Raw genomic sequence first — 144,179 nt, forward strand, 5'->3', positions numbered from 1 at the left:
ACACCGGCCGTACTCCTCTATACATGTGCTGTCCTCCTCTACACCCGCTGAACTCCTCCATACATGTGCTGTCCTCCTCTACACCCGCTGAACTCCTCCATACATGTGCTGTCCTAGTAGGACAGCACATGTATGGAGGAGCACAGCCGGTGTAGAGGAGGACAGCACATGTATGGAGGAGTACGGCCGGTGTATAGTAGGACAGTCCTACTATACACCGGCCGTACTCCTCCATACATGTGCTGTCCTCCTCTACACCGGCCGTACTCCTCCATACATGTGCTGTCCTCCTCTACACCGGCCACACTTATGTAGAGGAGGCAGTACACTGTGGAGCAGTATATGTATGGCCGCTCATGTACTTTCTGCGCCCTCAGCATATTACACCCGTCTCCCCTTAGTTTATGAAGCAGCAGTGTCTTCGAAAGCCAGACATGGCGGCTCCGCCCACACAAAGCAGTCTCCGCCCCGCTGCTCGCATATTTATCTTTTACCACAAGTTTCCCTCCTTCCTGTGGCCGCTCTGTTTTCTGTTATAATTCCCACTGAGAGGACCCGGACAGCGCGGTATGTATGCGTTATTACTGTACTATTAGCACAGCGCGGTATGTATGCGTTATTACTGTACTATTAGCACAGCGCGGTATGTATGCGTTATTACTGTACTATTAGCACAGCGCGGTATGTATGCGTTATTACTGTACTATTAGCACAGCGCGGTATGTATGCGTTATTACTGTACTATTAGCACAGCGCGGTATGTATGCGTTATTACTGTACTATTAGCACAGCGCGGTATGTATGCGTTATTACTGTACTATTAGCACAGCCCGGTATGTATACAGCACTGCTACTACACATGTATGCAGCGCTATTACTACACATATTATAGGGCACTGCATACATGCCTATTATTACTTTATATATCATATAGCACTGTATGTAGTCATTATTACTATACATATTATACCGCACTGTATGTATACATTATTACTATACATGTTATACCGGACTGTATGTATGCATTACTATACATATTATACCGCACTGTATGTATGCATTATTACTATACATTTTATACCGCACTGTATGTATGCATTATAACTATACATGTTATACCGCACTGTATGTATGCATTATTACTATACATATTATACTGCACTGTATGTATGCATTATTACTATACATATTATACCGCACTGTATGTATGCATTACTATACATCTTATACCGCACTGTATGTATGCATTATTACTATACATCTTATACCTCACTGTATGTATGCATTACTATACATATTATACCGCACTGTATGTATGCATTATTACTATACATCTTATACCGCACTGTATGTATGCATTACTATACATATTATACCTCACTGTATGTATGCATTATTACTATACATATTATACCGCACTGTATGTATGCATTACTATACATATTATACCGCACTGTATGTATGCATTATTACTATACATCTTATACCGCACTGTATGTATGCATTATTAGTAATAGTCACCACATTTACTAAACTTTAATATGTTCTTTAAAAGCAGTATCTATAAACTCAGCAGTCATGTCTTAAAGAAGACAAGCATTAGAAGGGTCCTCCGACAGTCCGCTGCGGAGGGCTCAGTCGCCCATTAGCCCACTTGGGAAATAGTTACCTGGCGCCATTGGGGCAGATTTACCAATGTATTTACAGCAGGTCGGTAGTGTAAATTCATTGAAAAATATAGTGTTGGGGTCAAATGCCATATTAAAGGTGTTGTGCCACTAATAACCCTTATCTCCTGTCCACAGGATGGAGGATAGGTGTGTGATTGCTGGGGGCCTAACCATTGGGACCCCCAGTGATCACAAGGACGGGGGTCCGCAAGTGCCACCGAACAGCTTCTTGAAAATAGAGCGGTTGTGCACATGTCCGACCCCCATTCACTTCTATGGAACTGTACAGTGCTCACAGCAGTCCCCTAGAGGGGAAAGGAGCGCAGGACGCACATTACCCTCCATTCTAATGGCGCAGGACTAGCGGACCCCCATTCTCATGGTCGCTGGGGATCCCAGCAGTCAGACCCCAGCAATCAAACACTTATCCCCTATCCAGTGGGTATGTGTGGCACAACCCCTTTAAGGGAGCCCGGTGCACCAGATTTAGGGCTCATCACGAACATATTTTTGGTCCGATCCACATTTTTTGCAGCTCGGATGCAGACCCATTGGCTTCATTGGGGCCGCAAAAGATGTGGACAGCACTCCCCGAGCTGTCCGCATCCGTATTTCCGTTACGTGGCCCAGCAAAAAACGGTTTTATAGTGGGTAGGACGTTCTGTTCTGCAAAAGGCCGGTGACCGTGTTTTGCGGATCTGCAGTTTGTGGACCGAAAAAACGGCTACAACTATGTGCACGAGTCCTTATTCATTGCATACATGCCTGACAGGTGAGGATTCAGTTTTGCTGATTCACAATTATTCCTTGTTGCTTCTCTTCTTATAAAAGTGGCGTTAGAGGACGCCAGGTCCGATCTGATGGTCTTTTTTGTTGTTGTTTTTTTATCACTAGCAGACTACCCCCTGCACTGTGGAGCGTACAGCCGCACTGTTCACATGGTAACATATTAACAGTTTGTAACGCTTAGAAACGACATCCGTCCATCCAGTTCAGCCTGTTTCCTGCACAGTTCATCCAGTGGAAGGAAAAAAAAAACTGAAGATAGAAGCCAATTTTCCTCACTTTAAGGGCTCATTCGGCCCATTGCCGTATTGTGGCCCGCATTTACGGATCCACAATACACGGGCACCGTTCTGTGTGCATTCTGCATCAAGGATGCGGACCCATTCACTTCAATGGGTCCGCAAATTCGGAGATGCGGAATGGAACTACGGAGTGCTTTCTGGGGTTCCGTTCCGTGCTTCGGCACTGCAAAAAGATAGAACTTGCTCTATCTTTTTGCAGAACGGAAGGATCGCGGACCCATTCAAGTGAAGGGGTCCGCAATCCCCATGCGGCTTGGCCACGGTCGGTGCCTGTGCATTGCAGACCGCAATTTGCGGTCCACATCACGGGCTTCACAAGGTTGTGTGAACGAGCCCTAAGGGAAAAAAATCTCCTTCCCGACTCCAATCAGGCAATCAGAATAAGGCCTATTGCACACGACCGTATGGCTTTTTCAGTGTTTTGCGGTCCGTTTTTCATGGATCCGCTGTTCCGTTTTTTGTTTCCGTTGTGTTTCCGTTTCTGTTCCGTTTTTCCGTTCCGTTTTTCCGTGTGGCATATACAGTATACAGTAATTACATAGATAAAATTGGGTTGGCCATAACATTTTCAATAGATGGTTCAGGAAAAAACGGAACGGAAACGGAAGACATACGGATGCATTTCCGTATGTGTTCCGTTTTTTTTGCGGATCCATTGACTTGAATGGAGCCACGGACTGTGATTTGCGGGCAATAATAGGACATGTTCTATGTTAAAACGGAACGGAAAAACGGAAATACGGAAACGGAATGCATACGGAGTACATTCCGTTTTTTTTGCGGAACCATTGAAATGAATGGTTCCGTATACGGACCGTATACGGAACGCAAAAAACGGCCAGTAAACGGGAAAAAAAAACGGCCGTGTGCAATAGGCCTAAGGCCTCTTGCACACAAACGTATTGGTTCTATTCCCAGCATTGGGGGACCGAAATCCATGATGCGGAATGCACACGGCCGGTGCCCCGTGTATTACGGAACTGCCGTATGCGGGCCACAAAACGGCCACGGGAGCACTACGGCCATGTGCATGAGGCCTAACTCCCTGGATCAACGACCCCTCTCTAGTAGCTATAGCCTGTAATATTATTACACTCCAGAAATACATCCAGGCCCCTCTTGAATTCCTTTATTGTACTCACCATCACCACCTCCTCAGGCAGAGAGTCTCCATAGTCTCACTGCTCTTACCGTAAAGAATCCTTTTCTATGTTTGTGTACAAACCTTCTTTCCTCCAGACGCAGAGGGTGTCCCCTCGTCACAGTCCTGGGGATAAATAGCTGATGGGATAGATCTCTGTACTGATCCCTGATATATTTATACATAGTAATTAGATCTCCGCTCAGTCGTCTTTTTTCTAAAGTGAATAACCCTAATTTTGATAATCTTTCAGGGTACTGTAGTTACCCCATTCCAGTTATTACTTTACAGCCCTGTGAACAATTTTCTCACATTTTGTACAGCAATATGCATCCCCAAACAGCTGATCTTAAAGGGGTGATCCAGTAAATTATATTGACGACCGATCCTCAGGATAGGTCATCAATATCAGATCAGCCGCGGCCCAACACCCGGCACCCCCGCCGATCAGCTGTTAGAAGACGCTTGTGGTCTGTGAGCACCACGGCCTCTTCCTAGGCCATGTGAAATCACCATACATCAGTCACATGGCCTAGTTGTAGCTCAGCCCCATTGAAGTGATTGGGGCTGAGCTGCAGTACCCAGCACAGCCGCTATACAATGTACGGCGCTGTGCTCGGGAGAGATACTGGTTGCCGGCTGCGCTTACCAGAGCTCCGGTGAACCTGGAGGCTACCTGGAACATCTGATCAGCAGGGACGCTGAGACTCGGACCTTCACTGATCTGATAATGTTGTCCTAAACTTGGGATAGGACAACATTATCTCTACCTGGATAAGGCTACTTTCACACTAGTGTTAACATTTTCCGGTATTGAGATCCGTCATAGGGTCTCAATACCGGAAAAAAAAACGCTTCCGTGTTGTCCCCATTGATTGTCAATGTGGACAACACGTAACTGAACAGAACGGAGTTCTCCAGAATGCATTCCCTTCCATTTGGTTGCATTCCCATACCGGAGAACAAACCGCAGCAAGCTGCAGTTTTCTTTCCGTCATGGGATGCGGAGCAAGACGGATCCATCATGACCCACAATGCAAGTCAATAGGGACGGATCCGTTCTCTCAGACACAATAGAAAACGTATACGTGCTCCACTGATTTTAAATGGAGTTCATGACGGATGCAGACGGTTGTATTATCAGTAATGGAAGTGTTTTTGCTGAACCGTGCCGGATCCAGCAAAAATGCTAGTGTGAAAGTAGTCTTAGGCCCTTTAAGGACTGAATACATTGCACAAAATGTGCACCGGGCTGCATTGTCAATCATGGAGCACATTTGCTAATGGACAAAAAACATGGTAAATTATACAAATGCAATTAAAATGGTAATTAAGTGGATAAATGCATTTCCCTTCTAAAGTCCCTTAATCTAAAGTCACTTAAAGAGGACCTTTCAACCCCCAGTGAAACCATGTGGCTTTATGAAGTAGTCCGTCTGCTGCAGATCCTCAACCTGTTTTTTCCCGATAGACCCCTCCGTTGTGCCGCTATGCCCCTCTTTGTTTTCTGGTGCCAAATACCATGGGTACAGGGTGGGCATCTCCTTCTCCCGGGCTGTAACGCTGCCTCGGCGGACCGCTCCACAGCCAGGGAGAAGACGCGCTGTTCAGGCTATGTAAGCGACTACACCAAGTACTATAGTTGTTTACATATATTTTTAATTACGTGGAATTAGAAAAGTATTCAGACCCAGGTGCTGGTTTGAAACATGTAGAATATTTTTGGTGACATAACCCCCTTACGGCAGGGGCTACACTGCGACTTTTTGTAGCGCGACTGATAATTTCAACTGTTGAATTACAACTGCGGTCCAAATAAATGCACTCAGTTAAATGTAATCTTGTGGACCGCAGCGGTCATTCAACAGTTACAACCAATCAGTCTTGCTACCAAGACCTACCTGAATATGCATATCAGAGCTGAACCCGGACATACCCCCATTTTCACCCAGGCAGCCCCCCGATATGAGCATCGGAGCCAAGACTCTTTTGGAGATCCAGTGACGTACCGGGCTCTTCATCGGTAAAGTGAGGCAGAGGCTTGCGCCTAGCAGTGAGCCCGGTGATGTCACCGGCAGTAATAGGCGGTCTTTAGCACTGCCCTAGCCTGTAAAACAGTGATGGTCATAACACTGCTAGGCGGAAGCTTGGGTGAAAATGGGGATATGTCCGGGTTCAGCTCTAAACCCGGACAACCCCTTTAATGGGGCTTGCAGATTGCCATGTGCTTGATGGCCTATTCAAATGAATGGAACTGATTTTCAGTCATGGAATTTTCTGCCACAAAGTCTTCCGTGTGTGAAGGCGCCCTTAGGGCAGACACACACAAACTAGTTGAATGTGGTAAAGGCCTCTTGCACACGAACGTTGTGCGTCCGTTCCGTGCATTGGGGACCACAATTTGCGATCCCCAATGCACAGGCAACATCCATGCAGCGGCCAGGACGGATCGAGACCCATTCAACTTGAATGGGTCCGTGATCTGTCCGCACCGCAAAAAAATAGAACAAGTTCTATTCTTTTGTGGTGCGGAGGCACGGCCAGAAACACTACATAGTGCTTCTGTGGGGTTCCGATCCGTGCTTCCGTTCTGCATCTCCGTGATTGTGGACCTATTCAAGTGAATGGGTCCACATCCGTGATGCGGATTGCACACAACCGGTGCCCGTGTATTGTGGACCCGCCGTATGCAGGCCACAATATCAGCGCGTACGATTGCGCTGTAAAACGCCTGACGCCCCAAGAAGTACATGAGCTTCTTTGGGGCGTCTTGTCGCGCGTTCCCATACATAGACTTCCGGGAACGCGCGACAATGGGCGTTCGCTTGTCTCTGTATGCGCAATTGCAAACGCCGGTACAATCGCGCATACAGAGCGCTCCATCGCGAACGCTCAGGTCTGAACCCAGCGTTAGGCCACCTGCACATGGGCGCAGGTGAACATATATGAGATCTGCACAAATTTCCGTACGTTTCTGCAGCATATCCGCACCAAAATCTTCTATAAGCAATTGCGTTTTTTGGTGCGGATTAGATGCGGTTTTTCCACAGATCACACTCTTCCATTGAAAAGGGTGACATCTGCCGCTAAAACCGTAAACATCATTGACATGCTTCAGTGTACATAAGATAGAACAAAGAACCTGCAGCCATTTTTTTTCATTCTTTCACAAATGTCCTATCCTTGTCTGCAAAACGGACAAGAATAGGACAGGTTTTATTTATTTTTTTACAGGGCTGTGGAACGGACACGGTGTAATGTCTGCATTTTTTGTGGCCCCATTGAAGCAAATAGGTCCGACCTGAATAAAATGCGGATCGGATGTAGATAAAAAATATGTTTGTGTGCATGACGGGCAAACAGTGGGTCCGCAATATAGGGGCCCTGGGCGTTTTTACACAACATCACAGATGGGTCTGCAATCCGGAAGGTGCAGTGCGAAACGGAGGCATGGAATCCCATGGAGGCACCCGGAGTGCTTCTGTGGGGTTTCTGACTGTGCCTCTGCACCGCAAAAAAGTAGTGCTTGCAATTTGCGGTCCGCAATGCACCGAGCATAGGGCCGCCGCATGCGGACAGGGACCCGGTCACTTAAATGGGGTCCGCGATCCGCATCCCACAGTCAAATAACTGAAGTGTGAACTAGGCTGTAGCTGTTTTCCCCCACTCATCTCCAAAAAGTCTGCAGATTTTTTTCCCCTCTGGATTCAAAGGAATAGAGCTTGGCGCAGCACTGATAATTTAGCTCTAAGCTACACTGAGAATTTTCATAGCAGAACTAATTGATTTTAACTGTTTAATGACAGCTGCAATACACAAGTATCTGCATAGCGCCACCTGCTGTTTGTTCTTTTCCTTATTTATTGTCCGTCTCACTGAGCTGGTTGAGCGTGCTCAGTTGAAATCTTCTGCTGTATATTAGAAGCTGTGGCAGTTACAGGGAGGGATCTGCAGCAGAAAGGACACCCCCCCCTGAGCTGCCACTCTGAAGATAATCTAGCAGAGCAATTGGAGCAGTGACTGCGAAGATCTCTGGATCCATGTGAGGTACAGGGCTGGGTCTAGCTTTCTGAGGGTACTTTCACACTAGCGTTTTTCTTTTCCGGTATTGAGTTCCGTCACAGGGGCTCAATACCGGAAAAAACTGATCAGTTTTATCCTAATGCATTCTGAATAGAGAGTATTCTGTTTAGGACGCATCGGTTTAGTCCCTCTTACGTTTTTTGGACGGAGATAATACCGCAGCATGCTGCAGTTTTCTTTCCGGCCAAAAATACTGAACACTTGCCTGAATGCCGGCTCCGGCATTAATTTGCATTGAAGTGTATTAGTGCCGGATCTGGCATTAAGTGTTCTGTCAAAATGGATCCAGCTCTCCGGTCTGCGCATGCGTAGACCTTTAAAAATGCAAAAAAAAAATAATACCGGATCCGTTTTTCCGGATGACACCACAAATGCCATCAGTTTGCATCCTGATTGCTGGATCTGGCAGGCATCTCCAGCGACAGAACTGCCTGCCGGAATCCTCTGCTGCAAGTGTGAAAGTTCCCTTACCCTAAGTTCACACCTGAGCGTTTTACAGCGCGTTCCTACGCGCTGTAAAATGCACAACAAGGAGAAACCAATGCTTCCCTATGGGAATGGTTCTCACCTGGGCGTTTTACAGCGCGTACGATCGCGCTGTAAAACGCCAGACGCTCAAAAAAGTTCTTGAGCTTCTTTGGGGCGTTTTGTCGCGCGTTCCCGTACATAGACTTTCGGGAACGCGCGACAATGTGTGTTCGCCTGTCTCTGTATGCACGATTGTAAACGCCGGTACAATCGCGCATACAGAGCGCTCCTTTCAGAACGCTCAGGTGTGAACCCAGGGTTAGGGCTCATTCAGACGGCTGTATGCTGTCCGCAAAAATGTGGAACGGATTGTATTCTTTTTTTTTTTTTTTTTTTTTTTTTTTGCTGATCCATAGACTTCAATAGGGCCATGTCCTGATTTTCACTGACAAGTATAGGACATGTTTAATTTTTTTATTTATTTTTTCTGAGACGTGCAATGGAAGAAAAGGGCCCCATAGAAGTGAATGGGACAGCATCTAATCCGCAAAAAAACGGATCCGTCTGAATGAGCCCTTAGAAAGAGGTCGTCATGTACTATATGATGTCTGATTTTCATTTTTTACATCAATCATGGCATAACCCGTTTAAGTCCTCTTGGTTAGTTAACTAGTCACCTTTGCAACACACTACTTGGCTACTAACTACTGCGCAAACCTCAGCGGGTCCGCAATATACGGGCACTCCGTATCCCAGATGTGGATCTATTCACTTGAATGGGTCTGCAAGATATGGAGCAGAAGTCCACGGAAGCACTATGGAGCACTTCTGTGGCATTTCGGTCAGTGCTTCCGTACCGCCAAAAAATAGAAACGTATTATTTTTTGGCGGTGCGGACTGAAACTCGCAAGAACTAACTACTATGTAACTAACCTATTAGGAACTAATACCCTGCTCTGACTTGCTGTAAAGTACAGGCCTCTTGCACACGAACGTATGGCTTTTTCGGAAACTGAATGCTTACGGAGTACATTCCGTTTTTCTTGCGAAACCATTGAAATGAATGGTTCCAGATACGGACCGCAAAAACTGAAATAAGAAATGTTCGTGTGCAAGAGACCTTAAGGGGGTTGTCCGACTCTATTGTAAAATCCCCTGTCAATCCAACATAGAAGCTCCGGTGGTCCCCCCACTTCCAGGACCACACAGTGGGGGTCATTTATGAAGACCGGCTTTTTACACAAGTCTTTATTTAACCCTTGCTCTGCCGGAGGATTCACCTAATTTACGGCCAGGTGTGCGTCCAGCAGTCTGTGCACCTGGAGTAAACACTATTCCAGCCCCTGACTGTAGTGGTTGTTACTCCTCTCTTACAACTGTCTTCAGGAGTGAATGGTGGTAAGTTAGCTGGAGCTGGAGTCCCGGCCCTGCCCCCGTCAATCCCAAGCGGCAAGGACAGCATAGAGATGTGCCATTAAAAAGAAGGGGGTTGTCTTTTGTCTAAACACAATGGGGGTTATTTATCACGTGTTTGTGTGTCTCTATTTTGCATGGTATTTATAAAGGGTCACCCAGCAGGTGATGATGAAAGGCCTCTTTATTTACACTGCTAGATTCAGCAGACGGTTGTCGGGAAGGAAGTGTTCCTTTCCAGAAAGAACTGGCTCCTGTATTAGACAAGCAGATTATGCAGGCAATTAATTGTCAGTGGAGGAGACTGCGGGGAGGAGCGATTACTAATGCCATCACTTGTCCCCATACTGACTAATTGTTTGCCGGCACCAAGATCTTCCTCTGGCAAACAATGAGTTTTAAACCTGTTGAAAGACTCGGATTGCCCGATGAACGAGCATTTGTGCATTTATCGGGTACTCAGCGACAATATTACACCGCCAGACCATCGTTAACGAGTGTTCCTACAAATGCTTGTTAGAGAGGATCTGCCCGTTTAAGGCCTCATGCACACGAGCGTGTTCCGGCCGGGACTGCGCTGCAGACCGCAAATTGTGGTCTGCAATGCACGGACACCGACTGTAGGGCCGCCGCATGCGGATTGCGGACCCATTCACTTTAATGGTGTCCGTGATCCTTATCCGACGGTGCGCACCTAATAAAAGTAGTGCATGGTGCTTCCGTGGGGTTCCATGCCTCTGTTCCGCATGGAACACATACTCCCCAATTAAACCATACTTCCAAAATCAGTCTAAGGGCTTGTTCACACGACCGTGTGCTGCCCGTGCTGTGGACCGCAAATTGCGGTCTGTAATGCACCGGCCGTGGGGCTGCCGCATGCAAATCGCTTCCGTCGGTTCCACAAAAAGATAGAGCAACTTCTATCTTTTTGCGGTGCTGAGGCACGGAACTGAACCCATGGAAGCACTCCGTAGTGCTTCCGTAGGGTTCTGTTCCGCACCGCATCTCCGGATTTGCGGACCCATTCAAGTGAATGGGTCCGCATCCATGATGGTGACTGCACACGGCCAGTGCCCCGTGTATTGCGGACCCATATTGCGGACCCACTTTATGCGTCCCGCAACACGGCAGCGGAGGCGCAACGGCAGTGTGCATGAGCCCTAAAACAAAAAAAATTGAACCAGACAGAAGAGCAAAAAAAACCTGGAGCAAAACAAAGAGTAAGGCTGGGTCCACACCTGAGCGTTTTACAGCACGTTCCTACGCGCTGTAAAACGCTCAACAGGGAGAAACCAATGCTTCCCTATCGGCATGATTCTCACCTGGGCGTTTTAAAACGCCCGACGCTCCAAGAAGTTCGGGAGCTTCTTTGGGGCGTCTTGTCACGCGTTCCCGTACATAGACTTCCGGGAACGCGCGACAATGGGTGTTCGCATACTACCGGAGCCGCGTATGTGAGACGCCGGAGAATCGCACATACACAGCGCTCAGGTCAGTACGCTCAGGTCGTAAGCATGAGCTCTAAATGTGACTAAAAGTAAACACTGCTGAAAATTAGGCCATATTTTGTTTCCGTGTTTTTTATTTTTTCAGATAGGATGTGGGCCCACATCCATATGTCCGTTCTGTAGCTCCGCAAAAAAGATAGAACATGTCCTATTCTTGACCGTTTAGCGGACACGGATAGGCATTGTTACAATGGATCCGCAAAAAAATGGATGTAACACGGACGTCATCTGTATTTTTTGCGGATCTGCATTTTGTCGTGTGCCTTACACCAAAAAAAGACACCTACAACAACGATAAATGACCCCAATGGAGGTCCTTTACTAAGAGCACTGTCACTTTTTGGTCTGGAAAGAAAAAAAATATGCAAGATCAGTTTTTGAAACTTTTTAAATGCCCGTGCAACAGTACTGGGATTGGCGGGGGCCAGGGAGTGGAGTAGTTTCCCCCTCCAGGTGCACAGACTGCTAGACTGGAGATGTGCATAATTTATGACGAGGTGCATGCAGAGCCGAGGGGAGTCTAAAGAAAATTACCCCCAATGCAACTCCAGATTTCCTTGAAGCTTTTCCTGTTCTGTGGATGACACAAATGTGCATGGATTATTTGGTCAGTTATTTCCATCTGTGATTCTGAGCCAAAACCAGTGGTGAAGCCTACTCAGAGATCAGGTATAAGGGCTCATGCACGCAACCGTATGTATTTTGCAGTCCGCAAAAAACAGATCCACAAAAAAAATGCAGATGATGTCCGTGTGCATTGCATAGTTTGCGGAACGGAACAGCTGGCCCCTAATAGAACAGTCCTATCCATGTCTGTAATGTGGACAATACCAGGACATGTTCTATATTTTTATTATTTTTGCAGAATGGAAATACGGACTTTGCGTTCTGTTTTCTTTTTTTCCTGGAAAAGAAAATATGTTTGTGTGCATAAGCCCTAAGGGAAAGATCTGTACCTGTTCTGTGTTCTTAACCCTGACCTAGTTTTGGCTCACAATAATGGTTCATGCACATGACTCTGAGCCGCATTTTTTGCAGGTCGGATGTGAACCCATTCACTTCAATGGGGCCTCAAAAGATGCAGACAGCACACCATGTTGTCATACTGTCTGTGCAGTATCACAACGCTCCCATACCGCTTCTGGGTAATGGGTCATACTACAAAAATCACAGCATGGCCAAGCCCCAGGTTGCTCAGATATTATTCATACCCTTAATAGATCCCCTGGCTATTGTCTTTGAAAACAATGCAGCAGGTAAAGAAAGGTTGTGGAATCTATTAACTTTAATTATGATTCCCATGTTTTGAGTTCATAAGGTTATATTACTATTAGGCCCCTTGCAGACAAGCGTGTGTCACGCTCCAGACTCACAGCGCAGCACAGCTCCCAGCACTGCCGGGGGTCACATAGCATTATATTGGTTTATGATGCTATGTAACCCTTAGAGGTCTGGAATGTATTGTATAACACTGTCAGAATTAGGTCTGTGTCATCTGATACATTCCAGAATTGTAAGGGTTACATAGCATCATAAAGCCATATAATGCTATATGACCCCGGCAGTGCTCGTCTGCGAGGGACCTTAAAGGGGTATTCCGGTAAAGTAACTTAATGTTTGAAAAACTGCATTAAGGCTGCAAGCTGTGGCCCGACCAGAACCCATACCTGTACATATAACCAGAGCTTCAATTTACCTTGCAATCCATTTGTCTAGCTGCAGGCACCCTCAAACTGTGGCCCCCCAGATGTTGTAAAACTACAACTCCCACAATGCCCTGCTGTAGGCTGATACCTGTAGGCTGTTCGGGCATGCTGGGAGTTGTAGTTTTGCAACAGCTGGATGGCCGCAGTTTGAGGATGCCTGGTCTAGCTCCTGTGTGAGCCTGCAACACACAGAGTATCATGGCGCCTGATCCTCCCTCACAAAACTACAATCCCCACCATCCCTAGCTTTCCTGCTGTGAGTGTAGATGTTTACTGATTGGCTGCCTGATATACAGTTGGTCACGCCCCCTCTACTCACCAATCACCAGCACACTGAGGCTACTTTCACACTAGCGGCACGGACCTCCGGCGGGTGAACAGCCTGTCGGATCCGTCCTGCCGCTAGTTCACGTGTGCCCCCGGACTGCCGCTCTGTCCCCATTGACTATAATGGGGGTGGTGTTCCGTCGGCAGCGGACGGCGAGAGTCAGCCGGACTAAAAGTACCGCATGTCATAGTTTTAGTCTGGCTGCCTCTCACCCCGTGCTGCCGCTGGAACACCACCCCCGCTCAAATTATAGTCAGTGGGGATGGAACGGCAGTCCAGGGGCACACGTGAACTGGCAGCAGGATGGATCCGACAGGCTGTTTGCCCACCGCAACAGCCTGCCGGACTCCCCTGCCGCTAGTGTGGAAATACCCTAACGCCCTTTAGCTAGAGAAGTGATGGCAACACACTGAGCATGCTCGACCTGACAAATGCTCAGAACTACAGGTCGATGACATGGTAATGTATGAGGAAACACGGTGGATAACAGAGGAAGAAAAACTACTTTTATAACTACTGAACTGTAAATATGTGAAATTTACACTATATTAGGTCATTATTGAGCATTAATTAGTCTAAAACATAAGTTATATTTATGGTAACCGGAATACCCCTTTAAGGCTCGTGCACACGGCTATAGCTGTTTCTGCAGCCCGCAAAATGCGGATCTGCAAAACACTGTGGGGCCGCGGAACAGACTTGTGCAACCGATGCGCTGTCCGAATCTTTTGCGGCCCCATTGAGATTAATGGGTCCGCTTCTGAGCCGCAAAACATGCGGATCGGATGCAGACAAAAAAATCACAGCCCTTAGGTCTCATGCACACGACTGTATTTTGCATCTGTATTCGATCTGCTTTTTCTTTATAGATTGTTCACTGACCCATTGATTTCCATGGGTCTGCAAAAAAAACTAAAAAAGCGGACAGCACGTGGATCTCATCCACGTGTCTGTTCCACAAATTATAGAACATGTCCTATTCTCGTCTGCATTGCGGACAATGGTGGTTACGTCTAGTGATGGGAGTGAGAAGAAATGAGGAATACATATGTAAGGTGTCCGTTTTTGATGGCTCCGTGGTTTGTGGACTGAAATACAGATACAGTCGTGTGCGTGAGGTCTCATTTTAATAAGAACCCCACAGGAGCAGTGAAGAAGTGGTTGTCACTATTCATAGAAGCTGTAGTTAAATGTGACTATGTAATCTGGGTGTCATATGATTGCTCATATAATCTGCAAGTACAATATAGGAAAGGCAATGGCACGGCAGGCTAACTGCAGGGAAGACAGAAGGCGTACGCAGCTAATGACTTATGTAAATTAATTGCTTATTTTCCTTCATTAGTTTTTGCAGTTTTTGGAAATAAGATCTTGGAATGTAAGCAAGTCTGAAATAGAGGCCGCGTTCTAGATGATATCTCAGCGCTCCAGAAGACATTATTGTGGTGTTTGGTATCATGGTCGGTTTATGGACATCTTGAATACAGCGCCTTGTTTGATTGTGATCGCCATCTACCTCCTGCCAGCATGAAGTGGCTCTGCAAGCTCAATGAGTCTGAGAAGTTCTGGGTAAGGATTTATTATAAAAAAAAATTTTTTTATAGATAATCTTCAGTTCATAAAAAAAAGTTACAAACAACTTGTCTTCAGTCATGGTTAGACTTTGTTACTATGTTCCGAAATTAGACACATTAACCTTATTGTACAGCAGGGGTCAGCCACCACCGGCTGCTGTGACACTACAACTCCCAGAATGCGATCTTGCTCAGCCGTTCTTGAAAACTCCCATAGAAGTGAAAAGGGCAAGCTGGGAGTTGTATATAGCAATGTCTCAGACTAAAGCCTCATGCACACGTCCGTGGAACACGGTCCGTGTGATACCGGCCTGGATTTCTTCTGAGTGCAGGAGCGCACGGCGTAATTGGTTGCTATGACGCCTGCTTGCTTCCTGCTGCCCCCGCAGTAAAGTGATGCACTGGTATAGATCATACCAGTGTATCACTGTACTTCAGCAGGAAGCGCACGGCGTCATAGCAACCAATGACGCCGTGCGCTCCTGCACTCAGAAAAAATCCAGACCGATATCACACGGACCGTGTTCCACGGACGTGTGCATGAGGCTTAATTTGGTAAAGGAGTGCAGCGGTCATTCATTCCTGTCCAGTGCTGAAAGGAGTCCATCTGTTTGTGGCAGTCTGTATTCTGTCAGCAGATGACATCCTGCAACTGGTAATAAAACCGCCTGTGTCTGCAGAGCATGCATGACGTAATATGTATTCTCCAAGTCCTGAAATTATCATCATTACAGGCCCGGAGTTACATTATAGTATATGATTCTAATGGCTCTTTCCCACGGGTGGATGCCGTGCATGGAATCTGCTGCGTGAAAGACAGCCAAGCCCCGCTCCGGACAGCAGAGACACGGATCATTAGTCTACTTTCACACTGGCGTTTTGGTTTCTGTTTGTGAGATCCGTTCAGGGATCTCACAAGCAGTCCAAAATGGATCAGTTTTGTCCTAATGCATTCTGAATGGAAAAGGATCCACTCAGAATGCATCAGTTTGCCTCCGTTTAATCTCCATTCCTCTCTGGAGGCCGACACCAAAACACTGCCTGCAGCATTTCTCTGTCCGTCCTGGGATGCGGAGCGAGACACAATAGAAAACAGATCCGCCCCCCATTGACTTTCAATGGAGTTCATGACTGATCCAACATGGCTATAGAAGACATAATACAACCGGCGCCATTCATGATGGATGCATGCAGTTTTATTATTGTAACTGAAGCGGTTTTGCAGATCCATGCTGGATCCGTAAAACATGCTAGTGTGAAAGTAGCCTTAACATGACTGATAATGCTCCGTGCCCCTCTGATCTTTTTACTACAAAATCACAGGGAGATAAAGTTGTCACCGAGATTTTGTAGTAAAAAGATCACAGAGAGGCACGGAGCATTATCAGTCATGTTAATGCTCTGTACTTCTGTCCAGAACAGGGCTTTGCTCTTTCACGCAGCAGATTCTGCGCACGGCATCCGCTCGTGTGAAAGAGCCCTAATGAGAAGGCTACATTCACAAACCAGTAAAAAAAAAAACGTAGTTTTTTTATTTTGAGGCCATTTTCAGAACCATTGCACATGGTCGTTATTTAAGATTTCATGTTCTGGGCTACACGGCAATCTTGTCCGCGGCACCGGTTGCATGACCAAAGATTGCTGTGTAGCAGTGCTGCCATTGAACTGAATGGGGTTGCATTGTGAATCGTAAGTTGTAGCAGTGTTGGAAATTTTTTTTTTTTTTTTTTTTTTTTTACAATTCTGGAGTAGCAGCAACTACCCAGTCGGGTTGAGTTCACATCACTGTTTAGCTTTCTGTTCTTCTGAACCAGCAGAAGAAGAGGGATAAAACAGGATCCTGTAGAAAAAAACGGATCCTGTTGCATCAGTTGTCTTCCGTTTGAACTATTTCCGTCTGAGATCTGTGTTTTTTTTTTTTTGTTTTTTTTTTGTTTTTTTTTTTGGGGGGGGGGGGGGGGGGTACTGTCTGCATTCATTATGAATGGATCCGGTTGTATTATCTTTAAAATAGCGAAGACATATCCTTCTCTAAAACCATTGTAAGTCAATGGGGGACAGAACTGTTTTCATTGTGTGTCATGACTGATCCATCTTGCTCCGCACCACATCGCGGACAGAAAACAGCTGCTTGCAGCTTTTTTCTGTCCACGATTGGGACGCAGCCAATTCTGGAGCACTGTTTCGTTCAGTTTTGTCCCCTTTGACAATCAATAGGGACAAAATGGAAGCGTTTTCCCCCGGATCTCAATAGTGGAAAGGGAAAGCCTAAGTGTGAGTAGCCTTAGAAGAAAAGAAAGCTAAATGGTGATGTGAACTCGGCCTTAGGCCTCATGCACACGACAGTATTTTTTCACGGTCCGCAAAAACGGGGTCCGTAATCCGTGACCGTTTTTTCGTCCGTGGGTCCTCCTTGATTTTTGGAGGATCCACGGACATGAAAAAAATGTCGTTTTGGTGTCCGCCTGGCCGTGCGGAGCCAAACGGATCCGTCCTGAATTACAATGCAAGTCAATGGGGACGGATCCGTTTGACGTTGACACAATATGGTGCAATTTCAAACGGATCCGTCCCCATTGACTTTCAATGTAAAGTCAGGAGTCCCTTTACTTTCACACTTGCGTTCAGAGCGGATCCGTCTGAGACGGATCCGCTCATATAATGCAGACGGTGGCTCAGTTCAGAACGGATCCGTCTGCATTATATTGTTAAAACATTTCTAAGTGTGAAAGTAGCAGACGGATCCGTCCAGACTTTACATTGAAAGTCAATGGGGGACGGATCCGTTTGAAAATTGAGCCACAGTGTGTCATCTTCAAACTGATCCGTCCCCATTGACTTACATTGTAAGTCTGGACGGATCCGCTTACCTCCGCACGGCCAGGCGGACACCCGAACGCTGCAAGCACCATGGGAACGCCTCTATGTTAGAATATACTGTCGGATATGAGCTACATCGTGAAACTCAGATCCGACAGTATATTCTTAGGCTACTTTCACACTTGCGTTTGATCGGATCCGTTCTGAACGGATCCGATCATATTAATGCAGACGGAGGCTCCGTTCAGTACGGATCCGTCTGCATTAATAACTTAGAAAAATTTCTAAGTGCGAAAGTAGCCTGAGCGGATCCGTTCAGACTTTCAATGTAAAGTCAATGGGGGATGGATCCGCTTGAAGATTGAGCCATATGGTGTCATCTTCAAGCGGATCCGTTCCCATTGACTTACATTGTAAGTCTGGACGGATCCGCACGGCCAGGCGGACAGCTGAACGCTGCAAGCAGCGTTCAGCTGTCCGCCTGGCCGTGCGGAGGCGAGCGGAGCGGAGGCTGAACGCCGCCAGACTGATGCAGTCTGAGCGGATCCGCATCCATTCAGACTGCATCAGGGCTGGACGGAAGCGTTCTGCTCCGCTCGTGAGTTCCTTCAAACGGAGCTCACGAGCGGACAGCAGAACGCTAGTGTGAAAGTAGCCTAACACAGAGGCGTTCCCATGGTGATGGGGACGCTTCAGGTTAGAATAGACAAAAAAACTGTGTACATGACTGCCCCCTGCTGCCTGGCAGACCCCCCCCCCCTGTTTTTAACTCATTGGTGGCCAGTGGGCCCCCCCTCCCTCCCCTGTAGTTAACTCGTTGGTGGCCAGTGTGCGCCCCCCACCCCTCCCTCCCTCTATTGTAATAATAGCATTGGTGGCAGTGTGCGCCCCCCCCCCCTCTATTGCATTAACATTGGTGGCAGTGTGCGCCCCCCCCCGCCCCTCCCCTTCCTTGTTTTAATACATTGGTGGCAGTGTGAGGCCTCCCCTCTCCCCCCCCCCCCCCTCCCCGATCATTGGTAGCAGCGGAGTAGAAGCATCATACTTACCTGCTTGCTGCTGCGATCTTTGTCCGGCCGGGAGCTCCTCCTACTGGTAAGTGACAGGTCTGTGCGGCGCATTGCTGTCACTTACCAGTAGGAGGAGCTTCCGGCCGGACGCAGACATCGCAGCAGCCAGCAGGTAAGTATGATGCTTCTACTATTGCTAAGTAACCACGGCAACCAGGACTGCAGTAGCGTCCTCGTTGCCATGGTTACCGATCGGAGCCCCAGCGATTAAACTGGGACTCCGATCGGAACTCCGCTGCCACCAATGATCTGGGGGGGGGGGGGGGGGAGGCCGCACACTGCCACCAATGTATTAAAAGAATAGAGGGAGGAAGGGAGGGGGGGCGCACACTGCCACCAATGTTAATGCAATAGAGGGAGGGAGGGGGGGCCGCACACTGTGCCACCAATGCTATTATTACAATAGAGGGAGGGAGGGGGGGCGCACTGGCCACCAATGAAATTTAAACTGGGGAGGGAGGGGGGTCTGCCCCCTGCTGCCTGGCAGCCCGGATCTCTTACAGGGGGCTATGATAGCACAATTAACCCCTTCAGGTGCAGCACCTGAGGGGTTAATTGTACGGATCACGGCCCCCTGTAAGAGATCGGGTGCTGCCAGGCAGCAGGGGGCAGTCATGTACACAGTTCGTTGTATATTCTAACTAGAAGCGTCCCCATCACTATGGGAACGCCTCTGTGTTAGAATATACTGTCGGATCTGAGTTTTCACAAAGTGAAAACTCAGCTATGAAAAAGTTTTTATGCAGACGGATCTTCGGCTCCGTCTGTATAAAAGTAACCTACGGCCACGGATCACGGACGCGGATGCCAATCTTGAATGACTTGAATGGGTCCGTGAACCGTTGTCCGTCAAAAAAATAGGACAGGTCCTATTTTTTTGACGGACAGGATACACGGATCACGGTCTCGGCTGCAAAACGGTGCATTTTCCGATTTATTTATTTTTTCCACGGACCCATTGAAAGTCAATGGGTCCGCGAAAGAAAACGGCACAACGGCCACGGATGCACAACGGTCGTGTGCATGAGGCCTTACACTGCAACCCCATTGACCACTGATCCACATGAAATCAGTGACGACAAACTAGCCCAAGTATTGGGAACATTTGCTGTTTTGTGCTGATCCCGTATATCGGTTCTTTATTTTGCAGGATGTAAACCAGACTTGGCACACAGATAACCCGGACTTCTCCTGGTGCTTTCATTATACCATTCTGTACTGGATACCCTGTCTCTACCTATTTGCCTGTTCGCCATTTTACATCTTCTATCTAAGACGCCATGACCGAGGCTACATTAGATTCTCTCTGCTCACCAAAGCAAAAACTGTAAGTTTTCTAAAATGTGCTATGTTAGTACGGTCGTTTTACTGCTATGAATGTGTAGCGTTATTATGCATGTTTTCATACGGTTTTGAAATCGGGCGTAGCTATTAAATTGAAAGATTTTAGTAGCCATTTTGCCATGATTTTATAAAATCACAGCTTGTTTGTCTCCGTTTTGAGATGAGCATGGCATAAGAGACAGCTCTCAGTGCCATTACGCGAGACCCTCCTTCCCCATTTTGTGGACACCTTCACGTGTTTTCTATGTTCTCTCACATGGCTTTCACATGCTTCCAGATCTGTGCCTCCTCTCTGCAAAAGATTTATGTTTAATAGTAGTCACATCCGAAGTTGCTTCGTTCATAATTTCGGATTAAGGCTACATGCACACGACCGTTGTGTGTTTTACGGATCCGCAAAACACGGATGGCGTCCATGTGCGTTCCGCAAATTTATAACTGCCTATTTATGTCCGCAAAGCGCGGACAAGAATAGGACTTTTTTTTTTTTTTTTTTTTTTTTGCGGGGCCACGGAATGGAGCAACGGATGCGGAAAGCACACGGAGTGCTGTCCGAATATTTTGCGGCCCTATTAAAGTGAATGGGTCCGCATCAGAGCCGCAAAAACTGTGGCTCGGATGCGGACCAAAACAACGGTCGTGTGCATGAGGCCTAATACTGTATGGAGATCTGTCTCTGTACAGTATAAGGCCTCATGCACACAGCCTATTCACTTCATTCACGGATGCGGACCCATTCACTTCAATGGGGCCGCAAAAGATGCGGACAGCACTCCGTGTGCTGTCAGCATCAGTTGCTCCTTAAATAACCTGTCCTATTCTTATCCGCGCTTTGCGGACAAGAACAGGCAGTTATATTAAAGGTTGTCTGTGCCGTTCCACAAATTGCGGAACGCACACGGACGCCATCCGTATTTTGCGGATCCGCGATTTGCGGACTTAAAAACACACCGGTTGTGTGCATGTAGCCTAAGAATGTATGGGCTCTAATGAGCCAAAGTAAGTTATTCGCAAAGTTGCGCATGACTTTGTTGAATAACTTCGGTAATTGATCCTTAAAGTGGAAAACCACTTTAGAACTTGAAACTGAACTCTGCTTCAGTTCCGAGGTACTGGTCGGAACCAAAGCCAATTTCAGTTTCAAGTTTTAAAGTGGTTTTCCACTTTAAAAATCAGAGAGTAGTCAAAAGACAAGCCAAGATCAAATACCAGACGGGAAGCACAGTACAAATCACGTGAGGCAGAGCGGTTAAAAGACAAGCCGAAGTCAAAAGCACAAATGAATCGCAGAACCACGATCACCGCTAGTGCACCCAAACAAGACTGTCACTAGCGCTGGTGTATGGCCAAGAAGGGGTTTAAATAGAACACCGGGTCCCAGGATCAGAACCTGATGGGTCATGACTCTGCGCTCCATTAGTTCAAACACTAGCACACAGGAATAGAGCAGCTGAGCAATCAACCCACTGCTAATCTCCTCCAGCACACGTCCTCTGTGGAGAGAAAGAGCATGCTATTGCCTCACCAGGGGGCGTGGCTTAGCAGGTCATCTCTCCTGGCGCAGTCACGCCTAAGCCGGGGATCTTGCCTCTGGAGCCCGGACAGGTAAGTTTGTGACAGAAAAAAATTTCTAACATTTTCTTAACTTTTTATTTTATTTTTTAAACATCATTCATCAGGAAGTATGCATAAGGATTTTCTTGTACATTTCCTTGGCGGCTGTGCCAACCCCTAGTAACCTTGAGTTCATGTGGCAAAGCTGCCAGTGTAATGGAAAAGGGAGCCTCCCTCCCACTGTAAAACCCCTTAGTTGTCACAGTCACTATTGACCAAGGCATCTAAGGGGTTAGAGAACTGGTCGTTGAAGCAGGGATTGCATTACAGCATTCAGGAATGTCTCAGCCATCACACATACTGAACACTCTCTGATATCGTTGCCGTCCTAGTAACCCCATTTGATCCCATCTGCATCGCTGACTGTTTGGTGTACAGTATCTCTTGGTCAATAACCCACTCGCTGTATTTATTGCAGCCCTGTTTTACAATCCATATAGCAAAGCTCCATAAAGCTATTCAAACAATGCAGTTACCAGGACTAAATCTTCTCATGAGGATTTATAATAATTTAATAATTTATGATTTATTCATGAACATTTACAGCTCGGGACCTTCACCCAATAAAATAATAACTTGCAAGTTTGTGGTTAGAATAGAGGCTGCATTCTCCTTCTCCGCTTCATGATATTGTAGTGTCATGTTTACAGGTGTGGTGCGAGGCGCTGCAGGCAATCCCATAATGATCGGCAGCATGTGTAATAACAGGACAGGCCATGACACCGCAGTAGAGTCAGGCAGGGTGAAAATAGATCAACTGTTGGAGCAATTGTTAGAAAATGGAAGAGGCTAAAGACAACTGTCAGTCTCTCAGACTGGGGCTCCATGCAAGATCTCACCTCGTGGGGTATCACTGATGATAAGAAAGGTGAGGAATCAGCCCAGAACTACAAGGGAGGAGCTGGTCAATGACATGAAGAGAGCTGGGACCACAGTTTCAAAGGTCACTGTCGGTAGAACACTACGCCGTCATGGTTTCAAATCGTGCATTGCACGGAAGGTTCCACTGCTCAAGTCATCACATGTCCAGGCCCGTCTGAAGTTTGGCAATGACCATCTGGATGATCCAGAGGAGGCATGGGAGAAAGTCATGTGGTCAGATGAGACCAAAGTAGAACTTCTTGGTCTAAACTTCACTCGTCGTGTTTGGAGGAAAAAGGATGAGTTGCATCCCAAGAACATCATCCCTACTGTGAAGCATGGGGGTGGTAACATCATGCGTTGGGGGGGCTTTTCTGAGAAGGGGACAAGACAACTGCACTGTATTAGGCCTATTGCACACGACCGTATGGCATTTTCTGTGTTTTGCAGTCTATTTTTCACGGCTCCGTTGTTCAGTTTTTTGTTTCTGTTCCGTTTTTCTGTATGGCATATACAGTAATTACATAGAAAAAATTGGGCTGGGCATAACCTTTTCAATAGATGGAAGACATACGGATGCATTTCCTTAGGTTTTTTTTTTGTTTGTTTGTTCGGACCCATTGACTTGAATGGAGCCACGGAAAGTGATTTGTGGGCAATAATAGGACATGTTTTATCTTTCAACGGAATGCATCTGCAGTTCAGTTTTTTTTTTTTTGCGGAACCATTGAAATTAATGTTTGCGTATATGGAACGCAAAAAACGGGCCGTACACGGGGGGGGGGGAAAAAAGTGGCCTAGCCAGTCTCCAGACCTAAATCCAATAGAACATCTTTGGAGGGAGCTGAAACTCTGTGTTGCTCAGTGACAGCCCCAAAACCTGACAAATCTAGAGGAGATATGTGTGGAGGAGTGGGCCAAAATCCCTGTTGCAGTGTGTGCAAAACTGGTCACGCAAACGATTAACCTCTAATTGCAAACAAAGGATTTTGTACCAACTATTTAGGCCTCATGCACACGACCGTAGTTCTGGTCCGCATACGAGCTGCAGTTTTTTGCGGTTCAGATGGACCCATTCACTTCAATGAGGCCGCAAAAGATGCAGACAGCCCTCAAGAATAGGCATTTCTACAATGGGTCTTCCATTCCACAAGTTGTGGAAGGCACACAGGCGGCTTCCATTTTCACGGATCTACGGTTTGCGGACCACAAAAAAATTGCCTCTCAGGTGTTTCAAATACTTATGTTCAGCAGTGCAAGACGAATAAATTCTTTAAAAATCATACAATGGGATTTCCTGAATTTTTATTTTTTTATTTATTTTTATTCTGTCTCTCAGAGTGGGAATGCACCTACAATAGGGATGCTCAACCTGCGGCCCTCCAGCTGTTGTAAAACTACAACTCCCATGATGCCCTGCTGTTGGCTGATAGCTGTAAGCTGTCCGGGCATGATGGAAGTTGTAGTTTTGCAACAGCTGGAGGGGTACAGGTTGGCCATTACTGACCTACAATGTGAATTTCAGTCCCCTCCATGATTTCTAAGTGGGAGAACTTGCAAGATCGCAGAGTGTTCAAATACTTCTGTTCCTCACTGTATATTTAGCCCAAAACAGTGGTCTGTTGCCTCCCAGGGACATTACTGTATATTTCAAGGAGATGCTAATTCTGTGCTTCTGTTGCAGTGATTCTTGGCAAGCTGTAACATTTTTTAGTATAAAATCTGCCCAAAACTGATGTAACTACAAATAAACCAATCTCCTGTAAATATACCCTTTATACAATATAACTAGGTTAGTCACCACATGATTTTAAGCTATTGCAAGTCTTTTCTATTGTTCAGTTAGTGAAGGTAATAAAGGCTTAGGCTATTTTCACGTTAGCGTTTTCAATTCTGCTATTCAGAACGTCATAGGATCTCAAAAGCGGAAGAAAATGCTTCAGTTTTGTCCCCATACATTGTCAATGGGGACACAAATGCATTCCGTTCCGTTTGGTTGCGTCGCCATCGCGGACAGAATTACACTGCAAGCAGCGTTTTTGTGTCCGCGATGTGGTGTGGAGCAAGACTGATCCGTCCTGACCCGCAATGTAAGTCAATGGGGACAGATCCGTTTTCTCTGACGCAATAGAAAATGGATCCGTCCCCATTGACTTTCAATGTTGTTCATGACGGATACGTCTTGGCTATAGAAGACATAATACAACCGGATCCGTTCATGACGGATGCATGCGGTTGTATTATGGTAACGGAAGCGTTTTTGCAGATCCACGACGGATCCGCAAAAAAAAGTTAATGTGAAAGTAGCCTTAGTTATGACTAATGCAGGATTTACACGTGCAGATATTCCGGCACATTATTGGGAACAAACATTCCTATGCAATAATCTGCCCGCCTAAAGGCCATGCGGTCACCTTACTAATCGTTCCCAGGCAGCAGGTTGTGCTGTCTAAACCGCAGTCTGCTGTCCAGGAGCAATGATTTTGTATGGGGACAAGTGACGGCAGTAGCAATCGCTCATCCTCATACTGTGGAGGAGATCACTGCATGTAAATACAGCCCTTCAGCTCCACTGAACAAGTAGCTGATGTCCCTTCCCGACAAGCTGCTGCTCCTCCTCACTTAGTCTAAATGCACTTTTTAGGCTACATTCACACTGTTTCTAGTGTCCATTTGTCGCAGGTGCTGGGAAAGCATGAAGGGCATATTCCAAATGTATCTTTCGGTCCCCATTCACCATGCAGAGGCCAGTAGAATGTCCACTAGCCACCTTCAGGCTGTGATGTTGGATTTTCAGCTGTATGGAAAATTGAGATCTGTTGTGCTTTTCCATACCGAGGTATCCTGAAAAATATATGTACTGTGCGATATGTTAATACATTTTTCCATCACATTATACACTGCTCATATCCAGGGGTTACGACCACCCTGCAATCCATCAGCAGTGGTCGTGCTTGCACACTATAAGAAAGTGACGTCCCATGGTCATGGCCACAAGAGAGGCTGGTGCTTTTTCCTATATTGTGCAATCGGGACTGCCGCTGCTGGATTGCAGGGTGGTTGTAACCCCTGGATATGAGCAGTGTATAATGTGATGAAAAAATGAATCAAGCCAGCAAAGGAGGCAATATGTATAATAACAATACATTAGGAAGTGCCTTGTAATAACTTTCTCTACATGATAAATGCCACTTGCTGAAGTGGGAAACTGAAGGGTTAATTCTGTCATGTTCACAACATGCATTGGAGGTATATGTCAGGAGGAAAATCATTTTTATTACCCTTAGATCAGAGGACCATTTGGTGCCCAAAAATGGATTCAAATCATACATGTATGATATATAAAAAAAAAAATTCCAGCTGTTGCAGAACTACAACTCCCAGTATGCTCAGTCTGCCTACAGCTATCAGCCTAGAGCAGGGCATGGTGGGAGTTGTAGTTTTACAACAGCTGGAGAGCTGCAGGTTGGCCAGCCCTGCTACAAGTTATGAATGTATATTACAGTATTCAGTTTTCCTAAGTATGCACCATTACAGCAGGGATAATGTATCACTGTGTAGCTGGTAGTACCTATACTAATAAGGTCTATTGAATACATTAAAATTGTCATGTATGTACCCAACCTTCTATAGTCGGGTCGTACATAGAGAAGTCCATTGTCTACTGACTTGAAGACATTGGCCCAGATTTCCTCATCTTATAGATGTTGTTCGGTTTGACAGAGTATCTAGACAGATTCATCACAGGGGCTTGGATTGTTTCAGGGATAGACTCTCATCTCTAACTCCATACCAATCTGAGACAGATTTTTACATCTGAATTAAGTCGCAATTTTGGTGCATGTTAGGCTCCACCCTTTTCCTGCAAAGTGCTGCTCCTTGTCAAGTATGCCAGAAAAAGTGTAGAAGCCCCTGATTTGCCAGATCGCGCCACTTTTTTGACAGATTTTTGGCACAGAAACATCAGTAAATCTGGGCCATTATTTTTCAACTTTTTCTGTTAAAATAACCGAACAAAAAAAGATAATCAAAATAATGTTGAAAATCGTTACATGGCGTTCCCAGTAAGCAGGATTCATATTTGTCCAGCTGGCATTTTGATTTTTCCTTTGATGCCATGAGCACCCAGCACTCCTACACATAATGCAGCAGTTTCATCACTAATGACGTATCTCATAAACGCTACACCTGTTTTAGGGCTCATGTACACAAGTATGTGTTCCCATATTGCGGATGGCAAACGGCCGGTCCGCAATATACAGGCACTGGCCATGCACTCCGTATCACGGATGCGGACCCATTGACTTGAATGGGTCTGCAATCCTCAAGCACTACAAAGCGATTCCATGGGATTTTGGTCCGTGCCTCCGCTCCGCCCAAAAAATTCACATGTCCTATTTTTGTGGTCAGTCTTTTGCAGATTGTGGACCCATTCAAGTCAGTGGGTCTGCATCCACAAACAGCATGGACGGGCACAGGGCATGCACTCTTGTGTGCATGAGTCCTTAGGCAAATTATACCATTTTAAGTGTAATTTGATTAAAATTCTGAGCACCTGTCATAGAGGTCGGGTGCCGGCTATGTGATTCTGCCGCCGGCACCTGCCTCCTGTATTTGTATTAAAAGGTTACTTATCTTCATTGCTGGCGCAGTGCGCCAGCAGTGTAAAAAAAACAACAACGATTTGATACATATGCAAATTAACCTGAGATGAGTCCTGTAATTTGCATATGTATACATTTTTTATTTTTTTGTGGAACAATTTGAAATGAATGGTTCTGCATACGGAACACAAAAAACGGCCTGTAAACGGGGGGGGAAAAAAAACGGTCGTGTGAAAGAGGCCTTAAGGGGAGAGTCCGCAATGCCGGTCAGTGTTAAGGAGCGGGGTGTTGTGTAAATCACTGTTAACGAGATGGGGTACTGTGGAGGTCACTAATAAAGGGGTGGCTGCTGTGGAGGTCACTGTTAAAGGGGTGGGGTACTGTAGATACTGTCTGTATCTTTTAACGATGCACACATTAAATGAAATAGATGAAGTATACCTGTGCAAAGCTGGGTCCTTCTAGCTATTAAATAAAAAGTAAAAAAAAAAAAGTTTCAAAAACAAACAAAATATTACAAATCATCCCCTTTCACAATTTTACATATGTTTATTTATTGTTTATATATTTTATATTGCATATCGCCATGCCCGAAAAAGTACAAACTATTAAAATATAAAAAAAATCTCCTATGCGGTGAACGATTCGTCTTTATTTTTTTTAGACACCTTGTCCCCCCCCCAAAAAAATAGGATCAGGCTGTTTGATTATGGGCCGGATATTCCATAAAATGCGGAATGCACGTGGCTTTTTTGGGGTTTTATTTTTTTTTGCATGGAATAGAGGATAACAATACTTTTTTTATGGTATCGGAATCTAATCTAAATTTTGGTATCGTGACAACCCTACCCTGTACTCATTTGCACCCTGTGACTATTGCCCTGCGACTAATGCTTTGCTTGATGCTATTATTTTTCTTTACGGTGTTTATCATGTTCCATGATACACGGTTTTTACTATTACCCTATGAATATAGAAGAAAATAACTCATGCAGGTGTACGTCAGGACCATAACCAGTTCTCATATGATATGCATCTGTGTGCATGCCTCTGATTATCAGCCTCAAGCTACAGGGGAAAAGTTGTCTGTCCGAGTCCTATACAGCATGTCATGATTATTTTATGGCGTATAGAAGCACATTCACTACATGCAAAAATCTGTAGGTGCAGAAACTACCATAGGATGCCATTATTACAGCTCTGCAGTAATCACATAATATGGTCGCGAGGTCTTGCCTTTCCTGCCACGTGTTTAGCCGAGGTATTTGCAGGAGCAGACGTATAATTGTTCATGTTAATTGTCAGTCAGCTTATGTCTACATCCCGCTTCATGAGTTCTTTATAAATATTATACAGCATGCTATATTGACACAATATTAAAAGGGTTATCCCATAATCCATGTAAAAAATGACAGACATAATTTAGTTCATGACAACCTCTTTCTGACAAATTTAGAACCAGCCCTGTACCTCGCATGGATCCAGAGATCTCCACATTCACTGCTCTGCTAGATTTATTTAAAGCTGGCAGCTTGGGAGGTGTGCTATCTTAGGGGGACATGTCCTTTCTGCTGTGGCTGGTGGCAGCTGAAGGATGGAACTGAGCATGTGCGGCCATCTCAGTGAGCAGGACAGAGAAATAAAAAAACGAACAAACAGCAGGTGGCGCTATATAGAAAGATGTCTTTGTATAACTCAGTAGATATAATACATTTTAAATTAAATGCAATATTAAAAGTGTTCAGATCCAGGTGCTGGTTTGAAAACTGTAGAAATATTTTTATGGGACAACCCCTTTAACTAACCAGATGATACACAGACGGTAGACCTGCATGGACGGTCACTGGTTACCTTCTTATCTGATGGATAAGGAAGCATTAAAGTACAATGTTCTGCAGCAGATGTGATTATAACGATGCACTGTGGAAGAAATATCATCTTTTTATATTAATAACTCTGACATTTGATTGATCCCAGGATTTGTCTTCTTTCTCGTTCCAGTGTCTTTCTGCTTTGCTGACACTTGTCTGCTATACAGAACTTTTCTACACCGTGTGGAACATGACGCATGGTACTGCTGAGCCTCCGGTTCTCCTCATTAGCCCGCTTATAGTAGGAGCTACCATGGTAAAGGGAAAACACGGTTTAATGTGTAATCTGCACTGATTTATGTTAAAAGTCATCTTTACTCCTAACTTCAATTAAGAGCGGTGTTATACGCGACAAATGCTTTCAAAGGGGTTTTCCAGGAATTCAGTATTGGTGGCTTGTCCTCTGCATAGGTTATCGGTATCTAAGCGCTGGGGGTCCGCCAATCAGCTGTTTGAGGCCTCTTAGGCAAGTGGCGTTGTGTTCCTCAGTCACATGGCCTATTTGCACCTCTGTCTCATTCAAGTGAATGGACCTGGACTGCAGTACCAAACACAGCCACTGTACGATGTATAAGAGAATTCTGCTCAGGCGCAAAATCACTGGTAGAGATGGTCTTAATGATCAGATACAGTTCTTTATTTGAAGGTAGCGCATGTACATAAAAACGTGTTTTAGTGAATAACCTGATGAAGGGGACTTCTGGATCCCCGAAATGCGTTGTTTTTATGTGCATGCGCTACCTTTAAATAAAGAAGAACTGTATCTGATCATTAAGACCATCTGTACCAGTGATTTTGCGCCTGATCAGAATTCTCTCTTCTACAAATATCCTTTGGGGGATTGGGCATCCAATCCCAAAGAAATTTCTTCTGCGGCTGCAGTCCTGGTTAAAGGGTCTAAACCAGGGATGGGCAAACTCGGCCCTCCATTTTAAAACTACAAATCCCATCATGCCCTGCTGTAGGCTGATAGCTGTAGGCAGACTGGGAATGATGAGATTTGTAGTTTTACAACAGCTGGAGGGCCAAGTTTGCCCATCCCTAGTCTAAACTATACAACCCTAAATGGTGAGCACCTTTGCCTTTTAATTTCCTTGCATTTGTGTTGAACGTACTACCCTATTGTGCACCCCCCCCCCCCCACCCTCTTTTGTCCTCATTCCCCTCATCTCCGAGCGGAATCTAGATACGCCCGACTTTGAAGACTATATGATGTATGGCACTGTGAGAAGGCCACAGTGCTGACTAGAGTGCTGAAGTTTCTTCTGATAGTCGGGGCTTCTGAGATATTGATGACCCATCATAAGGATAGAGTATCAATACTGAACTCCCAGAAAACCAAGGCACTTTAAATGCAGATGTCATTTATCTTAAAGGGGTTATCCAACCCCTATAATCGCCCACCTAATCCCCAGGCACCTCCCATAGGTTATACTTGTCCTGCTCTCCTGCACCCGCGTTGTTTTTGATACTCGCATGGCCGCCACTGCATCTCCCCGGCAATGGGGGGGGGGGGGGGGCAGCCAATAGAAGGCCGTAACGGGGAAGAGTCTCCCTAGTGTCACCTGCGATGCTAGGGAGGCTTGTCCCACTCGCAGACTGCTATTGGCTGACTCGCCCTGCGGGGATCAGAAGCGACACGGGTGGTGGGAAACAGGGTTAATATAATCTATATGAGGGGCCTGGGCATTTAAAGGGTCATTATGGGGGTTGGATAACCCCTTTTAATCATGGCAGTTTTGTTAGCGCTTCACTTTTTTATTTTATTTTTTATTTTTTGTAATGTTACATGTTTACTTCTTGACTTTCCCAGTTATGCCTTCTCCTGTCATGTTGCCACCTAAAGTCCATAAATATTGGGCTATCGACACAATTCTAACATTTTTGGCTCTATACACCACCACAATGGATTTGAAATGAAACAAACAATATGTGCTTTACCTGCAGACTGGAAGCTTTAATTTGAGGGTATTTACATCCAAATCGGGTGAATGGTGCAGGAATTACAACAGTTTGCATATGTGCCTCCCACTTGTTAAGGGACCAAAAGTAATGGGACAATTGGCTTCACAGCTGTTCCATGGCCAGGTGTATGTTATTCCCTCAATGAGCAGATAAAAGGTCCAGAGTTCATTTCAAGTGTGCTATTTGCATTTGAAATCTGTTGCTGTCAAGTCTGAAGATGAGATCCAAAGAGTTGTCACTATCAGTGAAGCTAGCCATCATTAGGCTGAAACAAAACAAACCCATCAGAGATAGCAAAAACGTTAGGCGTGGCCAAGACAACTGTTTGGAACATTCTTAAAAAGAAGGAATGCACCAAAAGACCCGGAAGACCACAGGAAACAACTGTGGTGGATGACCGAAGAATTCTTTCCCTGGTGAAGAAAACACCCTTCACAACAGTTGGCAAGATCAAGAACACTCTCCAGGAGGTAGGTGTATGTGTGTCAAAGTCAACAATCAAGAGAAGACCTCACCAGAGTGAATACAGAGGGTTCACCACAAGATGTAAACCATTGGTGAGCCTTAAAAACAGGAAGGCCTGATTAGAGTTTGCCAAACGACATCTAAAAAAGCCTTCACAGTTCTGGAACAACATCCTATGAACAGATGAAACAAAGATCAACTTGTACCAGAGTGATGGGAAGAGAAGAGTATGGAGAAGGAAAGGAACTGCTCATGATCCCTAAGCATACCACCTCATCAGTGAAGCATGGTGGTGGTAGTGTCATGGCGTGGGCATGTATGGCTGCCAATGGAACTGGTTCTCTTGTATTTATTGATGATGTGACTGCTGACAAAAGCAGCAGGATGAATTCTGAAGTGTTTCGGGCAATATTATCTGCTCATATTCAGCCAAATGCTTCAGAACTCATTGGACGGTGCTTCACAGTGCAGATGGACAATGACCCAAAGCATACTGCAAAAGCAACCAAAGAGTTTTTTAAGGGAAAGAAGTGGAATGTTTTGCAATGGCCAAGTCAATCACCTGACCTGAATCCGATTGAGCATGCATTTCACTTGCTGAAGACAAAACTAGAGGGAAAATGCCCCAAGAACAAGCAGGAACTGAGGACCCTTGTAGTAGAGGCCTGGCATAGCATCACCAGGGATGAAACCCAGCGTCTGGTGATGTCTATGCGTTCCAGACTTCAGGCTGTAATTGACTGCAAAGGATTTGTAACCAAGTATTAAAAAGCAAAAGTTTGAGTTATGTTTATTATTATTATTCTGTCCCATTTACTTTTGGTTCCTTCACAAGTGGGAGGCACATATGCAAACTGTTGTAATTCCTGCACCAGTTCACCTGATTTGGATGTAAATACCCTCAAATTAAAGCTGACAGTCTGCAGGTAAAGCACATATTGTTTGTTTCATTTCAAATCCATTGTGGTGGTGTATAGAGCCAAAAATCTTAGCATTGTGTCGGTGTCCCAATATTTATGGACCTGGCTGTATACTACTGACTATATTAGCGGCATAAGTCTGAAGAAGGCCATAAGGCCAAAACATCACTGACCTGTACAGCCACTTGTGAATAAAACATGACTTTGATTTGTAACATCTACTTTTAGAGCTGAAGTTATTTCCCTGATATATTTATTCATGGTTATTAGATCTCCCTTCTTTTTTTCTAAAGTAAATAACCCTAATGTTGTTAATCTTTCAGGGTACTGTAGTTCCCTTATTCCAGTCATTAATTTTAGGTGCCCTCCTCTGAACCCTCTCCAGCTCTGCTATGTCTGCCTTGTTCACAGGGGCCCAAAACTGTACACAGTACTCCATGTGTGGTCTGACTAGTGATTTGTAAAGTGACAGGACTATGTTCTCTGAATTGAAGAACTGAAAATAAATCTTCATTTCCCTTTTTCTTTCTAGATTCTAGCCACATGTCTCATCCAATATGAGAGGTTACAAGGCGTCCGCTCCTCCGCTCTCCTGCTGATATTCTGGACACTGGCTGTAATATGTGCTGTCTTCCAGCTGAGAACCAAAATCACAGTAGCCCTTTCCCAGGTATGGATAAATACTAGGTCACTGAGTAGACCATAGATTGTCCCAGGCAAAATATTTCTGTGGAAAGTTTCCAATGAAAATGAGGCTACAAGCATGCTGGGAGTTGTAGTAGTATGACGCAGAGGAAAGACCCTCGGACATGGTAAAAACATGAGAATCTCAGCCTTTCTGTTTCTCACTTTTTGAGTATATGGGCTGATTGTTTTGGATCAATAGTTCTGTGAAAAGCAAAAGTTTCTAAAGTTTTTGTTGTATCAGTTGACGACTATAGAGGAAAAAAACACAAACTGATGTCAGATGTTCTAACACTTTTGTTCCCCATCTTTCTGTTTCTAAGGAAGCAGAGATTAACTGGCTGCGCTACACACTATTCATGTTGTACTTCTTACTGGTGCTGTTCCAGTGCATTCTGTCTTTCTTCAATGATCAACCTCCAATGTTCACCAGTGTAAAGAATGACATGGTACGTTGTTTTATTTATTATTTTTTCGTAATAATAATGCAGGACAAGTCTGTCAATATGCTGATGTGCCTATAGACATTGATGGCCAAACAAATGTCACGAGGGTGTGCGCTTTTGGCATATGTTTGACCAGTGTTTGCGGGGATCAATAGAAATGTATACTCTGTGGCGTACGTTTTTGTAATGGCAGTCAGCAACCGACCTGTGCAGCTGTAAAGGAGTGCAAACTGCAAAGAAAAAGGGGGTCAGTCAGCACATCCCAATGCGCAGGGGCACGTTTCTATGGCTGAAAACAACACTGTAAAACAAAACGTGCAATGCAACAGCTCTCTGCAAACCAAATAAAGTACAAAAATGCATAATAATTGCTAGTGCTATACTTATAAATTAGAGATGCTTGGCAAATACATTTTGTACAAAATTATTTGAGCCCGTCTGTCGCACGCCAAGGTGATCTCTATAAGACGGGTTCCTAACAGTAAATTCTACCTGAATGGCACATAACAGTAGAATTTAGTGTTAGGAACAGTCTTGACGTGCGGCAGACGGGCTCAAATAATTTTGTACAAAATGTATTTGCCAAGCATCTCTAATTTATTAGTATAGCACTAGCAATTATAATGCATTTGTTTACTTTATTTGGTTTGCAGAGAGCTGTTGCATTGCATGTTTTGTTTTACTGTAAAGGAGTGCAGTTGCAGACGTCTGGTCATTTGTTTGGTGAGAACATCTTAAATACTTTGCAGTGTTATGAAATTTTATAGTTATGGAAGCAACCAATACAGTATACATTGCCAGTTTCATTTTCTTTGCCAGGAGCGCATGTTCTGAATCACAATCTTTTCCTAACAAGAAAACAATAATACAACAATGATAAGAAATAAAAGTACAATATTTTGTTTGTATTGTGATTTACATTGCTATTTTCTTTCCCTGTCCCAGAACCCGTGCCCTGTGTCAAGTGCTTCTTTTCTTTCCCAAGTTACTTTCAGCTGGTTTACAGAGTAAGTGACTTCATATGAGTGAAATTGTAGAGGCTTGTATAGGTTTGATAGATTGTGTGTGGAGATATATATTCTCTGAAAAAGTATTCAAACCCCTTGAACTTTTCCACTTTTTTTCACCCACAAACTTTAGTGTATTTTATTGGGATTTTATGTGATAGGCCAAAATGAAGTAGCACGTATGTGTGAAGTGAAAAGAAAATGACACAAATATGATACATGTTTAATAAAAAAATCTGGAAAGTGTGGCATGCATTTGTATTCTGCCCCCATCTCGAGGCTGACATTTCTAAAATGGCTCAAGCCAGATTGGATGGAGAGCGTCTGTGAACGGCAATTTCCGTGTCTCGCCACAGATTCTGAATGGGATTTAGGTCTGGACTGTGACTGGGCCATTCTAACACATGAATTTGCTTTGATCTAAACCATTCCATTGTGGCTCTGGCTGTATGTTTATGGTTGTTGTCCTGCTGGAAGGTGAACCTCCGCCCCAGTCTTGCTTGTGGCAAACTGCACACGAGACTTATGGCTTGTTTTAAAAAATGGCTTTCTTCTTCACACTCCTCCATAAAGGCCAGATTTGTGGAGAACACAATTTATAGTTGTCTCCCACCTAAGGTTTGGATCTCTGCAGCTCCTCCAGAGTGACCCTGGACCTCTAGGCTGTTTCTCTAATTAGTGCTCTCCTGGGCTGTCTGTTTAGGTGGACGGCCATGTCTTGGTAGGTTTGCAGTTGTGCCATACTCCTTCTATTTTTGGATGATGGATTGAACAGTGCTCCATGAGATGTTTAGAGCTTGGGATTCTTTTTTTATTTTTTATTTTTTTATATAACCTAACCCTGCTTTACACTTCTCCACATCTTTCTCTCGGACCTGTCTCATGTGTTCCTTGGTTTTCATGATACTGTTTAATGATTAATGTTCTCTAGCAAACTTCTGACGCCTTCACAGAACAGCTGTAATTGTTGTTGTTGTTGTTAATATATATATATATTATATGTCCAGGATCCTCAAAAACGCAACCATCGATTTCAAAGAAACTTGGTATACACATCCCTTGCTACCGGGAAAGAAATCTTGTGGGGGTCTCAGTTCTCTAGGATGTACAGTTCCTGAGATATTCCCCAAAAAATTATCTACTCTAGCCAATACAAGCCTGCAAGTCTTTCTCTTCATATCCCAACTGTCATACACACGGTCACATGTTCCTTATCAGCCAATAGAAGCTCGCAGGCCCTTAGTCTCCAAATACAGTTTTACTCCAGGTTTCGTTTCCATAACAACCCAGCCATTTTTCTTCACTGCTGTAGGTCAGCTTTAGGCTAGGGCTACACGACGACATGTGTCGCGCGATAATAAGTCGCATGACACGTAGGGCACAACTACACTGCTACATGTGTCACGCGACATTGATGTCGCACAACAACTTTTATAATGATAGTCTATGGTGTTGCACTGCGACATGTGACATGCTGCCACTGGATGGATTTTTTTTGCAACTGTCGTGTCGCAGTCGCAGCATGTCGCAGTGCGACACCATAGCTTATCATAAAAATTGTTGAAACAAAATGTTGTGTGACACATGTTGTTGTGTAGTGCTAACATTAAAGGGGCAGGCCTCTGTGGAGGTCACTGTTAAGGGGGCAGGGGCCACTATTAAAGGGGCGACTGCTGTGGAGGTCACTGTTAAGGCAGCGGGCTACTGTGGAGGTCACTATTAAGGGGGACTGTGGAATTCACTGTTAAAGGGGCAGGGTGCTGTAGAGGTCACTGTTAGGGGGGATACTGTCAATATCTTTTAACAACACACACATTATATGAAATAGATGAAATATACCCATGTGAAGCCGGGTCCTTCTGCTAGTACTGAGAATAAAATACACACATATGGATTCTTTTTACTAATTTACTTCTGAAGGCAGTTGGTCACCCTGGATTTTATTTAGGGATATCTGAGTACAGGGGGCTGTTTATAAACCTTTTTGAAAACCAGGTCTCATTTTATTTTCACTTCACACATACTCGCTACTTTGTGTTGGTCTATCACATAAAATCCCAATAAAATACATTTAAGTTTGTGGGAGTAACATGAAAAAATGTGGAAAAGTTGAAGGGGCGTGAATACTATTTCAAGACCCTGTATACATTTTATTTGTGTGAAAAGACAAAGCTACCTTGCCCTGAATAGCCACTACTAAGTAGATGGCGTGCAGTTAAAGCAATGAAGTGGCTACGGCGCTTGCCCTTGTGCCGCGGCCCCTTCATGTAGTTAATGTTTGCCGAGAAGTGTTCCCACCGATCTGATATTGATTGCCTATCCTCTTTTATAGAGGATCTGTCAGTTTGTGTACATGTTTAGTAAGTAATTTTATTCCTCATAATATAACAGTTCTGGAGCATCTTTTGATATACTGTATCCAGGAGTGGGCTCGGCTTCTGGGGCTCCTAGAAAAGTTATGTCTGGTGTCCTAATCGGGACAACCAGCAAGGAATGACTGTTTCCAGCAGTGGTTCCCTGCCCGTTCACAACTGTATGTTTCATAGGATAGCAGATACAGTTGAAATTTGTGGCCAGGGATGATTCTGCCTCTTCTGCTGCCCGAGGTGACAATTGAAAGGGTGACCCCACCCCGTGCCAAATTCTCAATTCAACCCCTCCCCTCCCCCCAGCCCTACTGCTGAAGGCATATTTGACATTACATGCAGCACTGCATACGTCTTGCATGCAGGGATGTCTTCTCTGCTGTAGGTGTTCTTTCCTCTTCTTCTTCTCCTTTCGGACCAGACCGCTGTGACTAATTATTTCAGCCACTGCTCTGTATTATAATGTACTCAGCAGTACCCCCTGTATTATTTCCCCCAGCAGTGCCCTCTGCTTTATTATAATGCCATTGCATTTTTATATTGCCTCCAGTAATGCCCTCAAAAGTGTCCCCTGCCTTATTATAATGTCTCACAGCAGTGCCCCCTGCATTATTATAGTGCCTGCCAGGAAAGAGCAGAAAAACTAAGTACTTACTTCACTAGTGCTCCATGCCGCCTATCCTGTTGGCCTGAGTTGCCGGTGTCCCAACCCAGGCTGCGCGATGACTCTGTCCCAGCGCAGGTGGACATGACAACGTCATCGTGCCACTTTAGTCCTGATGCAGGAAGTCGAGACAAGTGGTCAGGAGCACTTTCCTCTGTTATTCCTGCAAGAAAATTATGTAACTCTTTCCAAGAAGCCCTGCCGCCATCAGCCTGTGTAGGGACAAAACCCCTTTTACAAGGAAAATGGTCATGCCTGGTTGTCCATTTTTCCTAAAGAAAAGATTGTTAGTTCACGGGCAATATAAGGATTTACTGAAATAAACACGTCGGGAGTGGTGACAGGTGATCTTTACTATGGCATTTAAGTAAATTTATGTATATAATAACCAAGGCAGATCCTGTGACTATGCTGGTTATTAATAGTAAGCCACGTGTGTGCACAGTTGCTAAACAAGTTAGGCTACTTTCACACTAGCGTTCGAGCGGATCCATTCTGAATGGATCCGCTCATATTAATGCAGACGGTGGCTCCGTTCAGAACGGATCCGTCTGCATTATAACTTAGAAAAATTTCTAAGTGTGAAAGTAGCCTGAGCGGATCCGTTCAGACTTTACATTGAAAGTCAATGGGGGACGGTTCCGCTTGAAGATTGAGCCATATGGTGTCATCTTCAAGCGGATCCGTCCCCATTGACTTCCATTATAAGTCGGAACGGATCCGCTCGCCTCCGCACGGCCAGGCGGACACCCGAACGCTGCTTGCAGCGTTCAGGTGTCCGCTCACTGAGCGGAGCGGAGGCTGAGCGCTGGCAGGCGGATGCATTCTCAGTGGATCCGCCTCCACTGAGAATGCATTAGGGCCAGACGGCTGCGTTCAGGGCCGCTTGTGAGCCCCTTCAAACGGAGCTCACGAGCGGACACCTGAACGCAGGTGTGAAAGTAGCCTAAACTGCTTCATTACCAGACTGTTTACCCTCCTTACCAGGCCAGTTTTTACATTTTTGGGGTAGGCCTATCTAACTGCAAATAACTATTTAATGTCTGAGCAAACCTACAGATATTATTTTTCACAGGACACATTCAGCCTTTGTTTTGTGCTATTTGATGGCAGATACAATCTAAAAAAACTAAATTTGTGTGTGTATAAAATATATCTATCAGAAAACTATGAAATGTATTAATTTTTTTCCTTTTAAATGTTTTTTATTTATTTTTTTGCTACAAAAGATTTCAAGACAAAACATTTCTAAACTTCACAGTATGTTTGTACTGTCAAAATTGTGTAATTTATCTACTGGCTGGGCCCACCATGAGACTTCAAAGGACTGAAGCGCATTTTGGATCTTGGTAACCTATTTTTCTGTTGCTGGTTCTATGGCAAGGTGCAGCCAGAACAGATGTTGTACAATGCAAAAACATTAGAATTTTTTTTTTTTATGTTGTCCCCTAAGGAGTTCACATTTGGGTGGGGTGGGGGGGAGAAACACTTTAACAGCTTCACTCCAGTGCTCATTACACTCACCCCTCCCCTTTGACAGGGCTAGACAAGATAGCCCTGTCTTCTCGCTGCTGCCAATACGGTTCCTTGTGAATATATTGGTAAGAGCTCATGCACACGTATGTATTTTGCGGTCCGCAAAACATGGATCCACAAAAAATGATGACATCTGTGTGACCTCCATATTGCATAATTTTTTTTTTTTTTTTTTACGGATCCATTGTAACAATGCCTATCCTTGTCCACAAAATGGATAAGAATAGGACATGTTCTATCTTTTTTGCGAGGCTACAGAACGGACATACGGATGCGAACACCATTTTTGCAGACCCATTAAAATTAATGGGTTCGCATCCTATCCACAAAAAAAACAAAAAAACTGAATGGACACTGAAGCAAAATACGTTTGTGTGCATGAGTCCTAAATGATGGGTGGCAGTGTGTTCACTAGGAATGCATAATTTTGTTGATGCTCTGTGTATTATTTGATTGCTGGCGCTCATTGGAGCCTCTGCAGCGTAGAGGAAGGGCTGTGCATGGACAAGAGAATACTTGCTGTGAGATCTTCCCAGCAGCTGCGTTCTGCTGATGCCAGTGAAGTCGTAGTTACTTCCACTTCTGGTTGGACTAACACATTGGCGACTTCACAGAGGAGCACAGATGCTGGGAAATAAGCATTCTCTTGTCCTTCCACAGCTCTCCCTGCCCTCTGCAGAGACTCCACTGCCATGAGTGAGCAATCAGATATAATACATAGAGCATTTAGCAGAATCATGCATTGCTAGTGGAATGCATGATTAGCTTGAACACCCTGCCACCGATTTACAGTTATATTTTATAAGGAATCATATTGGTGACAGTGCGGCAGGGGCAAGAAGACAGGGCTATCTCGTCTAGCCCTGTCAGAGGGGACGAGGGAGTGTAACAAGCACTAGGGGCATAGCTGTAGTGGTGCTCTAAGCTCTACAGCCTGCACCTTGGTGCTCCAACTTCTTGATGTGCATATAAATAAAAGTACACATTTCTCGGCAAACAAAAAAAATTTATATTGTTTTTCTCAGCATGGTCAACCTAATGTTTCTGGTTTAATGCTGACGTTTTTTTTTTAAGAGTTAGTGGATATCAATGAATTATTTCTTATTGTTTCTTTCCTTTTAAGAATAATGTTTAGGGGTTATAAACGCCCATTAAATGAAGATGATATTTGGTCCCTGAGAAAATCGGACACAGCTGAAGAGATTTTATTAAAATTCTCAAGAGAGATCCAGAAGGAATGGCTTAAGACCAAATCGTAAGTTGAATGAAATCCCATGTGTCTGTATTGGTACTTTGCACTTTGGTCAATTAGTTTATATAGAACTAGTAGTAGGTGTGACTTTTCTTACACAAACTGCACGGGCAGAATATAAAGTAATTCATAAAACTGCAGGGTCATAGTAGGTGAGAAAATCTCTAACACTTTTACGACAAGGAACGTGGTATACAAGGGTGCAAAGTTGATTCAGAGGAAGATACATTCATGAGATAGAAGCCAAATGTTCTCATCGAGGAGAAAAAGAAATTCCTAAAATTAACGACCCTTCTACAGTAATCTAGTACCTATGGGGGAAATTTATCATGAAGGGAATATTTATAGTCATTTTTGCTTGAGTCTGTATTGGAGTACTTTGTGCCACATTTATCAAATGCCCCATAGTGTTTGATACATTTGTCTTCTCCTTAAACCTAAGGGTACTTTCACACTAGCGGCAGGACGGATCCGATGGGCTGTTCACCCTGTCGTATCTGTCCTGCCGCTATACCGCCGGACTGCCGCTCCGTCCCCATTGACAATAATGGGGGCGAAGCTCCAGTGCAGCACGGCCGTGCGTGGTGAGAGGCTGCCGGACTAAAGTCAGACATGCAGTACTTTTAGTCCGGTGGCCTCTCGCCATGCTGCGGCAGAGCTTGTCCCCGTCCCCATTATAGTAAATGGGGACAGAGTGGCAGTCCGACGGCACAGCGAAATAGCGGCAGGACGGATCCGACAGGGTGAACAGCCTGTCTGATCCATCCTGCCGCTAGTGTGAAAGTAGCCTAACACTTATCTAGAAAAGCTGCTCCAGTTTTCCTACTTCACCTTCCTACTGGAGTCAAATTGCGACTTTTTTTTTAAGTCTCTGATAAATCTGGGGTGAAATCCATTAGCATAGCTAACCATACCTACTTTCCCATCCATATTTTAAAAGTGAAATGAATGAATAAAAAAAGTCGCAAAGGTTGTGCACAAGTGAGCCCAAAAAGTCACAAAAGCCCTATTTTGTGACTTTTTGAAGCCAGAATTCTGCAGTGAAGGCATGATAAATCAGGACGTATAACTGGCTGTACGAACCTTCCTGGTGCCCAGCCACGTCCCCCTGTGAAGGAGCCCAGCACCGCCTGCATCCTCCGAATCTCCTCCTTTCGTCACAGTTAGATCGCCGTAATCTCGCAATGCGCAGTGCCGGCATAGTGTTCCTTCCCTGTGCTGGCATCGGCCTCAGGGAAGGAACTGCGCATGCGCGAGCTCGCGCATCATGAGATTACGGCGATCTAACTATGACGAAAGGAGGAGATTCAGAGGACATAGGCGGTGCTGGGCTCCTTCACAGGGGGGTGTGGCTGGGCACCAGGAAGGTTCGTACAGCCCCTTGGGCACCTTACAAGGCTCATTTACATATCTCTAAAATCATTTTTTAAACAAAATAAAAGGACACAGCCCTATAGGACAGGTATATTGCGGACATGCTAGCGGCGATCTAGCCGTGCATGTCCGCAGCTCTATAACCGAAAACGAGGTGACAGAATCCCTTTTAATGCAAACCTTGGCCAATTTCCTGCTCAGGATGTACATATGGCGATATGTACGCGTCTGTAACACGTGCAGGCCGCAGGATCCACAGTCTCACGTGTGAATGGAATACAATTTCAGACTACAAATATGTATATGTGCACATATAAAGTCTACTGGGATATTTATATATACTCAATGGGTGAATACCACTGAATATCAGTATGCACTATATCCAATTATTAGGCATATTTGCGTGGTCATCGGACTGAGGCTCTGGCTGGAAACCATATTTTCCTGTAACACCCTGTCAGTCAAAGTGGTGGGGGTGCAGCCAGAAAGAAAAAAGAAGCCAGGCCTCAGGTGCAAAGGCACCACCCTTGTTGCACCCAGTTGCTAATTAGCATAAAATAGCCTAATTTTTCCGGAATCATACTGACTGCTTTATGTCAGTATGATTCTGTTACAGAGAGGTCATGCAGAGGCACACTGCGTTATCAGTCATGATAATGCCTCGCACTTTCTAACTGCAGAACGCACAATCCCTCTCACACGAAACTTGATTCTCTCAAGGGATCTGCTCGTGTGAAAGGGTTCTAAAGGGGTTATTCCATGATTGGCAATGAAAATCAGACATCACATGGCACTTGACAGTCTCTTTCTAACAAACCTAGGACCAGCCCTGTACCTCACATGGATCCAGAGATCTCCCTATTTATTGAACCAATTGTTCTGCTAGATTTATTTCAGGCTGGCAGCTCAGGTGGTGTGTCCTTTCTGCTGCAACTCTCTCCCTGTAATTGTCACAGCATCTAACAGAAGATATACAGTAGCTGGTGACAGTTGAAGGTTTAAACTGAGCATTGAGGTGGACGAAGAAATAAGGAAAAGGACAAACACCAGGTGGCGCTATACAGATACATTTTATTGAATAGCACAGTGGCTATACGACATTTTAACTGAAAACAAGTTTTATTGAGAAACAAGGGTTCAGTGTAACTGATATCACATACAGATGCATGTGCTTTTTTAGCACTTGGCATGGATACATATCTGAAGGTTGTATAATAATCAAGAACATGTACGAAATGGTAAAACATGGGAATACAGTCAAAGGGGGAGGGGTATTATTAGTAGTAGAGTGTCTTCCTTCCACAGACATATAGTTTAATTATTTAAAAGTAGGATTGATCAGGGGAAAAACCTTGACACTCGCTCCAAGGTTTCCATGTATTAGTAAACTTGAGTGTTTGTCCGGTCTCCCATCCATCCTTTATATATCATCGCATTTCTTTACCCAGACAATAATTTGAGGGGCAGAATCATGCCACCAGTTTGAAGCTATAAGAATCCTTGCAGCTGCCGGTAGTTGTGTTAACAATGCTGAGTTACAGTTCGGGCCTTGGATTTCGTCTAGTGAGCGGAGAAGGTATAACCTTGACTCCACAAACTTGAGAGGGGATTTTGCAGATCTGGTCCCAAAAAGGGCGAATTTTGTGGCAGTCCCACCAGATGTGCAAAAAGGAACCCGATTCTATCTTGCAACGCCAACACGCCTGACTGATCTAACCTCAGGGGTATAGTACCAGCGTGTGAGAACTTTTATAATAGTTCTTCTGCAAACGGACACATGTTGAGATCTTGGGAGTGAGCGAGAGGCACTTCTGTAAGCCATTAGTGTCGGGATCTAGGAGTAGGTCTTTCTCCCATTCTTTTATGTATTTAATGTTTCCCGGCCTGGCTTGGGCTATCAAGCAAGAATATATCTTTGTAATTTTCTTGGAAGGTTCATTGGAAATAAGGGTCTCTCTTTCAAAGGCAGTGGGATCATTCCCAGGAGCTGGGAGAAAAGTATTCATATAATGTTTAATGTGTATATACAACATTTTAAAGTGCATGCAATTATAAAGGTATTCAGACCAGGTTCTGGTTTAAAAATTGGAGAATAGTTTTTGTTGAACAACCCCATTAATTCATGGTGGGGAAACCACAGCAACACCACATGAACCATACATTTGGATGAGTACAATATACCCCTATTTTACCTTACTCATTGTGTCTCTTTGTATCGTAATAGGTTAGAGGTCCACACAAAGTTCTCTAATGCCAACGACGATAAAGATGTTCAAGTTCTTCCGGATGAGACCGAGATTCTCTTGAAAAATCCCAGCATGCAGATAAATAAACGGTCACTTCTGAAGATCATCATGAAGTCTTTTGGATACCACTACCTGTTTACCGCTCTACTAATGGCTCTTTACATTACATTCCTCTTCATCAGTCCTGAACTTTTAAGGTATTGGCATGAAAGGAATAGCCAAAATAGAGTGGTACCATGTTAGCTAGACAAATCTATGTGATGTTAAAGGCGTTTTCTGAGATTTTATTAATTTTATTTTTCACTGGTGACAAATCCTCTGGATAGGTCATCAGTTTCTGATTGGTTGGGGTCCCGGGTGTCAGACCCCCACCAATCAGCTGTTTGAGAAGGCCGCAACGTGTCTGTGAGCGCCGCGGTCTTCTCTCTGCTTTTCCTAGGCCAGTCCTGTCACGTTCATCGATGACGTAGCCTAGGAGCAGCTCTGTCCCATTAAAGTGAATGGGGCTGAGCGCGATATTAAGCAATGTACGGCTGTGTGGCGGCCAAGGCGCTTACTGGAGCAACACTGCTACTGTCGGACCCCACTGATCAGAAAAATCTCAGAAAACCCTTTCAAGTACTTTTGCGTTAAATTGACAGAAGTATTATACCAGTGATACTTTTTATTGGCTAACCCCAAAAAATATTCTGTTTGCAAGCTTTCATAGCACAGAAGCTCCTTCATCAGGCAGTATCCAAATGAATGACTGAGAGAGGCACAACTCTTAAAAAATGTTAGACGCTTGTACATGACCTCATCAAGATAGGAGTGCAATAAAATTATGTTACAGGCAGGCAATAGGGGTTAAGGACTGTATTACACTGACAGATGAGCTTTGTAAATGTCAAAAAGGAAACGTTTCTTCTGCTGGTGGACACCGCTGCTATTACATATAGCAATCTCCTTTACAGTATGGGGAGAAGTGATCACTAAAGCCATAACTCTTCCCTATACAGAAACATTATTTGCCTGCAGCAGAGCTTGGTTAGACGGCACAATCTGCTGCCGGCGAACAATGATTTTTGTGCCTGCATAAAAGATGCCATTGCCCGATGAACGAGCATTTGCTTGTTTTTCAGGTAATCTGCGGCACTTTTACACAGGTAGATCATCACTAACGCTCTTTAAGTGGAGGTGGAGCTATGCATTTACATGCATCAATCACCTCCACAATATGAGGATGAGTGGTGGCTGCTGCTGTCCCTTGTCCCTCCTGGGCAGCAGAGTGCTATTTAGACAGCATGATCTGCTGCCCAGGAACGATGCATGAGGTGTCCACACCTCCGATCATTTCCCCCCGATGAACAAGCTTTTTTTTTTTCTCATTCATCAGGTGATCTGCGGTACTTTTAGATGGGCAGATTATCGCGAATGAGCGTTCGTATAATTGGCCCGTTATTCGTGCCCTATAAATCCTCCTGTCCATATGTAACAATAACCGCAGTTTTATTCCTCTCTTATCTTGATAATGTATCGTCTCATTTACAAATGTCTGTAACATCTTTTAAGAGTTGTGGCTTTCTCGCCGTCATTGTTTTGTATACTGCCTGATGAAGGATGATGTATACTGCCTGTGCTCTTAACCCCTTAAGGACCAGCGCCGTAAATGTACTGCAGGCTGATCGGGCGGGTGCAGGAGCTGTGCCCACCCGATCAGCGGTAGGGGTTTGGCAGTCACTGATAGCCGGATCCCTGCTGTATGCGCCGGCATTGGTGAAAACACAGATGCCAGCGCATTAACCATCGCACTGCCGCGGTCAGTGCTGACCGCGGCACGTGCGGGATCCTGCCGGGTGCGGGGTGCTCATCGGGTCCCCGCGCTGCTGAGACAGGGACCCAATGGCAGGGAAGGCAGCCCCATGCCTTCCTTAGGCATCTTGGCTGCCTTCCGTGACAGCCTGTGAGATTCAGTCCCCTGGATCTCGCAGGCAGGAAGCTGTAAGTGTATTACACACTATAATACACTTACAGCCAATGCATCACAACACAGTATTGTAATGCATTGCAAAGGGGATGAGACCCCCAAACGTTGAAGTCCCACAGTGGGATAAAAAATAAAATGAAACAAGAAATTAAAAAAATAAAGTAAAAAAAAATGAAGTTTCAAGTTAAAAAATTAGTGTCCTTTAAAATAAAATAAAAACTGTGTCAAAAAAGCCTTTTTTTAATTTATTTTTTTCACCTTGCATCACAAAAAGTGTAATAAGCGATCAAAAAGTCATATGCACCCCCAAAATAGTGCCAATCAAACAGTCATCTCATCCCGCAAAAATGATACCCTACCTAAGACAATTGGCCAAAAAATAAAAATAAACTATGGTATTGTCGCATCCGTAACAACCTGCTCTATAAAAATAGCACATGATCTAACCTGTCTGATGAACATTGTAAATAACAAAAAATAAAAACTGTGTTAAAACCTTGCCTCACAAAGTGATATATAGAGCAACCAAAAATCATATGTACCCTTAAAACAGTACTAACAAAACTGCCACCTTATCCCTTAGTTTCCAAAATGGGGTCACTTTTTTGGAGTTTCTACTCTAGGGGTGCATCAGGGGGGCTTTAAATGGGACATGGCAACTTAAAATTATCCCAGTGAAATCTGCCCTCCAAAAAACATATGGCGTTCCTTTCCCTCTACGCCCTACCGTGTTCCCGTACAGCAGTTTGCAACCACATATGGGGTGTTTCTGTAAACTACAGAATCGGGGTAATAAATATTGAGTTTTGTTTGGCTGTTAACCCTTGCTTTGTTACTGGAAAAAATTGATTAAAATGGAAACTCTGCCAAAAAAAAGTGAAATTTCATCTACATTTTCCTATAATTCTTGTGAAACACCTAAAGGGTTAACAAAGTTTGTAAAATCAGTTTTGAATACCTTGAGGGGTGTAGTTTCTAAAATGTGGCCATTTATCGGTGGTTTATATTATGTAAGCCTCACAAAGTGACTTCAGACCTGAACTGGTCCTCTAAGTCTTCTAACATCCCAAAAAAAGAAAACGTTATTTACAAAATGATCCAAACATGAAGTAGACATTTGGGAAATGGAAAGTAAAAACTATTTTTGGAGGTATCACTATCTGTTTTAAAAGCAGAGAAATAGAAATTTTGAAAATTGCGAAATTTTTCAAAATTTTTAGTAAATGTGGTATTTTTTTATATAAATAAAAATGAAATATTTTGACTCAAATTTACCACGGTCATGAAGTACAATATGTGACAAGAAAACAATCTCAGAATGGCTTGGATAAGTAAAATTGTTTTAAAGTTATCACCACATAAAGGGACACATGTCAGATTTGTGAAAAATGGCTGGGTCCTGAAGGGGTTAAAGCTTGCAAATATAATTTTTTTTTCAATGCAAACATACTTAACATGGCATAACAGAAATGGACAGAAGTTCAGGGCTGTTATGATTTACGACATACTACACCTTTTAGTGGCTTTGACCTACTGTCACTATGATCAGCAGAAATGAGTTGGTTTTTGCCAGTGGGTGTGTTGTTTGCAAATGTATTTTTACAAGCTCAAAGTTTCAAGGTTAAAATGCATCTGTTAATGTACAAAATAGTTTGAACAAGGAGAGGATTTAAAAAATGATCAAGACTTGCGAAAAGCATTTGGCAAAGTTGCATGATTTATAGAATATTTGTGTTGATAATGCATAGTTGTCATATGAATTTATATAATTGACAAGCAATTATAATTGTGCTTGTGTCAATCATTTCTGAGTCCAACCAAAATTGAGTTTTGTAGAATATCATAACATTAACAGGGTTTTCCAGGCACAGAGGTCTATGTGCATGACTCTTATTTACTCCCTGTAATACCTCTTTATTAGCATGGCAGCATCTCTTTTCAGAGCGCTAGCATGATCACGTGACCCCCTTCACTGCTTTCTTTCCGCTTTCGCTGACGTTCTATTCTGCCCTTAGCTCTTACACCGTGGAAAAGATGGCACATCAGCGGTGATATCCATTAAATAGGTCAGGTTTTACTGTAGCCTGTTCTGCCTCCTCTTCTGCACAGGCGCCATTCTCTCTGCTCTCAGGAAGTTCTGACCCAGACTTTCTGTGAGCAGAGAGAACGGCGCATCTGTGGAGGTGTCAGTGGGTGGGTAGCTGGACAGAAACCTACAGAAACGAAAATGAAGGATGGAAATAGGGCTGCAGCTATTGATTATTTTAGTAATCAAGTATTCTACCGTTTTTTTTTCCAACGATTAATTGAGTACTCTAATAAGAAAAAACGAATTAAAATGTTTTCTATAAAAAACCATCAGTTCCCCCTCCCTTGTGCCATCAGTTCCCCCTCCAGTGCTATTAGTTCCTCCCCCGGTGCCACCAGCTCCCACATGCCATCAGCTTCCCCCTCCAAATCCATTAGTTCCTCCAGCATTGCCATCAGCTCCCTCCCCATGCGATAAGTTGCTCCCCCAAGTGCCATCAGCTCGCCCCCACTGCCATCAGTTCCCCCAGTATCCCCTCCTAGCCATCAGTGCCCAGCTGCAGCACCAGTGAACTAAAAGTAGTTACCTTTCCTGTAGGGTGCTGCCGACACTCCAGAGATCTTCCATCCTCTTCTTCCCCGTGATGCATTAGGTCCTGGTGTCACACAGTGTCAGGTCATATTGCGCGCTTACTGTGCACTACATCCTGACGCTGTATGTTAGGATCCAGTGCAGCGCGGTGCGGGCCGCCTTGAGGCCACAGAGCGTGAGTAATAGCAAGCACTTCACGCACGCTCTGTGCTCTTATGGCACAACCAACTCAAGGATTTTTTTTTGGTGTCGAGTTACTCGATTTATTTGAGTAATCGTTTCAGCCCTAGAAACTGTCAAGAAGGGCTGCTGTAGGGTTTGTGGATGAATGGGAGGATGGGGAAACTTAGACCATAGAATGTTAAAATACTGTATCTTAAACTAAGGCTACATTTACACAGATTTGAAGAGGATTTCACTCCATGCATAGAGTGAAAATTCACAGCTTTTCCGTAACCTAATGAGCAGGTTTGGGGGCTGAACTGTGTAGGGTTTTAAAATGTCAGTGTGCAGGCCAAGTGTCAAAGTCCATCTGAAGGATAGCTGTGTACTCTGTTCTCATTTGAATGGTGCAATAGTTCATGGTTCACATGATAACTAACTAGATAAGGCTCAAAGATGGAGTCCCTAATATTGATCAGATGCTATATAACTGATCTCTGATGGTGGGCCTAATCACACATGTATTATAGGCTCAATAACATTCTGATATATATGCATACATACATCATTGACCGTGTTGTTGTGTTAATCATGCATAATTCCCTAATTCTTGCTATTACATGCAGCGATGTCCTCCGCAACATGGGGAGCTGCAATCACTCACCCCCATGCAGGACAGCGGAGTGCCGGTGGCAGATCACTATTAGACGACTGCCAGATGATCAATAACAAGCTTTCATAGGAACGCTCATGACTGATCATCAGGCAGAAAATCTGGCAGTCTAATATACCCTTTAGAATGGATATACACCGTATTTGCGGAATCCATTGGTTCCGGTTTACTAAATCCTATTATTTTAACCATTTAGATTAGAAAGTCTTTGCATCAGATTTATCAAAGTGGCTCCTGCTGGATGATTCATTTGGTGCATTTTATAAACACTTTTATCTAACTTTACATCTCATCGATTTAGAGATAATACAACCGGATCTGTTCATAACGGATGCAGGCGGTTTTTGTTGGATCTGTCATGGATCAGCAAAAATCGTTTCTGTCATGATAATGCAATGTGAGATGTGAAAGTAGTTTAAGTTGCAGAAAGTGTCTAAAACACATAATAAATGTGGTACCAAGCACAAAGTAAACCCATAATTCTGGCACAGTAAGCTTAGTAAATCCCCCACTTCTTCCAGAGGGTATATATTAGAAATAATAGATTAGTCATACAATGATTTGTCAGAATGAGTTATCGGGTTCCACAATGTAAGTGAGCTGACGTACTCATGTTATTACTAATATAAAGTGGTTTTACTCTAAGCATGATCCATTTTCAATCATTTTCATCAGGCTACTCTTGGGCAGTTTGAAGAATTCTTTGACACCAACTTGGCAAAGCTTTTTGATTGCTGTCCTCCTGCTGATTTGCCCTTGTTTTCAGTCCCTCTTCCTTCACCAACATGACTATCAGTGCTATGTCATTGGACTGCGACTCCGATCAGCAATAGTGGGCAGTGTCTACAAGAAGGTACAGTACTTTATAATCCACATGGTACATTCATAACATCCATGTTGCATCTGCATTTTTGCAAAACCATTGACCTCAGTGGTCTGCGTTCTGCTGTCAGTTATAGGACATGTTCTACCCCTTTGTGGAACGGACATACGAATACAGAAAGCACACAAATCCTCTGAAGACCTATGGGTCTGCCAAAAAATGTGGATTGCACACGGACTGCATCTGTATTTTGCAGAATCCACGATTTGCAGACCGAAAAACAGATACTTGTCAGTGAGCCCCTCCAGAGCAAACTTTACCATATAAGATTGGCATAAATTCTTTCTTATAACAACTAAACAATTACTAGTGGAAGCTTACTTTAAAAGGGTTGTCCGGGTTGAGAGCTAAACCCGGACATATGCCCTTCTTCACCCACTCAGCCCCTCTGACATGAGCTTCGGAGCATATCATGCGATTCAGTGCAGGGCAAGGGCTTTTTCCGGAGATACAGTGGCGTACCGGGCTCTCCATGGGTAAGCTAGGCAGAGGCTTCCCCCTAGCAGTGATCCCAGTGACATCACTGACACTAATGGACTGGCTTTAGTGCTGCCTGTAAAACAGCTAGGGCAGCACTAAAGCCCACCCATCAGTGCTGGTGACGTCAACAGGAACACTGCTAGGCGGAAGCCTCCGCCTAGCAGTGGAAAATGTAAACAAAAAAGCCATGAAATGCTCCGATGCTCATGTCAGAGGAGCTGAGTGATGGAAGAAGGGGGATTGGTTATGTCAGTGTTTCCCAACCAGTGTGCCTCCAGCTGTTGCAAAACTACAACTTTGGTTGTGCGGGCATGCTGGGAGTTGTAGTTTTGCAACAGCTGGAGGCACACTGGTTGGGAAACACTGGGTTATGTCACTTCAAAGGAGTTGTCTCCCTTCAGCAAATTGCATTGATCAGGTAGAGAAAGTTAATACAAGACACTTACTAATGTATTGTGATTCTCCATATTGCCTTCTTTTGACTTGATTCATTTTTCCATCACACTATACCCTGCTCGTATCCACCATTGCAGCACAGATACAAGGTGGCACATTAGTGACTGTGCGCGCTCCCACGGTCCCGGCCACCAGAGAGGCTGTCACTTTTTCCTGTAATGTGCAAGCACATTCACCACTGCTGGATTGCCGAGTGAGCGTAACCCCCTAGAAATGCAGAGTATATAAGGTGATGGGAAAAATGAATCAAGCCAGAAAAGGAAGCAATATGGAGAATCACAATACATTAGTAGTTGCCTTGTATTAAAGGGCAGATTTGTATCTATGAAACTGGCTGACTTGTTACAGATGCCTTCAGCTGCCAAGCGCACGTGTTGGTCCCATGTTCATATGTGGCCGCATTGCTGAGAAAAATTATGTTTTAATACATGCAAAGGGGTGTTGCCGCCATTACACCTAAAGGCTCTGCTCTCTCTGCAACTGCTACACCCTCTGCACTTTGACAGGGCCAGGTGTGATTAGGTTTACACTGCCTGGTCCTGTCAATCAAAGTGCAGATGGCCCTGCAGTTGCAGTGAGAGCAGAGCCTCTAGGTGTAATGGTAACGCCCTCGTTGCTCCTAGAGGCTCATTTGCATATAATAAAACATAATTTTTCTCAGCAATGTGGGCACATATGAACATGGGACCAACACAGACGCCTTCAGCTGCCAAGTGCACATGTAACAGGTCAGCCGGTGTCATAGGTACAAATCTGCTGACAGATGCCCTCTGTCAGCAGAAGTGAGACAACCCCTTTAAGGCACGGCTAAATAAACGTATTCACAGTTGAAGCAGTCAATGTTGTGTTTTTGTTATTCCTTTGTTTATTTCTCCTTTTACAATGGTTAATATTATCTGTTCCTTATTGTAAAGGCCTTAGTCATTTCCAATGCTGGACGAAAGAATTCCTCGGCTGGTGAAATTGTGAACCTGATCTCCACAGATGTGCAGAAGCTCATGGACTTGTCCACGTGCTTAAACTATGTCTGGTCGGCACCAATTGCAATCATTTTTGTTATGTATTTTCTTTGGCAGGTGAGTTACATTTGGGCCATAACCGGTCTGTGCAAAATTCAGTAGCATGGATATTTTCTCATTACATTATTTATCCTATGGTTGGATTGCATCAACTACTGCTAGTTGCTCAAAGCATTTGCCAGGATTTCAAGATAAACTGTGAGGTACTCGCCATGGTGGCAGACCACACTGCTGTGGAGCCTGTGGTTATACGGCAGGGGTCAGCAACCTTTGGCACTCCAGATGTGGTGAAACTTCTACTCCCAGCATGCTCCATTCACTTCTATAGGAGTTCTGAAAACCGCTAAGCAAGTGTGCATGCTGGTAGTCAGTTTCACCACAGCTGGAATGCCGATGGTTGCTGATCCCTGTTATAGGGGCTGCCTGACATAGATTCGCCATTTTCCTTCATCCACAAGGGAGAGTGTGCAGTTTAAATTTTTTATTTTTTTTTGTACTGCTTCCATTGTATACAGTAGTAATTGTATAAAGTCATATACACAGGGCTCCCTCTAGTGGTGGCTGCAGGCAGCCAGTTTCATTATGCATGTTATCCATATGTTTATGCTAGTTGTGTAGTCTAAATGCATTGAGAAATATAGGGGGTCATTTACTGTGCTAAAAATACGCCTAAATTAGGCATATTTTAGGCGCAGATAGTGGCGCAACGGTTAGTTGCGCCGCTATCTGTGACTTAGCTCTACCCATGCCAGGTCTAAAATTGTGGGCATGACATGGATGGGAAGGGGACGTGCCGGGACCCCTGTCTTATTCACCATTTTCTATGCCTGTTTTAGGCGTAGAAAAAGGTCTAGATGTAAGACTGCTTGGAAGCGGTCTTACATTTAGAACTGGTGCTGGATGTGCCGAAGTTATGGAGAGACCGGTGCCTCTTCATAACTTCGGCGGATCTACCACCACTTTAGGGCTTTATTAAGACTCGCGTCTAAAACGCTGGTCTTAATAAATGTGCCCCATAGTGTTCAGAATGAGTGTCCTATATTTTTAAGGCATTCGTTTCACTTTTTCCAACATAGAAGTTAAAGGGTTTCTATCACCTAGTTTTGACCTAATTAGCTATCAGACACTAGCGATCCGCTGGTGTCTGCTCTACCAAACAATGCTATTATAAAACCTTTGTGTGCAGCCGTTTGCCTAAAAAAACAAACTTTTATTCATATGCTAATGAGCCTCTAGGTGCTATGGGGGCGTCTTTTCAGCACCTAGAGGCTCGGTCTACTCACACAAAATGCCTCCCAGCGCGTCCCTCCAGCCTGCCCATCTCCTCTGGAATGCGATCCTCCCTCTGAGCCAGCGGACGAATTATCGCGCCGTGCGCGTCTGTATTCGGCGCAGGCGCAGTGACTGTCTAAACGCCCCCTGCGCCGGCATCTCCACTGCGCCTGCGCCATCTGTTCCTCGGAGCACTCTGACGTAATCGGCGCAGGCGCAGTGGAGATGTCTGTGCAGGGAGCGGTCAGACATTGCCTGCGCCAAATACAGACGCTCAGGCGCGAGAATTCGTCCGCTGGCTCAGAGGGAGGATCGCATTCGAGGAGATGGGCGGGCTGGAGGGATGCGCTGGGCAGCATTTTGTGTGAGTAGACCGAGCCTCTAGGTACCGAAAAGACGCCCCCATAGCACCTAGAGGCTCATTAGCATATCAATAAAAGTTCGTTTTTTTAGGCAAACAGCTGCACACAAAGGTATTATAATAGCATTGTTTGGTATAGCAGACACCAGCGGATCGCTAGTGTCTGATAGCTAATTATGTCAAAACAAGGTGATAGAAACCCTTTAAAGTGGATTTATTTTATTAATTTGAAATTAGAAATATTTTACATAGTTAATACAGTTGAAAAAAGACAGGTTCATCAAGTTCAACCAAGATGGGAGAGGACAGTAATTTTAGACCAAGGGGAGTGAGACCCAGATTTCGGTTGGAATAGGAGATTCATTAACATGATGTGCACCCTGCTGATAAATCTGTTATATTCTGCACAGCGAGGGGGATACTGGCCCGTATCAAAGACAGCAGCACCTACAGTGATCAGTAACTTAAAAAAAAAACTCACTGGCGGGGTCCTGTACTGTGGAGTCCTATGACATTTTTGCACACCTGAAGATAGAAACTATTATAGAAGTTCAATGGACTGGATTATTATTGCTAAATGCAGTCAGATAGAAAAAGCAGATAAGAGAAGCCTATAAGTGCATCAGATTTCGGAGTGCAGCACAATGGAGCGTGAAGGTGTCCCGGCCAGAAGATGCCTGGAATGCAGTAGAACAGGTTGCCCTTTGTTCCTAATATTCCAGTGTCGTTAATGTTTTTACAAGGGGCTGCTGAGGTGACTGAATAGTGGAGGATCAGACCATAGTTCATAAGAATATGAATTAACAAATAGCGGTGTCGATAGTGGCAGGACGTTATCTGTTACTTCACTCCAAGAACCAGTAATAATCGCTTTGAGACAAATACATATGGGTTACGTATATTTGTCTGGATGTGTGTGCCTACCTTTTAGTTTGATAAAAAGAGAATTTCGAACAATGCAATGTTGGGTCCATCTCCTTAAGGCTGGTTTCACACGGGCATTGCGGGAAAAGATGCGGTTGCATTGCGGGAACATGCGCGATTTTTCCGCGCAAGTGCAAAACATTGTAGTGCGTTTTGCACACACGTGAGAAAAATCGGCATGTTTGGTACCCAAACCCGAACTTCTTCACAGAACATGGTTATAAGGGAAAATAATAGCATTCTTAATACAGAATGCATAGTACAATAAGGGGTAAAAATAAAATGAAAAATAATTTAACTCGCCTTAATCCACTTGATCACGCAGCCGGCATCTCTTCTGTCTTCTTCTTTGCTGTGCACAGAAATAGGACCTTTGACGTCACTGTGCTCATCACACGGTCCAATCACATGGTTCATCACCATCCATGTGATTGGATCATGTGATGTGACATCACCACAGGTCCTTAGCTGACAGCTCAACATTACAGAAGAAGACAGATCCGCAACTACGCGATCAAGTGGACTCGGTGAGTTGATTTATTTTTAACCCCTCCATCACTATTTTACTTAGCATTCTGTATTCAGAATGCTATTATTTTCCCTTATAACCATGTTATAAGGGAAAATAATACAGATCGGGTCCCCAGCCCGATCGTCACCTAGCAACCATGCGTAAAAATCGCACCACATCCGCACTTGCTTGCGATTTTCACGCGGCCCCATTCACTTCTATGGGGCCTGCGTTGTGTGAAAAACTCAGAATATAGAGCATGCTGCGATTTTCAGACAACGCACAAGTGATGAGTGAAAATCGCCGCTCGTGTGCACAGCCCCATAGAAATGAATGGGTCAGGATTCAGTGCGGGTGCAATGCGTTCACCTCACGCATTGCACCCGCACAGAATTCTCGCCCGTGTGAAAGGGGCCTAAGTGATTGCAGTCTTGATGTTTTTCCATAAAATACTGGTTAAAGGGGTTATCTGGGAAATAATGAGGACTTGTCCTCAGGATAGGTGATCATTATCACATCAGCGGGGGTCCAAGTCCCAGCATCCCTGCCAATCAGTTGTTTTAGGGAGCTGCTGTGCCCACCAGAGTTATGGTGAGAGATACAGGCTCCTGGCAGCTTTCCAAGGACAGCGCCGCACATCGTATAGTGGCAGTGCTTGGTATTGCAGCTCAGCTCCATTGACTTGAATGGGGCTGAGCTGCAACTAGGTCATGTGACTGATGTACGGTGGCATCACTTGGCCTAGGAAGAGGCTGCGGCGCTCAAGGCCTTTTTCTGATAGCTGATCGGCGGAGGTCCCGGGTGTCACAACCCCACAGATCTGATACTATCCTGAGGATAAGTCATAAATATGTTTTCCTGAATAACCCCTTTAATTATATCTTTAAAGGGATTAAATAATACAATATTCTGAATGATCATTTGTATGGCTTTTGACCCCAATTAACTATTATGTAAAAAGACCCACACTCGTATATAAAAGTACTTCTCTGATATTTTTAAAATCATTTTCTCCGCTTGTCTCCCCTACTATTTGCCATGTGTATCGAACCCCTGGCAGCCAAGATCAGGGCTTGCCCAGACATCAGAGGTGTTATGGTCAAGGACAGGGAGTTTAAGCTATTGCTATATGCAGACGATATCCTCCTTACCCTTACCAAGCTTCATATTTCCCTACCAAACCTCCACTCCATTCTACAGGAGTTTGGTCGACTCTCGGGGTATAAGGTCAACACCCATAAAACTGAGGCCCTCCCTCTTAATCTTTCTCAGACGGCCCTGGGCTCTCTCAGGGTTAACTTTCCTTTCCATTGGAAGACGGACTCCCTGCGATATTTGGGTGTTGACCTCAGTCCCCGATATGGGAAGCTAACTTCCCATGTATATATGCTGAGATTAGGGGTCTTCTAGATAAGTGGCACGCTCTCCCACTCTCTCTCATGGGATGTATTGCTGCGACTAAAATGACGATCTTGCCCAAGCTTCTGTATCTTTTTGAGACCTTACCGAATGAAGTTCCCCTTAAAGATCTGAGATCCACTAAATCTCCCCTCCTTAGATTCATATGGGCGGGAAGTGGCATAGAATCCCGAGGTCGGTCCTTCTATCTAGTAGGCACCAGGGCAATCTAGGGGTGCCGGATCTGTCCAAATATTACTGGGCGGCCCAGCTACGTTCTGTCACAGCCTGGGCTTCCTTGCACCAATACTCTGTCTGGATACAGGTAGAAAAACTCTGGCTAGCTCCTGTACATCCTAACTCCATGTTATGGTCCGGACCTGACAGGACTCTACCAGCCAAGGATCTCCTAGGGCCCATGGCTTGTACCAGACGCATCTGGCAGCAGTAGCAAATTCCCTCTGGTTTCCAATCACTCCGCCATGACCTCCTTCTTATATCACCCTACCCCCTGTTTCGGTTTGCTGATATTGTGGACCCCTTCACTAGGGACCTTCTGCCGTTTTGTACCCTGCAGACCAAATATAATCTCCCCCCCCTCCTCCAACTTCTTTTATATCCAGATTAGTCATTTCGCCCAGGCCATTTTTTCAGGGGTCACAGATTCCCTTCCGACTCCCTTTGAACGCCTTTGCAGGGAAGGGGTACATGCGAAAGGTCTAATTTCTGAGATTTACTCCATATTGCTGACTCTCTTCCCTGATCGGGTCCAAAGGCATTCCTATATGGTGCGTTGGGAGGAATATCTGGGGAGGGCCTTACCGGACTCACTCTGGCACCTTATATGGAGGAGAGCAGCGAAATCCTCTGTCGGTACTTCATCGGGAGAACCAATATAAAATCTTAATGTACTGGTATCACACCCCTGACCTCCTCCATAGAATGAATCCAGTAGTCCCGGGTGATTGCTGGAGATGCGGCTTACATAGGGGTACATTGCCTCACATTTTTTGAGACTGCCCCAAGATATGCCCCTACTGGAACAGAGTAGGCGCCCTGCTGAGTGATATCTTTGGAATTGAAATCCGACCTGATCCTATGTCCTTCCTGCTCAATGTGGTCCCCATTCAAGTTAAAAAACACGCACTCAAGCTATTGCTATTGATACAGCAGCTCGTTGTCTAATCTCCCGAGCTTGGAAAAGCTCCGAACCACCACGGGTCTCTGATTTGTATGCTAGGGTGATGGAGGTCCGAACAATGGAGTATTCCACTGCTATGTTTCAGGACAAAATGGCACTCTTCAACGCCATATGGGACCTGTGGGATAATTACTGGGCCACTAGGCAACCTTGACGACCTCATGTGAAAGGACTGTTCCCTCCCCCTTATGGCTTTGTCTATGTTATTTGTCTTGTCTGTTGGGTATTTGTTAGGTTAAGCATTATTAGCTGAGAAGCTCCGGGCTTTTGGGTCTTTAAGGCTCTCCCTCTACGACCTGATGTCTTTTTGTCTAGGATATACTGCTTAGTAGTCTTTCTTCGGACTGATTACAGATAGACACAGTCTCCATTAGTTCACTTTATTGTTTTATTTCTGCTCGGTCTCTCATTTTCCATCACTGACTATTATCAAGTGATACAAAAGCTCATTCAATATGTATGTGATGTATTTCATGTTTCATCCTTACTTTGTACTTTTGTGCATTATTCTATTGTAAAAGTGTATTTTCATTTCTGTTTTATTTAATAATAAATATACAATTATAAAAAAATAATCATTTTCTCCGCTTGTTAATGTCGTCTTTTCAGAATCTCGGTGTCGCTGTATTGGTAGGAATCGGAGTGTATATTTTAAATCTTCCTTTTATGGCGGTATTTTCAATGTTCATCAAAAAATTACAGGTAAACTTCAGCTGTTTTCAATTTTTTTTTTTTTTTTGTTGATGTGTACTATCAATAGCTAATGACAATTTTTTTTTTTCAATTTGCTACTGCCATCAATGCTATATATCCCCTAGGATTCAATTTAATTATCTATTTTTATTTTCCTTCACCCCATTGAATTGTTTTGTCTTTTGTAAAGGAGGGGGGGGGGGGGGGGGGCAATTTACACTTTTTTATATGGCAGTACTTTGGTCGGTATTTTACATCCGTGTTTGAGCCAAAACCTGGCATTGGGCCTGCAGAAAGAAAATGCAATGGGAAGATTTGAACCTTGTCAATGTTTTTGTCCCACGTTTGAATCACAAAATACTGACAGAAAGTGGCCTTCAGGGTTTCCTGTCTGTATAAGATAAAAAGGCTGGAGCTGGTGGGAAAGTATTTGTATCTTGGTGAAACGCGTCAGCGGGAGCTTCCCAGGATTTACAGAGTGAGACTCCCCTGATGTTTATATGCGGTGCACGCTATGCTCCGTGACCGTGAGCAGGAGCTAATCAAGTTTGATCTCATGATACATTTCTTATTGCCATATAACTCAACAAAGTCCACACTCGGATGCACTGAATGGAATCGATTAACGTGACCTATTCCATATATTTTTCAGCCCAAAAAATTTCATATTTTAGAAATGATTTACTTGTGTGATTTTTTTATTTTATTTTATTTTTTATATTGATGGATATGCCATCAATATTTGATCAGCGAGAGTTCAACTCCCTGCACCGACACAGATTAGCTGACGCTCCAGTGAGCTCTGCGGCCTATTTCTAGGCCAGTGACATCACGTTTATCAGTCACATGGCCTAGGCACAGCTCAGTCCCATTCAAGTGCATAGGGCTGAGCTGTAATACCAAGCACAGGCGCCATACAATGTCACTGTTTTTGGTAAGCCGTGAGGAGACTGTGCCGCTCATCAGAGTCCTGCTGATCAGAGGGGGTGCCAACAGTCAGACGCTCACCAATTGGCCTATTCAGAGAATAGTCCATCAATATCAAAGTCCAGGACAACAGTGGTGTGCCTAGGGTGTTTGGCACCCGGGGCGGGTCCTTTCTTTGCCCCCCCCAATACTTTTGTACCCCCTCACAGTAGTATTGCCATCATTGTACAACCTTCACAGTAGTTTTGTACAGATGTGTGCCCCCTTCACAGTAGTTATGCCCACATTGTGCCCTCTCACAGTAGTTATGCCTTCACAGTTGTAATGCCCTCTTTTGGCCCCATTCACAGTAATAATCCCCATTGTGCCCCTTTATAGTAATGCCCATTGTGCCCCCTTCACAGAAATAATGCCCTTTGTGCCCCCTTCATTGTAGTAATGCCCTGTGGCTCTGTGCCCCCTCCATAGTAGAAATGCTCATTGTGCCCCTTCACAATAATAATGCCCTCCTTCCCCCTTAACATTAATAAAGTCCTCTGTGCCCACTCCATAGTAATAAAGCCCTCTGTGCCCCCACTGTATTAAAAAATAAAATAACAAATACAGTAACAACTCTCCTTGTCCCTTTCCTGAAGCTCACATAACTCTCTTCCCTGCAGGCACAGATCGCTCTGCAGCACTGTCTGGGCAGAGCTTATGCAGATTTCCGGGCTGCAGGCTCCGCCCACACAGGCCGGCAGTGCGATCTGTGCCTGCAGGCTGAATGGTGGAGTGGTGAGAAGTCTTCCTGCTTCACCATTCTGTGCACCGGCTGCTTGAAGGAGGGGAGGAATGCGGGGAGCTGAGCAGTGAGTGACAGGACCGCAGTCCCAGAGCTCCAGCAATCTGTATAGATGGAAGCGCTCATTGCTTCTGGCACCCCCCTGAGAGCAGACACCCATTGCGGACCGCCCCACGCGCCACCCCTCCCTTAGTACGCCACTGCTGGACAACCCTTCTAAATCTGTGCTATCCAAATAACTTTGATAAGCTGTTTGAAGGAGCTGCAGTGTGCTGGAGCTAGCACAGCTCTATACACTTTGTGGTGGCCCAGAAATTAACTGCAAGCTCCTTCCCTCTCAGATGAACAGATATTTTACCTTCAAAATTATGGACACTGACGTAGTTTTCAGCCTCTTCCTTGCTGCATCTCTGCTCTTGCTAAATATACGTACTCTAAATGCACACTCTGTTGGGGGGGAAAAAATTCTGCCGCTAAAAAGTTCCAGGTTATTAAATATTTAAGTTCAGTTCCCTAAAACAAGGCACTACAAACTTAAATTTCTGGACCAAGAAAATGTATTTTGATACAACAAGAATAAAAAAATTAAAATAAATTCCACCATTATACATGGACTCGGCTTTTGTATGAAAAAAATGTAAAGTTATGCTATAAATGTTCCAAGTGCAAATTAACATCATTGTATAATGAGGTTAAATTGGTAAATGTCTGTTGTACGTGTTTATAAAAATTAATGCAGATAGAGAAAAAAAGGCCCAATGAACAATTGCTGATTTTGTTTCACAGCCATATTTCCATAGTTTATATATGAAGCCTTATTACTTTTCCCACAGGAGGAGCAGATGAAGCAGAAGGATGGTCGTATAAAGCTCATCTCGGAGATTCTGCAAGGTATAAAGGTGCTGAAGCTCTACGCCTGGGAGAATGCTTTCCTGAAGAAAGTTGAAAGCTTTAGGCTGATGGAGCTAAAAGCAGTGAAACAGACGGCACTGTGGCTTTCAGGATCAATGGCGCTGTTTGTGACTTCCCCTTTTTGGGTGAGTATCATAGTTACATAGTTGATTTATATAGTTACATAGTTTATATGGTTGAAAAAAGACATAAGTCCATCAAGTTCAATCAAATATAGAGTTCATGAACTACCATATTTTTTTGCCCTATAAGACACACCTGCCCATAAGACGCACTTAGATTTTAGAGGAAAAAAAATAAATAAAAATGTTTTCGTATACCTCAGCTAAGACCCCCAATGTTAAGATCCAATTCAGACCTTCCATGCTCATAAGACTCTCAATCAGACCCCAATGTGAAAATACCCCCATTTAGACCTTAGTTTAGAGCCTAGTGAAATAAGAGCCCCCAATTCAGACCTTAGATGAGAGTCCGAATGTGAATGACGCCCCCATGATGCTCAGAGCAGAAAAAAATAAAAAAGCAATGACGCTTCTGTCATTCCGCTCTCTTGTTTTGCCATGCTGTGCTGTGACCCATCACGCACAGTGTGAGGTCAGAGCACTGACGTCCTCACGACGTGCACAGTCACAGCACATCACGCGGCCGAGCAAGACCATGACGTGGTGAGCAGAGTATTTGCTGTTTCCCGGTTCTCATGTATTTGCCCCGTAAGACGCACTGACATTTCCCCCCCACCCCCCGCTTTGGGGGGAAAAAGTGCGTCTTATATGGAGAAAAATACGGTAGTTGTATAGTTTTTGTTCCACTATTATGTATCGGCCTATCCCATAGTTAGAAAATAATGATTTATTAAAGTAATCAGACTTCTAGGGTAAATATGACTGTGTTTTTGATAGCTGAACCTCATCAGTATTACTGGACATGCAGGACATTACTCAGACCTAAGGAGATGCCTTGGCTGTACAAGTAGCTGTCAAGCCGTGCACTAGGAGCAGTGCTGCACAAATCTGTGCTTTATACAGAATTATTATTGACTCGCTTACACTGGATCATCTGTGCTCTCTGTTAATTGAATTGAAGGTGCCCAAAGTCAACTCTCTGTACAATGAGCAGGTGAATTGGTTATTAGTGTCATACGTATGTAATACAGATTAACTAACTACTTTGCCTGGATGCACACTGTCAACTCTATGGGTCATGTACCAAAAGCAAAACAGCAGTAAGGCCCACATTTGTAACCCATCTCTTAGAGTAGAAGTAAAAAAACTAACACTTAGTACCTTCCCTTTTTTAACAAGCGTTTTGTTTTAATGGTAATCGTTGTAAAATAAAAAGTTGAGCAAAAAAATCGGATCAGACAAAAAACATAAATAAAAGAACTTGCCTCTCCTGCTCTGTACAACACCGCCACTCAGAAGATCCAGCGCACTCCTCCTGCATTGCTGCACTGTGACCTAACATTGCACAGCATCAGGTCATGGTGCATGCATACATGCAGTACATCCTGGAGTTGTACGCTGTCAGGACACAGTCCGGTGCCTGAAGACCAGGGAGCGGTGAGTAAAGCCAAGGAAATGCACATTATGATCACTGCTTCCCAGTTCTACTGTACTATTAGGCGCTTAGGCGCCTATTAGTATTTGCATTATAAGAACAGCACATTTTTCTCCAGTTTTGGGGGGGAAAGTGCGTCTTATAGTGCAAGGGATTACATTGTGTTAATTTATGCTGTGGATTTCAACCTTTCCAATACAGAGGTTGAAATCCATGGCAGATCCGTCATGGATCTGTAAAAACGGATCAGTTACAATAATACAACCGCATGCATCCGTCATTAGCGGATCCGGTTGTATTATGTCTTCTATTGCCAGATCAGTTTTCTTTTGTGTCAGATGGTGTCAGAGAAAATGGATCCGTCTCAATTGACTTACATTGTGTGTCAGGACAGATCCGTCTCGCTCCGCATCCCAGGACAGACAGAAAAATGCTGCAGGCAGCGTTTTGGTGTCCGCCTCCAGAGCGGAATGGAGACTGATCGGAGGCAAACTGATGCATTCTGAACAGATCCTTTTCCATTCAGGATGCATTAGTGCCAAACTGATCCATTTTGGACCGTTTGTGAGAGCCCTGAACGGATCTCGCAAACGGAAAGCCAAAACGCCAGTGTGAAAGTAGCCTAACACATGCAGATTTTGCTGTGGATTCAGTTCAGAAATTCCACCGAGACTACAGGTATAGACTTGCAATCAGGGAGTGCATCATAAAACACTGATGCAGTCGGTCCAGGAAATGCACCGTTTCCCAGACTTAGCACAGTTGTGTGAATCCTCCTTAATTCATGCATCGTCTCACTTTTCAAGGCTGAAAAAATTTAATTCTGTACAGTGGAGGCATGAAACCCCAGCTGCAATGTTCAACCATCTTGATATATAGTGAGTTCTTAAAACTATTTTTTTTCATTTTGTGATTTGGATGACCAGGTTTCCCTCGGCATGTTTGGTGTTTTCTTAGCACTTGATGAGACAAACATTCTGGATGCTCAAAAGGCTTTTGTCACCGTCATGTTACTTAATATTCTCAGGATCCCACTTCGTATGTTCCCATGGGCCATTGTGTTGACCGTACAGGTATGTATCACGTTAGCAGAATGTATGCTCGGCAACTGAGGTTTGTGCTGACTTTGCTCTCTTCTGTCTCCTTTAGTCAGCCGTATCTCTGAGACGCTTGGCAAAATTTTTCTCAGAAGAAGAACTGGAACCCAGCAATGTGGAGACATTAGACTCTACTAGCAGTACGTGACTGGTCAGAAGTGTCTTCATAAGGCTTTTTTCCCACGTCAGTCATTCACAGATGTGTGCGGTCTATGGTCCCCATGGACTGCTCACATATCCATTGACTCCAATCAGTGTTTACCACGAAAGCATGCACTATTTTGTCCATGATCCCTCACTCACATTATAGTCTATGGGTCAGTGAAAACACTGTTTGGTCCGTGGTTTTCACGTATCATTGCTAGAAGATGCTGTAGATAGTAATTTTCAGCCCATGTTCAGAAACCTAGATGGCGTGGATGAAAAATCAGTGTCGCAGATGAAACACGGACATGGATATGACATGGACTTGTGAATGAAGCCTACATGTAGACAATGTAAAAATGTAATTCTAACCTGTTTTATCCTGAACATATCCTCTGCTTATATATATATATAAGTGTGTATAATATGTGTGTGTGTGTGTGTGTGTGTGACACCAAAACTTTTATCTGCCAGTTAATGCGAGATATTGACTCATGCTTTTTTCTAATAAGTTTTTATTTTCTGATTTACAGAATTTTTTTTTTATTCAATGTTCTGAACATGATTATAGGGGTGGCCATTTTGCCTGAGCATTTTCTTAACAGCATTAAGGGTACTTTCAGATTTGCGTTTTTCTTTTCCGGCATAGAGTTCAGTCTTAGGGGCTCTATACCGGAAAATAACTGATTAGTTTTATCCCCATGCATTCTGAATGGAGAGCAATCTGTTCAGGATGCATCAGGATGTCTTCAGTTCAGTCGTTTTGACTGATCAGGCAAAAGATAAAACCGTAGCATGCAACGGTTTTATCTCTGGCCAAAAAAACTGAAGCTTTGCCGGAATGCTGGATCCGGCATTTTTACCCATAGGATTGCATTAGTGCCGGATGCGGCATTCAAAATAACAGAACGCCGGATCCGTCCTTCCGGTCTGCGCATTCGGATCCGTTCTTGCAATGCATTTGTGAGACGGATCCGCATTTGGATGCGTCTCACAAATGCTTTGTCACATCCAGATCGGTGGATCCGGCAGGCAGGTCCGACGACTGAACTGCTTGCTGGATCACACTGCCGCAAGTGTGAAAATAGCCTTAGAAAGCATTAAGAAAATTTGCTTTACGGCATTCACATGGGCCATAGACACTGTGGTCTGGCAGGAATCTCAGTGACTTCTATGGGAGAGTTTTCTAGGCAGGCTCGGTGACCTGTGCAGAGGACATTCTACAAGGAAAAAATATATAAAATGTGACGATCGCCTATTGTGAATGATGGATCCTGTCTTATCTATACACAGAGGTGATCTCATTACAGGCAGGATTAGAAGGACAGATAAGCAGATAACTGCAGTAAAGTGATCTTCACAGACCAAGAAGTGGCATCAATTATTAGGCTTAGTGGCCAATGAGAAAAGTGCAGGATTTTGTTTAAATATAGATATTGACATGGAAAAATTAAAAAAATCATAAATTCTTTAAAAACGTGATTTAAAGGGTTTCTGTCAATAGAATTTTCAGTATTAAACTGGCTGACATTAGCGATGTGCTAATGTCAGCTGCACCTAACTCTGCTATTCTAATGATTATCCGTGCCCCCTTTACTGTAGAATTCTTACTTTTATAATATGTAAATGAGCCTCTAGGAGCAGGGGGGCGTTGCTCCCGTCTCCCACCTCAGGTCAGGGCCAGACCTCATTCGCATCCTTCTGCCTGCCCTGTGTCTTGGGGAAATCTCGTACCGTTCGGTATTCTGTGCAGGTGCGGTGAGGCAAGGATGCTCGCGGGCTGCCAGCTCCCTCACCACGCCTGCGCAGAATACCGAACGGTACGAGATTTGCACAGGGCAGGCAGAAGGATGCGAATGATGCCTGGCCCGGTCAATCAACACTTGGAAGGTGTGACCTGAGGTGGGAGCCTCTAGGTGCAGGAGCAACGCCCCCCCCCCCCCCCGCTCCTAGAGGCTCATTTACATATTATAAAAGTAAGAATTCTACAGTAACAGTGGCACGGATAATCATTAGAATAGCAGAGTTAGGTGTAGCTGACATTAGCACCCTTTAACCAATAGGTCTTTTTTTGATGACATTCCCTTTTAATGTTATATTATACCAAACAATATCAATATAATCTATAACAGCTTTATAATAGGTTGTCATAAGATATAAACGTGTTTATAGTGGGAAGAGTTTTTAAGCTAAAAATAACATTTCTTTTTAAGGGAATGACATTATTGTAAGCGATGGCACATTTACCTGGAGTAAGACAGATGAGCCATCCCTTAAAAGGTAGGACTGATGGATATTTTTGGCCTTTTAAATTATTATATAATATATTATCTAATTATATTTCCATATGTTTACCTCTGTGTATATATAAAGGGGTATTCCATCCATCTGTGAAATAGCCTACAGGTATGCCATAAATGTCAGTTGTCAGAATATAAAAGCCAAGGAAAACCTGTAACTCTGACCCCTCGTACTCCTTTCTTCTATCCTGGCCCTAAATTGCTGCTTTCTGTATTCATCACCGGTGCTGCAAACACTAAAGCTAAAAAAATACCATACACATTTGATCAATGTCAACTGAACCCACCAAATGTAGAGGTACCGGATGGCCATGTGTATGGAGCCTCCCAAATCTTCTCCAATGGCGAACGTCAGAAACCTAAGGATTGCGCAGTTAGATTTTAACATGCCCGATCCTTTTGTTGGTGCCTAACAGCAGCGTACTGTCCCCTTCCCATTGAGAATACACGTAAGGTCAATAAAGCCAAGTTCATGGTGGGTCAGGAGAGATCTTAGGCCAAGCAAGCATTCACTCGGTGTATCTAAAATGTATGATCATCGATGAAGGTGGTCACTGACACAAGAAGTCAATTACAGCTGGAGGCCAGACAGCAGAAGGACAGCAAAAATTGTATCGGCATTTTACATGGAATTGTCATTAGATTTGAATATTAGACTGTGATTTTTCGTAAGTGGGGTTATGCAGGGTAGTGGCTGCTAAAGTGCCAAACAGTTTTGCATTGATCCTGTTGCAGATTTTGAGTGGGATCCCTGGGAAAACACTTTGACCACCCTCTTTCATTTACTGTGCTAAGGTCCAGTTACTTAAAGGGGTTGTGCAGCCAGGACATATGATGACCTATCCTCAGTCACATGTACAGGACGAGCACTTGTAATTGCACTGCGTTACGAGACAACGCGCAGTGTAATCTTGTAGAGAAGGCAGTGCTCGTACAAGTGTCGGCTCCTTCAAACAGCTGATCAGTGGGAGTGCCGTGAGTCGGACCCCCACCGATCAGATATTTATGACCTATCTTGAGGATAGCTCAATATTTACTGGCTGCACAACCCCTTTAAGCTTAGTGTGAGGTAGATGACACTATTATTTACAAGCTGTTCTGTGTTGCAGCATTAATCTCTCCATCCAGAAAGGCTCCTTGGTGGCTGTTGTCGGCCAGGTCGGTTGTGGAAAATCCTCCCTTCTTTCTGCACTACTTGGAGAAATGGAGAAAGTCGAGGGGAAAGTCGCTCTCAAGGTAGTATGATATCTTTTTTATTTTCTCGAATTAAATAAGAGAACATTGTATGGGTTGGATCTTACCAGAGTTGGGTCAGAACCAGACGTGAACTGGAACAGGGCTGATTTCCTGAAGTTGCTGTGCCACAAAAATCACATCTACAGCCCTACAGATAAAAGTTATAGCCGGTAAACTACGATTGAAATGGCTGAATTGTGAAATACTCTGTATTTTCAGCCTTTGTAAATTGGGAAGATAGAACTGCAGGGTAAGGACTTTTGTGTGAGTTCATTATTACAATCTTAATTTTTCAGGGCTCCATAGCTTATGTCCCACAGCAAACCTGGATTGCAAATGCCACATTTAAAGAGAATGTGGTTTTTGGAAGAACATTAGATAAAGACTGGTATAATAATGTAATTCAGGCTTGTGCACTACTGCCTGACCTAAAGATTCTTTCTGGGGGAGAGGACACAGAAATTGGTGAAAAAGTGAGTATCCATTAGGTACATTCAAGTATATATGGTAGCCTAAAATGTAATGGAATATACTAACACCCTAGATTTTATATTATTTGTGTACGGGTTCGTTTGTTTGGTTACTACTTTGCACCCAACATTGTTTTTAAGATTTCTGTTATAGAGACTGCAATATGGCTGTTTCTCGCTCACAAATGTGATTCTTTGTGAAAATGATCTCTTTAAAGGGAATAAACTTGTCTGGAGGACAGAAGCAACGAGTAAGCATTGCCCGAGCAGTATACAGGAATTTTGATGTCTATTTGCTGGATGATCCTCTATCTGCAGTTGATGCCCATGTGGGACAACATTTATTTGAACATGTTATTGGACCCAATGGTTTACTGAAAGGAAAAGTAAGTTCAACCAGTTGTGCACATTTAGTATTGAAAGTTATGTATTGTACATTAACCCCTTCCATTCCAGCACTGTATGTGTATGGTGGGAGGAGGTGTTTTAAATATGGCGCCCCCTCGTGGCCGCCACCAAGCCGCTGTTGTTTCAAACCCTTTAGATGCTATGGTGAAATGTGAACACGGCATCTAAATGCCAAAAAGCAGAAGCATGCACTTCCAGCTCGGGAACGGCTCCCCCATGTGGCGATCGGGGGTGCCGTTGCTTCAGTCTGATGCTCTGGGGCTTTATGAAAAGACCCAGCGTATTAGAGCTGTAGTTCCTATGGAGGCCTACAGGTGGCAGGGCTCTATATGATAACTGCAAATGGAGCTTAGATTGATTCTATTGAACTACAGTTAGACAAAAGCGCATATCTAGCCTCCTGAGGGGCGGGGGCTAAAAAATGTGTTAAATAATAAAATAAGACTAAATAATAAATAAGCAAGAACATAAAGATCATGGGCATCGCCGCGCATCCCAAAATGCCTGAACTAGCAGCAGCTAGGGACAGGACTCATCTCAGGTTAATTTGCATATGTATCAAAATCGTGTTTTTTTTACACAATAAAAGCACACAGAGCTATGGGGATTGCGGATGTGCTAGCGGCCATCTAGCAACCTCAGCTCTAAACACAAAATCCCGGTGACAGGTTCCCTTTAAGAGCAGCGGAATTGTTTGCAGCTGGTATAGCAACCTTGGGAAGCATACCATTTTTATCAGGTGACACCTGCCCATTATGGATAGCGGAAGCTGTTTCCATCTCTTCAGATCTTTTAACAAGCGCTTTATCAGGGGAGGATAGTTAAGTTGGTAAATAGATTCTGGAGACTTTCCTATATTGATTCCCAAGTATTTAATGGAATGACGTGCTGTATTTATGGGAAGTGTTCCCCAGTTTGGAATCTCACCAGATTTTGAGATGCATAATATTTCACATTTTGAGGCATTTACCTTTAAAAACTGAAAAGGAACCAAACAACTTGGTGTTTTAAATAATACAGATAAATCCCTTTGGGGGTATGCGAGAAACACTAGCAAATCATCTGCAAATAATGCATGTTTGACTTCTACATCTCCCACAGATATATCCTGCATATCTTTATTTATGGCTAAAGCTCTACATAGAGTTTCCAGTGCTAGGTTGAATAGCAGGGGAGATGAGGGACATCCCTGGCGAGTTCCTTTATAAAGTGAAAACCTGGGGGGAAGAAAGCCAGGTGTATATACCTGGGCAAATGGGGAGTCGTAGATGGCATCAAGATATCAGCGGAAGGGTCCTTTTTAATCCCACTGTATCTAATACATTATTTAACCAGTCCTAGGCCACATTGGCGAACACTTTTTCAGCATTAATTGCGATAATGGCCAGGGACTGGTTTGGAGCAGGACACATTTTGACATTATCTAATATTACTGATACCTTTCTGATGTTAGTCACAGCAGATCTATGTTGCGCAAATCCTACTTGCGCTGGAAAAAGGAGTTCAGGCATCAATCTAGCCAACCTGTTTGCCAAAACTTTGGATATGATCTTAATGTCTACATTTGAGGGAGATTGGTCTGTAGGAGGATGCTAACGTAGAATCTTTCCCGGGTTTGAGTAATACTTTTATATACACAGTACGCGCCAAATCTGAGAGTTGGCGACCAGACCTGAACTCTGTACAGGGATGTTAAAGTGGGAGTGATATTATCCCGTAAAATTTTATAGAACTCACCCGTGTACCCGTCTGGTCCTGGAGCCTTGTTAAGTTGTAGGTTATTAATAACCTCTTTTAATTCTTCTGCTGTTATCGGCTTATTTAGCAAGTCTGAGGGATCGATCTTTGGCAATGCTATATTACTGAGCCATTCCCTGGCTGCTTCAAAGTTGCCTGACTGCCTAGAGTACAATGAGGAATAAGTCTTTCAGTATTTTATTTATTTTCTTGGGAGCCGTATGAGTTACTCCTGTCATCTTTTAGGGCCAATATAGGGACAGACTGGAACGGTCCTTTTGCTAAGCGGGCTAGAAGTTTCCCTGCCTTATTCCCATATTTAAACAACTGGGCATCATAGTGCGACTTTAAAGTAAATTCTTTTTTGTGTACCCATAGATCATAATTATTTTTTGCCGTCACCCATGATTCTTTGTTTTGAGGGCTTGGGGAGTATTGAAATGCTGTATAAGCCTCTTTGAGGGTTTGACTATATTTTAACAGATTACTTGACATTTGTCTTTTGATATAGATATGCTATAATTTTGCCCTGTATCACTACTTTACCCGTCTCCCAAAGCAATTGCACATCCTCGGTTTGGCCGTTAAAATCCATGAACTCCTCCCACCATTTCTTCATCGCTCTTTGGAAGTCTCTCTTCATCACGTATGAGGCCCGACGGAAACCTCCAAATAAAATCAGAACCTCTTTGAATTGTGTTGATCTGCACTGGAGCATGATCTGAGATCACTAAGTCTTCTATAGTCCCTGAGATTGTACACATTTGCAGTGCGTCCGTTAAGGGAAAATAATCTATTCTAGACCAGGAGTCATGTGTATTAGAATAGTGGGTGTAATTCCTACTCTCCGGGTGAAACATATATCCCTAAGTGAGTGTATTTGGCAAAAATTGGAGAGGGAGTTGTCCCTACTAATCATTTTAACTTCTGACTGGTGTCTATCCTCTAAGTAGTTATAAACTGTGTTCAAGTCCCTTCGCTATTATCAGATTTTTATTGGATCTTTCATAATTTTGTTTCCCAGCATCTTAAAAAAGGAGGAATTCGGGTCGTTGGGCCCATAAACATTATATATACTTATGTCATCAGAGGGGGGAATGGAGGCAAATCTCCAGGATTCTCCCCTCTCCATCCAATGAGTGTGATTGGACCATGTAGGACAAGTTCTTATGTGTTAATGTCACTACTCCTGCTTTAGAATTATTAGAAGGGGAGCTGAAAACCTTCCCCACCCATAGCTTTTGTAGCCCCTTACATTCTGCCTCATCCAGATGAGTTTCCTGGAGCAGGGCAATATCTGCTTTCAACCTCTTTAAATGTTGAAGAACCATCATCCTTTTTTAAGGGGATTTTAGTCCCTTCACATTCCAGGTAATTAATCTCCTAGACTAATCAACTTATTTCGTAAAGTATATGCCTCCCTATTGACAACATTCTCAGCAATGAAATCATGACTGAACCCTTCCCTAACCCCCAATCCCAACATCCCCTTTTTATAAACAACCCAGATAGAATCAGCCTGGTGAGGACCCCGGAAAGAACTGGGTTTATCACCATAAATGCCTGTGAAAGACTACTTTTTTCCAACATGGTAGAATCATTTCAAATCTAACCAAACAATAAGAAAGTGGGGAGAAGTGTCGCTCATGGTAACGCTCCTCCTTGACATAATACAAAATGTGAAACGAGCCCATATGTTTTACCTATAAGCATTGGTCTGAAAACGTGTTACCTTCTTTGAGCCACCCCTGTAAGAACGGTACTAAAGACATTAAACAAATGTTATAACAAATGTTTTAACAAAAAGTCCTCACGGTGGATTGTGTTGACACCGAGAAGATTGGCGGGTGATCTGCTTCCTGGGGTCTCCTGGATTCCCTCCTGGAAGATCTTCTTGCTGATGTGAATCTGCCACATATTCTTTTTTATGAGCGAGAGGTATATCGGAACGTTGAGTTGGTGCTCTTCTGCCTTGAGGGTCTGGTAATTCTTGGTTTAGTCCCTCTCTTGCTTCATTTGCAGATGGGTAAGTAGACACAGATCCATCCTCGTGGAAAATTTTTAAAAGCGCCGGATAAAGTAGCGCAATTTGATACGTCTCTTGTATAGCTCTGAGCAAATAATGGAGAACTCTCGCCTCTTCTTCTCGAAGGAAAGATCTTCGCTAATGCATACAATGTCATCCATCAATTGGTGAAATCCTATTTTTGGACCATTCAGTGTGCAGTAAGTACCATGGGTCTGAGACCCCCAATTTCAAGAACCAATCTGTTTGGACAAAGGGGGTAATAGTTGTTAAGATCTCCTCATCCATGAAAAAAGCCGCCATATACAGCTTCCACTTTTTGAAAAAAGGTGTCACCAGCTTCGATTTACAGCTTTCCACATCAATGCACTCTAGCGTCAAACAGTGTGTGTTTAGTCGACCTGTCGGTACATTGGGACGAAGCCAATGAGATAGTATTCTTCTTTTGGCCGCTAATAGAATCACATGTATTACAACTGCTAGTCGTGACCGACCTCCCCACATACAATAAAACAAATTCTGGATCCATCGGGATCTTCGCATTGGCACTTGCCGTTAATCTTATCAATAAAAGACCGCCAGCATCAATGGCTAGTAGAGCTGGAGATGGGTGAAGTCGTGGGTTGGCCCTAATGTCATCTAACGCTATTACTGTCCTGATGTTATAAACAGCTGACCTACCCTGTACGAACCGTACTTGGTGGGGAGAGATAAGCTTTGGTAGGAAATTTGGCAGCCTATCTGCTAACAATTTTGAGAAGTATTTTAGATCATGATCTATAAGAGATGGGACGATATGACGATGCCAGCGTGCTATCTTTACCCTCTTTGGGTAAGACCTTTTATATAGGTTGTATTCATATCAGTAGGTGTCTGCTGTTCTTGTAATATCTCATTATATAGTTGTGTGAGTACTTTGACCACATTCGGGGCCATGACTTAATGCCCCCCTTAATGCATCCCTTAATGCAGAGGACAATATTTTCAGTTTCTGTGCTGTAGTCTTCCTGAGTCTATTTGCGTAAGCTAGAATGTTACCCCGAAGGACTGCCTTTCCCGCCCTCCATACCAACTGCATATCTCCTGAGCTCGAGTTCGTCTCCCAATATTCCATCCACCAGTGCTTCAAGATTTCTGTAAATTTTTCATTAGAGGCCAGGTCCGATGGGAATCTCCACAAGAAATCCGTCCCCCTTGCGATACTATATGCTAGATCCATAACCACAGGGGAGTGGTCAGATATTACCAACTCGCCTATAGCTACACCTTGAGTTCTATGTAGTACCAATTCGGAAACCAAAAGGTAATCCAAGCGGGACCAGGAATCATGTACTAGGGGGAAAAAAGGCTGTATTCCCTATCTTCCGGGTGTTTGACGCGCCAGGCATCATATAGTCCCAATTCCTCCAATGCTTTACTCAGGGTCTTATCTCTATGTCAGAGTTTTATACACCTCCCCTTTGTACTGTGTCTATCCTCCTCATGGTGCATAACTGTATTCATGTCCCCTGCAACAATTTTATGGGATACTGTGTCTCGTAGGCTCCCCGCCCCCCCCCCTTTCTCCCTCTATTGTAATAAATCGTTGGTGGCACAGTGTGCGCCCCCCATCGGCCCCCCCCTCTCTATATAGCATTAGCAACATTGGTGGCCAGTGTGCGGCCTCCCATCCCCCCCCCCCCCCCCCCCCCCCCGATCATTGGTGGCAGCATAGTTCCAATCGGAGTCCCAGTTTAATCGCTGGGGCTCCGATCGGTAACCATGGCAACCAGGACGCTACTGCAGTCCTGGTTGCCATGGTTACTTAGCAATAGTACAATAGTAGAAGATTCATAGTTACCTGCTGGCTGCTGCGATGTTCGTGTCCGGCCGGGAGCTCCACCTACTGGTAAGTGACAGGTCTGTGCGGCGCATTGCTAAATGAACTGTCACTTACCAGTAGGAGGAGCTCCCGGCCGGTCACAGACATCGCAGCAGCCAGCAGGTAAGTATGAATCTTCTACTATTGTACTATTGCTAAAAAACCATGGCAACCAGGGCTGCAGTAGCTTCCTGGTTGCCATGGTTACCGATCGGAGCCCCAGCGATTAAACTGGGACTCCGATCGGAACTACCCTGCCACCAATGATTGGGGGGGGGGGGGGGAGATGGGAGGCCGCACACTGGCCACCAATGTTGTTACTGCTATAGAGGGAGGGGGCGCACACTGTGCCACCAACGATTTATTACAATAGAGGGAGGGAGGGGGGGGGGGCGCACACTGTGCCACCAACGATTTATTACAATAGAGGGAGGGAGGGGGGGGGGGGGCCGCACTGGCCACCAATGATATTCAAACTGGGGGGGGGGGGTCTGCCCCCTGCTGCCTGGCAGCCCTGATCTCTTACAGGGGGATATGATAGTACAATTAACCCCTTCAGGTGCGGCACCTGAGGAGTTAATTGTGCTGATCACGGCCCCCTGTAAGAGATCGGGTGCTGCCAGGCAGCAGGGGGCAGTCATGTACACAGTTTGTAGTATATTCTAACTAGAAGCGTCCCCATCACCATGGGAACGCCTCTGTGTTAGAATATACTGTCGGAAATGAGTTTTCACGATGTAACTCATATCCGACAGTATATTCTAACATAGAGGCGTTCCCATGGTGATGGGGACGCTTCAAGTTAAAATATACCATCGGATTGGAGAAAACTCCGATCCGATGGTATAAAAGGGACTCCAGACTTTACACTGAAAGTCAATGGGGACGGATCCGTTTGAAATGGCACCATATGGTCTCAACATCAAACGGATCCGTCCCCATTGACTTGCATTGTAATTCAGGATGGATCGGTTTGGCTCCGCACGGCCAGGCGGACACCAAAACAACTTTTTTTTCATGTCCGTGGATCCTCAAAAAATCAAGGAAGACCCACGGACGAAAAAACGGTCACGGATCACGGACCTACGGACCCCGTTTTTGCGGACCGTGAAAAAATACTGTCGTGTGCATGAGGCCTTATATTGATGACCTCTAAGAGCTGTGTGTCCGGTGCCGTCTGTTTCATGGGTATATATCAGCTGCTAAATGTTTGTATTCCAGACGCGCGTCCTTGTCACTCATGGAGTAAGTTTCCTTCCACAAGTGGACATGATCATAGTGATGTCTGACGGCAGGATCTCTGAAGTTGGCACTTATACTGAACTTTTGGAAAAGAATGGCGCTTTTGCAGATTTCCTTCAAACCTATGCCCTGACAGCAGAACAGAACGACGAGTCGCAGACAGAAAGTAAGCTTTTGGGGTCTGTGAAGTTTCTCATTTATCCAGGTCATGGTATATCTGTAAAGAATAAATCAAGGCAACTGGACTTACTGTAGATTTCTTGAAAACGTTTCACTCATTCTTCCAATAAGCTTTCTCAATTCTAAGCTTTTGGTGCACAAAAAAATCTTGATATGTATAACTCAGGTGGGCTTTCTAAATCCCTTTAGGGCAGTGGTCCTCAACCTGTGGCTCCCAGCTTATTGTGAGACTACAACTCCCAGCATGATGGAAGAGACACAGATTCAGCACCACTGGTTTAAGGAATAGAGTGCGGTCTGTGGATGGAATGTATTCATTCTTGGGCACGAGACATGGCAACCTTTCCGTACAGCCTTATATTTAGGTAGACAATATTCATTCATTGTTTATTCTTCATGTCCTGCCTTTCTGTCACTGTGCCTATAAGAAAGTTATTTATCCACCAGCACCTTGCCCCTGCCAATTTACTAACTAGCATTGTCCCTTTTATGTTATGTAATCCTAACCATAAAGTCCAAATAGTGAGTACACCCTGTTAAAGGGGTTGTCTGGGATTGTAAGAAACTTTCCTGAGGGCCACAAATGTTCTAATATAAAGAAATAACCTAGACTCACCCGTTATCTCCACCACTTTCCCTCCACCAGCAGTGATGACGTTTTGTACATCATTCATGTGACCGCTGCAGCCTTACACTGAGCGCCCATGTGTGTACGTGCAGAATCACCGCTCGGGCCAGAGATTGGCTGCAGGGATCACTTGATAATAAGACCTCCTGATGTATAAGGAGCCCATTGACATCAGGATGTCACATTATACAGTGTATGACACACATACAGTGTAACAAGGATGATTGACAATATTCTGTTTAGGGCTGCAGTAAATGATTATTTTAGTAATCGAGTATTCTATTGATAATTTTTTACGATGAATCCAGTACTCTAATAAGAAAAAATTAATAGACAGTTTTTTCCTTTATAAAAATTCGACGCCCTGCCATCAGTCCCCAACACCCTGCGTTCCCCCGTGCAATCAGCCCAAGTGCATCAGTACCCCAAGTGCCATCAGCTTCGTTCCCCCAGTGCCATCAGCCCCTCCATGCCATCCATTGCCATCTCCCCCAGAGCCATCAGATCAGCCCCTCTGTGTCCCCCACTCCCCCAGTGCCATCAGATCAGCCTCTCCATGTCCCCTACTCCCCCAGTGCCATCAAATCAGCCTCTCCATGTCCCCTACTCCCCCAGTGCCATCAGATCAGCCCTTCCATGTCCCCCAGTGCCATCAGATCAGCCCTTCCATGTCCCCCAGTGCCATCAGATCAGCCCTTCCATGTCCCCCAGTGCCATCAGATCAGCCCTTCCATGTCCCCCAGTGCCATCAGATCAGCCCTTCCATGTCCCCCAGTGCCATCAGATCAGCCCTTCCATGTCCCCCAGTGCCATCAGATCAGCCCTTCCATGTCCCCCAGTGCCATCAGATCAGCCCTTCCATGTCCCCCAGTGCCATCAGATCAGCCCCTCCATGTCCCCCAGTGCCATCAGATCAGCCCTTCCATGTCCCCCAGTGCCATCAGATCAGCCCTTCCATGTGCCCCAGTGCCATCAGATCAGCCCTTCCATGTGCCCCAGTGCCATCAGATCAGCCCTTCCATGTCCCCCAGTGCCATCCGATCAGCCCTTCCATGTCCCCCAGTGCCATCCGATCAGCCCTTCCATGTCCCCCAGTGCCATCAGATCAGCCCCTCCATGTCCCCCAGTGCCATCAGATCAGCCCCTCCATGTCCCCCAGTGCCATCAGATCAGCCTCTCCATGTCCTCTACTCCCCCAGTGCCATCAGATCAGCCCCTCCATGTCATCCATTGCCGGCTGCCCCCCTTCAGTGCCATGTCCCCAGCGCTAGTGAAATAAAATACTTACCTTTCCTGTAGGGGCGCCGCTCCACAGCTCCTTTCTCTTCTCCCCGCAGCGCTCTGGATCCTGACGTCACACAGCGTCAGGTCATAGTGCGCGCTTAAGTGCACTATGACCTGACAATGTGTCAGGATTCAGTGCATGGCGGTACGGGCCGGCAGGTGACCACGGAGCGGTAAGTAAGAAGAAGCGCTTCACTCCCGATCCGTGGTCACATGACACAAATGAATCCTCGATGCAAAAAATTTGCGTCACATATTTTTTTTCAATCTAATTACTCGATTCAGGCTACTTTCACACTAGCGTTCGGAGCGGGTCCGCCTGATGTTTCATCAGACGGATCCGCTCCTATAATGCAGACGTTTGCATCCGTTCAGAACTGATCCGTCTGCATTATAACTTAGAAATTTTTCTAAGTGTGAAAGTAGCCTGAGCGGATCCGTTCAGACTTTACATTGAAAGTCAATGGGGGACGGATCCGCTTGAAGATTGAGCCATATGGTGTCATCTTCAAGCGGATCCGTCCCCATTGACTTCCATTATAAGTCTGGACGGATCCGCTCGCCTCTGCACGGCCAGGCGGACACCTGTCCGCTCACTGAGCGGAGCGGAGGCTGAGCGCTGGCAGGCGGATGCATTCTCAGTGGATCCGCCTCCACTGAGAATGCATTAGGGCCAGACGGCTGCGTTCAGGGCCGCTTGTGAGCCCCTTCAAACGGAGCTCACGAGCGGACACCTGAACGCAGGTGTGAAAGTAGCCTCAATCGAATAATCGTTTCAGCCCTAATTCTGATTATAGTATGGTGCTTAACAAGTCGATCAACATTACAAAGCTGGTGTGACTTCCATTTACTTACCGGTACCTAACAGCACCATCCCGTGAACTTGTACTTAGTATCATTTTATAGCCTAGTCTTGGTTTGCTGATGAAATGTCAATATTGTCGGCAGGCAAAGCAGAGAGCAGTAAAGTAAAAGCCGGAGAAATCGAGAAGGCAGACAATGGAGTAAGGTAATTACTTAATGAAGTCTGTGGTTGTTTCATCTTGTATGGTTTAGTATTATCAGGTAATATAACCTTGTCTTGAAACGTGCAGGAAGAAAATGGCTTCCGAGGCAGATATGGAAACTGCAGAGGGAGATGCAGATGCTGGGAAACTCACAGAGGCGGATGTTGCTCTCACAGGCAGGGTAAAGTATGGATTTTGATACAATTCTAAACATTATGCTTATATTAAAGGAGTTTTCCAACTTTTATGAAGCCTGCCAGTGCCCCTAAATAATAAGACATATAATCACGACTTAAATGGGTTATCCCATGAATAATGTAAAAAATAAAAATCATATAGTACATGACAATCTTTCTAACAAAGCTAGAACCAGCCCTGTACCTCACATGGACCCAGAGATCGCCCCATTTATTGCTCTGCTAGATGTATATCAAGCTGGCAGCTCAAGGGGAGTGTCCCTTCTGCTGCAGCTCAGGTGGCGTGTCTTTTTTTGTTGGAGCTCTCTCCTATAACAACTCGGGAGGCAGTTGAAGGATGAAACGGAGCACTTGTGGCCTTCTCGGTGAGCTGGACAAAGAAATGGGGAAAAGAACAAACAGCAGGTGGCGCTATACAGATACATTTTATTGAATACCTCAACAGCTATGCTAAAAAAATGTATTGCATGCAATTGCAAAAGTAGTCAGATCCAGGTGCTGGTTTGAAAACTGTAGAATATTTTTCATGGGACAACCCCTTTAATCACTTGCCATTTCCAGTGCTGCCTCTCCAGTCCCCACCTCCTGTCTGTGTTTACAGGCGGTGTTGTAGCCATATATGGCACATGACCACTGCAGCCAATCACAGGCCTCAGCGGTATACAACATGAGGCCAGTGATTGGCCTCAGCGGTCACGTGCCATATACAGCACAGACCAGAGGTGAGGACCGGAGTGGCAGCGATGTAAACAATGGAGGATTAAGTCATGGTGATATGTTTTTACTATTTTAGCACCTTTAGGAACACGGGGGAAATTTCCGACAACCCCATTAAATAATTAGCTTTTTCACTTCGATGATTTGGTTAGGTTCTTATTTGAGTTGTTTGTGATAATGAGCAGTTACTAAGCTGAAAAACTTCAGTTTCATGACTTCTTTTTATAATGGTAGTCAAGACTTATAACCCGGCAGAAGTGCTAAGACACTAACTGGGCTTGAGCTGATTATAATCGTGCAAATGAGTAAGTGACACTCCTTTTCATTAAACCAAACTTCCAACACAAAACAAAACATAAAAATAGACATACAGACTATTTTATTTAGTAAATCAGAAGTTATGCTAAGGCCTCTTTCACACTTGCGTTGTCCGGATCCGGCGTGTACTCCATTTGCCAGAATTACACGCCGGATCCGGAAAAACGCAAGTGAACTGAAAGCATTTGAAGACGGATCCGTCTTCAAAATGCGTTCAGTGTTACTATGGCAGCCAGGACGCTATTAAAGTCCTGGTTGCCATAGTAGTAGTGGGGAGCGGTATACTTACAGTCCGTGCGGCTCCCGGGGCGCTCCAGAATGACGCCAGAGCGCCCCATGCGCATGGATGACGTGATCCATGCGATCACGTCATCCATGCGCGTGGGGCGCCATGACGTCACTCTGAAGCGCCCTGGGAGCCGCACGGACGGTAAGTATACTGCTCCCCCGCTCCCCACTACACTTTACCATGGCTGCCAGGACTTTAGCGTCCCGGCAGCCATGGTAACCATTCAGAAAAAGCTAAACGTTGGATCCGGTAATGCGCCGAAACGACGTTTAGCTTAAGGCCGGATCCGGATCAATGCCTTTCAATGGGCATTAATTCCGGATCCGGCCTTGCAGCAAGTGTTCAGGATTTTTGGCCGGAGCAAAAAGCGCAGCATGCTGTGGTATTTTCTCCGGCCAAAAAACGTTCCGGTCCGGAACTGAAGACATCCTGATGCATCCTGAACGGATTTCTCTCCATTCAGAATGCACGGGGATAATCCTGATCAGGATTCTTCCGGCATAGAGCCCCGACGACAGAACTCTATGCCGGAACAGAACAACGCAAGTGTGAAAGAGCCCTAAGTTCACATCTGTTATAGAGGTTCTGTCAAAAATGCTGGACAAAATACTACACCTGTGTTAGTCACTGGTGTCCGTCAGGAACATTGGTAGTGGTCCATCATGCGACAGATGTGGCATTGCTGTTGTTGTTTTTTTGTTTTTTGTTTTTTTTTCTTGGAACAGAAAAATAAAAAATACTTAGCAGATCTGAACCAACTTTAGAATTGTATCCAAATTGTAAGTTTGCTTTAGGCCTATTTTAATTATTACGACAATAACAACATTTTTCTGTTTTCTCGTGTTGGCTGTGACAACAAGAAATACATCAATATTGGTTGTCTGTTTTTAAAGGATTTGTTCAGAGAAAAAAAATTTGAAGGTAGCAGAATAGCTTACAAAAAAGAGAAATATTAATTTAACCGATTCTCTGCTGCTCCCGTTTCGATGCTTTTTGAGTCCCCCTCAGGTCTTTACTCCCTGTTCCCTCTCAGCACAGGAAATGTGACTGCTCCGCCAATCACTGCCAGCAGCGACCAGTCTGTCAGCGATTAGTTGAGTGGTCACATATATGTGTTGAGAAGAACCATTAAGTGGAAACCAGTGGGAGACCCAGGATGCATAAATTTGGGACTGCTAACTTTTTTAAGCCTGTCCTTTAAAAAAGAAGACATGGATGACAAAATGTCATTTTGTTTCCGATTTACTAATCTAGAGAATTAGAAGGGCATCAGTACATCCGAGAAGGAAGATGGACAAGATTTATTAGTGTGTCTTATATTGTAGCTAGTTTTTTTATGGTTCATTGAGGAGCAAGGAAGTTTAAGTGACTATGTAAATGCTGTACATAAAGTGCTGGTTGCTACTGTAAGTTATCAAACCGTGAGCACAAAGTATCCCCTAATATAATTGGGAAAGAAAAGGTGCAGACAAGGTGGAGGGAGCAGCAGAGAGATTGTCCTCCACCTCTTGGGTGATCACTCACATAAGAATTGATACTATCCTACCTAATAAAAGCACTGTGTGCCTGCTTTGTGTCCGTGCATGTGTGCCGATTTATTAAGTGTGCATGCGCGGCACGCCAGCTAATAGAATCACAGCGCACCACACACCGCCCAGATCAGCGTGCTGTCGGCCAATAAAAACATGGCGCACCTCAGTCCTCCTGGACCGCCCACAGCAACAGCGCTGTCCTATCGAAGCCGCCCGTACTGCCCACAATTGCGCCGGCCAATAAACACAGGGCGCACCAAACACCGCCCACAGCAGTGCGCCGTTATTATGGTGTGCTGTGTCAGTTTGAGCGCCGCCATTGCATAAAACTGAAGCGCTGCCATTACAGTCCTGTCAGACACGCACACAGCAGCAGCTGCTGCCAGCAGTATTAGCCACCAGTTGCTGCCAGTGGTCTCAGCACCACCAGTCGGTGCCAGCCATCTTGCCCATCAGTGATTGCCACCAGTCACAATGCCAGCAGTCTTGGCAATTAGCCGCAGTCAACAGTCTCAGCCGCAGTCTCTGCACCACCAGTCAGTGCCACCCGTCTCAGCCATCAGTCAGTGCCACCCGTCTCAGCCATCAGTCAGTGCCACCCGTCTCAGCCATCAGTCAGTGCCACCCGTCTCAGCCATCAGTCAGTGCCACCCGTCTCAGCCATCAGTCAGTGCCACCCGTCTCAGCCATCAGTCAGTGCCACCCGTCTCAGCCATCAGTCAGTGCCACCCGTCTCAGCCATCAGTCAGTGCCACCCGTCTCAGCCATCAGTCAGTGCCACCCGTCTCAGCCATCAGTCAGTGCCACCCGTCTCAGCCATCAGTCAGTGCCACCCGTCTCAGCCATCAGTCAGTGCCATCCGTCTCAGCCATCAGTCAGTGCCACCCGTCTCAGCCACCAGTCAGTGCCACCCGTCTCAGCCACCAGTCGCTGTCCATTTTATTTTTATTATTATTTCTCGCCCATTTTCCTTGGGGGACACAGACCTTGGGTATAGCTCAGCTCCCTAGGAGGCGTGACACTAAGTAAAACTGTTAAGCCCCTCCTCCATCAGCTATACCCTCAGCCTGGAGATAGAGGCTACCAGTTTTAGCTTAGTGTCCAAGGAGGCAAGACACTCCCTGCTACTGCAGGGCTGTTTTCTCCTTGTTATTTTCATTAAACTGGCGGTGTCTGAGGCTTATCGAGCCAAGGGCAGACCTCCGCCTTTCGGCGTCACTGCTCATTCCACCAGAGCAGTCGGATCTTCATGGGCGCAGAGGCATCGGGCCTCGGCTGAACAGTTGTGCAAAGCAGCCACTTGGTCCTCTCTGCACACTTTCACAAAGTTCTATAGGGTGCATACGCATGCATCAGCGGATGCTGCTTTGGGCCGCCTGGTTTTGCAGGCAGCGGTTTCCTGATGCTCTGGTGGTGTTCCGCCTTGGGTTTGTGGTCCCTCCCTTCTTGGACTGCTCTTGAACGTCCCAAGGTCTGTGTCCCCCAAGGAAAATGGGCGAGAAAAGGAGATTTTTTGTATAACTTACCAGTTAAATCTCTTTCTCGCTCTTCCTTGGGGGACACAGCACCCACCCTTCTGTGTTTGGTTACAGGGTTATGGTCTGGCGCCCCGTTGGGTTGCTGGCTGGTTGTTTCCGTTATTGGTTGTTATCCTTTCACTACTTGGACACGCAACTGGTAGCCTCTATCTCCAGGCTGAGGGTATAGCTGATGGAGGAGGGGCTTAACAGTTTTACTTAGTGTCACGCCTCCTAGGGAGCTGAGCTATACCCAAGGTCTGTGTCCCCCAAGGAAGAGCGAGAAAGAGATTTAACTGGTAAGTTATACAAAAAATCTCCTTTTTACTTTTGACTTCTTGTCAAAATATTTTTGACAAAAAAAAATAATAAAACAAATACAATGTGGTCAAATTCCCTTGCTATTTAATATAGACTGTTCCTACTAATGTTTATGCACTATGTTCTAGTGCCCGTTATTGTAACGGTCTTAATGTCTAATAAGGTCAGAGAATTGCCATTGTGTTTAAAAAATGTTTGGCAAAGGGAATCTGTCACCACCGGCAAGCCTTACGGTTGTACATGTACAGAACTCCTGCCGTTGACTCCACATCAGTAAATTGTATGTTGATATCCCCATTCCACCCCGATACACCTGCAAACCAGCCATGGAATGCATTGAGCGGACTGTGTATGCGCACATAATAGAGAGAACTTCCGTAGATGTCCTTTCTATTCATTACATTTTGTGGGTGCATAGCAGGGGAATAGGGGGTGATTTATCAACATACAAATCACTGATCTTGAGACATCGGCAGGTGTACTATATATCCATTATTGTACTTAACCCCTTCTGGACATCTATTGCGGAAGTCCGGTCTTTAAAAATGGCTCCTGCTTGCGAATGCCATAACCACCAGGTTTCTACTGTTTTAAACATTAGTAACACAGTTCTAACGCCTGCAATTGGCGATACTGACGATTGCAGACATTTAACCCCTCAGTAAGCTGTAAAACTGCTTGCTTCCAGGCCCAGGACGCCTTCCCCTGGCTGAGATCAGAAAGGTGTTCTGTAGTAGTAATAGGTCTGAGTCTGTACAAGCTTTCCAGGCCAATTACTAGTATATTCCAATGAAGGCCTGCAGGTGGTAGCACTGCATTGGAATATACTGACTCCTGTATCCTGCAATAGCTAGAAATCAATTACAAAATACAAGTGGCAGTCTAATGAATGCATGTTATAGTCACCTAGGGTGATTTTAAAAAGTTAAAAAATAAAATAAAGTTTTTATAAAAAAAAAATATATTAAATATATATAATATATATACACTAAAAAGTGATCAAAACTTTATGGAAAATCCAAATTGGTGTACCAATTGCTCTGCAAAATGAGTCCTCAGACAGCTCTGTAGACCTAACTGTAAAAAAGTAATTCTTAATTTTTTTTCCAGTACTAAAACACAAACTACGGTATATAAAATGTGGTATTGCTGTAATCATACCTACTCATAGAATGAAGGTAACATTTCCACCCAATTTAGAATTTTGTAAGTGATGACATTAGAAAGTACAACTTGTCCTGCATAAAACAAGCCCTTATACGGCTATAAGAATAGAAAATAAAAGTTATGGCTCCAGCTGGGTAGAAAATGAAAACACGAAAACTGAAAATCACAAGGTCCTGAAAGGGTTCATAGGGGAGATGACACATTCCCTTTAAGTGATATCAGTGTATCAGAAGATTATAATGCATAATCTTGCTTTGCAACTTGTAAACTCTACGTATTCACATCAGTTTCCATGGTTGATGTATGTTTTCCCCTCATGTGTTCTCAGGTCAAATTATCGGTGTATTTGGAGTACTTCAGGATCATGGGGAAGGGGTATCTGCTGATATGTGCTATATTCTTCATCATCCAACAATTATCTTCTTTGGGACATAATTACTGGATCGGTTTATGGGCAGACGACCCCATTGTCAATGGCACACAACAGAATACCAGCATGCGGTTAACAGTATACAGCATTTTAATCACTGTGCAAGGTAATGTATATGGCAGTCTTCATTTTTCTTGCTAATTTCTCAGTAAAAAGCTGCAGTCCCTTCATTCTGTGATTGGTGGGGTTCTCAGCATCCAGACTCACACCAGCCACGTCTTCTCGCATGCCTCTGGCAGCCACCCTTTACAGTGTAATGCCTCATTCACATGTCAGTGTTCAGTCAGTGATTTCCAGCCAAAACCAGGGGTGGCTCTAAACACAGAACAAGTGCAGATCTTTCTATTATGCCTTCTGTCTGTAGAGGCTCCAATCCTGGTTTTGGCTCACAATCATTGATGGAAATCACTGACCAAAGCACTGACGTGTGACTGAGGCCTAACTCTGATTGTGAATAGTTTTGTTTAAATCAAGCCTTGTCTAATGTCTTATTCACAGGGTCTTTTCATATGAGGATCTGTTTGGTGACGTCCTTCACTGTAGGCCTTATCTTTCTCTGGTACTTGGAGGGGACATTATGCTGCCAGGGATATTCTTTCCCCGACCTACAAAGAATTACAGGGACATTTATCAAAACTGGTGCCAAGTAAAACAGTTTCTTAGCACCAGTTTTGATAAATGTCCCCTTTGGGTCTATAGGGTTTCAAAAATTAAATCTATTACCTACAAAATCAGTTTTAAAGTAAGCATACTGCCATGGTAGGGTAGGCGGCGTGAAACCTAACACTACCTTTTATTGTTTCCCCTCAGTTGTATGTCTTTTTATTGCATCCGCCACCATTATTGTTGGAGGTGTGTCAGTGTCCCGCCAGCTCCACTTGAAACTCCTGTACAGCATCCTGAGGAGCCCGCTGAGCTTTTTTGAACAAACCCCTAGTGGAAACCTGACCAATCGTTTTGCTAAAGAAATGGATACTATAGACAATATCATTCCTCAGATGTTAATGCTGTTTATCTCACTGACCCTGGCTGTAGTGGAGATACTACTGGTTATCACAATAGCTACACCTTTTGCTGCTGTGGCCTTCATACCATTGGGATTACTCTACTTCTTCTTGCAGGTAAGGAACAGTTTTATGATCTGCTTGCTTTTTAGGTTTGTTACATAATTAAGAGGTTTTTAGTGTTATTTTGGGGCAAATTATCTTTGTGGGGACTTTACAGGGAACAGTTTTTCACCATATTTTGTGTGCAGGTCATTGCTATCAATTAATCGATTGTGCAGGCGATGTTTGGCTAAGAAACACAAAATAGGCGCACAATAGGGTAATATCGTAGAAGAATGGTAAAAAATGTATCCAAATGGAGGCTCGCCTTGTGTAGTTTTGCTATCAGTAGGCACAACTCTAGTGTAGGCTCATAGGAGGGTATTTATACGCCCCCCTGTGGTGAAAGAAGTACCTGCATCCCTGGCAGCATACCTAACAGGGGATGCCTGGAGTCCCCGAGAAGGCAAGTAGATTAGCAGAAGGATAGCCCGCGGCGCAAAGAACCAACCAGTTGTGAAGTTCAAAACAACAGAATTTATTTAGCAGATGGTACAACGCGCTTCAGGGACAACAAATAGAGATCGGAACTACCACCAAGGGCAACACCACGAATGGCAGGCGAGGATAAGAAGTTAGCAAATTAGGGTTTAAATTTCAATTAAGAAATCCCTGATAGAACAAAATCAAAAATTAAAAAACATTATAGGCTCATATATGAGCTTCAAAATAATCTCAAAATATATGGAAAAAAAAAAGTTTAAAGGCGTTCTGCAGTTTTTTTAAACTGATTTATCCTCTGGATAGAAGATGATCAGCAGGGATAGATCATCAGTTTAAAAAAAACTGCAGAACTCCTTCCCCTTTTCATGTAATTAAAAAATAAATGCCTAAATAACAATAAATATAAACAACAACCAAAAATGTCCATACTATTAAAATATTTTTTTTTAAATTCCAATACAGCAAATGGTAACTGAAAAAAGGGTAAAAATTGCCAATTTGCAATTTTTTTTTCTTTGCTTCTCTTACCCAATTTATTATTAATAGACTCCAACAACATTAGAAAAGACCTATCTACCATATATGGATCTATGAGGGATCTGACCTCTAAACTAGGAGACTCACAGTTATTTAGGTCTTGGTTTAAAAATCTACTGAATCTGCAGTTTCCGGAGCAGTTCCTTGAGAGGTGGTCACTGATCAGGAAAGTGGTGAGTAGCAAAGTCTGGAGAGAGTCATATTTCAAATTGATCCATAAAGCCATATATGGTTTTTATAAACCCCGAGATGCCACAGTAGATGTATTAGAAGACAGGATAACTAAATGTCCAAAATGCAGATTACCTAACACAGATGTCTCTCTTGGTTTATAGTCTTGCACAAGTGTACAACCTTTCTGGCAATCCCTTGTCTCAATGGTCAACTAAAAAGGCCTCACCAAGATACCGATAGACCCAGAATTACTATTATTCCATGTAGTGAGAAATCTAACTATCACTATAATACCGGCAGTAACACACGTGATACTATTGGCAGCCAAAAGATGTCTCTTGGGTCATTGGCTCAAACCTGACTCTCCTCCACTGATTGAGGTCATACAACAGACGACCAATGTCTAACACTTGAGCGTATAGAAGCAGAACACTGTAAATCCTCTTTAACCTTCCAGTTTTTTAATAAATGGGAAAAAATGCATGATAACTCTTTCAAATGAGGAGATTCTGGCCACTATTAGACTGTTCACAAATACCGAATGGTTTCTTAAGCTAGGCTTATCGTATCCAGCAGATCCTTGGTACAAGCTATTTAAAGATCAGGAAAGATAAAAAATTAGATGTCTGAATTTAAAATAAAAATTCATGTTTATTGACATATTTTGTAACCTTGTCTGTTAGCATTATTCATGTAGGCAGCAATTACCACTTTACACAAAGATGGTACTTTCTCCATTTCTGAGATGAGTAGGGGGGAGGGGAGGATGGGGAAGGAGGGGGTTTGGGAGTTGTGGGAGAGGGGTCCTGAAAAAGCCAAAAATGGATAACATGTTATTACTGAATAACAATTTGTATATCTCAGTAATGTAATGTATGCCTAAGGGCTCATTCAGATGGCTGTATGCTATCCGCAAAAATGCGGATCCGTTTTTTTGGGGATAAGATGCTGACCTATTCACTTCTATGCGGCCCTTTTCTATTCCACGGTTCCGCAAAACAAATGAAACATGTCCTATACTTGTCAGTGAAAATCAATTAAATTAATGCCAGATCCGTTTTTCCGGATGACACTGCCTGCTGGAATCCTCTGTGTGAAAGTACCCTAAGTATAAAAAAGTTATGGGGTCAGAATATGGTGATGTGAAAAAAATATTAAAACTTATCAAATTTTTAACATTTATTTTTACACTATTTAGACATCAAAAAGGCCTACACATATGGGGTATCGTTGTAATTGTACTGACCCAGAGAATAAAAAGCATGGGTTAGTTTTGCCGTAAATGAAATGCCATGGGAGCAAAAACCGTGGAGGAATTTCGTTTTTTTTTTTTTCGAATTCCACCCTATTTGGAATTTTTTCTTTTCTTTTTTCTTTTCTTTTTTTACTGCTTCCCACTACATTTTATGCCATAATTGAACGGAATGGAATGCATTTTGGAGCATTCCGTTCAGTTCAGTATTGCCCCTATTGATAAGGAAGGGGGAGAAAACGGAAGCATTTTTTTCCGGTATTGAGACCCCTAAGACCGAACTCAATACCGGAAAACTTAAATGCTAGTGTGAAAGTAGTCTAACATGATCATTTCCCACCCCCCTTTTTTCTTTCAACACACTTGTGTTTGTCCATAATGTATTTTATTTATAGGTTTGTCTATAATGTATTTATAATTAATTCTTAGCATTTTTTCATTGGCATATTATGCCTTCCACCCCTGACCTCCCTTGTCCCAGCCGGCCCCTCTTCTGAGCGTATCAGTGCACCTGACTGCCATTGTGGATCTCTTCAGCTCGGCTGTCGCGATCCACCTCCAGGTAGGACATACATCCTGCATATTGGCCGGCCCCAATAACGTCCCGTTGCGAGGATACTGGGATCACGTGCCCGCTGTTGTGATTACGTGCCCGCCTTCCATGTCACATGATCGCTCTGAATCCTGGGATCGCTCCTGCATTCGCTGGGCATCGCCGGAGAGCTCTTACCCTTACTAATCTCATTGTTTTTAATCAAACCACTTGCACCACCAATGTTTATCAGCCACAACTATGGGACATTTTATTTATGGACATAATCAAAATTTGAGTTGTTCTTCATGCATGTGACGTCTAGGCAGGTCCCCCGATGCGCGTTCTACGATCTGCTAAAGAAGTTCTGGAGGTTTGAACTTCACAACTGGTTGGTTCTTTGCGCCACGGGATACCCTTCTGCTGATTTGATATCAATTAATCATGTCTCCTCTTTAGAACATGTGCCGGCCGGGCCTATATTGTGGCCCGCAAACAGATGGTCTGCAATAGACGTGCCCCAGCCGTTTTTTTGCACCACATCACAGATGTGAACCCATTCCCTTGAATGAGTTCACAATCTGGAAGGTGTGTTGTGGAACAGGCAAAAATTTGATATTTTTTTGCGGTGCGGGCGGATCACGGACCCATTTGAATGGATCTGGATCAGTCGGCAGCAGCCGCACGGGTGTTAGCCGTGCATTGGGGATTGGGGATTGCACCAATGCACAGAACTGCCGTGTGCATGAGCCCATAGACGTCTCTTCTGAAGACTAAATACATTTAATCCCTTTAATCTTTCCTCATACCTAAAGGTCCCCATACACATTAGTGTAATGTCTGCTGAACCTGTTGAAAATGTCTGGTTCGGCCCTTAACTTAATGTGAATGGGAAGCTCACAAAATAATCTGTTGGAGAGAAGGATCGGGTGAAATAAAAACTAAAAATTCTAACCCGAATCTTTAATTCATCCTGGAGAAAAGCTGCCACTAGAAGTGTTTGGCAGCAACTGTCCTCTCCCCAATGACAACACATACATGTTGCTTTCTTTGGACCCCCATATATTTGGCAATTTATTCGATTTGGTTATCCTCTTAAAGATTTTACTAACAGAATTGCCACATCTTCCCATTTCCATGACTGTATGGGACTAAGTGCACGCCGCAGGTGTCCGGGCATATCAAAATAGCTGAGAGAAAGAGCACTCCACTATTTCCATAACCCCTATTGAAATGAATAGGAACTATGCAAACAGTGTAGCAGAACAAGTAACAGAAGCAGCGTTACGGAACCTGCCCGGTTGGCTATTTTTGTAAGCCCGACCTCCTGAGGCCAGCACTTAGTCCTATGTCAGCATGGAAATGACGAGCGCAATGCATTTAAGCACTTTGTAATTTCTAAATGCTAGGGAATTGTCCACATCCCTCAAACAGTGGAGAAAAAAGTCCTTTTTTTCTCTCCTAAAAACGTGGACTCCAAACTGATTCCATCATAGTCAGTGGGATCTGTTTGGCTGAGTTCCTGTGAGATATGTGCCAAATCCGGCACTTCCATTATTTTCGTTGTTCTGCTCCTATAACGGAGAAGAATAGCTGAAATCCATACTGGTGTGAAAGAGACCTAAAGCTGACTTATCAGATTTGTATTTTGAAACTACCTTTTTGTAATTAATTGCCTTTATAACAGTAGCTGTGTAAGTCTTGTGGGCCTCGGTTACCTATAGGAATACATTTGGCAGTATTATTTATCCAAAGTAGTTTCTCTTTCTCCAAGTCTATGTCCAGAAGTGCTGCGCTCAGCTCAGGGAAATTGTTAGTGAATATGAAGTTATGAAATCCCATTCACCTATAGCAATTTATTTTTAATAAAAAATGTATTTGAGAAATAAAAATGTATACAATATCTTCCAAGGAATCACATCATAGTATCATGCAATGCAAATGTACATGTTATAAGACACAGTATATCATGACAGAAGACATTGAAAATTTTTCAGAATCTGAAAAAAAGAAAATATAATAACAATAAAATGACCAACAAAAGTTATAGCAATTTATTTTTTTCTGTATGGTTCTAGATATTTTCACCTTTAACATATTTAAACAAGGTTCAGGAGGGAAGTGTTCTCAATAAGTGGGGCGGATTGGCCATAGACCTTACAGGGAAATTTTCCGGTGGGCCGCTGTCCAGAAGGCAGCCTGGGCCCTCCTCAGGGCCGGCCAGTGGAAGTTTTTGGGAATGTATTTTGTGCTGCTGGCAGTATTTTACGATGGACTGTGTTATTTGGCTCTGTTGGGGTTGTATAATGTGCCACAATATGTTATTGCTGGCCCTGATTTCCATCAGTTTGGACCCGACTACTAAATGGGGCCATTTTTTTAAGTTCCCAGTCCGCCCCTGTCAATAAGAAGCTAAACACAAGAACAAGGGGACACAATTTGAAATTAGCTGGGGTTAAGATCAGGAGCAATGTCAGGAAATATTATTTTACTGAAAGAGTTTGAAGCTTGGAACACACTTCCAGCAGATGTGGTTGGGAAATCTACATTAAATGAATTTAAACCTTCCTGGGATAAACACATATATCCTAAAATAAGAAGAAATAATATTATACGGGCATATTGGATGGACCAGGCTGTCTTTTTCTACCGTCAATCTTCGATGTTTCTAGAATGACCATTCACAGTCTTTGGTAAGCAGGGTGACAGTATCTAAGAGAACAATAGACTTTACACAAGATGACAAATCTACGACTTGCGTTTTCAGCTCATTGTTTTTAATTGAGGTTGAAAAACACTACACCTGTTAGTATTCATTTAGTTTTCATGAATTTGTATTGCAAAATGATCTTTGCTCAGTTATTCACACAGCTCATCTTCTTCTTTCCAGAGATTTTATGTCGCCAGTTCCCGGCAGCTGAAACGCCTGGACGCAGTCAGTAAATCGCCTCTGTACACTCACTTTAATGAAACGCTGCAAGGAGTAAATGTCATACGAGCTTTCAGAGAACAGGATCGGTTTATTCAAGATGGCAATCTCCGTCTGAACACCAACCATCGCTTCTATTTCTCCAGCTTTGTTGCTAACAGGTAGAGAAGTATGAAAGAAGATTCTGGTTACAATGGCAGGAAAATATGGGCAGACAGCATCTTCCTTCACACAATTTGGAGGAGAAGACATAGCGAGAACATTACAAGGCTTGATTTTAGTCATATTTTTAGGTTGAAACAAACTAATCCATAATATCTAAACTTTATAGTGAATTATCTCATTTTATGTTGAGTACAGATCACATCTGTGTCGGAGGCTCCATTAGAGGCCTGTGTAGAAGATTCTATAAAAAATACTGGGCAAAACCTGATGGATCTCTTTATAGTCATTGGGGTCCATGAGGTGCTCTGTCTCTGCTGTTATTTTCATACTCTCATAGTGGAGCAGATCAATGGAAATTGATATGCTGGTTTGAACCGAGCTTTACCTGTGTTTCTTTTTCATAGTTGTTCAGGCAAATTAAAGGAGTTGTCTCATCTGAGACATTGGTGGCATATATCTAGATCACCTCTGGAATACGCATCTATCTCAAGAACAGAAGCCCCGAAGTGAGCGGAGAGCAGCCGTGCATACGCGGCCACCCTTCATACATTTCTATGGGACTGCCGAAAATAGCCACACGTGGTATGCTCTCCTTTACTTTTGGAGGCCCATTATGTCTCACATTAGGCAACCCCTTTTAAGATAAGCAACTTCATTCAACTTTTCTACAGTCATGGTAATTCCTTATTAGGGGTTTTCTGGATTCATACTTGGTATTCTTCTGACATCAGAGAATGGGAAACAACCAAGTCATCTAATTCCACAGCTCAGCCTGATTTGGTAATCTGAGTTTTGTAAGAATAAACCATCTTATTACTACAGTAAGCTGTAGGGATTGTTGGACTGATAATGGATGCCTTGCATTGCCCCCTTCAATAACGTATCCTGATGGTTAGTTTTACATTACCCAATGTCTTGTCTTTCAGGTGGCTGAGTGTGCGCTGTGATCTCCTCAGTAATGTCATAGTCTTCACAGTTGCTATTGTGGGTGTACTATGCAGGGAAAGCATTTCTCCTGGACTAGTTGGTCTTGCTATAGTGAATTCTCTTGGGGTAAGTATAAGGTTGGGCACAGAATTATTTTAGTGATCAGATCATTGCAATCTCTACCATATTATATGCTGCTTACTGAAAGAGAACCTGTCACCATGAAATGCAGCTAGCAGCAGAACGATCTATATATTTTTGGGCAAAAAGATTCAACAAAACTTGTGATTTATATTGGTATCTCTTTCTGACTTTATTGTTCACATGGGAGATGTTACAGTAATATTCTCTGTGTAAAGCTGAACCCCTCAAGAACAGTGGGTTCGGCCTACACACTAATGTGTGAGGAGTTCCCGATTCTTCCCCCAACAGATGATGTCGGGGGAGACCAGGATCCGGTGAAATTAATATTTCCCTGCACCTCCACAGCGGCACGGCACTTAACAGGAGGGTTACTCCGCCTCCCCAGGGACAGGTAACCACATGGATGTTCTATAAAGGCTCCCTCCCCTTTACCTATTCCAGTTGTCTCCTGTCCCTCTGGGAGATCGTGGATATCGTCCTGCAGGTGCGGAGGTGCTTGTGATTGCGATCGGTGCGCCCAGTCCAGTGGTATCCCTAGGGTTAACTAGGAGGACTGCTGCAGAGAGGGTGGCACAGGTTAAAGCTCTTGGCATAAGTCCTGTAGTGGAAGGGGCCCCAGATTTCGTCCCTTCCCTTTTGGAGAAGACCTTGGTCTTCCTAAGGACCCTATGAATAAACCGAGTGAAGCTCTCTTAAAAAGATCCTGGGAGTCTTCAACAGCCATATTTAGACCCAGTGTAGCTGCCACTTATACAGCCAGATCCCCTTCTACCTGGATTAATCAGATAGTAGAGCACCTGGTAGCCGGTACGCCTAGAGAGGAAATACTATCCCTTCTGCCTATTCTAAAACAAGCAGCAAATGGTTTGGTGGACACCTCAGCTGATACTGTAAAATTGGCAGCTCTTTGAAATGCAACCAGAAGAGCTGTGTGATTGAGATCTTGATCAGGGGATGCCTCATCCAAAAATTGTGTGCAATTTCCTGTGAAGGTGATAGACTATTTGGGTTGGTCCTAAATGAAAAGGCCTCTGATAGAAAGAAAAGTTTTGCCTCAGAGTCCCTGTTTTTCTACCTGAGGCGGCATTTTCGGGCTCAAAAAAAGAGGTAAACCTGAACAAAAGAAAAAGGAATTTTCTGGAAAGTGGCAGTCACCTAGAGGAAGGGGGAAAGGGTTCTTGTTCAACCTGGGAAACTCCTTACAACAACAGCATAACCAATGACACCAGAAGTTCTGTGGGGGGGGAGACTAAAAAAAAGATCCTGCCCTCCAACTGTCCGGTCTGCTGTTGGAATTTTCTTCCCTTCCACTTTGATAAAAATAAAATAAAAGAGGGCTTTGTAGAATCAAGTATCTATTCTTCTTTGAAAGGGAGCATTAGTACCAGTCCCACCAGACGAAGGGGGCATGGGTTACTATTCCCCAATTTATTATTATTATTTTTTAAACCAAATTGCTCTTACAGGGCAATAATCAATTTGACGTCCCTAAATCGCCACATACAATACAAGAAGTTCAAAATGGAGACTATATAATCAACAATAAATCTCCTAGCATAAGATTACTATCTGGTAACACTCGATCTTACCGATGCTTATTACCATGTCCCCATCCACAGCAGCCATCAGAGGTACCTACAATTAGCGCTTTAAATGGAAGGAATTCTAACTTCTTATTAATTCCAGGTCTCTCCTATTGGGTTGGCATCAGTGCCAAGGGTATTTAACAAAACTCATGTCAGAGGTTGTGGGAAGTCTGCATCGAAAATAAATATTTCTCAACCCATACTTAGATGATTTTCTCATAGCTGAAGATTCTGAAATGGGGGGGGGGGGGGGGGTTGTCAGCTGAATTATTGTTCAACTGACAGCTATTGAATGTGTATGGCCAGGGTAAGTGCGTATACATAGATAGCTGTCAGTCACTGGTAACACCTCCCCCATGAACAATAAAGTCAGAAATAGCAATGATCTTAATTAATAAATTACACATTTTACAGAATCTTTTCCCATAAAACTGTATATCTGTCTGCTCAGCTCCTCCTGCTCTATAAGATGCTGATTGCCTAGAATTTTGTGGTTGCGGGTCCTCTTTAAGGTGAAACATTATCTAATCTCCTGATCATCTCACAGGCAGCAGATCTTGAGAGAACTACTCGCTTACAGAAAATACATTTTAAAAAATACATGTTTTCGGCCAAGTTGTTCAAAGTCTGTTCCATGGAAAGTTTGACAACTAATATGGCTAATAAAGCTTCTGCACGGGTTATTACCTATCTTTTTTATTGTCCCTGGAATGCTGGATCAATTACTGTGGGAACTGTCATGGTATGACAAGTGTTTTTCTATTTGAAGGAGAAATGCACTTTAAGGATCGATTCACACGTCCACAATTTCATTCCGCATTTTGCGAAACGGAATTGCGGACCCATTCATTTCTTTGGGGCATGCCCGGACACGGAATTGCGGACCCGCACTCCCAGGTCCGCAATTCCGTTCCCGAAAAAAATAGAACATGTCCTATTCGCATATTTGCCGATGTCCGTTGCGGACGTCTGAATGGAGCCAAAAGGGTTTGCTTCTAAATGCTTGTCATATGCTTCGTTGGCGTATAATTGAAGGAGACACCTACTCAAATTTCTCCATAATTGCCTGAGGGAAAGAGGCTACAAACTAAAGCCTGTACACACCTGCCTTTTTCTTTTTGCAGATGATCACTAACAAGCGTTCGTAAGAATGCTCATTAGCGATCATCTCGCAGTGTAATACTGCTGACTATTTCCCGATGAACAAGCAAACCAATGTTAAATCCCAATTTTTTTTACATGTTAAAAAATTATTATCATTTGCGAGTGGCTGATCGTGGTGTCTAATAGGCAAATGACTATGCAGCATGGTGACGAGCAATGGCATAACGATGCTTCCTCCCCATGCTGTGGAGGAGATCGCTGCATGTGATCAGCTGTAATCTGTGAGAAGGCCGTGGTGCTCACAGGAGTACTGGTGCCTTCTCAAACATCTGATCAGTGGGGGTCCTGAGGATAGGTCATCAGTATCAAAATTTCGGAAAACCCCTTTAATGCCTCATTCACACGTCAGTGTTCGGTCGGTGATTTCTAGCAGTGATTTTGAGCCAAAGCCAGGTGCGGCTCTAAACACAGAACAGGTGCAGATCTTTCCCTTATACCTTATGTCTATGGAGGCTCCAATCCTGGCTTTGGCCCACGATCACTGACCAAAACACTGACGTGTGAATGAGGCTTAAGAGGAACCAGAAAGTCGAGACTGACAGGGAAGCCTAGAACATTTTGAATTTGTAAAGTCATTTTGTTTTTAAACATTTTCCTGGCTAAATAACCCCTTTAATAATATTGAGAGATAAATGCTGTTTTTATATTTAGTTGACAGGTGTTTTAAAAGAGGCGGTGCACACCATTACTGACATGGAAACAAACTCTGTTTCTCTGGAGAGAGTGAAGGAGTATTGTGATGTGGAGCCTGAGGTAAGTACCTCTATGTTTGATGGACATTTTAAAGTTATGCTCCAGGTTCAACTTGGGAAAACCACCTTTTGTTCTGTGTTGATGAGCTTTACCCAACTCTTATAGTTACCTAAACTCCTAGTAGCTCCCATATAACTATTTCCACAGCTAGATGGGACTAAGCGCTGGCCCCAGGTGATCGGGCTTAGGGAAACGGCTGAACAGGCCGGCACTGGCTTTGGGAGTTACAGAAGCGGCGTACTTTGTTCTGCTATGCTGTAGCTCCCTCACTACAATGGGAGTTATGGAAGTAGCAGAGCGCCGGCCCACTTGGCTGTTTCCATAAGCCCAGCCACCTAGGATTTCCATGATTAGATGGGACAACCCTATATAAAAAATGTCCTAATCTTTGCATTTTTGGGCCACCCAAGTTTGACTGCTGAATGTGTTCTTTAGGGGTTTGACCCCTCAGAACTGCTGACAATGCTATATGACCAATGCTATAGGTGACCAGAAAAGCATGCCTAATTTCAGCATGCCTATGTTGATGGTCTAGCAGGTTGTAGGACAAAGAATCGAAAATGTGTCCTGGCCTCTGTGCACTGAACACTTGTGTTCCCCCTGTTATGTGACAGCTCTCGAGGTCTCCCAGTTGGACACCAGACCAAGCAGATTGGAAGGGCTGGTGAGATTTCAGTGCAGAGAGTCTAGGATACTACACTTGAGGACTCCCCTTGTACGCTTGCAATCTTTGTGCCAGGAGGATTAATATTTGAATTCCGCAGTCATGCAATCTGTTTGACCAACAACACACAGATGTACAGACGTGGACAAAATTGTTGGTACCCTTTGGTCAATGAAAGAAAAAGTCACAATGGTCACAGAAATAACTTTAATCTGACAAAAGTAATAATAAATTAAAATTCTATAAATGTTAACCAATGAAAGTCAGACATTGTTTTTCAACCATGCTTCAACAGAATTATGTAAAAAAATAAACTCATGAAACAGGCATGGACAAAAATGATGGTACCCCTAACTTAATATTTTGTTGCGCAACCTTTTGAGGCAATCACTGCAATCAAACGCTTCCTGTAACTGTCAATGAGACATCTGCACCTCTCAGCAGGTATTTTGGCCCACTCCTCATGAGCAAACTGCTCCAGTTGTGTCCGGTTTGAAGGGTGCCTTTTCCAGACTGCATGTTTCAGCTCCTTCCAAAGATGCTCAATAGGATTGAGGTCAGGGCTCATAGAAGGCCACTTTAGAATAGTCCAATTTTTTCCTCTTAGCCATTCTTGGGTGTTTTTAGCGGTGTGTTTTGGGTCATTGTCCTGTTGCAAGACCCATGACCTGCGACTGAGACCAAGCTTTCTGACACTGGCTAGTACATTTCTCTCTAGAATTCCTTGATAGTCTTGAGATTTCATTGTACCCTGCACAGATTCAAGACACCCTGTGCCAGACGCAGCAAAGCAGCCCCAGAACATAACAGAGCCTCCTCCATGTTTCACAGTAGGGACAGTGTTCTTTTCTTGATATGCTTCATTTTTTCGTCTGTGAACATACAGCTGATGTGCCTTGGCAAAAACTTCGATTTTTGTCTCATCTGTCCACAGGACATTCTCCCAGAAGCTTTGTGGCTTGTCAACATGTAGTTTGGCATATTCCAGTCTTGCTTTTTTATGATTCGTTTTCAACAATGGTGTCCTCCTTGGTCGTCTCCCATGTAGTCCACTTTGGCTCAAACAACGACGGATGGTGCGATCTGACACTGATGTTCCTTGAGCATGAAGTTCACCTTGAATCTCTTTAGAAGTCTTTCTAGGCTCTTTTGTTACCATTCGGATTATCCGTCTCTTAGATTTGTCATCAATTTTCCTCCTACGGCCACGTCCAGGGAGGTTGGCTACAGTCCCATGGATCTTAAACTTATGAATAATATGTGCAACTGTACTCACAGGAACATCTAGTTGCTTGGAGATGGTCTTATAGCCTTTACCTTTAACATGCTTGTCTATAATTTTCTTTCTGATCTCTTGAGACAGCTCTTTCCTTTGCTTCCTCTGGTCCATGTCGAGTGTGGTACACACCATATCACCAAACAACACAGTGATTACCTGGAGCCATATATATAGGCCCAATGGCTGATTACAAGGTTGTAGACACCTGTGATGCTAATTAGTGGACACACCTTGAATTAACATGTCCCTTTGGTCACATTATGTTCTGTGTTTTCTAGGGGTACCATCATTTTTGTCCATGCCTGTTTCATGAGTTTATTTTTTTACATAATTCTGTTGAAGCATGGTTGAAAAACAATGTCTGACTTTCATTGGTTAACATTTATAGAATTTTAATTTATTATTACTTTTGTCAGATTAAAGTTATTTCTGTGACCATTGTGACTTTTTCTTTCATTGACCAAAGGGTACCAACAATTTTGTCCACGTCTGTAGCAGGTGTTGACTTACACAATTTGCAAATGCAGCCACTCACTTTGTTTTGGTGCAGCCAAGTTACACAAATTGTGTACAAATACTGTAATCTTTACGCCATGCAAATGTTTGCAATGAGGCATGACTAACTTTAATGCACAGCGACACTTTCAGATAAATTTTCTGAATATATGAATGGCCATACTGTTATATATTGTGGGCAAATATGAAACCTCATTTGCTCTTACTCTTGGTATCCCGACCAGTTAGCTGAATGGAGGGACCATAGCACTCCAGTGAGCTCCGCACCACCTTCATTGTTTACTGGTCACAGTGTTGTACATTTGTTAACAGCTAGGACTGAGCTGCAGTACCAGGCATGGTAGGTCTGTCAGCCGGTGGGGGTGCCAAGAATCAGACTCCCACTCGCCTATCCTAAGGATAATCTGTCAATGTGAAAGTTCTAGAGCAGTGTTTCCCAACCAGTGTGCCTCCAGCTGTTACAAAACTACAACTCCCAGCATGCCCGGACAGCATTTGGCTGTGCGGGCATGCTGGGAGCTGTAGTTTTGTAACAGCTGGAGGCACACTGGTTGGGAAACACTGTTCTAGAGAACCTCTTTAAATGGAAGTAGACTAGTACTTGAAGTTTAGCTCTTAATTAGGTTAGCTGATTATTATTATTTTTTTATGAAAAAACTGAGAACCTCTTAACTGTCTGACAAAGTTACATAGTTGATGGAGGTTTTACACTCAAGAGAAAATCTTCCAGCAGGCTGTTCGGCAGAGGAACAGCCTGACGGATTTCATGATATTGAACATAGCTGGAAAGGGCTGGAGCACCTCCAGTTCCCCATGAACTATAATGGGACCTGGCGGGGATCCAGCCTGTTTCCGGCATTAGTGCCAGGATTCGGCAGGACAAAACCGCTGCAAGCACCTTTTTTTTTTTTTTGCCCAATTGAATCCCAGTACTAATGCCCGAAACTAGCCGGATCCTTGTCTGGTCCCATTATAGTGAATGGGGCATGGGGGTGCTCTTGCCCTTTTCCAGCTATGCCGGATATCATGAACTCCTTCCTCTCCTGAACAGCCTGCCAGAAGACTTTAACTCTAGTGTAAAACTAGCTTAACACGGTTGAAAAAAAGACATAAGTCCATCAAGTTCAGTCCTACAGGGAGAGGAAGGGGTGTTCAGGGGCATCAACGATGGTGTAGACCCTTTTAGATACTGTGGTGCATATTAAAGGAGTTATCTGAGAGTATTAAATTCACTCCATATGCCGGGCCCCCCCACACTGAATATACTTGCCTTGCTTCCCGCACCGCTCCTGGTCCCCACACCACAAAGGGGCAAAAAATTACAACATGGGGGCATTAAAGGGGTTAACTAAGAGTATAAAATTCCCCCCATATGCTAGGCCCCTCACAGGTAATAAACTTACCCCGCTCCCTGCGCTGCTCCCGGTCCTCGCACCACCGTTGCTGCTTCTCCCCGTGCACGGATTAAAATATCCGGTGTCCGGGGGAGGTTGGAAGCAGCCAATGGCAGGCGGGGACAAGCCTCCCTAGCGTCACCTGTGATACTAGGGAGGCTCGTCCCCATCCCGCCTGCCATTGGTTGCCAAACCCCCTCCGACACCAGATGTTTTTATCCGTGCATGGGGAGAAGCAGCAGCAGCGGTGGTGCGAGGAACGGGAGCGGGGTAAGTTTATTACCTGTGAGGGGCCTAGCATATGGGGGAAATTTTATACTCTTAGTTAACCCCTTTAATGCCCCCACGTTGTAATTTTTGCCCCTTTGTGCCGGTAGCTATAGACAGATTATGTGCCCCCCACACAGTAATTATACTAGATATGTGACCCCCTGAGTGTCTGGGCAACACTTTTAACCCATTTACACGCCACGGATCATATGTATTTTGTGATCTGCATATTATGGATGACGCCCATGTGCCATCTGGATTTTTTTTTGCAGATCCATTAACTGGCCTGCACTTTGCAGACCTGTATAGGACATGTCACATTTTCTATCCTTTGCGGAACAGGATGCGGAAAGCAAATGACTTGTATGTGATTTCCGTATGTCCGTTCTGCAGAAGATGGAAAATGTTACACGGTCTATACTTATCTACAAAATGCAGACTGCAGACTGTTTAAGTTAATGGGTCTGCCAAAATATACGGATCGCGCATGGACCACATCCATTTCTTGCCGATCCACATCCATTTCTTTCTGGGGCAGGGGTGATGGGTGAGGTCCAAAAAAATAACATACCAAGTAAAGGACAGTGGGCACACAGACATCCTCACCTCGGTCCTAACTCATCTCTTCCTAAATTGCTGCAGGCTCACACATTCAGCACCAGGAGGGCTAGGAGAGGCCAGATGTGGGTGGGGCTACCGCCAGGGGGCAGGGCTACCACAGCACTAGACAGGGGCAGGGCTACTGACATCGCTAGACGGGAGGCAGAGCTAGGACACAGGAAAGTGGCTCAGCACAGGCCTGGTGTCAAACTCTTCATGAGGCTGCCCACCACACAGCAGGACTGAGCTGTAAGGAGGAGGGGCGATCACAGATGCAGCTCAGGACATGCTGCCCAGGCCCTGCTCCTCAAGTCCGGAGACTGAAGTCAGATAGTGAGGTGGGCCTCTTCTACATGCTGGATGAAGTGATGATGAATAGTGAAGCGGGGAGCGTGCGTCTCTCTGCTTCACCACTACAATCAGACAGGACACACAGACAGCTGAGCTGGAGGGCCCCCTCACACGCTCGGGCCCTGTGCAGCTGAATCTGCTGCATAGGCGGCATGTCGGCCCTTGAGTTCAACCAAGGGATAGGTGGGGATATGAATTTTAGAAAAGTGGAGTGAGCCCAGATTAAAGAGGACCTTTATCTGTTTTACTTATAGGAGCTGAATACCTGTACTTGCAGGGTACCCCCCGCTGATGCTGCCACCCAGTGTTTTTTTGTTTGTTTTTTAAACATAGCCCCTACGCCCCGCTGTGCCAGCCTGAAGTTCTTGCGCTCAGTATCTAAATATGAAAAATATGAGTATGAAAAACTCCTCTAAAGTAATTTAAGAATTAATCTAAGCCATTTTTAATATACGCTGCACCGTATATCAGCGTACCCAGTGATAACATAACAAGGAGGTCACAGATGGGTGCGGAGCTCTGTGCATGACCCTGCATATGTTTGTCAGCTTCACCCTTCACCCTTTTAATGTAGTGTGTGCTAGTTGTATGTGTTGCCAAAATACTGTGGCTCTGTCTGGGCTGGTTGAGGTGACTTTGATCTAACTGAACCAAGACACACCTCAAGCAGGTAACCTAGCTACACACTACATATACTATACAGGGTGATGAGGATATTCCTGTCCTTTTTAATGAGTATTATCTAGTGGGCAGATATCTACCTTTAAGTAAACCCACATCCTGAGGTAGACTATTCAACAGATTCAGTTCTTACAGTTGGAGGTAGTGCCGCCTTGTCTTTTGAGCGTATTTTACATGGAACAGCTTTTCACCATATTTTCACCATTTATATATTTGTATAGGTTAACTGTGCCCCTCCCCCCTTAGATGCCTGTTCGCAAGACTAAATACATTTAATTCTTTGAATCTTTCCTAATATCTAAAAGTGCATTTAGACCTGCAGATGATCAGATTGTCAAGAAGGGAGCATTGCTTCCTGACAGTCAGCTGCTCGCTCAGTGGGGGTGAAGCGCTGCATTTACGTGCAGCGATCACCTCCACAGTGTGAGAACGAGGGATCGCTTTTTTGATCGCTCGTCCTCACATGGCTGCATTGTTTCTGGGCAGCATAAATGATAATTTAGGTGCCTGCATGAATGACAGTTTCACCCGATAAGCATTTCGCTTAACGGGCAGATTGTCTGGAATGAGCGTTCGTAGCAATGTTCGTTCCGGATAATCTGCCTGATTATCTGGACGTGTAAATCCAACTTTAAAGGAGTTGTCTCATCACAGGTAATGGGGACATATCGCTAGGATATGCCCCCATTGTCTTATAGGTGCGGGTTCCACCACTGGTACCCGCACCTATATCGAGAACGGAGCCCCAAAAGTGGTGGAGGGGACACTGCCCATGCACAGCCTCCCTACATTCATTTTCTATGGCGCCACCGAAAATAGTCGAGCACTGGCGCGGCTATTTCCGTTCAGCCCATAGAAGTGAATGAAGGCCGGCTGTGCATGCACAGTGCGCCCTCCACCACTTTTCAGGCTTCCGATATAGGTCCTTTCTAGATATAGGTGCTCTCTTCTTCTATGGGGAGAGTGCTTGGTGGTGGCCGGACCAGAGTCCTCCAGCCACCACTTTGCGGGGCGATATGCCCCCATTGTCTGTAATAAGACAACCCCTTTAACAGTCACATACTCCTGTATATAGTCCTTTAAATGTTTTCCCACAACAGAAGTACAGCTTACTGGTCTATAATTAGCTGGGATCTAGAGCTCTTTTTGACGACTGTATGAGTCACTACGGAATTTGTAAAAATTAAGAACCGGGGTACAGCATGAAATGCAGGACATATGGTTACTAATGTAATACCATGTGATAATATTTTTTATATTTAACCCATGTTTCCTTAGGCCCCATGGACCTCAGAAGATGATTCAGCACTAGCCGAGTGGCCCCATGCTGGTAGAATAGAATTTCAGAATTATGGCCTGAGGTATAGAAAAGACTTAGAACTGGCTTTAAAGAAGGTCACTGCATCTATTCAACCTGGAGAGAAGGTTGGTGTTACATAGTCTTTTTTCAGGGTATTCGTAAAGCATTGTCTGAGTGGAAAGTTCAGCTTAATGATTGTAGCACCATCCTGTAAGAAATAGGAATATAAAGGATGTCTGATATACATATCTTTAAAGGGGTGGTCCCATGGCAACAACTTATTCCTTATTCACAGGATAGGGAATAAATGTCTGATCTTCAGGGGTCCGACGCTGGGGCCCCTGCCTGTCATTATAATGGGGACACATGCAGTGTCGGACTGGGGTACCTAGGGACCACCAGTAAAATTTATTTTGGGGGCCCACCGTATGGATACATTCAAATATAATAAATGATCTAACTAGTGTTTTTATATGAACATAAGCTGGTTGATGTGCTGTACATTGAATATATGTATGTAGTGTACTAAATCTAATGTGTTATGTGCCACTTGTGCAGGGGGTGGGAGACTAGGGGCCGACCGGGGGATTCCCCTGTACCCCTGTGGGCCAGTCTGAGCCTGGACACATGCATGTCTGTCGCTCCATTCAACTCTATGGATCTGATGACTGTCCCATGGAGCGGTGGACAAGCATGCTTGTCTGCTGTGCCATTAAAACAGGGAACACAGTCTCCCATTCTAGTGATTGGCAAGGGCACCAGTGGTTGGACTTCTGTCCATCAGACACTTGTCCCCTATCCTTTGGATAGGGCATAAGTTACCATCGGACAACCCCATGAATATATAAATTCTGCTCATAGTAAGGTAATCTCACACGGCAGTAAGACATCATGTCAATATGGGTGAAAAGTCACGGTTATCGAAAATGACTGGACATTGTGACCAGGTGACATAACATCCCTATAGTTAGAACATCACTGAGGCCTGGTCCATCCACAGCCCCAGGAGCAAGAGTCTGCACGGGATTGGAGAATTTGTCAGGATCCTGACTTCTTATAACTTCGTCCCCAGTTACAAGTTTTTCTGTTACAAAAGCAAAAATAATTAAGGTTTAGTTCACACCACAGTTATTGCTTCTGCTTTTTACCTGTGTATTATATGAACAGATTGGCATCGTAGGAAGAACTGGAGCTGGTAAATCATCTCTTACCTTGGGTCTGTTCAGAATTCTGGAGCCTGCAATCGGGTCAATTCACATAGATGGAACAGACATAGCAAAACTAGGCCTTCATGAGCTGAGATCTAAGATAACAATCATCCCACAGGTAAGGTCCACTTGATTTAAATTGCATTGCTATAAAGAGTTGTTAAAAATGTTTTATATGCAGATTGTTTCATTACTTTTTATCTTCATTTTATGCAAGACTGAGAAATTATTTTTTTTGGTAACAAATCTGCATTGAATATTGCTTACTGTTTTGGGCCTCCTATCTCGTTTTATTTTACGCAGGATCCAGTTTTGTTCAGTGGGTCACTGAGAATGAACCTTGATCCATTTGATAATTATTCAGATGAGGAGATTTGGACTGCCCTAGAACTGGCTTACTTGAAAAGTTTTGCTTCATCCTTACCTGATGGCCTTAATCACATGTGTTCTGAAGGAGGAGAAAATCTGAGGTGCAGTATGGTTGGAAAAGTACAGGCACATGCTTTATATGGATTGGTAATGCAGAATCTGAAATCTGTGTACCTCTGCTTCCGATTTTATACTGTACTATAGAGTGTACTTTTAATTCTTTTGTAGTCAGGTCACTAGTATATTAGGCTGTGTTCTGTTCCAATTTTTATCGTAAAATGGTTTGCATTTAGTCAGGGGTTATCAATACTGGTGCAAAGGAAAGGTATAGCAGCTGTCAGTAACAACCGGTTGGCTACCTTTTTTGTAAAGGACCTTTTTAAAATAAAAAGCAATTGGACTGGATTCTGTGAGTAACTCTTCCACTTTTCCTTTGCACCAGTTGTGATGTCATAAGTATGTGTATTTATAGGCTGAGTTCTGCATGGTGTCAGGATACTGTGTGTATTTACAGATTGCATTCTATTGTGGTGATGTCACAGTACCATGTGGCGATTTTTAGCAGTGTTGCTTTGTTGTGATGTTACAGTAGTTTTATAGGCTGTGTTCAATTATAGTGACACAATAGTGTGAATGTGCTTTATAAGCTTTTTGTATATTGGTTTTAACGAGGCCAAAGTAGTGTGTGTCTAAAGCTAAAGGCTATAAGGGTCATTTACTATCTAGAAATACGCCTATATTAGGTGTATTTCTGGCGCAGATTGCAGCGCAAAGGTTATATTCCGCGCTCACCCCAGGTCTAAAAAAGTGGGCATGGTATGGGCGCATGTTTTAGGCGTAGAAAATCGTCTAAATGTAAGCCATCAAGGAAGCTGGCTTACATTATATACGCCGAAGTTATGTAGAGGCTGGTACCTCTTCATAACTTCTGAGGATCCACCGCCAGCTATAGGGGTTATTAAGATCGGTGTGTAAAACGCTGGTCTTAATAAATGACCCCTATGTTCTTATGCCACGCTTCTCAAACTGTTAGACTGGTCACACCAGTGAGGTGCCCGCCACTTGTTTGTGAGACGCACTAAGCAAGGCAGTTTTGAGAGAAGCAATCATATGGCTTTTCTCTAGCTGCAGCAATCTCTGATATAACAAAAACTGATCAGGTTTGTGCTTATATTCAAAATTGTTATATTTAGTAGAACAATATTGTTAATTTTAGCATGAACTTCAACCACTGGTGGCGAGACCCAGGCAGCACAATTTTCAGGCTAGTGATCGTCTAAGTTAAAAAAAAGATGGGAAACTCTGACATATTGCTATGATGTTGTCACTATAGTGTGCCCAGTATTTACTGTGCTCTACTTGAAGATGCCGGTTTTAAGTTGTAAGCTATGATAGTATGCTTGTAGGTTTAGAGGCTGCATTTTATTATGGCGATGTCGCAGTAGTTTGTTTCTGTATTTTTAGGCCATGTTCTATTGTAATTGTGTAATGGTAGTGTGTGTCTATCTATACAGGCTGTATTTATTGCAATGAAGCCAATAGTGAGTTTTTATTTATAGGCTGGGTTCTATAGGGCTTATGTCCGTTATTTGTGTTTTTAATTTGTATTTCAACCCATCTGATTCTGTTGTTTACTCCAAGATAAGTTGTACCACCTGTACTTGGAAGCTGGTTAATTTACTCTCACCATTGACAGGAGATTGTTGTTCTCTGAAAGCTACAATCATCTCAAATCTTTTAACTGATTTTGAGTTGATAGTATATACTATATCACTAACATATAAATTGTAATAAAAAGAGTAAAGCTCTCCATAGGTTACCATATATACAGTGGATATAAAAAGTCTACACACCCCTGTTAAAATGTCAGATGTACAAGTCAATTGAAAAACAAACTGAAACCTTTTAGGTAGAGGGAAGAAAAAATATAAAAATAAAATATGGTTGCATAAGTGTCCACACCATTAAACTAATACTTTGTTGAAGCACCTTTTGATTTTATTACAGCACTCAGTCTTTTTGGGTATGAGTCTATCAGCATGGTACATTTTGACTTGGCAAGATTTGCCCACTCTTCTTTGCAAAAACACTCCAAATCTGTCAGATTGTGAGGGCATCTCCTGTGCACAGCCCTCTTCAGATCACCCCACAGATTTTCAATCGGACTCAGGTCTGGGCTCTGGCCGGGCCATTCCAAAACTTTAATCTTCTTCTGGTGAAGCCATTCCTTTGTTGATTTGGATGTATGCTTTGGGCCATTGTCATGCTGAAAGATGAAGTTCCTCTTCATGTTCAGCTTTCTATCAGAAGCTTGAAGGTTTTGTGCCAATATTGACTGGTATTTGGAACTGTTCATAATTCCCTCTGGCTTAACTAGGGCCCCAGTTCCAGCTGAAGAAAAACAGCCCCTTGGCATGATGCTGCCACCACCATGCTTCACTGTGGGGATGGTGTTATTATGCTGATGTGCAGTGTTCTTTTTGAACCAAACATATCTTTTGGAATTGGCCAAAAAGTTCAACCTTGGTTTCATTAGACCATAACACCTTTTCCCACATGCTTTTGGGAGACTTCAGATGTGTTTTTGCAAAATGTAGCCTGGCTTGGATGTTTTTCTTAAGAAAAGGCTTTCGTCTTGCCACTCTACCCCATAGACCAGACATATGAAGAATACGGGAGATTGTTAGTTATCACATGTACCACACAGCCAGTACTTGCCAGATATTCCTGCAGCTCCTTTAATGTTGCTGTAGGCCTCTTGGTAGCCTCCCAGACCAGTTTTCTTCTCGTCTTTTTTTAATCAATTTTGGAGGGGAGTCCAGTTCTTGGTAATGTCACTGTTGTGCCATATTTTATCCACTTGATGATGACTGTCTTTACTGTGTTCCATGGTATATCTTATGCCTTGGAAATTCTTTTGTCCCCTTCTCCTGACTGATACTTTTTAACAATGAGATTCCTCTGAGGCTTTGGAAGCTCTCTGTGGACCATGGCTTTTGCTGTGGGATGCGACTAAGAAAATTTCAGGAAAGACCAACTAGAGCAGCTGACCTTTATTGGGGGTTAATCAGAGGCACTTTAAATGATGGCAGGTGTATGCTGACTCCTATTTAACATGATTTTGAATGTGATTGCTTAATTCTGAACACAGCTACATCCCCAGTTATAAGATGGCGTGCACACTTATGCAACCACATTATTATTATAGGTTTTTTGTTTTCTTCCCTCCACCTAAAAGATTTCAGTTTGTTTTTCAATTGAGTGGTACAGTCTATAGGTCACATTAAAGGTGGAAAAAGTTCTGAAATGATTTATATTTACTGAAGTTGGCAGGGGTCAATGCATATGAACGTTTCACAATAGTTGCTTTTTCTATCATGCAGAAATGTTACACTTTAATTTTGCTTATGTACATATCCTCTAGTGTTGGTCAGCGTCAGCTGGTGTGTCTGGCAAGAGCCGTTCTGCGGAAGACCAAAATCTTGGTGCTAGATGAAGCCACTGCCGCCGTGGACCTGGAGACTGATGACCTTATACAGTCCACCATTAAAAAGGAATTTGAGGATTGTACAGTAATAACTATCGCACACCGACTCAATACAATTATGGATTATTCACGGTAAGCCCTAGTCCTTTTCTAATATGCTGTTAACCCTTTATGTTAAATATTAGGGCATTAGCACACTAGTGTTTTCTTCGTCTAGTATTTCTACTTCTTGAAAGCATCGTAATCAGCAAGTAATGGTCAGGGTACAAAATGTGGTCTGGATGGTGCACACTACCTGGCACACATGACAGTGTGATTTTGCAACTAAAACTAAGGTATTACTTTCAAAATCTTGCAGTTTTGGCCCCTGAACTCTTTAGGCTTAAAAAGGAAACCCTTCACAAGATAGAAACCGTGCTGCCCCTCAATAGGTACTCTTTCGACCATTCCAGCAGATGCAGACCTTCGATAATGCACCAATTCACTGTTTCAGTGCTTCACAATTCAATATTGCTCATTTCTCCTAAAAACCTTGTCTCTCCTATAAATGTTAGGACGAAAGGAGCAAAACAATAGTGAAGCACCGCAAAGGACGTTCTTTATCAGGTTTTTATTATACTCACAGGATTAAAAGAATCATAGGCGTAACAAATATTAAACTGTTTCCCGTCCGTCCCCCGACCCGGGTTTCACCTTTGTTTTATCAGGGGTGCATGTACCTTAGTTTTAGCTGCAAAATCACATTATGTGTGCCAGGTAGTGTGCACTATCCAGACCACGTTTCACATTGTTGTGTGCCATATTGAGGAGCAGCGCGGTTTCTATCTTGTGAAGTGAAACTTGGTGTGAACAGGACCCACCACACCCGTAACCTGCAGCGCTCAAAGTAGGATTGACAGTTTGGAACTTGTTGTTTGTGTTTATAAGGAAACGGCTGTCCAAACTCAATTGCAGGCACCATAATAAGGCTTTAACAATTTGGGGGGGTTTTATATGGAAGTGATCTGGTGGAGTGAGATGTGCCAAATTTATGCCTCTTAATAAATTTGGCAAATCTGCTGGTTGTCTGTAGGGCAGAAACTGAAATCTACGCCACTCCACCCGTGTGATATAAAACTTTTCAAAAATGTGCTCCTTTGTGTTTTCCTTCCGTTCTAAATATTCATCACACACATTCCCCGACCTATTCATCCAACGGAAGACTACAGTGTATACCATTCTATAGTGAGGAGTCATATACTGTACAATGCATTTGGAAAGTCTTCAGAACCTTTCAGCTTTTTCCCATTTTATGTTGCGGCCTTGTGCTAAATTAATGAAAAAGGTTCAGATTTCTCTGCATCATTTTGCACTTAATACACCATAATGAGAAAGTCAAAGCAGAATCTATGCTTATTTATTAAAAAACTAAAACTAAAATCTTGCAAGTATTCAGACCCTTTACTCAGGACTTAGTTAAAGCACCGATTACAGCCTCCAGTCTTCTTGGGTATGAGGTTTGCACACCTGGATTTGGGAATTTTCTGCCATTCTTCTCCACAGATCCTCTCAACCTGTCAGGTTGGATGGGGACTGTCGGACAGACATTTTCAGGTCTCTCCAGAAATGTTCGATTGGATTCAAGTCAGGGCTCTGGCTGGGCCACTCAAGGACATTCACAGAGTTGTCCCTAAGCCACTCCTGTGTCGTGTCTTGGTTGTGTGCTTAGAGTCATTACCTTGTTGGAAGGTGAATCTTTATCCCAGTTTGAGGTCCAGAGCACTCTAGATCAAGTTTTCATTTAAGAAAATTCCCTTGGACTATTATCTCCAGTAATACATGAGTAATACTGCAGATATGGAGTCCTGATCACAATATTTTTATTTTCCTACTGCCCATGGTTACCCCGCTGTCAGCACTCAAATACACAGTTCGGACTGCTGTGCTGCGCATGCACAGCAGTCCTGACAATGTATTTCAAAGCAGCTCTGTGAGCTGACAACGGGGGAACAGAGGGCAGTAGGAAAATAAAATAAATTTTTTTTTCTGGACTACATATCTGCAATATTTAAGCATGTATTGCTATAGGGCTGCAGCTAACGATTATTTGAATAATCGATTAGTTGTCGATAATTTAATCAGGAAAAAACACCAAAATGACAAAAAAAAGGGGTTTTATATGATTTTACTTAAAAAATTATGTTCAAAGGCCATATTAAAACAAATTGTGGATGGCACTGTTATGGAGGGGGGGGGGGATCTGTGGATGGCGCTTTTATGGGGGGGATCTGTGGATGGCGCTTTTATGGGGGGGATCTGTGGATGGCGCTGTTATGGGGGGGGATCTGTGGATGGCGCTGTAATGGGGGGGATCTGTGGATGGCGCTGTAATGGGGGGGGGGATCTGTGGAGGGCGCTGTTATGGGGGGATCTGTGGAGGGCGCTGTTATGGGGGGGATCTGTGGATGGCGCTGTTATGGGGGGGGTCTGTGGAGGGCGCTGTTATGGGGGGGTCTGTGGATGGCGCTGTTATGGGGGGGTCTGTGGATGGCGCTTTTATGGGGGGGATCTGTGGATGGCGCTGTTATGGGGGGGATCTGTGGATGGCGCTGTAATGGGGGGGGATCTGTGGATGGCGCTGTAATGGGGGGGATCTGTGGAGGGCGCTGTTATGGGGGGATCTGTGGAGGGCGCTGTTATGGGGGGGATCTGTGGATGGCGCTGTTATGGGGGGGTCTGTGGAGGGCGCTGTTATGGGGGGGTCTGTGGATGGCGCTGTTATGGGGGGGTCTGTGGATGGCGCTGTTATGGGGGGATCTGTGGAGGGCGCTGTTATGGGGGGGATCTGTGGAGGGCGCTGTTATGGGGGGGATCTGTGAAGGGCGCTGTTATGGGGGGGGATCTGTGGAGGGCGCTGTTATGGGGGGGATCTGTGGAGGGCGCTGTTATGGGGGGGATCTGTGGAGGGCGCTGTTATGGGGGGGATCTGTGGAGGGCGCTGTTATGGGGGGGGATCTGTGGATGGCGCTGTAATGGGGGGGATCTGTGGATGGCGCTGTAATGGGGGGGATCTGTGGATGGCGCTGTTATGGGGGGGATCTGTGGAGGGCGCTGTTATGGGGGGGGGTCTGTGGATGGCGCTGTTATGGGGGGGGTCTGTTATGGGGGATCTGTGGAGGGCGCTGTTATGGGGGATCTGTGGATAGCACTTTTATGGGGAGGGGGATCTGTGCACTGTTATGGAGGGGGTCTGTGGATAGCACAGTCCCTGGGAGAATCAATTTAATAAAATTGATTATTTTGCCCAAGTGTTTATATATACTGCAACACGCCCCCTATGTAGTCCCAAAGGCATTTTTCCAGAAGCTCGTATCTTTAATGTCACCTTTTATCTGGGGTACGAATAGACCGAAACTGTCTATATTAAACTTGACACGTTTTAAAAAGGAAGGTGGCATGTCTCTGCCTGATATACACCTGTATTACTTAGCTGGGCAATTGAGAAATATAAAGTCTTGGCTATCGCCAGATGGCACTCAGTGCAGACAAGAAAAGCATCTTGCAGAATACCTAGATCTTACCAATTTGTGGCCAGTTTTGGAAAAACCCAAACTATTCCCCCGTAGGTTGCTACCGATTTATAGGGTGGTTGTCTAAGTATGGTCGGCTTGTAAACATCTTCATAGAATCGAGACGGACCTAGTGGAGACACCAGTTTGGGATAACCCCATGTTTCCTGATCTGATGGTACTGCGAGATGGTGCGTTTTGGAAGGAGCATGGGGTTGTCACACTGGGGAACTTATATAATAATAATGTCTTCAATGATTTTGAGTCCTTGAGTCAGACATGAGTTGCCAAGGAATACATTCTACAAGTTTCTGCAGTTAAGGCATGCCATGCAAACACATTATAGGGATATCCCAGTTCTGTTATCCACATTTCCAATGATTGGAGTTATACGCTCTCAAGGTCCACATGGCTTTATATCAGCACTTTATACCCATCTTCTATGTGTCAAGCTAAGAGGAAACCCGATGCAAGCACTGTCAAAATGGAAGGCAATGATTCCGGATTTATATAATGAAGACAATGACGAAAAACTTGAATCCCCCACATTAGTATCACCAGCCATAAACAATAAGTTTATACAATTATGCATATAGACCAAAGTTATGTCTCCACGGAGGTTGCATAGGATGGGCAGGATTGCTCACTCCAGTTGCCATAGATGTGCAGCAGAAAATGCTGATTTCTGGCATCTTATATGGGCATGCCCTTATATAAAAAGGTTTTGGGGGGAGGTGGTGACTCTACTCACATATTTATTGGGATGTACAGTGCCGCTTCATCCTAAAATATGCCTTTTCGGAATATTAGATGAGATCCTTTACTCTCGCCATACAAGGATATTCTTGAGGGAAACCCTATTTTTGGCACGAAAAGCGATAGCCATTAGATGGATGGGAGACAGAGCACCTACTCTAGCACAATAGAAGTTATTGGTTAACACTGTAATTCCATATGAAAATATTGTGTTTTAGGAACAGGGGCTGTATGTATAAATTTCAAAAGGTGTGGGGGGTATGGTGTTCATTAACACAAACGCTCTATTCAGCTCGTAGATTGACAGAAGCATTGCAAGCGGAACAAGTCAGACATTAGTAAAGTTTTGCTTGACGGGGAAGATGGGATAATATAGTCCTAGACACATTACCCTAGTTAATGCTGCTGATGCCTCTATTGGCAATACGAGCCTTCCCTCTGGAAGATGGATTGACTTACCGACACGGCACAAGTGTTATATGTTTTATTCTTCTTATTCATGTATACGTCATATGTACAACTCACTTTTATCATGCTGATATATAATGTATGGAAGTATTTGTACATGTATATCGTTATAATTGGCTTTATGAGTTCAATAAAGCGAATTTTAAAAGAAAAGTGTTGTAACGCCGCCGCCCGCTCTGCCTATTACCGGAGCTTCACTGTAAGTTAATAAAGATGGGCTGATTTAATGTTGAAGTAAAAGTTACTGCCGATGAACGACCCTGACTGCCCGCTCCCGCCCCAGATGGCAACGAATCGGCCGATTATTCGATAACTGGATTCGTTGATAACGAATCCAGTTATCGAATATTATCGATAACTTTGATTAATCGTTGCAGCCCTATATTGCTATAAATAATAGTCTAAAATTGGGGTGACAGAGACCCTTTAAGAATATCTCTGTACTTTGCTCCATTCAGCTTTCTCTCTAAACTGAAAAACACCCCACAGCATGATGCTGCCACCACCATGATTTACTGTAGGGATGCCTTCAGACATGCAGGGCCGGTGCAAGGATTTTTGCCAACACAAGCGAAGCTACATTTTTGCGCCCCCCTTCCTCGCAGCTCACCTGGCCCTGGTCCCGTCTGCAGAAGCTGGCTTCTCCTTGGTGTGGTCCTGGTATCTTCTCTCTGGTTCAGACAATCGCTGGTTTGAGGACCGTATTTTTCGCCTTCTAAGACACACCTAGGTTTTAGAAGAGGATAATAAGAAAAAAATATTTTCCATTACACCTCAGGTCAGACCAGCAATCAGACCCCAATGTTAATCAGACCTCAGATCAGACCCCCATGTCAGACATCAGCCCCCAATGTCAGCCATCATGCCGCCATGTCAGCCATTAGCCCCCCATGTCATCCATCAGCCCTCCATGTCAGCCATCAGCCCCTATCCATCATGCCCCCATTTAAGCCATCATGCCCCCATGTCACATTTTTCCCCCTCCATGTCAAATCACCCCCCTATGTCACATCAGCCCTCCATGTCACATTTTTCCGCCCTCCCCCAGGGTGCGCCCTAAGGCAGCCGCTTGGTCTGCCTTATGGTAGCACCGGCCCTGCAGACATGACACTTGGAATTGAATCCAAAAAATTCAATCTTGGTTTCATCAGACCACAGAATCTTGTTTTTCACAGTGAGTCCATCGGGTGCTTTATTGCCAACTCTAGGCGGCTTTCATGTGTCTTTTAATGAGGAGAGACCTCTTTCTAGTCACTCTCTACCATAAAGCTCAGATTGGTGGAGTACTGCAGTGAGGGTTGACCCGATGAAAGTTGCTTCCATCTGCACACAGGGTCTTTGGGTCACGTCTCTTACCAAGGCCCTTCTCCCCCGATTACTTAGTTTAGCAGGGGGGGACCAGCTCTAGAAAGAGTGCTGTTTAAAAAAAATATAATAATCAATAATTATTTGTAACATTCATTGGAACAGAAATGTTTTTGTACCCTTCTCTAGATCTGTGTACCTCCACATAATCCTGTCTCTGAGCTCCACAGGCAGTTCTTTCCTCCTCATGACTTTTTTTTTTGCTCTGATATGCATCGTCAGCTTTGAGAAAGATGGTCAAGAGAAATGGGAGGTCCCCAGAGATAAACTTCAAGTGTCATAGCAAAGGGTCTGAATACTTATGTACATGTGAAATTTTAGTTTTTCTTTATAAATTTGCAAACTAAAATTCTGTTTTTACTTTCTCATTACGGGGTTTTGAGTGCGGATTGATGGGGAAAATGTTGAACTTTACCGGGCACGTAAGGCCCTATAGATACATCATTTACTGTCTGCATCAGGGGGCCCTCTGCTACAGAAACCAAACTGTTGGCTTATTATTATTACACTTTGGCCAAAATGTACACCAATGCCTTATTCAACATCCAGCATAAAGGCAGGGCAGAGTGCTGGTTTGCAGAGTGCGATTACATTTGTGTTTTTGCGTTTGTATCTGTATTTCGCCATAGCAATGTGCACCTGCAAACAGGGTTGTGCGGGCTGAACCCCCCACATTTTTTTCTTTGTAGTAAATATTGGAGGCGTGGCGATCTCCAAGCAGTCATGCACACCTGACCAGTCAGTCTGCCCTGGAGGCTGGTTTTAACGTCAGTATAAAACTGAGTCTGCGTATATAGCACCTACCAGTAGCCATTTGACTCCAGGAGAAGTATATAGTGGGCTCAGCATGCATGTTGGTACTTGCATCCCTGGATCCGATGAAAGCTGTAATGGCACCGGACGGGGTTAAAAGCAGAGTGTGCTTGGCGTGCATGCTGTAAGTGTGCTCCCTGGACTTTGTGTGGCTGTCATGGCCCATAACAGGTAGGAACTAGTGTTAGGGACCACTCATGAAGGCGACCTTGACGTGGTGAGTGGCTTATTACGCTTTGGCCAAAATGTACACCAATGCCTTATTCAACATCCAACATAAAGGCAGGGCAGAGTGCTGGTTGCAGAGTGCGATTGCATTTGTGTTTTTGCGTTTGTGTCTGTATTTCGCCATAGCAATGTGCACCTGCATACTGGGTTGTGCTGACTGAACCCCCCACATTTTTTTCTATGGAAATGATTTGTTCTTTTATTTGGCCACTTATTTATAAAATGTATTCCCCTGAAACATCCCCTTTTAAAATGTTTTATTAGTATATTCATGTTTTGTTTTTTTTTATTTGTTTTTTATCTCTCCCTCTACAGGATAGTTGTCTTTGACAAAGGTGAAATTGCAGAATTTGACACTCCATCAAGATTACTGGAAAACAATGGACTATTTTACTTTATGGCCAAAGATGCAAATATAATTTAACTGTCAGCTAAGAACATGCACCAAGCAGTGCAATGTCTTGTATATCCACTAGAGGGCGCTGCAAGATGTGCCTAGAAATGGAATGTACCAAGTCTCAGGGCCTCAGTATTACAGATGTGAAGGATTTATCATCGTGCATGAAGGGAAGCGTGAAAATCTTTGCACAAGGAAAACACTCATGTATATTAATACACAAAGGTGCAATTACTTGTAACAAGACTAAACACGCAAGAAATGCAAAATGATAATGTCGCAATATTAATAAAATAAAAAAAAATGAAAAACTTCAGTCCCAATCTGTCTGTCTGTGAAATTGCTCCTCTGTTGGTATTTAGTTTCTCATGTCATTTAAAAAAAAAAAAAGTTGTGGTGTAAGATCAGTGGTAAAAGTTCCCCAAGGTTTTTGGATAAGTGCCGCACAGCTTTGAAACGCACAAGTGAAGAATCTGTAAATGATTTACCAGATTTTTAAACGTGTGTGTGCCTTTTAAATGATCTGCTCAGAAGTTCTAGATTTGGTAAGTGTTCCTGGCACTTCTCACAACCTCTAAAGGCAAAAAAGTTTTTTTGAATGCATATACATTTGTACGTCTGCAAGCCTGTTCCATCAAAAATATTGGTACAAATAAGACACACCTCAAGGGGAGTCCTAGACTACCTCCACGTCAGTGTTCATCAATTTGCTAGTTTTACAAATATTAAGATAATTTTAGGAACCTGGTTACACGAGTAATATGTCTAAAGCTGCATTCACACGGCTGTGCCATGTTTTGCGGTCTGCAAATTGCGGATACGCAAAACACGGATGCCACCCGCGTGCATTCCGTAATTTGCGGAGTGGCATGGGTGGCCCATCATAGAAATGCCTATTCATCTCCGCAAAACTGACAAGAACAGGACATGTAGTCTTTTTGCGGGGCCACGGAACAGAGCGATGGATGCGGACAGCACACAGGGTCGTGTGAATGTAGCCTTAGGCTGGGTTCACATCACGTTTTTGCTCTACATTTAACATAAGTATTTTGAAAAAAAATTGATGTAAAAGCGTAGTACACCACGCTTTTTCTTTTCGAGTCTTGGAAAAAAAAAAAAAAAAAGGAACACGTTAACAGATGCATTTTACTTCATTTTTTTTTTTTTTTTACAGTCGAAGTCTATGCTGCCGGATGACAATGTAGGGAATCCGTCAGAGGCATCCATTTAACATGTTTTTTTGCATTGGTTCAACTTAAGACGAAAACGTGATGTGCACCCAGCCATAGACAGCCTATTACATGTCAACTGCTATCTGTATGTGTTTTACCTGATTTTAAATGTGTGTACCTTTTAATTATCTGCTGAGAAGTTCTAAATCCGGGACGTCTTCATGCCGCATCTCACAACCTTGTTTCTTTTTTTTAAAAAATATCCGTTTGTCCGTCTGCGAGCCTGTTCCATCAAAACTGTTGGTACAAATAATATACACTTCAATGGAAGTACTCAACTACCTCTTCATGTCAGTGTTCATAAATTTGCTAGTATTGGAAATATTGAGATTTTTTTAAGAACCTGGTTACACTGTTAATGTGTCTCAGGGGAGGTTCAAACAAGCAGAATTTTGATACATACATTTAAATTGGAGGTAGAAGCTGTCACTCCGTGATAATCAGTGCTAAGCGCACCAAAAAAGAAACGTTTGTTTTTGGTGTGGCCTTGGCTTTAAGCTGCTGCTCCATGATCCTCAGCTCTGCTTCCCATTGAGATGTATAGAAGGCAGAAAACAGCTGCCGGTGGGTTTTCAGCAAAATTTTGGTTGCCTGTGCCAAAATTACGCTGAAAAAGCCATCGTATGAACTTCCTCTGAGTGTATTACATTTTTTTTTATGTGTGGATGGGGAGGGGATAACACAATGTCCCCCCCAAAAATTTTTGGGAGTGGGATGCTAAGATAGTTGTATTTTTTAGGTTGTCTAAATTTATGAAACTGACGTGAATATATGTGAAAAATGTAATAAAACATACTGTATGTAAAGTGTAACAAGAGTCATTACTATTTCATTGCGATGTAAGCTAAAATCAATTGGCCATTTACAAAAGAAATAGTAAATACTTAGGCTACTTTCACACTTGCGGAAGTCGCCGGAACTGCCTGCCGGATCAGGCAAAATGTATGCTAACTGATGGCATTAGTAAGACTGATGAGGATCCTGATCAGTCTTAAAAATGCCTGATCAGTCGAAAAAATGCATTGAAATGCCGGATCCGTCTTTCCGGTGTCATCCGGCAAAACGGATCCGGCATTTATTTTTTTTCACCTTTTTTTCAGTCTGCGCATGCGCATAACGGAACGACGGATCCGACATTCCGGTATTCTGAATGCCGGATCCGGCACTAATACATCCCTATGGGAAAAAATGCCGGATCCGGCGTTCAGGCAAGTGTTCAGTTTTTTTGGCCGGAGATAAAACCGTAGCATGCTGCGGTTTTCTCTTTTGCCTGATCAGTCAAAACGACTGAACTGAAGACATCCTGATGCAAACTGAACGGATTACTCTCCATTCAGAATGCATGGGGATATGCCTGATCAGTTCTTTTCCGGTATAGAGCCCCTGTGACGGAACTTTATGCCAGAAAAGAAAAACGCAAGTGTGAAAGTACCCTTAGAAGTTACTGTTTTACAGACTTCAAGTATAAGTCAAACATTTGAAGAAAAGCTGATCAGTCTGTGCAATTAAAATATCTACAGTGTTGAAAATCCAATGTTCCACCACATCATGTTTTTTCCCTACGTAACATGTACATTTAGAAAAAATTATGCAAAGGTGTAGTACGCCAGTTTTCCACCCTGCAGAGTCCAGCAAAAAAATCATATACGTTATCATATACATTTTACATTGCAACTCTATGGTGACGGCCACTGTTAAGTTGTTAAACAAACATATATATTTTTTTATTTTTGTTAATTTCCTGTGGCCACTAAGCCTAATCGTATGCTGATACTTCCTAAATCACTTTTATGTAGTTATCTGATTTAGCATTATAGGCAGGATTGCAATGAAAGGTGGCATCTATATATAGGTAACACGGGATACAGCATTCACCCTTCCGGAGCAGCGCTCCAGCAACCAGCTCCATCCACTACACAGTGCATGAAGCTGTGCAGTTACGGTGCAAACTCCCAGCAGCTGATTGGTGGTACGAGGTCTTGGACCCTTGCTGATCAGATATTGATGGTCTAGCCTGAGGATAGGCTGTCAATATAAAAGGACCTCTCTTCAGCAAATGGCATTTATTTGGGCTCTTTCACACAAGAATTTTCCGTCGGGATGCGATGCGTGTCGTTAATGCATAGCATCCAGACTGAATCCTGACCTATTTATTTCACTGGGTCTGTGCACATTTTTCCTGTGTCATCTCTGCATTCAGGAAAAATCACAGCATGTTCTATATTGTGCGGTTTTCAGCCCTGGCTTTATAGAAGTGAATTGGGCTTGCGTGAAAAACAGAAGACATGCCCTTTTAGATGGCCCAGCACATCTATATAAATACTTAGATATCCAACTTACTAATGACCCTAACCTTTTATATCAATATATCTACCTTCCACTTAACCAGATTAAAGCACTTCTCTCAACATATGAAATCCCTTTCTTGTCTTGGTTAGGCTGGATTTTTAGGTCTTAAAAACTTAATGCCCAAACTATAATATGTTCTGCTTATTGTCCAAATTAAGGTTCCTTTATGATTTTTTAAAATCAGTACGTAGTCTTTTCTCTAACTTTGCCTGGCGCTCTCAGCGGCCAAGACTGGTGTATGGGCTTTTGTCGTGCCCTAAACAGTTTGGAGGTCTGGGCCTACCAAAAGTGCAATCGTATCACTATGATATTCATATGGGTCAACTGTTTCACTGCCTTAGCACATAGTACCATTCACCATGACCTTGAACTACATCTTTTAGGCCGAGAAGATGCGATGAGGTAAGTATGGATTAAAGCTTATTACGCACATTCCAAACCAAGAGTCAGTGAGTTTACCAGGACAAAACTTTTCATTTGGCATACTTTAAATACTTGCTTAAACCTGAGTGCCTCTCCTTCATCTCTATGGTAAGCCCGGCTTATTTAATTCTCCATTTTTTTTTTAGCCCTTCTTTTGGAGATGACTGTGATTTTTGGTCTCTGTGCCCCTCTTCCACGGTTGACAAATTTTTGTCCACCAGGGAGAACGTCTCGACTCAGACCTCCTCTGACTCCCAAGGCAGGGATGGGTCTTTTATACAGCAAGCCCATGTCTCCTGTGCTTCTAAGCAGTTCATGACACAGTTTGATCTTAAACAGAAACCAACTTCATTTGAGGCTCTGCTTTTATCATTGTAAGTACCTCCTCATATGGTATCTCTGCTATAATACGCTCATTTTCCCCCAGTAAACTTTCCTCTTTTCTTATTCTGAAGTAGTCTATACTGTCTTTCTTGCATGATTTCTGTGTGTTTTGCGCCAAAAAAACTCCTATAAATTGAATTCCTGCTGGTACAAAACTCCAGAAATCTTACATAGTTTTGGCCTTGTTGACTCTGCCCTTTCGGTGAAGATGCAGCACTCAGGTGGGCTCTCTGTCAAATATAGGGTGGTACTGTATTACCCTTAAAGAGTACCTTTCATGTTTTTTTTTTTTATTGAGATAAATACCTTTACTTGATGCTGCCACCCTGCCTGATTTTAAAAAAAAATATCGCTCTTACCCCCCCTGTGCCCCCCTGCAGTTCACCCGCTCAATACGTTAATACTGAGCATCAGTACAGGGAGGAGGAGACGCCAAGGTTTCTCAATGGGCTGTGCCGCGATCCAATCAGAGGAGAGCGTCACAGGGAGAAGGTGAGCTTTTTTTTCTCCCTGGCTGTGACGCTCTGCTATGTGATTGGATCGCAGCACAGCCAGGGAGAAGGAGAAGCCCATTGAGAAACCCTGGTGTCTCCTCCTCCCTGTACCGATGCTCAGTATTTACATTCATGTGATATTTTATAGAGCCGGTCGATACGGATGTGGTGATGCCTAATATGTCTATTTTTCTTTATTTCCCTATTTTTTTTTTTTTTTTTTACTTGAAACATTTCAAAAAAAAAATTGTAAAATTATTTTTTGTCCCACTCTGGGACTTCAACTTTTGAAGGTCTGATCCCCTTTACAATGCATTACAATACTTCTGTATTGTGATGCATTGGCTGTAAGCGTATTACACACTGTAATGCACTTACAGCTTCCTGCCTGTGAGCTTCAGGGGGCTGGCTCTCACATGCTGTCACGGAAGGCAGCCCCGATGCCTAAGGAAGGCATCGAGCTGACTTCCCTGCCATTGGGTCCCCGTCACAGCAGTGCGGGGATCCGATGGCCACCCGGCAGGATCCCGCATGTGCCGCGGTCACAGTTGTGGTAGCCGTAACTGTTTCTCAGGCTCCTTCTCCAGAATCGAACCACGATTCTCCCGTTACCTATGGTCACCATGGTTTGCTCTGAAAATAACATTGAAAGTTGATAGGGCAGACATCCAAATGGATCGTTGCCGTCACGGGGACGTGCGATCGCCCCAGGTTATCTAGAGTCACCAAAGCGGTAGCAGGCCCTTACCCATAATGTTTTAAATGGTCAGATCAGCAGGCCCTTGCTCCAAATGTTTTTGAGGGTCAACAGCAGTACCTCACCTACAATCTTTTACAGGGTCAGCTCACCTGCAGGCCCTTACCTAATTATACCTAATAGGTAATTTTCGCTCATGCTGCCTTGCTTGGATGTGGTAGCCGTAGCTGTTTCTCAGGCTCCCTCTCCGGAATCAAACCATGATTCTCCTGTTACCCGTGGTCTACATGGTTTGGGCTGAAAATAACATCAAAAGTTGATAGGGCAGACATCTGAATGGATCGTCGCCATCACAGGGACGTGCGATTGGCCCCAGGTTATCTAGAGTCACCAAAGTGGCAGCAGGCCCTCGCCCATAATTTTTAGATGGTCAGATCAGCATGCGCTTGCTCCAAATGTTTTTGAGGGTCACCAGCAGGCCATCAATCATAATTTTTCAAGGCTGTGTATGATGCCCTCCTTTATGTGTAACAAAGGGTGTATTGGAGCGCCGGTTCCTTGTAATTTTTGGCAGCCCTTTCACTTAGTGCATAGGCTTTATGAGTGTAGGAGTCCCACTACATGAACAATTGTACCACAATGTGAATGAGGCCCTCCTTTATGTGATATACAGGTTGTATCGGAGTGCCTCTTCCTTGTAGTTTTTGGCAGCACTTGCACTTTATTTACAAGTAAATATACAGGAAAGAATGTTTTCTAACAATTTTTCCTCTAAAATCGATTTTTATCTTCGGTTTGGTGCGCATTATTGTCAGTCTGTAAAAGTGGCGTACTACTTGGACAACATCGTTCCCAGCAGCGACCTGGGAGTCCAAGATGCATCCAGACATCCTCCCCATGCTGTTCCTGAACCATTTAGGTGGTGTTTCCATCATTTTCTGACCTTTTCCTATAAACCATGCAACCTCCCCTCTTTAGAGCAGGGGGTGCCTTGTTTAATGCTCGGGTTCTCCCATTGACTTCCATTATACTCGGGTGCTCAGTAGAGCACCCGAGCATCCCGATGTGTTCGGCCAGAGCACCTGAGCACTTTGGTGCTCGATCAACACTATTTATGGCCACTGCTGCAGTGCAGATACAAGGTGGCCTGGATGGGAGCTGCTGCTAATGCGTGCTTAGGCACACTCCCACAGTCCCACCTACCAAAGAGGCTGGTGCCTTTTCCTATATTGTGCAAACACGGACACTGTTTCTGGATTACAGGGTGGTGGTAACCCTTGGAAACGAGCAGTGTATAATGTGATGGAAAAATGAATCCAGCCAGCAAACAAGCAATCACAATACATTAGTAAGTGTCTTGTATTAACTTTCTCTACATGATAAATGCCATTTGCTGAAGTGAGACAACCCCTTTAAGGAGTTAAAGGACCTCTTAGACCTGTCTCTCCTAACTTGCCTGTTTTATTAAATACTTATATTCCTCACGAAATAATAATTCTGGAATATCTTTTATTAGAACTCTGTATTGTGCAGTGTCTGTGTTATTCCTCCTCGAAATGTATGAATAAATTGACAATCAAGTGTAACCATTCTCCTTGTTATTACTAGGGACACAAAGCATAAAATGACATAACACAAATGAACAAAACAATTTGCAGTTCTGAAGAACTTCACTAACAGCTAGGTCAGAATGGCTTAGATGGTGGGCAAGTAATCGAAACAACCATCCTGCCTGTCTCATTCCGATTATCCCCCTCTCATAGTCTGTCAACTGGGCAAAATATCTTAAAGCGCATCGTAGAGTATGCCTAGCAGTCAACAATCATTCACCAAGAGGTACACTAACCAAAAGTAGCCTCTGAGAACCCTTTTTATGCCAGTGGGGGGAAACACTTTTACTCCCTCTTGTGGTAAGACGGTGTCTAATCAAACCACACCTGTAATCATTTATATAGCTGCCTGATGCATTACTGCATGACGAGTTTTCCAGCTGTCTAAAATTTCTATCTGGGTGTGGTATTTTTGTTTATTTTTTTGTCAATGAGAGTATATTGTCAAGTTGTTTTAACGTGAATTTGACAATTTGAGAATAAATAGGCTTAAACAGGCTAAGTGAATTAATATATTTACTTAACATGATCAAAAATATAAAACGGACAAATCACGTACGGATTAGTAAAAGTAAATAACAATCACTGGCCTGCAACAAAATGGGGGGGGGACTCCTGTCGTCATGTTGTGGCACGACACCCCAAGGTGATACAAGAGAGAGATGGTGACCTATAACATATTATCTTGGTGATGTCCTCCGTGGAGTTCCAGTTATTTGTGTGCAGAAAAGTCTATCCGGCCCTCCTAAGGATGTCCACTGTGCAGCATGCTTGTTACTGAGATAATCAATCAAGAATGCAACCTTCATAGCACATTGGGGGCTTTGTATATGTGTCTTAACTATCCCTAACTCGCTACATTACAAGGAATGCCATTACAAAGAATATAAAAGGTGATATAATAATAATAATAATAAAGGGGGCAAAAACAATCAGTACTTCGTTATGTAAAATACCCCTACAACACACAAGCATTTCCAAATATGTAGGCTTAAAGGGGTTATCTCATGACTAATGTAAAAAATCTAACAGTATAGTGGGGCGCCAGTTACATGTGACAGGTATTACAAGAATGGCAGTAGAGAGATATATGTGTATAGTATAATATAAGAGTTATCTGCAACCGCTCAATTAATATAAAATTAAGGTGGTATAGAAACGTTTTGCTACAACAATGGTGGTATGATAAAAGTTAAAATATATATTAAAATATAAGTTAAGTCAAGGGACTTACTTCACCAGGGAGGGGGATGGACAGGATAAACTCAAGACACCTGTCCTCCTTACCTCCCTCGCCGAGGTCGCCTGTAAGATGGATATACACCCCGTCCTCGTGATGGAAGAAAATTCGAGGGCTTCAACCAAGGATGCTTATTTTATTTCAAAGAAGCTCGACGCGTTTCGGGGATTACAACTAAGTCCCCTTTATCAAGAGCACAAATAAATAAAAGCATAACATAACACTGAAAAGACTCACAGTTAAATAGGGAGGATGCATATCATTCGTTTGGTTAGTTCCATGTGGTGTCTCATTGTGGGCAGTAACTTCCTGGTCACATGACCTCCAGGGCCGGAACAGGAAGTGAATTGATGGGGCAATCTAACTAGAATGTATTGTGTTGCAGGAATTTTAATATTTAATAGAGGCATAACGTTTTGCCATATTATAGCATACAATAAAGAGGCAATGCGGATCCTTTCAGACGAAAAATATTATAGTCAACTCTAAATAGATGCCACGGATGAGTACAAAAAGGCATTATCTGCCCTTATTAAGAGAGGTCAGGAGGAAAAAATTCTGAATAAAAATGAAGCCCGATTTTTCCAAATACCGCACCCATCAATACCATATTTTTATTTTCTTCCAAAGATTCATAAAACATTGATTAATCCCCCGGGTCGCCCGATTATATCGGGGATCGATTCGCTTACTTCAAATCTGTCTGCGTATATCGACACCATTTTACAAAAATATGTTGTTCATCTTCCATCTTACCTTAGGGACTCCAGCCATCTAATCACTCTTTTACATGAAGTCATTTGGGAACCAGATATGCTTTGGATAACTATGGACGTTACAGCCCTTTATAGTAACATTATCCACACACTAGGCATTCAAGCAGTAGAAACTTTCCTTCTGGAAGATTTCTTCCTTCCATCCGCTCAAAGGACTTTTATCCTTGACTCAATTGAGTTTATATTAAACCATAACTATTTTAAATATAGAGACCAATTTTTCCTGCAAAAATGCGGTACAGCAATGGGGACGAAATTCGCCCCTGCGTATGCAAATTTATTCATGGGGGCATTTGAGAAAAGTATAGGCCTACAGGATACTAAGAATATTATATTTTACAGATGTTTTATAGACGATATTATTTTTATATGGCAGGGGGAGCCCAAATCTTTAGATAATTATATTTCAGGTCTAAACTTTAACAGGTGGAACCTTACATTTACAACCCATATAGACAAGGAATCGGCCATCTTTTTAGACTTAGAAATTTACAGTAGAGGCAATCAGATAATGACGAAAACACATTTTAAAAGCGTCGACTCTAATAGTTTTTTAGATTTTAAGAGTAGTCATTATAAGCAATGGAAAAGAAATATTCCTTACGGCCAGATGAAAAGGGTCAGAAGAAACTGCTCAGACGAATCGGCCCTTAAAGAGCAGCTTCTGGTCCTACAAAATAGATTTCAACAGAAAGGTTACCCATTAGGCCTTATTCAGGACTCCGTAAACAGAGTTCTGAAGGAAAACCAAAAAGATTGTCTACAACCAAAAAAGAGGAAAGAGAACTCGAGACCCCCAGGACCTAACTTCATTACAAGATATAACCCAAGTTTTAATAATATCAGAATGATTATGAAGAAGCACTGGTCAATTATACGTAAAGATCCCATTATAGGCAAAGATTTGCCGAGTCAGCCAACCATCACATATCGCCGAGCACGCACCTTGAAGAGCCTCCTGGCACCATCCTGCCCAAAAAATTCTGAATCCAACCATGAAGTCCACACAAGCAACATTGACGTACCGCAAAGCAAAGATAGAATCGGATCATATAAATGCGGCTCCAAGCGATGTAAATGTTGTGATACAATTCAAGATGGTATAGATGAAACAAAGATTAAAAACAGTGGAGAAGTAATCAAACTCAAGTTTTCAATGAATTGTGGTACAAGAAATGTGATCTATTTGTTGGAGTGCCCTTGTGGCCTCCAATATATTGGCCGCACGACACAAACCCTTAGGGAGAGACTTAATCAGCACCGCTCAAATATTAATCGAGGTTATTTAAAACATAGTGTTTCCAAACATTTTTCTATTAAACATAACAATGATCCCAGTAAGTTGTTACTGACACCAATAGACTGGATCCCTTATTCATACGCCCAATTATGTAAGAAAGAAATGTTTTGGATCTTTTGTTTTAACACTTTAGCTCCCTTTGGACTTAACGAGTCTCTTGAATATTGTAACTACTGAATTTCTCATATTCCCACCATTTTCCATTTTAGTGGGGTAAAAGATAGATGAGGGCTTCGAATCATATTAAGAGACATTAATTAGGAACTCGTAGAGGCAAGTCTGTACATATATATTAAAATTGAGATCTCAATCATCTAACCCTACACCATTTTCAACACCTAGGAATAGGAAAATATATATGAAATTAATAGATCAATGAATTAATTCTACATTGAAAATGAGTAATATAATCAAATAATCATGACCTTGTATATTTATTTGATCAAAAAACAGAAGATATTTTTACCTCTTATATAAACTTATCAACCCCCCCTTTTTTTCAACATCTTAAAATATAATATCTTAACGTATTAATGCACTTTTGAGTTTTAAATATATTCTAAATGTATATCAATGTCTTTGCGTTTTTTTTTTATTTTATTTTTTTATATTTATTATTATATTTATTAGCATTTTATTCTATTTTCTATAAGCTTGGGGTATGCCATTCAAATATGCCTCAAGGCAACTTATCAACTGATAGTATATACATCTTTTGTTATGGGACCAGGCATATCATTCAAAGTTTCTTGACTGATAAAAAAAATCCATCTTGTACAATTTTAATCAACCTGCCCCTTTAGATCTCAATATGCAAGATTCAGGTGTAATATCTAAGTGATGCGCTTTGAGCGCATCAGTAAATTAAAATACTCCCCTTTTCTGGAGGCCGATGTTGTGCGCTCCAGGCTGGAATGTTCATAGGATCGTGGCCACTCCCCCCGACAATGAGCCTGAGCGGTGCGTTCCAGTTTGGAGCGCATCGGGTGGCAGCCGGAAGGAAGACAGTGAGCCCGAGCGGGGTGCGTTCCAGCTTGGAACGCATCGGGCGGCAGCCGGAAGGAAAAGGACTCGCTGGGGGATGCCCCCAGCAGGCAAGCTGTTGTTGCGTTCCACAGTGGAACGCACAGCGATACTGGGGCTAGAGCAATGCAATCAGAGGGTGTAGACCTCTGATTGTAATACAGTTTTCTATGGCAAAACGTTATGCCTCTATTAAATATTAAAAACATAGCCACTAAATTCCTGCAACACAATACATTCTAGTTAGATTGCCCCATCAATTCACTTCCTGTTCCGGCCCTGGAGGTCATGTGACCAGGAAGTTACTGCTCACAATGAGACACCACATGGAACTAACCAAACGAATGATATGCATCCTCCCTATTTAACTGTGAGTCTTTTCAGTGTTATGTTATGCTTTTATTTATTTGTGCTCCTGATAAAGGGGACTTAGTTGTAATCCCCGAAACGCGTCGAGCTTCTTTGAAATAAAATAAGCATCCTTGGTTGAAGCCCTCAAATTTTCTTCCATCACGAGGACGGGGTGTATATCCATCTTACAGGTGACCTCGGCGAGGGAGGTAAGGAGGACAGGTGTCTTGAGTTTATCCTGTCCATCCCCCTCCCTGGTGAAGTAAGTCCCTTGACTTAACTTATATTTTAATATATATTTTAACTTTTATCATACCACCATTGTTGTAGCAAAACGTTTCTATACCACCTTAATTTTATATTAATTGAGCGGTTGCAGATAACTCTTATATTATACTATACACATATATCTCTCTACTGCCATTCTTGTAATACCTGTCACATGTAACTGGCGCCCCACTATACTGTTATATGTTCTTCTGCATACGGTACACTATCAGTGTTCCTGTGCTGTGTTTCTTTTTAAGTGGGCAGCTGCCTCATACTGTGGCCAATCTATTACAAGTTGACAATCTGACACCAATTCCGAGTTCTCCTCTGGCGCTTTATCCCTCCTATTTTCCTTTCCCTGTCCCATTTCCCTCTTCCATACATCCACTCCAAAATTTTTCTCTTTTATCTTCTAATGTAAAAAATGAAAGCCAGACATCATATAGTACATGGCAATCTCTTTCTAACAAAGCTAGAACCAGCCCTGTATCACACATGGATCCAGTGATCTCCCCATTCATTGCTCTGCTAGATTTATATCGAGCTGGCAGCCCAAGGGGAGTGTTCTTTCTGATGCAGCTCAGAGGGGCGTGTCTCAGCTCTCCCTATCACAGCTCAGGGGGCATGTCTCAGCTCTCCCTATCACAGCTCAGGGGGCGTCTCAGCTCTCCCTATCACAGCTCAGGGGGCGTGTCTCAGCTCTCCCTATCACAGCTCAGGAGGCAAATGAAGGAATTTTTAATTTAATCAAACTAATCACTAAGACCCCTGAGCCTATATAAGGATACCTCGCCCCTCCTTCCTTGTTTTTTTTTTTCTGTTCTTTGTGGACTTGGACAGATGGTTTGGTTTGCTTTGCTTGTTTTTTTATTCTTTATGTTGGACTTCCTAGGTTATTCTGGGAGCTGTATAAGGGGTTGCATTAACCTTATACTGGATACTGAACCTTGCAGCTGTTGCAGATCCTGCGATTGAGTGTTAGTTTTCACTAATGCACTTTTCTTCCCCTCTAGGCAGACTGTGTAGTGTTGCTTTCACGGTTTCCCCAGCCGTTGCTTCCTCTATGGGGAACCTGGGCTGCTGGGCGGCCTCTGCGGACGTCGGAGCCGTGGGCCAATGAGGAAGTGCGCTGGGGCTCACAAACATCTGGGCGCATGGTCGGCACCTTCACCCAGCGTGTAGGCTGGTGGATTTCTTGTACTATGGCTCCCCTTACTGGTCCCTTGTGTTTATTGAAGATTCCTTTGGCTTGGAATTCTGAATTTGGTATTGTGACTACATTTTTGGCTTCTGTGTTTTGGTATTGTATTGATCTGGTTGTCAGTTTGTTTTTCCCTGTTTGTGTGTCGCCCCTTCACGTAATACAGTATAGGGACTGTCATCCAGTTGTGGGATCACTGCCTAGGGAGATTGTGCAAGTAGGTAGGCATAGTGGGTCCAAGCAGTGTTAGAGCTGCACAATCCCAGTTTGTGTGATAGTAATCGTTATCCTGACAACATGTTGAGTTGATAGCACTCTTCATTTCCAGACCAGGCCATGGCACAGCCATCATATTGTTCGGCCAAAAAGGTTGTAGTTCCCAACTCATTCAGATGAGTCGAGGGTGTTACTGAGTCTTTCTCCACTGCAGATAATTTTTTTCTAGAGCACTGAACTCAAGACCTGAAGAGGTTCAGTCTGACATACTGAAGATTGTCCAGCTTCTATTGCTATCCAGAGGGCTCTCTGATTCAGTCATGAAGACTTTGCCACACTTTGCGTCTCAATCTATCAAAAGGTCATATTTCCCAACTCATTCAAATGAGTCAAGGGTGTTACTGAAACTTCCTCCACTGCAGATTGCAGTGTCTAAAGCACTAAATTCTGCCAAGACATGAAGAGTTTCAGTCTCATAGGCTAAAGGCTATTACTATCTAGAGGTCTATCTGATTCAGTCATGAAGACCTTACTACACTCTTGTTTTCAATCCATGAAAAGGTCATTTTGTTCACAACTCATTCAGATGAGTCAAGGTCTGTATCTGAAGATTTCCCCCCGTGAAAATCATAATCGTGTGTGTCTAGAGCACTCAACTCTAGAACCTGGGGAGACTCATCCGGGCAGCCACTATAACAACCTAGTGGCCTCTCGGACATAGTCATGAAGACCTTGTTATAGCCAGGTCTCAATCCACTTAAAAGACTTACACAAGTGAATCCATTCAGCTTTAATTCTACTCAAGGAGTGGATAGTTCCAAACCACAGATTAAAAAGGTTTCTGAAAGGTTTGCTAAGATGTGGCCTTTCATAGTGATGAGCGGCATAGGCAATATTAGTTTTCGTGATATTTCACAAATTTATGGCCTAATATTCTCTAGAATTCCAGAATTTGCGATCTCCAGTTATTATTTCATTGATTGCAAAAATCAGCAACGTAATTTTCGCGTTTTGCGCATGCAATACAGGCATGGCTCACTTTTGCTACATTTGTTAAGCTGCTAGAAGTTTCCCGAGACTGGAGAAAATGGTTGGCAGCAACTTTCGTGACTGTGGGGAAGAACACCTGATAGAGTGCTTCAATATATTTGCGATTGCGCAAATTGGCACTAATGATGTGCATATTTTTGGCTTAATACATGCAACTTAACATTTTATCAGGTCTGAGTAGATATTACTGATTGGTTCAGTAAGTATTGTTATCACATCACTATGTCTGTAGCATGTGTGTATGGACAGCAGAGAAACAGTAATTCCTATCAGCTACACTATATCACTATCTAACCTACACTGACTATCTCCCACTAACTATATGTATTATATATATGAGCTAACTATCTAATGTAATTAAATAAGGATCCAGATGAGTCTGCAAAGCACAGAGCACAGCAATTTCACTGCTCTCTCTCTCACAACTGCAAAAAAACAGCAGAAAATGGCTGCTGGGGAGTTTTTTATATAGTAAAGGGGTAGGCAACTTCCCTATTGGTTGCTAAAGATTTTGCTAAGCATTGAAAAATATATTGCCGCCTTCTCATTGGCCCACAAGCAAGAAGGGAGGTTACAATTATATAGAAGGATTGCGCTGCAGGAGAGAAATCTTTTACGTGAATAGAAGTTCCTTTTGTAGATCCTCAACCAATGTGGTCATATGCCAACCTCACAATCTAACACCGGTATGGAAACCTGTTGTGAAATGAAAAAGCGCACTATGGTGTAGCAAATTCCAAGTACTTGACGCACCATGTGAATGGATTATACTCACAGGATTTTCCTGCAATAATGTTGGCGTAATTTATCTTTTGGAGTGCCCTTGTGGCCTCCAATATGTCGGCAGGACTACACGCAGTCTGAAAACTCGGGTGCAGGAACACATACGTAATATTAAAAAAGGTCTCGAGACCCATAGTGTCTCGTTACATTTTAAAATCTGTCACAATAAAAATCCTAGAGGTCTGCGCTTTTTCGGATTGGAACTTGTGCACACACCTACCCGTGGAGGGGACTTTATCTCCTTAATAAACAAAAAAGAGGTTGAATGGATGTTCCTTCTGGGAACCATTCAGCCTCAAGGATTAAATATTGAGTGTGATGTTAATGCCTGTTTATTCTAATATATCTGCCACCAATGTATTGCCCTATATATATATTTTTTGTCTATTTCTGTCTGCTTGTATATATTTGTTCTTACCTTGTATTCCTGTGGATGTGTCTATGACGTGGTACAGGGGAGGTTCTCCTGCCAATTTAAACTCTGTGGAATTCAATCACTAATCAACGCCCCAGACGAAGCATCACGGCGAAACCCGGGTCGGGCATTTCAGAGATTTTTATTATATGTTTTTTAGCTGTAATTTCTGTTTTTATTAAACAACTTTTATCTGACCCTTTGGTGCGCATCCATCCTACTTGCCAGTCCTTTTGGGAAGCTGTGGTTCACTGTCATCCAGGTGTAGAAGCGTTTCATCTGTCGGATCGATATTTGGGATTTTTCCTGCTGAAGTGTCTTGATCCTTGCCTGTTCCACCTGCCCAGCCGTCTGTGAAGACTCCGCAGAAATTTTCCCATGCACCTCACGAGGGATATTCTGTGAGTACAATCTTGTAGCAAGCGTGTTAAGTGTAATTACATGCTACACTATAGTTCTCTTCCTCCAACAGAGTTCTATTGAAGATACCATCTAGTTTTTACACGCATCTACTAACAAAAAATCCTGTGAGTATAATCCATTCACATGGTGCGTCAAGTACTTGGAATTTGCTACACCATAGTGCGCTTTTTCATTTCACAACAGGTTTCCATACCGGTGTTAGATTGTGAGGTTGGCATATGACCACATTGGTTGAGGATCTACAAAAGGAACTTCTATTCACGTAAAAGATTTCTCTCCTGCAGCGCAATCCTTCTATATAACTTTACTCAGCGGACTTTTCCCACATTGTCTCTGGATTTGCAGCGCTAGAGAGGACAAGTATTTTCAACAGAGACTTCATTTTATTTTATTTCTAAAGGGAGGTTACAGATGGAAAAAAATATATAGAATATTCGCAATTACGAATATATAGCACTATATTCTAGATTTTCGCGAATTCTCGAAATGCTGATATTCGCAATTGGAATATTCGTGCTCAACACTAGCCTTCCATACTCAGATCTGTGTCAAAATAGGACTTGGCCTTGGCCCCCAGAAGAGGAGGATCCTAGTCATCAATGGATCTGTACTTCAGATTCCATCCTAACAAGCTCTTTGCTAATAATATTATCAGACTTTACTCAAAAAGATTGTTCTTGGGTATCTGTAATCATGTCCTCTAATGAGCTTATATAATCTCCATTCTCTAGATCATTTAGGATGTCCTGAGATCTATTTAGCGTGGAGAGAAGGTTGAGAATTTATTACTTCATTTCCAGAAGGAACAGGGAGCTTAAAGGGTGCATTAGACAGGCAGATTGTCTGCCAGACCATCGCCTGGATGTATTTCTGAAGTGTAATAATGTTACAGGTTAGGCAGGTTCACATCACGTTTATTTTGTCGTTATTCTAATTTGTCAGAACAGAAAAATAGAGAAAAAGACGGATCCTGTATTTAAAGCATCCATTGTGCAAATTTGGCTTCCGTAATATCCATTTCTGCCTAATATCGGTTATTTTAAATGGAAAAAAAAAAAAGTATGTCCATATATTTACTAGAATACTGGAGAAGAGTTGTTGATCCAGGTGTCACGCTGATGGTCCATGCCCACTGCTGTCTTGCTGAGCCATGCAGACCAATTTGATGCAGCGTGCTTCATATGGTCTGAGCACCCACAGGCTGACCCCCCACTCCTTTAACATCTACAGCAATTCTAGCAGCACTCATACATCTATTTTGAAACGTCAACCTCTGGGTAAGATGCTTAGCAGGTGCACTCAACTTCTTTGGTTGACCTTGGACTGAGGCCTGTCCTGAGTGGAACCTGTCTTGTTAAACCCCTGCATAGTCTTGGCCACTGAGCTGCAGCTTAGTCTCGGGATGTCGGCAATCTTCTTATAGCCTAGGTCATCTTTATGTACAGCAACAATTCTTTTTTTTTCAGATCCTCAGATAGTTCTTTGCCATGAGGTGCCATGTTGAACTTCCAGTGACCAGAGAGTGTGAGAGCTATTAACGCCAAATTTAACACACCAGCTCGCAGTGGCGTTGGTAGGGCTGGTGTCACCTGGTGCGGTAGAAAATTGTGTAACCCCCCCCCCCCCTCATTAGTTAGTAACCCCTTTCAGCAGTCCCCTCCTCCCAATAATTATTAACCCCTTTCAGCAGTCCCCTCCTCACAGTAATTATTAACCCCTTTTAACAGTCCCCCCTTTAGTGAAGGGGGACTGCTGGGGTTAATAAATACTGTGAAGGAGGGACTGCTGAAAGGAGTTAATAACTACTGTGAAGGGCCTTATTAACCCCTTTCAGCAGTCCACTCTTCATAGTTATTCCCCCCTTTCAGCAGTCCCCCCCTCACAGTATTTATTAACCCCTTTCAGTCCCCTCTTCAGTGTAGTTAATTATTCCCCCCTTTGCTCCCACAGTAATTATTATTCCCCCATTTCAGCAACGCCAGCCCAGTAGCCATTCACAGACTGTCTTTCCCCCCTTTCAAGTTTCACAATCACAGCAGACTTGTTCCTTGACCTTCCCCTCTTTCAGTTTCAGCAATAAATTCATTCCCTCCCCTAGTCCCTGGCCCGGCCACAGCAAAAGCACAGTCTTGTAAGTCGATTACTACCAGTACCTGCGCATTTGGCACTCGGCAGCGCTGCTCAGAGTCTGTCTTCCTCCCCGCTGCGCCTGAATTGACTGCCGCTGAGCCGCCTGAGCGCTTTTGCAGACTGGTGTCACCCAGCGCGCCCCACACCCACCGTACCCCGCTCACAATGCCACTGCCTGCTCCACATTCACACCTGAGACCATGTAACACTAACGAGTCACATGATAACGGGGAGGGAAAATGGCTAATTGGGCACAATTTGGCCTTTTTCACTTAGGGGTGTTCTCATTCTTGTTGCCAGCGGTTTAGATATTAATGGCTGTGTATTGAATTTTTTTGAGGGCACACCATATTTACACTGTTATACAAGCTGTACACTGACTACTTTACATTGTATCAAAGTGTCAGATCTTCAGTGTTGTCCCATGAAAAGATATATTAAAATATTTACAAAAATGTGAGGGGTGGACTCATTTTTGTGAGATACTGTATATAGCACTGCTATAGTCCACAGGGCTTTACAGATATTAGAATCACACTGTCCCCGATAGGGCTCACAATCTAAGTTCCCTATCAATATGTCTTTAGAGTGTGGGAAGAAACCGCAGTACCTGGAGGAAACCCACGCAAACACGGGGAAGAACATACAAACTTCATGCAGGTGTTAACCACTGAGCCACCGTGCTTCCCAAAATCAGAATGGACATCAGGATATTTCCTGATGGACATGGATATCCATGGCTGATTTGTTAGCTCTGTTGCCTTGCGTGGGTTGTCTGGGATTATGATACTGATGGGCTCTCCTCAGGATAGTTCATCAATATCAGATTGGTGGGGGTCCGACGCCCAGAAACACTGTTTGAAAAGGCAGTAGCACTCTGTCCCCCCTTTTTAAGCCAGTGACATCACTATCACCAGTCACCTGCCCTAGGAGCAGCTCAGTCGCTGTTCTGCCTCTCCAATCTAAGCATTGAAAGTGTGATCTCTGTAACTTACAGTTCTGCTGAGATAGCGGTAACCATCAATCTTAGGTGAATTGGCTGACAGTGACTCGATCCAAACGACACCTTGTAGATCGTGAAGAAGTTTATTCCAAACTGTGCAGATCATACACCGATAAACAAATGAATAGGTAAAAAAAAATCATGCTGTGAGCAGCTAACAGAGCAAGTAGCTGAGATGAGGGGTGAAGCCAGAATGAAGAAGAGGGGAGGAGACAAAAGAGAGAGCAGAAGCTAGGGGAAGAGAGAAGGGACACACATAATGAAAAGGCAAACCATGCATGTGTAACATGATACTCCCTGTCGAAATCTATGATTTCTAATAACATTTATAACAATAATAACCTTGTTCAAGTCCATGAAATATAGATGTTTTTCTACTGGAACACCTGCAACAAAAAGAACAAAGGAACATAAACAAGAAAACATTACTTCAATACTTGAAGAAAAGCTCTTGAAGTGTGGAACGGTAGGAAGTAGATAGTTCCTTGAGTCCATCTTCAGAGGGGAAGGCAGCAACAGCACCAGTCCTTCTTACCTCCCTTTAACAGGTTGCCTTGAAGGTCTGCCTTCAGAGGGGAAGGCAGCAACAGCACCAGTCCTTCTTACCTCCCTTTGTATCAACCTGGTGTGAGGAGTTCTTTACAAATGTGCCACTTAAGACACTCTTGATTTGTGTCATCCTTGTTTGCGAAGTGATGAGCAATGTGAATAAGACATGCAGTCGCTCCTACAACCGAAGACCACTTAGAAAACCGCTCAAATCGACGAGATTTCAGTTTTACCCTTGCTTCCATAGAGGTGTTAAGTGTAACTGCAATGGTCTTGATTTCCTTATCAGAGTCCGGATGGACAAGTTCAAAGATAGACTCTACAGGCCTTCAGAAGAATTCTTCATTCAAGAGTACTGGTGGAGAGATCCATGATATATCCAGAAATATAGCAGCAGGCACTGCACGACTGCCTAAGTCGGCAGGGTTAAGGTCGGTGGGTACATAGTGCCATTGCTCTGGCGTGGAGAATTTCCTGATGCGTTCCACTCGATTGCCGACATACACATGGAATTGTCTTGTTTGATTTTGTATGTATTCTAGCACAATTTTGCTATCTGTGTAAAAGTCAAAGGAATCAATATCAAGGTCTGTTTCGTGCTCGATAAGCTCAGCAATTTCAACAGTTAATATGACTGTACAGAGTTCAAGCCTTGGGATGGTATGTGCAGGCTTTGGAGTTAACTTGGTTTTGCCCAATGACGAATCCTACTCCTATTCCACCGTTAGAGTGTACAGCTTGGAGATGAGCTACAGCAGCTTTGGCTTCCATGGATGCATCTGAAAAGACATGGATCTCTAGTCTGGTGGCCTTCTTCAAGGACACAGGAATGTGAGAGCGTGGTATCTTGAACTGTTCCAATGCCTTGAGGGACTGCTTCCAGGATTCCCACCGTTGTTGTTTCTCCTTGGGTAAAGGGGTATCCCAGTCAGTGTTCTCTGTAGTGAGTTGTCTGAGTAATATCTTACCTAAATAGTAAAGGGTGCTATGAATCCCAAAGGGTCGTAGATACTGTTCACTGCAGACAGTACTCCACTTTTTGTGAAGGGTTTGTCGCAAGCTGATGTTTGAAATGTGAACGTATCTTGCTTAACATCCCACAGCAATCCAAGGCTGCGTTGTGTGAGGGAAAGGTCAGACTCTGGTTGGAATTCCTTGGCACTGACAGCATGATCATCGGAAGGAAATGCTCCCATTACCTTATTGCTGTTGGAGATGATTTTGTGTAGTCTGAGGTTGGCAGTGGCGAGCATGTTCTGGGTTCTGGTGAGAAGGTCAATGGCCTCTTCTTCCGTAAGTAGCGACTTAAGACCGTCACCCACGTAAAAGTTCCTTTCCACAAACTGACGTGCATCCGTCCCGAACTCCTGTTCGCCTTCTTGGGCAGTTTTTCTCAGTCCATAAATGGCAACTGCTGGGGAAGGGCTATTGCCGAACACGTGAACTTTCATTCGATAGTCTAAGACCTCGTTGTTGACATCATTATTGCGATACCATCGGAACCTGAGGAAGTTTCTGTTATCTTCACGGACGAGGAAACAATGAAACATTTGTTGAATGTCGGCCATAATGGCAATTGGCTTTTGTCTACAGCGGAGTAGAACTCCCAAGAGGTTGTTGTTCAGATTGGGTCCAGAGAGAAGATTGTCATTGAGAGAAACACCTTCATAGCGAGCTCTTGAGTCAAAGACCACTCCTTCTGCATAAAGTCGACAAAATGTTTCTTCATCTCCGGTTTCCGGTTCAGGTTGCACTCTAAAGAGATGAACCGTGAATCTGCGTGTTGTGTATTTTTTGGAATTCTCTTCCTTGGAGTGCGGAATGGTAGCGGCGCCACCCAGCTGTTAGAATCATCTTGATAAAACTCTTTACTCATGGTTCTCAAGAATTCCTTGTCTTCCATTGTGGCTGCTAACTCATTGTCTTTTGTGGTTACTTCAAACACTGTGTTACCAATGTTGTCATCCCGAAAGATAAATGCTTTCCTATCATCGAGTATGATGCGCTCTGGCCTACCTTTGACACACAGTGTCAGGAAGCAGGGGGTGTTACCCCTACTCTGGGACCACGGGCACGGCGCAGGGCACGGGTTCCCCTTCAGCTCGGTAGAACACCTGGTGCCCGAGGTGCGGGTGCACGGCGTGTGCGCAGTACACAGGCTGCTCGCACATTTCCGGGTGCATAGAGTTCCTGCATTATCCGGCTGTCAGGTGTGAGCCTTGCTGAGGGAGATTCCCAGTACACACCTTCCACCTTCCTCGCCTGCCATTGGTTCCTGGGGAGGGTGGTTCCTACCTTCCCTGGCTATAAAGACCTGGCCTGAGCTCTGGTTCATTGCTGAGTTATTCCACCTTATGGTGAACACCTAGCCTCCCTGCAGATCCTTCTATTGCCTGTTGTTTCTTTGTATCCTTCCCGGCTACTGACCCCTGGACTGTCTTCCGCCTTGAACCTTCGCTGCCTGCCTCGACCCGGATTGGACATTGACTACCCCTCTTGGATTATCCCTAAACTTGTACCGCATTCTGGGATTTCAGCTGCTTACTGCCAGTGGGTTCCTCATCCCACTACTGGCTCCCTGGGAGGTTCTGACAGAATAACTCAGCCTTCACCATGGAACCCGCAAAAGCAGTGGATCCCATGACGGCCATGACCCAGCAACTTAACCTCATGACGCAGGCCTTCCAGGAGATGCAAGCGAGTCATGAGCACCTGCTGCAGAGGGTTGCCACACAGGAGCAGCGCATCGCAGAGCGCACCGCGCTACCACCCTCGCCTCCCCCTACGCCGGCGCGCACCCTGGAAGTGGTCTCTAGCGAGCCGTCAGTCAGCCTCCCTGAGCGGTTTTCAGGAGATCGTAGGAAGTACCGCTCCTTCATAATCTCCTGCGAGCTGTTGTTTTCCCTGAAGCCACGTACATATGCCACGGACTTTGTCAAGGTACGCACGGCAATTTCCTTGCTCTCAGGGCCTCCCCAGACCTGGGCGCACCAACTCCTACTAGCCGATGACCCAGTGCTGGCATCTTGGAAGTCCTTTGCCGCAGCTATGCAAAGACTTTATGATGACCCCCTGCGTTCTTCAACCGCCAGGGGTACCTTGCGCACCCTCCGCCAGGGCAGGCGTCCAGTGGAGGATTACATCATGGAATTCCGTGAAGTAGCCCCGGATACGGGCTTGAACGAGGTGGCCTTGATTGACCAGTTCCGCATCGGTTTGTCCGAGCAGCTCAAGGATGAGCTCGCCCGCATTGGGGTGTCGGACTCCTTGGGGGGCCTGATGGACTCAGTAACCCACCTGGATCGCCGCTTCCGGGAGAGACGACAGGAGCGACAACAGACCCCACCTCTAACGGAGCGCCGGTCGGAACCCTTAAGGCTTCCTGTTCCTGTGGCAGCAGACGGTAACCAGGAGGAGCCGATGCAGATCGGGGCTGTTCAGGGTCCCCTGTCCACGGTGGAGAGAACCAGGAGAAGAACCTTGCATCTGTGTTTATACTGCGCAAAACCGGGCCATTTCCTGAAGGACTGTCCTATCAAACCTCCCAAAGGTAGGCCGGAGACACCCACGGTATGCATTAACCTACCTATGTATAACAACTCGTCTCATCTCACCATCCCTGTTTCCCTGCAGCTGGGCAACAACAATATTGATCTCTCTGCCATCATTGATTCAGGCGCAAGCAGCTGTTTTATGGACAAGGATCTGGCTTCCCAACTAGGCATCCCGTTGCGCCCTAAGAAGAACCCATCCCAGCTGCATCTGGTGGATGGCAGCACCCTAAAGACGGGACCTATCGCCATGGAATCACATCCCTTGTTCCTCTGCATCGGCCTTTACCATTCCGAGAAGATCGTGTGGGACATCGTGCCTTCCCCCTTGTTTCCAGTCATTTTAGGCATCCCGAGGCTTAGGAGACACAACCCCACGATTGACTGGACCTCTGGCTCCATCACCTTCACGCCCCCCTCCGGTTCTCCTGTTCACGCGTCTCCGGCTCCAAGCCCTCCTACGGTTCTGGGCACCGTTGAACACAGACTACCCGACAAATATCGGGACCATGCAGACGTTTTTGAAAAAAAAGGAGCAGACGCCTTGCCGCCACACAGGCCTTATGATTGCCCCATTGACCTGCTCCCTGGAGCCCCACTGCCGTACGGGCGCTTGTACAATCTGTCCGAACCCGAGACCAGGGCCCTGAAGGACTACATAGAGGAGAGCCTAGCGAAGGGGTTCATCCGTCCCTCGACCTCTCCAGTTGGGGCCGGCATCTTCTTTGTGGGGAAAAAAGATGGGGGTCTCCGGCCCTGTGTCGATTACCGGGCCCTGAACGACATCACCAAGAAGAACCGGTACCCACTCCCTCTCATTCCCGACTTGCTGGACAGAGTCAAGGATGCCCGTTTCTTCACCAAGATCGACCTCCGTGGGGCCTACAATCTGATTCGTGTCAGGGAGGGAGATGAGTGGAAGACAGCATTCCGCTCACGGTTTGGGCACTACGAGTACCTTGTCATGCCCTTCGGGCTCTGTAACGCCCCTGCCACATTTCAGTGCTTCATCAATGACGTCTTCCGTGACCTGTTGGATACCCATGTTGTGGTATATCTGGACGATATCCTTGTCTTCTCCAGATCACTGCCACAACACGAACGGCATGTCAAATCGGTGCTCCAGCGTCTGCGGACCCACAGTCTCTATGGCAAGCTTGAAAAAAGCACCTTCGAAGTCTCGTCCATTGAGTTCCTGGGCTACATCCTATCCCCAGGTCGAGTGGAGATGGACCCCAGGAAGATCCAGGCCGTCCAGAATTGGCCTGTCCCCCGCAATCGGCGGATGGTGCAGCAGTTCATTGGTTTTGCCAATTTTTACCGCCGATTCATTCGGAACTTTTCAGCGATCTGCGCTCCCATCACTGCTCTGACCAGGAGCAACACCCTGTTTGAATGGACCCCGAAGGTCCAACAGGCATTCCAGCACCTTAAGAGGCTGTTCACACAGGCACCTATACTGGTACAACCGGACGCCTCTTGCCCGTTTTTTCTGGAGACCGACGCCTCCGAGGGGGCTATCGGGGCTGTTCTCTCCCAGGTCCAAGGGGAGAAGCAGCTTCTCCATCCCGTTGCCTTTTATTCCCGCAAACCCACCGGGGCCGAACGCAACTATGATGTGGGTGAGAGGGAGCTGCTCGCCATCAAGGACGCCCTGGAGGAATGGAGACATTTGCTGGAAGGAGCCGAAAACCCTGTGGTGGTGTACACCGACCATCGCAACCTCGAATATCTCCGCAGTGCCAAGCGACTGCGTCCTCGACAAGCCAGGTGGGCTCTCTTTTTCTCCCGTTTTCGCCTCCAGATTACCTATCGACCGGGATCCAAGAACGGCAAGGCTGATGCCTTGTCCCGTATGTGCTCCTCCGAGGCCGATCCTGCACCTCCGGAACCGATCCTGCCAGCTGCATACTTTCTAGCCACCCAACACTCCTTGATCGAGAGGATCCGACGGGCCAGCATGCCAGCTCCAGAGGAGGCAGCCCATCTGCCAATGAAGCAGGGGCTTTGTTACCACCAACAGTGGATCTACGTCCCAGTCTCCCAGCGACTGCCTGTACTACAGCATCACCATGACCACCCCACAGCAGGCCACCGAGGTAGGCGCAACACCACGGAATGCATCCTACGTCAGTTTTGGTGGCCCTCTTTGGCAGCTGACGTACGCTCCTTCATAGAGTCTTGTTCCGTGTGTGCACTCTACAAACGTCCCACCTCAAAACCTGTTGGGTTATTACAGCCTCTGCCAGTGCCAACCCTTCCATGGCGCAACATAGCCATGGATTTCATTGTGGACTTACCGCCTTCACAAGCCTGTACCACCATCATGGTGGTGGTGGACAGATGTACCAAGATGTCCCACTTCATTCCGACCTCCGGTCTCCCGACGGCCCAAAAAACCTCAGAGTTGTTCCTCCAACACGTGTTCCGGTTGCACGGGCTCCCTGATTCCATTGTCTCAGACCGGGGCTCACAATTCACCTCACGCTTTTGGACCCAGTTTTGCCGTAGCCTTCATATCACTCGCAGCCTGTCTTCTGCCTATCACCCCCAGTCCAATGGGCAGACCGAAAGGACCAACCAAACCCTCGAACAGTTCCTTCGCTGTTACACATCCCATCTACAAGACGACTGGGTGAGCCATCTCCCCTTCGCAGAATTTTCCTTCAACAATCAGCTTCATTCCTCCACCGGGCTCTCACCATTCTATGCCAACTATGGCTATCATCCCGCAACTCTCCCGGATCTCCCCCTTGATGTCCCAGTGCCTGAAGTAGGCTCAACGGCTCCGGCTCCTACGAGAACTGAGGCGGACCCTAACGCAACAACTCCGGTCCGCTCAGCAGCGGCACAAGATGCAGGCAGACCGTAGATGCACAGAATTCCCCAGGTACAAAGACGGGGACAAGGTGTGGCTTTCCACACAGCACCTCAAGCTGTCCTGTCCCTCCCGAAAACTGGGACCCCGTTACCTTGGTCCCTTTGAGATCGTGAGTATGGTCAACAACGTTGCAGCCAAGCTCCAGTTGCCTACTTCCCTGGGAATCCACCCGGTATTCCACGTGTCCTTGTTGAAACCACACCGTGCCAACCCGTTCCCGGACCGGGCACCTGCTCCACCACCTCCCATCCAGGTGAATAACGATGATGAGTATGAAGTCCAGGAGATCCTGGACTCCCGCCGCCGGCGTGGGGTCCTGGAGTATCTCATCCACTGGAAGGGGTACGGTCCCGAGGAGCGTTCCTGGGAGCCCTTGGGGAATGTCCATGCGGCCGCCAAGGTGCGGGCGTTCCATCGGGCTCACCCCGAGAGGCCTTCCCAGGGTCGCGTCCGGAGGCCGCTCCTTGGTGGGGGGCTCTGTCAGGAAGCAGGGGGTGTTACCCCTACTCTGGGACCACGGGCACGGCGCAGGGCACGGGTTCCCCTTCAGCTCGGTAGAACACCTGGTGCCCGAGGTGCGGGTGCACGGCGTGTGCGCAGTACACAGGCTGCTCGCACATTTCCGGGTGCATAGAGTTCCTGCATTATCCGGCTGTCAGGTGTGAGCCTTGCTGAGGGAGATTCCCAGTACACACCTTCCACCTTCCTCGCCTGCCATTGGTTCCTGGGGAGGGTGGTTCCTACCTTCCCTGGCTATAAAGACCTGGCCTGAGCTCTGGTTCATTGCTGAGTTATTCCACCTTATGGTGAACACCTAGCCTCCCTGCAGATCCTTCTATTGCCTGTTGTTTCTTTGTATCCTTCCCGGCTACTGACCCCTGGACTGTCTTCCGCCTTGAACCTTCGCTGCCTGCCTCAACCCGGATTGGACATTGACTACCCCTCTTGGATTATCCCTAAACTTGTACCGCATTCTGGGCTGTCAGCTGCTTACTGCCAGTGGGTTCCTCATCCCACTACTGGCTCCCTGGGAGGTTCTGACACACAGTCTTTCTTTCACACTATAGTGATGTTTTTTTCTTGGAAAGCAAGTAGTGCGTCCATTGGGCAGGACATGAGTTTTAAAGGAAGAAACCGAGAGAGGTTTCCTGGCGTTGCTACGACAGACGTTGCCAATAATGACCCAGCCTAGATCCAGATGCTGGGCGTAAGGTGCATCATGTGGGCCGTTGATTTGATGGCGCACCTTGTGCACCCTTAGGATGTCTCTCCCGAGTAGCAACAGGATATCAGCATTCTCATCAAAGGCTGGTATTTGATCAGCTATGTCTTTCAAGTGAGTATGGTGCAAGGCAGCTTCAGTGGGAATCTCATCCTTGTTAGTTGGGATCTGATTGCACTCAATGATAGTAGGCAAGGGTATTTCCAA

General features: G+C 44.2%; 1 protein-coding gene across 1 annotated transcript; it reads left to right on the top strand.

Moving 5' to 3' along the window:
• Positions 1 to 476: 476 nt before the first annotated feature.
• LOC122944705 (multidrug resistance-associated protein 1-like) lies at positions 477 to 116,711 on the top strand. Its single transcript, XM_044303253.1, has 32 exons — positions 477 to 567; positions 14,751 to 14,974; positions 20,020 to 20,196; positions 29,294 to 29,419; positions 33,046 to 33,183; positions 33,521 to 33,646; positions 34,589 to 34,650; positions 40,340 to 40,471; positions 44,067 to 44,285; positions 50,185 to 50,362; positions 52,243 to 52,404; positions 58,624 to 58,716; positions 61,249 to 61,452; positions 63,811 to 63,957; positions 64,034 to 64,121; positions 66,339 to 66,405; positions 67,535 to 67,661; positions 67,958 to 68,134; positions 68,350 to 68,517; positions 75,385 to 75,571; positions 78,446 to 78,506; positions 78,592 to 78,685; positions 84,891 to 85,098; positions 85,803 to 86,113; positions 91,928 to 92,127; positions 93,058 to 93,184; positions 96,604 to 96,705; positions 103,739 to 103,885; positions 104,928 to 105,086; positions 105,272 to 105,438; positions 108,762 to 108,956; positions 116,318 to 116,711. The coding sequence occupies exons 2-32, from the start codon at positions 14,933 to 14,935 to the stop codon at positions 116,424 to 116,426; spliced, it is 4,500 nt and encodes a 1,499-aa protein (XP_044159188.1). The 5' UTR covers positions 477 to 567; positions 14,751 to 14,932; the 3' UTR covers positions 116,427 to 116,711.
• Positions 116,712 to 144,179: the final 27,468 nt, after the last annotated feature.

Source organism: Bufo gargarizans, chromosome 8, assembly GCF_014858855.1.
Source record: "Bufo gargarizans isolate SCDJY-AF-19 chromosome 8, ASM1485885v1, whole genome shotgun sequence".
Taxonomy (NCBI): domain Eukaryota; kingdom Metazoa; phylum Chordata; class Amphibia; order Anura; family Bufonidae; genus Bufo; species Bufo gargarizans.

Bases quoted from the DNA above. Each gene is read 5' to 3' on its own strand.
- LOC122944705 (XM_044303253.1), top strand. From the start codon at position 14,933: ATGAAGTGGCTCTGCAAGCTCAATGAGTCTGAGAAGTTCTGG. The intron at 63,958-64,033 runs GTATGTATCACG...TGTCTCCTTTAG, and splicing joins CCATTGTGTTGACCGTACAG to TCAGCCGTATCTCTGAGACG. The intron at 85,099-85,802 runs GTAATGTATATG...GTTTCCCCTCAG, and splicing joins CATTTTAATCACTGTGCAAG to TTGTATGTCTTTTTATTGCA.